General features: G+C 40.7%; 2 protein-coding genes across 4 annotated transcripts; both read left to right on the forward strand.

The window, feature by feature from the left end:
• The first annotated feature begins 401 nt into the window (after positions 1 to 401).
• Positions 402 to 33,338, forward strand: LOC117711779 (cytochrome P450 2C11). Of its 2 annotated transcripts, none has more exons than XM_034507657.2 (9): positions 402 to 688; positions 1,677 to 1,839; positions 1,995 to 2,144; positions 12,558 to 12,718; positions 20,966 to 21,142; positions 24,871 to 25,012; positions 27,234 to 27,421; positions 31,003 to 31,144; positions 32,811 to 33,338. In XM_034507657.2, the coding sequence occupies exons 1-9, from the start codon at positions 524 to 526 to the stop codon at positions 32,990 to 32,992; spliced, it is 1,470 nt and encodes a 489-aa protein (XP_034363548.1). In that variant the 5' UTR covers positions 402 to 523; the 3' UTR covers positions 32,993 to 33,338. The 2 variants fall into 2 exon arrangements, with proteins under 2 accessions (XP_034363548.1, XP_076776413.1); XM_076920298.1 differs by lacking the exon at positions 402 to 688 and adding an exon at positions 1,254 to 1,272.
• Positions 33,339 to 39,223: 5,885 nt separating this feature from the next.
• LOC117707817 (cytochrome P450 2C55) lies at positions 39,224 to 63,083 on the forward strand. Of its 2 annotated transcripts, XM_034501361.2 has the most exons (9): positions 39,225 to 39,429; positions 42,999 to 43,161; positions 43,694 to 43,843; positions 47,010 to 47,170; positions 53,958 to 54,134; positions 56,713 to 56,854; positions 57,997 to 58,184; positions 60,463 to 60,604; positions 62,437 to 63,083. In XM_034501361.2, exons 1-9 carry the CDS (start codon positions 39,262 to 39,264, stop codon positions 62,616 to 62,618), a joined length of 1,473 nt encoding a protein of 490 aa, XP_034357252.1. In that variant the 5' UTR covers positions 39,225 to 39,261; the 3' UTR covers positions 62,619 to 63,083. The 2 variants fall into 2 exon arrangements, with proteins under 2 accessions (XP_076776434.1, XP_034357252.1); XM_076920319.1 differs by lacking the exons at positions 57,997 to 58,184; positions 60,463 to 60,604; positions 62,437 to 63,083 and adding an exon at positions 57,886 to 57,950 and having other exon boundaries at positions 39,224 to 39,429.
• The last annotated feature ends 38,931 nt before the right edge of the window (positions 63,084 to 102,014 follow it).

Raw genomic sequence — 102,014 nt, forward strand, 5'->3', positions numbered from 1 at the left:
AGGAGGAGGAAGAAGAAGAAGAAGAAGAAGAAGAAGAAGAAGAAGAAGAAGAAGAAGAAGAAGAAGAAGAAGAAGAAGAAGAAGAAGAAGAAGAAGAAAGGAGGCAGGCCGGTAATATGTGGACAGACAGACAGAGAGAGAGAGAGACAGACAGATAGGAGAGAGAAGGGTCAGAGAGCAAAGAGAGGCCAAACAGTCCTTTCTATGCAAGCCAGGCTCCTATCTGGATGTTGCTACATAACTTTTGGGCGGAGCCAAGGAGGAATGCAAACAAGCTAATCTTGGGTCTCACCCAAAGCTAGTTACAGCAGGATTTCAGGGTGGAGCAGTAGAGAGAGAGAGTAAAGAACAGCTTCTGTTTGTGTGTGTGTTTTAACAGGCCAGAGTCCACAAAGAAGAAAGATTAAAGCATATCTAGCTGATTGGTCACTTAGGTCTCAGAAGCACATGTTGAGTTAGCAGCTAACATTAAAAGCCCTGGGCTGCAAGCTCACAGGAGTCTTCCTGAGAAGACAAAGCTGCCATGGATCCAGTCCTGGTCCTGGTGCTCACTCTCTCCTGTCTGCTTCTCTCACTCTGGAGACAGAGCTCTGGGAGAGGGAAGCTCCCTCCTGGCCCCACTCCTCTCCCACTTGTTGGAAACATCTTTCAGATAGATGTGAAGAACATCGGCCAATCTATAAAAAAAGTAAGTGTTTTTTAAAGCTTCTCCAGTGTTACAAAAGAAAACTAATCTCTGCTATTATTTAACTGTTTTCTTGTAAAGCAAACATTCCCATAGCTTCTTATATAGAGAGTGCCATAGTTAAAATAGTGGAATTCTGTAGTGCATACAAATTGTCTCTCAGAGCTTGCCTCTGTGTGTGTGTGTGCGTGTGTGTGTGTGTGTGTGTGTGTGTGTGTGTGTGTGTGTGTGTGTGTGTGTAGATGTAGGTGTAGCAAGTGTGGGTGAAGAGACCAGAGGTTAAAGTTGACTGCCTTTTTTTTTTTTTTTTTTTGAGACAAGGTTGGGTTACTGGCTGAACCTAGAGCTCAGTGATTGGCTAGTCTGGCTGACCATCAAGCCCCAGGATCCTTCCCATGACTGGGATTATTGATGGACTGGAGAACACCTACCTTTTTATGTGTCTGGCTGGACTCTGAATTCCAGTCCTTATGACTGCACAGCAAGCATTCTGCCAACTGAGCCATCATCTCCCCATAACCAAGGGACTTACAAAAATGTAGATTTCTTACTATTAATCACAGAATGCCCTGAAAAGAGCTCAGCAGGTGACTGTGAAGCAAGAGCAGAGTAGCTGCACGTTTGTCCAGTACAGGCTTTGGGGACTGACTGCCCAGGTGGCAGAGATCAGATGAGCAGGGCTCAGATTTGGGTCCTTTATTTCCTAGCCATGTTGAATTTAAAATTTCCTGGGCTTCAGTCTTGTTAGCTCTTAAATTAATAAATGTGGTGGAGGTGTTGGTGAGTTGTGATGATCTCTCGCATTAGTTAGCGTCATTTTGCCTGTGGCAGCTATAAAAAAAAGGCACAGTGTTTATGTATGAAATCCAGCAAATGATGTTCTACAACACTATGATGACATAGTTGGGTCATGAACAGTTTAGGCTACGTATTGATTTTCTTTTTTTTGCTGTTATTTCAATGTCTTTTTTATTTCTTTTCAATTTTCCAGTTCTCAAAAGTCTACGGCCCTGTATTTACTCTGTATTTTGGTATGAAGCCTTCTGTGGTGTTGTATGGGTATGAAGCCGTGAAGGAAGCTCTTGTTGATCTAGGAGAGGAATTTTCTGGAAGAGGCAGTTTTCCAGTATCTGAAAAAGTTAACAAAGGCCTTGGTAAGTGTGAGTACAACTGTGTGCATGTGTGAGTTGAGCCTTGGCCATGCAGATGAGACTGGATGAGGTCTTCAGGCAGCTCTGGGCCATCCAGCTGACACTATGTAACAGTTCCCTGCTTCCTCCTGACCAGTTTCTGTTTCCCGTTCTGGTAGGAATCATTTTTAGCAATGGGATGCAATGGAAGGAGATTCGGCGTTTCTCCATCATGACCCTGAGGAATTTCGGGATGGGCAAGAGGAGCATTGAGGATCGTGTTCAAGAGGAGGCTCGGTGCCTTGTGGAGGAACTGAGGAATAGCAAAGGTAGGTGTTGCTTAGTGTCACCGACCAGCTTGCTCATTTCTGTAATGATCTCCATGGCAACACTTCTGGGACAGCCTACATTGAGGGCGATGCTTGGCCGTGCTATGCATGAAAAGTGGTTTTGTACAGAGAGCCAAGGAAGCTTCTGTAGCTCTTTGCCCTCCATGTTTGCATCTGGGGTGGGGATAAAACTTCATTAACATCTATTTTGTGCCAAACAATACTTTCCAACAACGCCATACAGATGAAAGATTGAATATCATGTACAAAATTTGGCAATTATGTCCCTGACATAACTGTGGGCTAACTATTCTAGAACATTTCACTGGGAAATATTTGTGAGATGACATTACAAAAATGACCTATTACTCCATGGGACATGAAACCATGCATGCTTTCACTTAATAGCTCTGGTTTGTAGCTTCAGTCTCCCTGACAGTCATATCTGTGGTCCTTTCAAGGCCCGTGTCTGCAGTGTTCACTTCAGTGGTGTCCTGGTGTTCATCCATGCCTTCTAGTCCCTAGGCATTGCTAGTGCCCCTGAGTGCTTGTGATTTACTGCTCAGTTTTGACTATTTAAAGATGTCAGCTGGGGTTATTTTATGTTAACCATAGTGCACCTTTGTTGTTTGCATACTTTAAGAGAAGTCTACATCACAAAAGGGAAGTTTTAAATTAATTTATTGAACCAAATCTTAAATATTATTAATGCTTAATCTCAGCTTCCCTAATTGTAAGTTGGCTCTATTTCAGTTCTTCTTATGTTATTCTCTGTCTATATTGTTGTACTAATTGTGAGTTTTATTTCCCGTGTTTTATGAGGCTCTGACATCTTGGGCTGTTCCTCCCAAGGCTAGCTAATATAGTGAACAATAGCAAATACTTTCCCCAAAGCATGCTTTTGACATACAATCAAGCCTATCTATGGCCCTCGTCCACTTTCTTTAGGAAATTCCCAGACACCAAGTTTTTATTCTTGCTGTAAATCCACTTAGGGCCAGGGTGTGGGACAGTTAAGAACCCCTCACAACCATGGCCCAGAGGTCTCTGCATACTTTAGAATCCTAAACTTACAAAGCCTGCCTTTCCTGTCTCATTAGTCCCATTGCCTACAAACTCCAGCAAAGGCCTTGCTCTCTGTTTACCCTTGGCCGTCTGCTTCCTACCCCTTGGGAACTGACTTTGACCTTTCTAGAAGAGTCTGTTGAAGGGTATCCTGATCTGCAAGCCTCACAACATCTGAAAGAAAACGAAATTCTAGCTGGATTTTAAAACAATTAGATTTCGAGTTAGAGTATGGACGGTAACTTTTTACCTACTTCCCACTCTTGGCGCCACACATCTGAGATGTAATTGTCATGGTAAACATGACTTCCAGCTTGGATTCCAAATGACCCTGATATTTACATGTCCTTCAAAATGAACCAGGAAGGAAGAAAGATTGAGAATCACACTTTCACTATGAACTTCCTTTCCACCTTGAGTTTTGTAAGATAATCTTGTTTTTGTTTTTTTTTAGTTTTCACTATGAATGCGAACATGGAATATTGGCTTTCTGTGCCTGGCTTGTTTCACTTTATGTAATATGCTCCAAATATGTCTATTTAGTATGAAGGACAGTATTTCGTTCTTTTTAAAGACAATAATATTTGAATGTGGATATAGACCTCAGTTACTCTACCTGTGGACATTTCTTAACTACTATGAGCAGTATGCACATTTTTGACTTATCATCCTTAATTATAGCTGATGTACATTTGTAGACTTTTTGTATTAAAATTTATTCATATTTTATTAGAACAGGTTGCTTAAAATTGTCCACAAAACAAATTCCCTTTGACTTAACTTGTTCTTCTGTACTGTAATGGAATGGAATGAGCTAATATGATGCTGAAATTAAAAACCTTATAGAGGTTGGAAAGAGTGTGCATGAATTTATCACATTGGCTGCTCTTGCATAAGACCTACCTGGTTTGATTCCTAGCACACACACCTGAAGTTTTACAAACATCTATAACTCCAGTGGTATTTAATTTCCCGTGCTTACCTCTGATGGACACAGGCATGCACACAATGTACATACAAGCAAGCAGACAAAACATTTATACACATAAAATAAATAAATCATAACCAAAACAAACAAACAAAACCCCTTAGTATTCTGTTAATGGTTTGTCATGCAATAGCACAAACGTCCACTAGAGGGTGGGCTTTAACAAACAATGTGGACTCTGGTGCTCATGAACATTATTTCCACAATAGGAACCTCTTGTTAGTTTCCAACCCTGGTATATGAATATGAACATTACTTATCAATTTAACTTTTATGTTTGATATGTATGTTATATAAGTTAGTAATGACATTTTGAAAAATTTTAGGCAAATGAAGCTATCTTCTAATAATTGGGTTCAGTTTTACTTTTTAAAAACTGGCACGAAATTGAATGTAGGGTCTTGAATCTGCTGACAAAGTACTTAACTACTGAGTTATATCAAAATCTTTGATTTCACATTTTATTTTGAGATAGAGTCTCTATATGTGTCCAGGATTGTCTTAAACTCACTGTAGCCCAGGCAGGCTGAGAACGTAAGGCATCCTGCTTCAGCTTCCTGAGTGGCTAGGATTACCTGCCAGCATCATCTGGCCAGGATGTGTTTATTTTCATTAATTAAAAATGATATTATTATTATTAAAGATTTATTTTTTATGTAATTTGGTGTTTTGTCTGCATGTATGTATGCACACTGGAATAAGGACTTAGGTCTGATGGAACTACAGTTATAAAGGGTTGTAAAGTGCCATGTGAATGCTTGAAATTGGACTCAGGTCTTCTGCAAGAACAGGCAGTGTTCTCAACTCATGAGCCATTTCTCTAGTCCCCATAAATATTTTTTTGTCTTTTTTACATTTTTTTACACTTGTCCCACACAATACCTGCATCTTTTATAATCTTTCTGTTTTTGGTCTTCCTTTCTGCTGGTTACATTCATCTGTGTTAAAGATTTTTAGATTGTTATTTTTTACTTCCTATACTAATATTTAATTATCTATAAGCTTCCTAGGAGGATGTAATTCTGTGTTTGTAACTATTAGATCTTTAAAATTGTTTTGTTTTCTCTCCCCCTCCTCCTTCTTCCCAAGTGCTGGGATTAAAGGTATGTGCCACCACTGCCCGGCCTTTTTTTTTTTTTTTTCTTCTTTTTTTGATTGGTTGTAATATTTGTGTTTCAAATTCTATCCCCTTATCCCATTCCCCACCACCACCCAGGAGCCCCTTATCCCATCCCCCCTCCTCCTGCTTCTATGACTGTGTGGTTTTCCAGTTTCTATGATGTTGTTTCCATTAACATAAACTGCCTCCTAAATTTCTAAATCCTTCCATTTGTGTTATTAAATCTCCTATTTTTCTTTTTTCTTTCTTTTTTTTCTTTTTTTCTTTTTTCTCCTTTTTTTCATCTCTCTTTTTAAAATTGGGTATTATATTTACCTTTCAGATTTTATCCCCTTACCCCACTTCCTCCCATCACCCAGAAACCTCCTATCTCATTCCCCCTCATGCTTCTATGAGACAGTGCCTGTACCTATCCCCCACTACCCCCTCCCCACCCTCACTTACCCTCCCCCCTATCTGTGTTCATTTTTTTTATGGGACCAAGAAATTCCTCTCCCATCAATGTCCGACAAGGCCATCCTCCCCTACATATACTGCTGGAGTCCTGGGTCCCTCCCTATGTGCTCCCAGGCTGGTGGTTTAGACCCTGGGGGGCTCTGGTTGTTTGGTATTGTTGCTTTCCTCCTGGGGTCACAAACCCTTTCTGCTCCTTCAGTCGTCTCTCTAAGTTCTCCATTGGGAAACCCTTGATCATATCAGTGGTTAGCTGTGAGCATCGTCCTCTGAATGTGTTAGTCTTTGGCAGACCTCTAAAGAGACAGCTATATCATGTTCTTGACAGCATGCACTTCCAACCATCCACATCAGTGTCTAGCTTAGGTGACTGTACATGGGATGGATACCCAGGTGGAATGGTCTCCTGATGGCTCCTCCTTCAGTTTCTGTCCCATGTTTTGTTTCCGTATTTGCTCCCTTGAGTATTTTTGTTACTTGTCCTAAGTAGAACTGAGGCATCCCCTCTTGGTCTTCTTCCTTTCATGTAGTCTGCGGGATGAGTCTCTGCTATTTCAAGCTTTTGGGCTAACATCCGCTTAACAGTGAGTAAATACCATGTGTGTTCTTTTGTGATTGGGTTAACTCACTCAGGATGATAATTTTTAGATCCATCTATTTGCCTGTAAATTTCTCGAATTCATGATTTTTAATAGCTGAGTAATACTCCATTGTGTAGATGTACCACAGTTTTTGTATCCATTCCTCTGTTGAGGGACATCTTGGTTCTTTCCAGCTTCTGGCTATTATAAATAAGGCTGCTATGAACATAGTGGAGCATATGTCTTTACTATATGTTGGAGCATCTTCTGGGTATATGCCCAGGAGTGGTATAGCTGGATCCTCAGGTAGTGCTATGTACAGTTTTCTGAGGAACCGCCAGACTGATTTCCAGAGTGGTTGTACCAGCTTGCAATCCCACCAACAATGGAGGAGTGTTCCTCTATCTCCGCATCCTCGCCAGCATCTACTATCACCTGAGTTTTTGATCTTAGCCATTCTGCTTGGTGTGAGGTAGTATCTCAGGGTTGTTTTGATTTGCATTTCCTTGATGACTAAGGATGTTGAGCATTTCTTAAGGTGTTTCTCAGCCATTTGACTTTCCTCTGCTGAGAATTCTTTGTTTAGCTCTGTACCCCATTTTTAATAGGGTTATATGGTTGTCTAGAGTATAGTTTCTTGAGTTCTTTGTATATATTGGATATTAGGCCTCTATCATGTGTAGGATTGGTTAAGATCTTTTCCCAGTCTGTTGGTTCCTGTTTTGTCTTATTGACAATGTCCTTTGCCTTACTGAAGCTTTGTAATTTGATGAGGTCCCATTTGTCAATTCTTGATCTTAGAGCATAAGTCATTGGTGTTCTGTTCAGGAACTTTTCCCCTGTGCCTAGGTATTCAAGGGTCTTCCCCACCTTCTCTTCTATTAGTTTCAGTGTATCTGGTTTTAAGTAAAGGTCTTTTATCTACTTGGATTTGAGCTTTGTACAAGGAGATATGAATGGATTGATTTGCATTCTTCTACATGCTGACCTCCAGTTGAACCAGCACCATTTGCTGAAAATGCTGTCCGTTTTCCACTGGATGGTTTTAGCTCCTTTGTCAAAGATCAAGTGACAATAAGTATGTGGGCTCATTTCTGGATCTTCAATTTTATTCCATTGATCTTCCTGCCAGTCTCTGTACCAATACCATGCAGTTTTTATTACTATTGCCCTGTAGTATAGGTTGAGGTCAGGGACAGTGATTCCCCCAGAAGGTCTTTTGTTGTTGAGAATAGTTCTCACTATCCTGGGTTTTTTGTTGTTCCAAATAGATTTGCAAATTGCTCTTTCTATCTCTATGAAGAATTGATTTGGAATTTTGATGGGGATTGCATTGAATCTATAGATTGCTTTTGGCAAGATGGCCATTTTTACTAAGTTAATCCTGCCAATCCAAGAGCATGGGAGATCTTTCCATCTTCTGAGATCTTCTATTTCTTTCTTCAGAGACTTGAAGTTCTTGTCATACAGTTCTTTCACTTGCTTGGTTAGATTCACTCCAAGATATATTATATTATTTGTAACTATCGTGAAGGGTGTCATTTCCCTAATTTCTTTCTCAGCCTGTTTATCTTTTGAGTATAGGAAGGCTACTGATTTGTTTTGCGTTGATTTTATATCCAGCTACTTTACTGAAGTTGTTTATCAGATTTAGGAGTTCTCTGGTGGAAGTTATAGGGTCACTGAAGTGTACTATCATATCATCTGCAAATAGTGAAATTTTGACTTCTTCCTTTCCTATTTGTATCACTTTGACTTCCTTTTGTTGTCTAATCGCTCTAGCTAGGACTTCCAGTACTATATTGAATAGGTAGGGTGAGAGTGGACAGCCTTGTCTAGTCCCTGATCTTAGTGGGATTACTTCAAGTTTCTCTCCATTTAGTTTGATGTTGGCTACTGGCTTGCTGTATATTGCTTTTACTATGTTTAGGTATGGACCTTGAATTCCTAATCTTTCCAAGACTTTTAACATGAAGGGATGTTGAATTTTGTCAAATACTTTCTCAGCATGTAGTGAGATGATCATGTGATTTTTCTTTGAGTTTATTTATGTAGTAGATTACATTGATGGATTTCCGAATATTGAGCCATCCCTGCATTCCTGGGATAAACCCTACTTGATCATGATGGATGATTGCTTTGATGTGTTGTTGGATTTGGTTTGCGAGAATTTTATTGAGTATTTTTGCATCAATATTCATAAGAGAGATTGGTCTGTAGTTCTCTTTCTTTGTTGGGTCTTTGTGAGGCTTAGGTATGAGTGTAATTGTAGCTTCATAGAATGAATTGGGTATTGTTCCTTCTGTTTCTATTCTGTGGAATAGTTTGAAGAGAATTGGTATTAGGTCTTCCTGGAAGGTCTGATAGAATTCTGCACTAAAACCATCTGACCCCGGACTTTTTTGGTGGAGAGATTTTTAATGACTGCTTCTATTTCTTTAGGGGTTATGCGACTGTTTAGATGGTTTATCTGCTCCTCGTTTAACTTTAGTACCTGGTATCTATCTAGAAAATTGTCCATTTCTTCCAGATTTTTCAATTTTGTTGAGTATAGGCCTTTGTAATAGGATCTGATGATTTTTTAAATTTCCTCTGTTTCTGTTGTTATGTCTCCTTTTCAGTTCTGATTTTATTAATTTGAGTACTGTCTCTGCGCCCTTTGGTTAGTCTGGCTAAAGGTTTGTCTAGCTTGTTGATTTTCTCAAAGAACCAGCTCCTGGTTTTGTTGATATTTTGTATAGTTCTTTCTTTTTCAACTTGGTTGATTTCAGCCCTGAGTTTGATTATTTCCTGCTGTCTACTCCTCTTGGGTATATTAGCTTCTTTTTGTTCTAACACTTTCAGGTGTGCTGTCAAGTTATTAATGTATGCTCTTTCCATTTTCTTTTTGTGGGCACTTAGAGCTATGATTTTTCCTTTTAGTACTGCTTTCATGGAGTCCCACAAATTTTGATATGATGTGTCCTCATTTTCATTTAACTCTAAAAAGTCTTTAATTTCTTTCTTTATTTCTTCCTTGACCAAGTTATCATTGAGTAGAGCATTGTTTAGTTTCCACGTGTATGTGGGCTTTCTGTCATTTTTGTCCATGTCAAAGACCAGTCTTAGTCCATGGTGGTCTGATAGGGTACAAGGGATTATTTCAATCTTTTTGTATCTGTTGAGGCCTGTTTTGTGACCAATTATATGGTCTATTTTGGAGAAGATACCATGAAGTGCTGAGAAAAAGGTATATTCTTTTGTTTTAGGATGAAATGTTTTATAGATGTCAGTTAAGTCCAATTGGTTCATAACTTCTGTTAGTTTCATTGTATCTTGGTTTAGTTTCTGTTTCCATGATCTGTCCATAGCTGAGTGTTGGATGTTGAAATCTCCCACTATTATTGTATGAGGTGCAAAGTATGCTTTAAGCTTTAGTAAAGTTTCTTTTATGTATGTGGGTGCCCTTGCATTTGGAGCATAGAGGTTCACAATTGCAAGTTCCTCTTGGTACATTTTTTCCTTTGATGAATATGAAGTGTCCTTCTTTATCTTTTTTGATTACTTTTGGTTGAAAACTGATTTTATTTGATATTAGAATTGTTACTCCAGCTTGTTTCTTGGGGCCATTTGCTTGGAAGATTGTTTTCCAACCTTTTACTCTGAGGTAGTGTCTGTCTTTTTCACAGAGGTGCGTTTCCTGTATGCAGCAAAATGTTGGGTCCTGTTTATGTATCCAATCTGATAGTCCATGTCTTTTTATTGGAGAATTGAGTCCATTGATATTAAGAGATATTAAGGAAAAATAAATGTTGTTTCCTGTTATTTTTGTTATTGGCGGTGGTGTTATGTTTGTATAGCTACCTTCTGTTAGGGTTGTTGGAAGATTACTTTCTTGCTTTTTCTAGGTTGTAGTTTCCCTCCTTGTGTTGGAGTTTTCCACCAATTATCCTTTGAAGGGCTGGATTTGTGGTAAGATACTGTGTAAATTTGGATTTGTCATGGAATATTTTGGTTTCTCCATCAATATTGATTAAGAGTTTTGCTGGGTAAAGTAGTCTGTGCTGGCATTTGTGTTCTCTTACGGTCTATATGATATCAGTCCAGGATCTTCTGGCTTTTATAGTCTCTGGTGAGAAGTCTGGTGTAATTCTTATAGGTCTGCCTTTATATGTTACTTTACCTTTTTCCCTTACTGCTTTTAGTATTTTTCTTTGTTTGTATATTTGATGTTTTGATTATTATGTGATGAGAGGTATTTCTTTTCTGGTCTAGTCTATTTGGGGTTCTGTAGGCTTCTTGTATATTTAAGGACATCTCTTTCTTTAGGTTAGGGAAGTTTTCCTCTATAATTTTGTTGAAGATATTTACTGGCCCTTTAAGTTGGGAGTCTTCCCCCTCATCTATACCTATTATCCTTAGGTTTGGTCTTCTCATTGTATCCTGGATTTTCTGAATGTTTTGGGTTAGGAGCTTTTTGCATTTTGCATTTTCTTTGACCATTGTGTCAATGTTTTCCATGGTATCTTCTACACATGAGATTCTCTCTTCTATCTCTAGTATTCTGTTGGTCATGCTTGCATCTATGCCCTCTGGTCTTTTTCTTAGGTTTTCTATCTCCAGAGTAGTCTCCTTTTGAGATTTCTTTATTGCTTCTACTTCCATTTTTAGATCCTGGACAGTTTTATTTAATTCCTTCATCTGTTTGGTTGTGTTTTCTTGCATTTCTTTAAGGGCTTCTACCTGTTTACCTGTGTTCTACTCAAATTCTTTGAGAGTGTTATTTATGACCTTCTTAAAGTCCTCTAACATCATCATGAGAAGTGATTTTAATTCTGTGTCCTGTTTTTCCTGTGTGATGTGGTGTTCAGGGCTTGCTATGGTGGGAGAACTGGGTTCTTGTGATGCCAAGTAACTTTGGTTTCTGTTGTTTATGTTCCTGCGCTTGCCTTTTGCCATTTGGTTAACTCTAGTGCTACCCTTTCTCACTGATTCTGACTGGGGACTGTGTTTTCAGTTGTGTCAGAACTCCTCAGGGTCCAGGTGTCTCTGTGATCCTGTGATCCTGTGATCCTGAGCTCCAGCTGCTCTGAGTGCAGTGTCTCCTCTAGGATGTCTCAGAGTAAGGTGTCTTCTTGAGAGAAGACCAACTGCTCTGAGTGCAGTGGTTCCTCTAGAATGTCTCAGGATAAGGTGACAGCTGCTCTGGGTTCCGTGGCTCCTCTAGGATGACTCTGGGTATGGTGTCCTCTGCTCTGAGGTCGGTGGCCTCTCTAGGATATCTCAGGATACGGTTTCCACAAGAGTGCAGGCCCACTGGGTGTCTGCCTCTCTGAGGACACTGACCTCTCTGGGCTGACTCCGGATGCAGTTTCCACAAGGGTATAGACCCACTGGACGCCTGCTCCTGCCCCCGGGATCTGGAGAGGAGTGGAGCGGGAGTGGAATTCCACAAGGGTACCTGGGGAGGTTGTCCTACTCCCAGCTGTGGCTCTGGTGCATAAGGCAAAGCACAACTCGCCCTACCTGACTCCCTGAGGACACTGGCCTCTCAGGGATGTCTCAGGATACAGTTCCCACAAGGGTGCAGACCCTCTGGTTGTCTGCCTCCCTGAGGACACTGGCATCCCAGGAATGTCTCAGGATGAATAAAGTCTCTACAAGGGTGCAGACCCCGCTGGGTGTCTGCTCGAGCTACCTGGATGGATCCGGAGAGGGACAGAAGGGGAGTGGTGTTCCACAGGGGCGGGGTTGGGTACCTGTAGGGGGGGTGTCCTGCAAGCTTCCTACTCCCAGCTGTGGATCTGGGGCGTAGGGCGGTGCACCACTGGCCTTACCTGCCTCCCTGAGGACACTGGCGTCCCAGGGATGTCTGAGGATAGTCTCCCCAAGGGTGCAGACCCCGCTGGGTGTCTGCCTCAGCTACTGGGATGGATTGGGAGGAGGGCGGAAGGGGCTAGTTACTTATTTTATTTTATGTGCATTGGTGTTTTGCCTGCATGTATGTCTGGGTCAGATCTTGGAGTTACAGACAGTTGTGAGCTGCCATGTAGGTACTGGTATTTGAACTTGGGTCTTCTGGAAGAATATTCAGTGACCTTAACTTCTAAGCCACCACTCTAGGCCCCTCTAGGAATTTATTGATTCATAAAATACATCAATATGCTATTAAAGAATCTCTAATGTATATGCATTAACAGTTATTTTTACTATTTTCCATTATCCAGGTGCTCCCTGTGATCCCACCTTTATCCTGGGCTGTGCGCCCTGCAATGTGATCTGCTCCATTATTTTCCAGAAGCGCTTTGATTATAAAGATCAGACTTTTCTTAACTTGATGGATAAATTTAATGAAAACTTCAGGCTCTTGAGCACACCATGGATACAGGTGAAGTCAACAGGCTTCCTTTCTAAGGAGCCATCTGGTCTTTTTTTCTCTGAGAAGGCCACAGCATCATATGGACTAAGCTGTGGAGTAAATGTTCCAGTCAATTTAGAGATGAAGTGTGCAGCTTTCTCTTTTCTTCCTTCTTTCTTCCCTCTTTGCTTCCCTCTATCCTTTCCTTCTTCCATCTCTCTTTCCCTGCCTCATTCCTACATTTCTTTCTACATACTTCCTTTTCAGCTCTGTTTATGTTGTGTGTGTGTGTGTGTGTGTGTGTGTGTGTGTGTGTGTGTTTGTGTTTTGGGACGGGAGGAATCTGTGTGGAAGGATGTGCCCTGGCAACCCACAATGAGAATGTTTCCACATTACTGTCTTCTCGGTATATTATGAACATCATAAGACAGCAGAGGACTTTATTGTTCAGAAGAGAAGGTAAATGCCTGGACACAGGCCTGGAAGTTAAGCCCCAACCCATGAAACCTCAAAAGTCTAAGCACTACCTTGGTACTCGCAGAGGCATGCCCAGCTTCTTGATGACTGTTTAGGGGCTTGAAATCCTTCTATCAGCAACAGTCTTTTCAGCCAATCAAAGTTAAAGTCATTTTCATCTCATTACTTAGCATGATTCTTTTTTAAAAGATTTATTTATTTAATGCATACGAGTGCTCTATCTGCTCGTACACCTGCATGCCAGAGGAAGGCATCAGGTCACATTAGAGATGGTTATGGGCCACCATGTGGTTGCTTGGAATTGAATTCAGGATCTCTGTAAGAGCAGCCAGTGCTTTTAACCACTAAGCCATCTCACCCGCCCCAGCAGTGACTTTGTAATTGAGGATATCAAAGGCAGAGAATGTTTGGGAGCACAGATACTGCCAGGAATTTCTGAGAAGTGGGGCTTCTAAATCAAAGACTCAGGCTAGCTGAAGCTGGTGCTTCAGCTGAGAAAGTAGTCTAGGTCAGGTTATTAAGATGATTGACATCTGGGGTGTATAAAACTTAACTCTGTGTTGGGCTGTCATGTTCAATAACGTCATTATCTACCCGGCTGGCATCCTACTCTGTAGCAGATAGTTACATGATTTTATAGGAGTCATTTGACCACTGTTGTATATAATTATTTGTCCATAAAATGTAAAATTGAGTTTCATGATATCCTTGAGCCCTTCCCAGCTATAAAGCATGATTGATTTTATTCCTGAGGCCAAGTGTCAGTGGTAGAAGTAACAGGGAGTGACTGCTCTGTCTCTGGTTGACTGAACTTCTTTAACCCCGTAGTTTATCTCATGCAGAAGAGTCATGGCCTTCCTTGACTTTAGGATTGGAGGTAAAAACGAGAGAGTGGATGAATGTGAAACTTACTGGACTGATTGTTGGAGATGCTTATCATCCCTGGTCATGTGATCAGTTCAGTACAGTCTCTGTCAGCATTTCCCTTTATACACATCATGTACTCTGAAATGTTTCTCCTCAAGTTCATTCTAGTTTTTAAAAAACGTATTCTTTTCTCAAACATTACATCTTGACCACAGCTACTCTTCCCTCGGTTCTTCTAGTCACCCCCTCTTTTCACCCACAGACATCTTCCTTTGTTTCTCTTTAGAAAAGAGCAGGCCTTCCAGGGATACCAATGAAATATGACATAACCATATACTACAATAACACTAGGCACAAACCCTCATACCACACTGGATGTGGCAACCTAATAGGAGGAAAAAGGTCCCAAGAGCAGGCAATAGAGTCAGAGACACCCCCACTCACACTGTTAGGAGTTTCACAAAGACCCCAAGCTGTACAACCATAACATATATGCAGAGGATTTAGCTTAGACTCATACAGGCTCTGTGACTGTTGCTCCAGTCTCTGTGAGCCCATATGAGCCCTGTGGGTCTTATTTTTCTGGTGTCCTTGAACTCCTAGATTCTACAGTTATTCTCTGCTTTTCTGCAGGGTTCCCCTGTAGTGGGAGGTGTTATAAAAGATGCGTCCGGCTTCACTGCCAGCTCAGCTGCCATGTTCCCACACTAATGCCAGCACTGTTGACCTGCCTGGGACTAGCCAGGTGTTCTCATCTTGGCAGGCTTTCTGGCGGGCCAGACCTCCAGAGCTCCCCTCATGGCCATGCTAGCCCCACGCCAAGATCATCCACCCTGCAATCAGCCACCCCACCCATCACCTGGTAAATTCAAAACTCTTAATGCTTATAGTTAACCAATCAGATTTATATATCAACAAATAATCAAATCCCAAGATGCCCACACAAAAATTTCAAAGCCAATTGAGTAATGGTAAGATATCAACACAGAATAGACAATTTATCCCAATTTTTAACTTTTTGTATCATCTCTGCCTATGGTTAATTAGAGCCACACTGGTTTCATGTCCATTTCAATTTTTTATTGGATATTTTATTTATTTACATTTTAGGTGCCATCTCCTTTCCCCATTTCCCCTCCCTAGAAACCCCTTATCCCTTCCCCCTCCTTTTTGCTTTTATACCACTTTAATTACATGCAAGTATTAAGGTTAGGCCTAGGTTAAGGAACTAGCAATACAATAGATGCAAATAGTCAAGGAACAAGCAAGACAATAAACACAAATAGTCAAAGAAAAAGCAAGGCATTAAGCCCAATTATATGAACACTCCTGTGATCACTGTTTCTTTTTTTTTTCTTTTTTTTTATTAGATATTTTATTTACACTTCAGATGGCATCCCCTTTCCCCATTCCCCCCCCCTTAGAAAACCCCTATCCCATGCCCCCTTTTCCTTTTTGCATTTATACATTTTTTTAAAATAATGTTAATCATAAGCGTTATAAGTTTGGAATTGTTCAATCAGAGGTGTAACCCACTGACCGACCTAGATATAACAACTATCTTTGACTGGTGGAGATACATGAATATCTGCCTCCCTGTCTCCCCCCTCTTTCTCTCTTTCATCACCTAGCTTCTCCTATCCTTCTTCTCCTCCTCTTCTTACTCCTTTTCTTCCTCTCAGTACTCCTCCTATCTTAGCTCCTCCTACACATCACCCTTCCTGTTAAAAGGAAACTTTTCTCTCAAAATACAATTAGAGCATAATTATGCCAATTTGTACCAGTGAGGTACAAGATAGTCCTAATACCCAGTCCATCCTTTTGTTGACTAACCAGCACCTCTGTCATCTATCCTAACTAAAACATTTAGTTCTGAACCTGGCTTTAGGATGAATGTCAGCTGACGACCATCCACTCAAATCTTTTCTCTTACAGTAAATAGCTATAAGTTTTCAACCCCGTCAGAAATCCAGAATGACTGAGTTAACTATAATTGTGGGAAGCACAAAGCATAGCTTCTAAAACTTAGCCAATTTATAGAGACCTCTGAACATCTGAAAAGCCCCTATACTACCGAACGTTGGAGCATCAAATCTTCAGCCTTCTGGCCCAGAATCATCTGACAGACCTTGGTGATGCAGGATTATTAAGGACTGATTACTCTGTCTAGGCAGATATAATCAGTCGACTATTCTGCATGTGTGTCCTTTTCTGGACAGTAATTTGTCTGTAGATGGAGAGAGGCAATTCTTGCCTAGTGGCTGTTACCACACAACTGGAGTAACTCCAAGGATGCTCAATTTCTTCTTAGAATCCATGACAGGAAGCTGTCAGGAGCAGACAGGTCTCTAATCAATATGGACATTAATATATAAATATTTGTAGCATCAGTTCTATGGACTTCTGATGTTTTGAAAACCAACTATCCATGTAAGGTAACCTGGACTGTTTTCTGTTAACTCCTCTCAGCTATTTCTAAGTAAAATATGGAAAGCACCCTAACAATAAACTCAAAAAGATGAATTTTCTATAGTCCCTTAACTCATAGGTTAACCGTCCCAAATCAGTTAAAAAAGTTAAAAAAGGGCTGGGTCTAGGCATTGTATTCCTAAATGTGTTATACAGGCACAATGCCCATGAGTGTATCAATATTCATCTCATTTTTATATTAATAAGAGGCTCGTACCAATGAAAACCTTAAATTTGAGATCAAAGTAAATTTTGTACCATTTAAGAATTTATAACTTCATCTTGATAATAATTATACAGATTTCTACCAGTAGGTTATGGCTATGCAGTAAGTCCTAGCTAATCCCCCCTGTTCCAACAAAACCACTACTTGTCCCTAGAAAAACAGACCATTATTAACCACATTAGTCCCCAAGCTCAGGGAATAGGGGCGCTGACTCTTCTTTAACTTCTTCAAGCTGATTAAGGGCGTTGAGATTTTAGAAGAGGGGTGTGGGGGGAGAGTAAGTTGATAAGCCTCTGATGCTGTGTCTTCACTGAATCCAGATCGAATTCCAGGACATCAGAGGTTTGGGCAGGTCTGCTCAGTATGCTTGATGAGTAGATACACCAAGGCTGTGTATTCTGCAATATACAATTCTCAGAACAAGTTTTAGTATCAAGAAAAAAAAAATTCCCACCCCCAGGGGGCTGACATTTTTTTTTAAAGATGTTGGTTCTGAAGACTTCCCCCCCCCCCGCTTCTTAAAATTGGTTGTAGTATTTACGTTTCAGATTTTATCCCCTTAGCCTACTTCCTCCCACCACCCAGAAACCTATCCCATCCCCCTCCTCATGCTTCTATGAGGCAGTGACCACACCTACCCCCCTCACTATCCCCTCCCCGCCCTCACATCCCCCCCCCACTGTGTGTTCATTCATTCATTTTTCATTCATTTTTTTATGGGACCAAGAAACTCCTCTCCCACCTATGTCTGACAGGGCCATCCTCCCCTACATATCTGGAGTCTTGGGTCCCTCCCTATGTGTTCCCAGGATGGTGGTTTAGACCCTGGGGGGCTCTGGTTGTTTGGTATTGTTGCTTTCCAAACCTGGGGGTCAATAACCCTTTCTGCTCCTTCAGTCCTCTCACTAAGTTCTCCATTGGGAAACCCCTGATCATATCAGTGGTTAATTGTGAACATTGTCCTCTGAGTGTTTTAGGCTTTGGCTGACCTCTAAGGAGACAGCTATATTATGTTCCTCACATTATGCACTTCCAGCCATCCACAACAGTGTTTAGATTAGGTGGCTGTACATGGGGTGAATACCCAGGTGGAAAGGTCTCCTGATGGCCCCTCCTTCAGTTTCTGTTCCATGTTTTGTTTCCCTATTTGCTCCCTTGAGCATTTTTATTTCTCGTTCTAAGTAGAACTGAGGCATCCCCTCTTGGTCTTCCTTCTTCATGAGCTTCATGTGGTCTGTGGGTTGAGTCTTCGCTAATCCAAGCTTTTGGGCTAACATCCGTGGAGATATGTTTGTGTAACTATCTTCTTTTGGGGTTTTTGGAAGATTACTTTCTTGCTTTTTCTAGGTTGTAGTTTCCCTCCTTGTGTTGGAGTTTTCCACCAATTATTCTTTGAAGTGCTGGATTTGTGTTGAGATACTGTGTAAATTTGGATTTGTCATGGAATATTTTGGTTTCTCCATCAATAATGATTGACAGTTTTGCTGGGTAAAGTAGTCTGGGCTGGCATTTGTGTTCTCTTAGGGTCTGTATGATATCGGTCCAGGATCTTCTGGCTTTTATGGTCTCCGGTGAGAAGTCTGGTGTAATTCTTATAGGTCTGCCTTTATATGTTACTTTGCCTTTTTCCCTTACTGCTTTTAGAATTTTTTCTTTGTTTTGTACATTTGATGTTTTGACTATTATATGGCGGGAAGTATTTCTTTTCTGGTCTAAACTATTTGGGGTTCTGTAAGCTTCTTGTATATTTATGGACATCTCTTTCTTTAGGTTAGGGAAGTTTTCCTCTATAATTTTGTATTTACTGGTCCTTTTAGTTGGGAGTCTTCCCCCTCATCTATACCTATTATCCTTAGGTTTGGCCTTCTCATTGTGTCTTGGATTTCTTGTATATTTTGGGTTAGTAGCTTTTTGTATTTTGCATTTTCTTTGACAGTTGTGTCAATGTTTTCCATGGTATCTTCTGCACATGAGATTCTCTCTTCCATCTCTTGTATTCTGTTGGTGATACTTGTGTCTATGACTCCTGATCTTTTTTTTTAGGTTTTCTATCTCCAGGGTATTGTCCCTTTGTGATTTCTTTATTGTTTCTACTTCCATTTTTAGATCCTGCATGGTTCTGTTTAATTCCTTCTCCCATTTGGTTGCATTTTCTTGCAATTCCTTAAGGGATTTTTGTGTTTCCTCTTTAAGGGTTTCTATCTGTCTACCAGTGCTCTCCTTAAGTTCTTTGAGAGTGTTATTTATGTCTTCCTTAAAGCCCTCTATCATCATCATGAGAAGTGATTTTAATTCTGATTCCTGCTTTTCTGGTGTGATGGGGTGTTCAGGGCTTGCTCTGATGGGGGAGCTGGATTCTGATGATGCCATGTAACTTTGGTTTCTGTTGCTTACATTCTTGCTCTTGCCTTTTGCCATCTGGTTAACTCTAGTGCTGCCTGTACTTGCTGTCTCTGACTGAAGCCTGTCTTTCTAGTTATCTAGCTTGTGTCTGATCTCCTAGGGGTCCAGATGTCTCTGTGATCTTTTCCAGCTGCACTGATTACAGTGGTACCTCTAGGATGCCTCAGGATATGGTGCCTCCAAGGTAGTAGTCCAGCTAGGTGTCTGCTGTTCTGGGTGCAGTGTCTCCTCTAGAATATCTCAGGATATGTTGTCTGAAGCTCTGAGTTCATTTGTTCCTCTGTGGATCTGGATTGAGTGGACCTTCCAGTATGTCTCAGGTGGAATCCGGGGTCCACACAACAGCAGACCTGGCAGAGGTCTGATCTAGGCCTCAGATCTGAGAACTAGTTTCTAAGACACTGTCCAAGTTAGAGCGCCTGGGATCCCTGCTTCCTCTGGGTTCTTGGAGGTTGGGGACAGAGGTGACACCCAAGATCTGCTCAGTGCTCTGGCCCAGACCGAAAGGAACCAGTGTTCCGGGCCAGGAGTAACTTCCTGGGTCCTTTTGGTTCCCAGTTACTCCCTGTTTAGGGTGGGCCCTGCTGTCTGCTTACCTAGGATACTGCCTGAGTTCGAGTGCCTGGGATCCCTGCTTCCTCTGGGTTCTTGGATGTTGGGGGCAGAGCTGCCACCCAAGATCTGCTCAATGCTCTGGCCTAGACAGGAAGGAGTGATCACTGTTTCTAAAGGCTTATCAGGATGACCAAAATATCTGAGCCAACTTTTCTGTCCTAGCCCAAACTCCTTTTCATGTCTGAAGCCTTGTTCTAGCTTATAATTTAGAATCTTGCCTGAAATTACTTCTTTGTTCTAGTCTAAGATTTATATTTCTGCCTGAAGCCCACTTTCTTGTCCTTGGCCAATGTCATATTCCTGCCAAGCAGCCCATTTCCTTGTCCTTGGCCCATGGCCCATGGCCCATGGCCCATGTCATATTCTTGCTAAGCAGCCCCAAAGGCTTTCTGCTTCTCCCTCTTTTTTATTTCATAAACAAGACTGAGACTGTCTTAGGTTGTTCTGACAAAAATGTATTTCTTACCCATCATGGAATATGCATTATCAAAAACAATGCACTTATGTCTTAGGTTGGTAAGACTCTGCATAATTTTACTCATCCTTTGCTTGCAAGCCTGTTAATTTAATAATTCTGTCAGGGGGTCCATTTTCAGGTTGAAGCCATGCACTTTGGCTGTCAACATGTTGATGTTGTTAAAGACAAGCTTTAACATGATGGGCAGGAATAAAAGTATTCCCAGGACAAAAAGGGTTAGCATGATCAAGCTCTATATGTCATTCTTAAAGCTGAAACAAAATAGAAATACTGACCTCCGGCCATGGGTAATTTTATCAGCAGTTTAAACACTCAGCAGAGCAGCATTCTTGAAATTCATATGCTCCCTATGTATTGTTAAAACATCCAGAGAGGTGTTAGAATTATACCAAATTCACTTCAAGTGTCTTTAAACTTTTTTCTAATTATAGGGGCTACCACTGTAAATTTTAGAACTAACATGAATTTAATAGTATTTGGCATGACACCTTACTCTTCCACTTCCACATTTGGTTTCTTCCTTCTCCTTGTTTGTCTCTCTCTCCCCCACTCTTAGCTCTGCCTCCCTTTTCCCGGCCCAATCATAGGCCTCCTAATGCACTAATACTTAAAATAGATTGGGTAGGGAAACTCCTGCTACATTTCCCTTTCTCTGCCTAATATTTGGCTGTGTCATCCTAGTTTTTAACCAGGGTCATGGTACTAATGGTTTGAGTTTAATTTATGATCTTTAATTTTCAAGGTCTGCAATACTTTCCCTGCCATTATTGATTATTTACCTGGAAGTCATAACCAAGTACTTAAGAATTTTTTCTATATAAAAAACTATGTTTTGGAGAAAGTAAAAGAACACCAAGAGTCCTTGGACATGAACAACCCTCGGGACTTTATTGACTGTTTCTTGATCAAAATGGAACAGGTAAAATATTATTTGTTGAGTTGAATTATCTGATTTATTGATCATTTCTATAATTATTAGGAATGCATAGCTTTTTAGGCAAGAAGCACTTGGTAAACACTTTAAGTACAGGCTGTGTGCATGAAACTGGACTGACAACCATGGGGGTGTTTAAAATTATGTTTTAAATAACTGGAACATGTGGGAACAACTTTTAGGTACTAACAAGCTGTCTGAGTAAAGAGAGAATATATATTAGGTGAAGTAGAAAAAAAAAAAAAAAAAAACAAATCAGGCAATAAAAATACCCAGCATTGAAATAAAAGGTGACATTGTTATATCAGAGTATGTGGGAGGAGGAGAAACATGCCAGGCAAGTTTCCTGGATGACCTGAGATTTGATACAGATTTTCAAGTATTTTCATTGAGGAACAGGGGAGATTTTTTTTTTAACCTGGGCACAATAAAGTGATGGAGCAAAGAGATAGGACAGAGATATGCAGTTGAGTATAGCTAGAAATAATTTTCCACAGATGAGGAGGTGGACATATTATTCTCTACAAACCTACATATCGGCATGAGAATCTATCTGTGAGCCTGAACAGGAGTCTAATGCAGATAGTACTCAGGGTAAATTTCTTGTGAACTCCGTAGAATGATCTATGTGGTTAAGCACTGACACTGAAGAGGAGTATTAACTTGGGATTCATCATCTGTTTGTACTTTAGCTTGATATGTGTCTAGATTGTAGATATGTACATTCAGAAATAAATTCAAGTTGTCCATTTTGTATTTTCAGAGTCCATAAGCTTTTTTATTTATTTTTTGTTAATGGGATGGATGCTGCAAACAGCAGGAGCTATGTTGGAAAGTTTAATAGTATGAAGTATTCTGTGCCTTAGAAGGTTTAACAAGAGGAAAGGATTGATATAGTCAACTAGAATAGCAATAGAGAAGGTTCATGAACCATCGCAGAATTGGGGTGGAAAGAGTCTAAGAGCAAGAGATCAGGAAGGACTGGACCAAAACAGTTCATTCAGGAAGGACTCATGAATTCTTGTTCTCATGACTGCTGTGGCTGCCTGCTCAAAATCTACATAAGATCAATCCAACCCCTACTCTTAATTGAGGACCTATTGTCATTGATGTCTTCTGGGGATATGAGGAGTTGGTTTTAAGATATGGTCCCTGGTAAGTCTATCATACACACAGGTGTATGTGAGCAGCAGAAATTGTACTTCATGTGTTATAAAAAAATAACAATAAGTTGAGAGGGGATGGACAGATAGGACTGGAGGAGTAAGGAAGAGGAGAGGAAGTAAGTAAGAAGAAAGTACATTGTATGACTGAATAAAGTTCTCAAAGAATTAATAAAATATTACAAATATAAAAGAAGGGGCCAGAGAGATGGCTCAGTGATTAAGAGACTGACTGCTCTTCCAGAAGTCCTGAGTTCAATTCCCAGCAACCACATGGTGGCTCACAATCATCTGTAATGAGATCTGATGCCCTCTTACGGTGTGTCTGAAGACAGCTACAGTGTACTCACACACACAGAATAAAAATAAACCTTAAAAATCTTTAAAAAAACAAATATAAAAGAATAGTGAGAGTGGCTGTTTGGAAACTAGGTGAGAAGCATAGTATAGATATAATAAAGACGTGTGCGTACAAACATACTCATTGAACTGAGGACTCAAAGAACAGAAGAAGCTAAAAAGAGCTGGTTATGGATAAGAAAGTCAGATTGTAAATAGCCACTGTTTCTCATCACCATTTGTATTTGTAGACAAAGAGGTGAAGCTCATTAGTCAAAGCGAGAACAAAGAGGACAAGGTAACCATCAGAGCATTTTCAATGGAGTTCAGGTCACCATATAGAACAAAATGAAGAGGGAAGAAACTGGGAGAGAATTACTCTCATTCTGTGCCTATCTCCTGATAGAGGAGAATTATTATTACCACTGAGATGGACTTCCATAATGCTGTGAAGACTGTTCACCTCACTGTATGAAGTGACCTCCAAGGTCTCTGTTACTTACTTACCTTCAGTTTTTTGCCTTAGTGTTATATTTAAAAAACTGTTTTGGTCCTTAGACCTATGGATAGTATCATAATCTAGCTGTTTACTGACTTTGGCTTGATACCATCTGTGTATAATTTTGTGTGTGCACATTTTTGTATGCATAAATATACATTTATGTACAGATGTGTGCATGTGTATGGTTTAGAGGCCAACCTTAGGTGTTACTCCTCATCACTGGTCACTATGAGACTGACTCATCAGCCTAGAGAAATTAAGTCATGCTCTCTGTAGCCCTGTGAAAACATAGTCCTCCTCTCTGCAACACACACTCACATACACACACACACACACACACACACACACACACCTACATACCTCAAGAAAGATTTATGAGATTTATGATCAGGCCAAGTACCTGCCTGGCTCCATGAATAGACTCATGTAGACTAAGTCAGCTTGAACCATGTGTAGAAATTCCGGCCAGTTGCATAAAACTTGTAAAAAATCAGAATATTCACTAGAGTTTCTGAAGGTGCATGTGTGTGTCTCTCTCTATGAACCCTGTCATATTTTCATGGACATGTCTCTCATGAACAATATCACTAGAGCCTGAAAGGAAAAAGAAATATGGTATCTTCTTCCCATTTTTATTAGTTATTTGAGAGTTTCATACATGACTTGAACAATCATTTTGTGTGTCTGCATTTCTTATTTCTTTAATTAATCTCTTATAAGGAAGCTTCTTCCAAAGTTTTAAAGGGGCCCAGTTACCCTCAAAGGCCTTGTCATGTTGCCTCTAAAATGAGCCACTGTCCCATCCAATGCTCTCCCACTTCAGGTTCTGGTTGATCATGGCTCTGTTCTCACAAGGGTCTCTCTCTTAGTAAAGCTCATGTATGAAAGGTAATTTATCAGATCTTTTATTTTTTAAACTGACATTCTTATTTCTGCTAGTTTTACACATTTCAGCATTCATCATGAGGAAGTCAATATTGTAATTAATTAAATTCTTTAACAGAAGAATTAGTTGCAATGTCTTTCATAAGAGTCATTGTCCTTGTTATGACTAGGATCTTAAATATCTTACAAAGACTTACTTGGCCTTATCTTTTATGCTTCATGCTTTAATCCCTTGTTCTTTTTCCCTTTATTTGCTTTATTCCTGTGGAGGTGAGTAGCTCTGCTTTGCCACATTTCTTTACCATACTGCTCTATCTTCTTGTGTTACCAGTGTCCCAGGGTCAAGCAGTCAAGGACCAAACAGCTGGATCATGAACAGCACTGAATCTTCCTTCTAATTAGTCATGTTTCTTGGTGTATTTTCAAAGTGATGGGAAACTGATTACATTGCTTTAAATTTTTCTATATGCATCTATAAATATAGGAACTATAACATATGTTTGGGTACAATGTGGTACTTTGATCTACAATGTTATAAAATGATCAAATAAGGCTAATTTCCATATACATTACCTCACATGAGTATCATTTTTTTTTTTCATAGTGAGAACATTGACACTCCACAATTGTAACAATTTTAAAGGAAGGGAAATAAGGAGTGGGTAAACTAATAACACTTCCTACTATCCTGTTTAGTTATTGTAGTTTCAGTACTAGACTTTGTGTTGTTTAAGTTTCTTATCTTTATGAACCACCTGAATTATGTTTGATTCATTGTAATTAAGCATGTCAGCAAACCAAAATAATATCCACATAAATCCTAGGAAAAGCACAATCCCAAGTCAGAGTTTACCCATGAAAGCTTGGTGGCTACTGTAACTGACATGTTTGGAGCTGGAACAGAAACAACAAGTACCACTCTGAGGTATGGACTCCTGCTGTTGCTGAAGCATGTGGATGTCACAGGTATGACTGGAGACAAGGAGCTGGGGAAACTCAGCATAGATGCTGGGAAGGCACTATCTGTGTCCTCTATTATGTCTCTAGTAGAAACCCTATTATTGAAATTACTCTGTTGCTAGCTGTAACATGTTCATATGAGGAAGAAAGAAAAATGAAGCAAGTTTTCACAATAGGAGATAGTGACTGAGAAAAACAAGATACTATGAACAGTATCAGAGAAGCATGCAGTTCTGATTTTATTGACCTTACTCTTATAAAGTATTTGCATTTGATGGGAGGTGTCTATAGTAGGCACATGTATCGCTGACTAGTATAGACTGGTGCATTGTTTTCCTGAGGGACACAGTGTCATAGTGTATTTTCTTTCACTCTAACAAAATTATGGAGCTTATATACTTTGTAAAGAAAATTATACTAGCTCCCAGTTCTGGAGACTGAAGTGTATAACACTGACATTTGTTAGTCTCTGGTAAACACCCTTGTTGAATGGGATCATATCAGCTCCAGCACATGTGTGAGTGGGGTATGTCACATGTATAGGAGGGATTCAGGGACGGTGCCATGATTTCTCATAGCAACCTTCTCATTCTGGCTTTAGGATAGACAGTAAATAATGTGGGTGTGAGGAAAATACAGAGAATCAATCAGAATTTTCAGATAAGAACATACATTCATCAGCCAAGGGAATTCAATTATCACCCTATGCTAATTTGATTTAATGCTAATTCTTTTTTTATATTTGCTAGTAACTTTGCTGAATATCTAAACTCTTCTCTGACTAGATTATAAGTTAAGCTAACCCATTTATTCTAACCTACCATTCTGCCATGTGACTGGTTACCTGTGTTCAGGTACCATGCTTCCATAGCATTACATCTTCTTGGATGACTCTCCTAAGTCTGGCACTGTTCCAACATCCATTCTGCCTTCTAGATGTCACATTTCCTATTTCCTGCCTAAGCTATAGGACATCAAATTTATTATTGACAGGTGTCACATCCATATAGACTCAAGATATTTTTTCTACAATTCCCCTTTTAGTCCAATAAAGGCTTTTTTACTTTTAAATAAAAACTGCATACAACAAAATGGAAAAGGGGGCATGGGATAGGGGTTTTCTAAGAGGGGGGAATGGGGAAAGGGGATGGCATCTGAAGTGTAAATAAAATATCTAATAAATGAAAAAAACTGCATACAAATGTGAGAATTATGAAACAATTATGGAAATGATAAGGTAAGATTTACATTTATAATGACCAGTTTACTGTATTTGGCACTTTTAGAAAATATTCAATTTCTATCCTATCTTGTTGTATTTAAGGTTTGTTTTTAACTCAATATCTATTCTTACCTCTATTACCAACCTAAAACCATCTTCTTACACCTAAGATATATTAAACGCTAAACAACTTAAGCTTAATTGTGAGACTATAACTATATAGTCTTCAACCCTATTAGAGACCTGAGGAGTAAATATTACCTGAGTAAGTAGGTCATACAGGCAAGCAGCTTCCTAGACCAAGAATTGACAGACAGCAGGCTACCTGGACAGCTACCCAGTAATCTCTGTAAAGTTGGAGCATCCATCTTCAGCCTTCTGTTCCAATATATCTGACAGACATATTTGTAAAGCAGGAATTATGATGGACTTGTTACCCTGTTTTGGCAGTGTGCAACAGTCAACTATCCTGTGTTTAAGTATTTATGATATTAATTCTTTTTTTTTTTTTTTTTTTTTTTTTTTTTTTTTTTTTGGATTTTTGAGACAGGGTTTCTCTGTGTAGCCTTGGCTGTCCTGGAACTCACTCTGTAGACCAGGCTGACCTGGAACTCAGAAATCCGCCTGCCTCTGCCTCCCAAGTGCTGGGATTAAAGGCATGCACCACCACTGCCTGGTTATGATACTAATTCTTAGTTTTTGTTTCTTTTTGTCTTTGCAGGGATAGCAGTTTCTTAGTTCGTATTTGTAAGACATCTATATAGTAAAGAATTTAATCATTCTGATTTACATTGATTATCCTGTACGGTAATATGTAAAAGCATATCTACTTAATGAATGCCTGCTTTTTAGGCATTATGTTTTCCTGTGGCATTACAAGTGTAGATGTGATTGTGGCCTATGATGCTGTTGGGACACTTTCCTCATGCTCTATATTGCACTGACATGCTGTGGCAGTTGTGCCAGTTTTCTCCCATTATATAATTTTCTACTTTTTCTTACTAGCTAAAGTCCAGGAAGAGATAGAACGTGTAGTTGGCAGAAACCGGAGCCCCTGCATGCAGGACAGGAGCCACATGCCCTACACAGATGCTGTAGTGCATGAGATCCAGAGATATATTGACCTTATCCCCACGAACCTGCCTCATTCAGTGACCCATGATGTAAAATTTAGAAACTACTTCATCCCCAAGGTAAGCTTGTTTCACATTGCAAATTAGTGTTTATGAAGTTCCAAGATTCATACTTTGGTTCCCACTAGAGTAGCAAATATATAAGAGAATAATTAAAAGTAGTAATATGTGAAAATATTTTAAAAAGAAAAGTATAGCTCTTTAATATCATAATCTTAGAAACATGGAGTTTCCAACTTTTCATTAATGATTACTAGCTTGATTTTTGCTGCTGTGATAAGAACCATGACTAAGGGCAACTTAGGGAGGAAAGGATTTATTTATTCTCACAGGTCAGAGTCCATCATTGAGGAAAGTCAGGTCAGAAACACTAGCAGGGCAGCAACTCCACCAGGGCAGGGACTTGAAGCAGAAGCCATGGAGGAATGTTTCTTGCTGGTGTTCTTTCCATCACTAGTGTTCAGAAAGCTTTATTATACAATCCAGGTTTAGTTTTCTGGTACCACTCATAGTGGGCTGGGTCCTTTCATGACAACTACCAGTCAAGACAGGCATACTAATAAGCCAATCTAAATAAAACAATTCTTCATTAGACATTCTCTCTTATAACTCTAGGTTGTGTCAAGCTGATAGCTGAGTTAACTGGGAGAATATCTGTATTTTCAAAGCACTTAAAGGAATATATAAGTGAATTTTTGTGTATGCATATGTGCGGGGATGATTATCTCATGCATGGTTGCGGGCGTGGCATCTTGTTGGGCTGTGTTGTGGGTCCCGCATGTCTTCTGCCTGGGGTGGCTCAGGGAGGCGAGCCTCGGGAGAGAAGCAGAAGCATGGGATTCTTGACTGAGTTGGTTCCACATGGAACAGATGGGCATGGCAGGGCCCTGCCAAGTGTGGGAGTTCTCACTCAGTCTGAAGCTCCCAGGGGATGCAGAGCTCTTGGATGGTGACCCCCGGACAAGAAGGCTTGTGGGGATCGACTGGTTTCAGACTCCTGGGCTCTCAGGCACTGCCGGAAGCCATGGAAGAGTTGAGGCTGGGGGCATGTGGGCAGCCCGCAGCTGAGAGGGGCAAGAGGGGTGAGAAGGGTTAGAGGAGTGAGAAGGGTGAGAGGGAGAGCTCTGGCAGTGCCCTGGGGGATGAGACTCTTGGCTCATCACTTGCTTGGCAGGGTTGGCTAGCTTGGTTAAATTGGCGATCCTCGTGGCTGGAATGCAGAGAGGTCCTCTAGGTGGGAAGTTAGCGCGAAGGCTGTGGCTATAGTGGCTCATTAAAGGCATTCTCCGTGGTTCCCCACAGCGGGGGGCCCCAGAAGACATGAGGAAGTCTGTGGTTTTTACAGGTTTTATTTTCATGACAGATGGTAGTTGAATATGGATGCACCCCCATGAAACTCAGGGCAGACCTGAGTTAAATAGGGAGGGAGAAGGAAGAAGGTTCTGGGGGAGAATGATTAATTGGCTATGCCCTCTGGCCTTCAGATATCTCATTAGTATGTAAATCTCTTGAGGCTGAGGCCTGTAGTCACTCTATCTGTGCTGGATGATGCAAACCTCTCTTAGGGAGGAGCTGTATTGCCCTCTGTGACTGAAAATCATGGGTCAATGGCTTGTCAGGAGCTTGGGGTCTGGGAGCTTGGCTGAACACCTGCCATTGTCTCACTAGCATCCAGGGTTCCAGGCCTGTGCACAGCCAGGAACCAAGCTATCCTTTCACAGTCCCACACATATGGGATTTAAAGGTGTTTAGAACTATATTTTAGTTTATTAAACCTATCACACTTAATACCTAAAAACTTTAATGAGTGTTTCCAAAGACTGAAGCATTTACTATTTGATAAGCACACTCACACTGAAGAAGTTATCAACATAGTAAAATTATCCTCCACATAGCCTAAGATTACATTTTCTAGTTATACCAAGATTTTTTTTTTATAGTAAGTGAAAAGTTCTCATAGTGTAATAAAGGAACAAGTCTATAATTTGCTTCCTCAAAATTGAAAACATTTCCTTTAAAACAATTTTTTTGATATAACAATTGTTTTGAAGAATCAAACCCACTTGTCTTATGAAGTGTTCCTCTGTCTGGTTTCATGTGCAGGTTTTCTTGGAGACTAGAATCCAATTGAATGTTTTGAGCAAAGATATAAAATAGGTGATGCTACATCAATCGCCTGTTTCATCAGATTGTGGCTCTGGATACACTGTGGTCTCACTTGTTGATAACACTAAGTATCATATTTCTAAGAAAGTGTTTTCAGATCCTCTGTTGCTAATGTTCTTCTTTACACATTAAAACAAATCCAAAACCACCACTACCATCACCACCATCACCACCACCACCACCATCACCACCTCCACCACCTCCACCTCCACCTCCACCTCTACCTCCACCACCACCACCACCTCCACCACCACCTCCACCACCACCACCACCACCACCACCACCACCACCACCAAGAAGAATAAAACAAAACCCCAAACCCTGCAGGGTGGAATTTAATTTTTTAGTATCCTATTTTCCAAATAATTTATCAAGAGTTTTAATATTAATTGACAGTTTTTACCTGGGTGTTCTATTTTATAAATAATTTATAACCAGTTTATAAGATCAGTTAATGCTTTTAAAGACAGAAGTTAATTTTTGACAACTTCTCACATGTCTGTAATGCAGCCTGACCACACTTACCTTTTCCCTCCTCTCTTATCCCCCTCTGTCTTCCCCCAAACCTCTTCCAACAATTTCTCTTCCATTCTCATATCTTTTTGAGAATCTTTTTGTTTTATGACCCACCCGGTTTAACGAGGGCCAACAACATTTACATGAGCATGGCACTATATCCTCTGGAGCTTGAAGGACTAATTGGCCACATCACTAATTAGTAATCCTTGCCTGAATTGATCATTCTGAGTTGTGAAATGACAGTTGTTCTCATTTTTTCATCGATCGTATTTTTTAAGGTAGGGTTCATTTGAGAGGATAAGGTCCTCACAGTTTTGAAGTATATGAAGCACATAGTATACCTTGATGACAAGTGCTTAAGTGATGGTGTACCTGTCAATGGTATATTCAAAGTTATCACTAATCAGGTCAGATCTCCATTTAACACAAGCTGAAGCAGAGGATCCTCAATTATTCAGAATGAACATAGACTTCCATCTAAAACCATAGCCAATATGAGTTGAATGAGAATAGAAGTGATAAATGTAGCACAGAGACCTCAGAATGCTCAGCCCTAAGTGGAATATCTGTATCACATTTCCTTTTCCAAGGCTAAAGGATCACTGTGAAAGAGAAGGCAGAGAGATTGTAAGGACCAGAGGTGGTAGATGCATACAAGGAAACAGTATCTTCTGGACACAGGTTGATAGTACACTTATGAACTTATGTTGTGTAACAATGTGCAGTGCATGAGACCTATTCAAGCTCAAACCAGAGCATGGAGAGGAGAGGTGGGTATGAGGTTCCATCCCTAGCTGAGGAGCTAGTGTTAATTCATCTCTGTTCATACTTGGTCTATGTGTAAATGTCATTGCTAGGCTCTGGATCCAGTACTTTCATTCATAAGTCAGATTGTTTAGGTGAGTTCCTTCAATTCTTCCCATTCAGCTTTCATTACATCTGTTGGCTGTTTTCAGGGTACCACTGTGATAACATCACTGACATCTCTGCTGCATGATGACAAAGAATTTCCTAATCCAGAGAAGTTTGACCCTGGTCACTTTCTAGATGAAAGAGGCAACTTTAAGAAGAGTGACTACTTTGTGCCATTCTCAGCAGGTACAAGAAAATCATTTTCATTTGTACTTTGGAGGTCATAATGGAATTTTAGGATCTGGTGCAATTTCTATGGTGATTTTGCTGGGACTGGTAGATTTGCTGTTTGTATGTCATAAGAAAGTCCACTTTGATGACTATATATTTTCTCTACTTGTAATAATTCCTCTTTATTGGACCATATTAATAGGCACCATAGAGTCTAATGCAGGTGCTGTTGGACATGACCTTATAAGGGTAGAGGAAGTTTAACCTGGCTACAGGGCTCAGTGGATTGTGGGGCAAAGGTGTAGGCACAGGGCTATGTGTCCCAGGACATGTAGGCCCAGGGCAAAGGGGAACATTTTTAAAAATTTATTTATTTATTTATTTATTTATTTATTTACTTATTCACTTTACATTTCAATATTAGCCCCTGTTCTCTCCTAGTACCCTCTCACACAAATACTTTCCCCGTTCTACCTTCCCCTCATGGGAAGCCCAGGGGGACCATTCTTACTCCTGTGGATCTCAGGGCGACATGTCCAGGGTTTAGACATGCCTCAACCCCTCTCTTGCTCTGAGCCTGCTTTCCACAATCCCATGGTTCTCTGACCCCACATTTATTACTTAGACTTGGCCTCTGGATGTAACTGCCAGCTGCCCAACAGCTCTTCTTTCCGACTCTTCTTATCTGCTCTGAGAGAGGTATCTAAGTTCACATTTTGAGTATATCCTCTGTGTCATCCTTGTCTCTCAGGTGACTTTCAAAATGCAAGTGACCTAAAAAAATATAACAGGCTCTGCAAAGATTCCGTCTGAGTTAGGGAAGTAGGTTAGGGAACAGGACACTGTAATCTGTTGGATTAGTGCTGTGAGAGAGGCAGTCAGGGGGAAGTTGCTCAGGTCTTCTTCTTTCATAACCATACAGAATTATTCTAAAGGTCAGGGGAAAGGTGTCTGGCTCATAGGGATCAAGGAAGTAAGAAAAGAGGAGGCAGGGAGCTGTACAGTGAAAATGAAGTACAGGAGGGGACATTTTCTGTGAATGGAGGAGTTCAGACTCTGCTGAACAAATGCAGGCTGAGAAAGACCTTGGACATGCAGAGGGACACTGTACAGTGTTTCCAGAGTCTCTAGATTTTCCTTTACTATGATCCTACACCTTCAGTGTCCAAATCTACTGCTCCTTTATATGTGCTGAGTCTCTCGCATGGAGTCACTTTTGCCTTCTGCTGTAGGGTTTGATTCTTTAGTTGGTCTAGGACTGGTACAGATCAAGGTGTGTATATGGAGCCCTTCTTTTTAAGGAACTCATTTTTGGCAAGGTGGCAAAAGATAAGAAAGCATAGAATTCAAGCAGTATCTTCTATGTAGAATCGTGAATATGATGAGGAAACCCACAGAGGGTAAGATTCTACTGGGATCACAAGGGTCATAAAGAGGAGAAGCCATAGCTCCTGAAGGACTGTCAGGACAGTGTTTCGTCAATGGGAGCTTGAAGTTTCAACATTATGGTGTTGGAGATGAGTGAATGGAGCTGTTTCTGGGGTTGAGAATATGATATGGGTGTCTTCTATCCACACGCTGAACAACTCAGTGACTATTGTATAATCTCCACAACAATTCACAGATGATTCAGGAATAAATCTCCCCTCTCCCTGCTTTTTTCTTTTCTTTGCTATTTCAGGAAAGCGGATGTGTGCAGGAGAAGGCCTGGCTCGTATGGAGCTGTTTCTGTTCTTTACCACCATTTTACAGAATTTTAACCTGAAGCCTCTGGTTGATGTAAAGGACATTGAAACAACACCAATTGTCAACGGATTTGGCCATGTGCCCCCTTTGTACCAGGCTTGTTTTATTCCTGTGTAAAGGGCAGACTCTCTATGCTCTTATCTGCAGTGACTCCTGTGAGGGTTCTGTCTACTTCATTCTTGGTACTATAGTGGCTTTCAGTCACATTTCTCCATCCTATTTCTATCCAGTGAACATCAAACCTTATCCAGCAGAGTTCTGAGTCAATACACAGTTCCTCTTCCTGTTCCATGTATTTTGTGACACTCCCATGCAGTACTTACATAGTAAGTGCGAATACTTCTATGGCTCAGTTACTATTAATACTATGTTTTCACTGTAAACAGCAAAATATTTAGAATATGACAATTCAGAATCATCTGTCTACTGCATGTGCTAAATAAAAACAAATTTTTGGACCAGTTCTCAGACTCTTTTTTTTTTTTAAGTTGGCATAATGCAAGGAAGAAGTAAACAAATTCTCAAAAGCCAAATTTGTTTTCATGAAGATTTATACAGAAGGGGACCAAGGAGGACAAAGACAGAAACTTTTTCTTAGCTGCTACTACACATTTGGGTTTGAAGGAGAGAAACTGTATTCAAGAAAAGTGCCTGGTGCCGGGCGGTGGTGGCGCACGCCTTTAATCCCAGCACTTGGGAGGCAGAGGCAGGTGGATTTCTGAGTTCGAGGCCAGCCTGGTCTACAGTGTGAGTTCCAGGACAGCCAGAGATACACAGAGAAACCCTGTCTCGAAAAAACAAAACAAAAAAACAAAAAAACAAAACAAAAAAAAAAAAAAAAGAAAAGTGCCTGGCTTTGGGAATTGTTCTGACTTTAACCTCAGCTTTGATGTTTACTGTGAACACTAGGGACCATGAATATTCTTTTTGCTTTCCATTTTCAACTTGGAGTTAAATAGTAATTAATGTGCCTGTCTCGTTGATTGGAATTCTAGATGTTCGATCAAGGAGATGGTTCAGTTGATAAAGTGTTTGTTGTGGAAGCATGAGGATCCGAATGTAATATCCAGACCCATGTAAAGAAAGCATGACCTGGCGATGCATGCTTAACATCCTGGTGCTGAGATGAAGGGATTGGAGGGTTCCTGGGCTTTGCTGGCCAGCCAGCCTAACTTACTCATAAGGTTCAAGACCATGTTAAGAAACAAGTAGTGGTGGTGCACATCTTCAATCCCATACTCAAGAAGCAGAGGAAGGTATATCACTTTGAGTTCAATGCCATCCTTGTCTATTGCTTGAGTTTCAGGACAGCTAAGGCTACACAGAGAAACCCTGTCTCTAAAAACCAAACCAGACCAAAATATGGCTGATGATATTTGATGAATGATCCCTGTGATTGACCTCTGCCGTCCACATGCACATGAACATACATGTACATATCACAAAAGTACACCCACACAAAAGCCTGTGCATGAACACATACTTAGAAATGCTCAGTTTTGGTGTTGGGTATGTACTTCAGTTGTAGAGTGCTGTGGCACATGCACCAAGACCTGGGACTGAGCCTCAGTGTTGCATAAAACTCTATGTAGTGACACATGCCTCTTACCTCGGCTCTTAGGAGGTAGAGAGCAGATGAGAAGATCATGGTCATTCTTGACCGCATAGCAAAATTGAGGCCAGCTTGGGCTACATGAGACTATGTCTCAAAAAAGTTCTGGATTTTATCTTTTTGTCCTCACACAAGAGCAAAATTCATACAACCCTTCACCATGTTCTACTGTTTTTCTTCTACAGCATCACATTATACTCAGGCAGGATTTGGTGGCAGTGGCTCTGAGTCGTTAGCTCACTCTATTGTTATTGCATAGACAATGGAATGCCTTATGATTATCATAATCTAGTGATTTTCTTTACTGCATCTTCAGGCTTATGATATAAAAATGACATTACCTATTAAGATTTTCCCCAATGTCTTCCAGAGAAAGCAATTTGTGGACACACACTTGCAAGATAATATGTATGTGTACACATATATATTGCATGGTTCCAGTTCTCATTATAGAAGTTTTTTTTTGTGTGTGTGTGTGCGTGTGTGTCTAGCGTATGGTGAGTATCACAGAAATAGCATCAACTGGTCAAAAGTCAGAGAACAAGTGACTACTTGTGCTCTGTCACAAGTGGGATATCTATATCACCTGTGACCATTACCTGGGCCACATCCTTAAAGAAAATTAACTCTCTCTCTCCCAGAAGCTATCAGCTGTCAATAGCTCCTTGGCTATGTATGGGACCTCAGGACCACCTCCATGGTGAGAATATGTCTGGCTTGAGATTGTACAGGTCTTGTGCATGCTGCCACAACTGCTGTAATTTAATATATGCAACTGCCCTGCTGTGTTTAAAAATAACATTTCCCTACCATTTTTCATAGCCCTTAGCTTTTGAAATATTTCTACAAGGATCCCTGAACCTTGGGAGGAGGTGAATGTGGCACAAATGATGATCATTGTTTGCCATAATTTTGTAGAGAGAAATGCACCAAGACCTTCTGGTAGAGAGCCAGTGGTTTCTTGCCTCTCCTTGGACTTTGGCTGATTGGCAGAGCCTCATGGTTTTTCCTGGATTGAACTGACATTGCTGATTCATGAATGGCATTTGAAGGTGGATTGAGCTACCGCTGTTGATTCACATGAACTGAACTGTTGATATCCTGTCAATGCAGATTAGATTTGCTCCAAAGAGCTATTCTTTTCTTTTATTGGATATTTTCTTTATTTACGTTTAAAATGTTATCCCCTTTCCAGGTCTCCCCTGTGGAACCCCCTATCCCATCCTCCTCTTCTTGCCTCTATGAGGGTACTCCCCCACCCCCCAACCACTCCCACCTTCCCGCTCTGGCATTCCCCTACTATTTAAACAGGTCCATATCCTCCTTTGCCCTACTAACTTTCCTTCCCACTACCTCTGGTAGGTGGTAGCCTAGAAGAGAGGTTAAAGCATTTAAGTACACTTATTAAAGTAGGTTTTGAAAAACATAAGCTTAAAGACTGATGATTCCTTTTCTGCTTCAAAAGTGCACACTGCACCTTCCAACACTATAGAAGCCATTATTTGTAATGAAATAGTTCAACATTGTTTGTCACCTAGAAAAGCAAAGAGCTCATTTTGTGACCTATCTACCAGACATACTTAAGATCAATTAGATTACTTGAGCCGGGCGGTGGTGGCGCATGCCTTTAATCCCAGCACTTGGGAGGCAGAGACAGGTGGATTTCTGAGTTCTAGGCCAGCCTGGTCTACAGAGTGAGTTCCAGGACAGCCAGGACACAGAGAAACCCTGTCTTGAAAAACCAAAAAAAAAAAAAAAAGATCAATTAGATTACTTGAAAACATCAAGTAAGCTCAGATCAACAGGCATTTTTTTTTTATAAACTTTGGGCACAATCTGTCAGTAAATGTCAAAGTCATAGAAGTTACAGAAAGATTGGTATAACTGATGTGATGACAACTTTTGTTGGATTCTGAACCTAGTATCAGTGGGACATGATAAATAGACTTACAGTTAGAACACCAATAAGTATGAGGAATTACCAATATTATTTTATATTAGAAATAAGACGTGTCAATAATAATATCATAAATTGTGGGATAGGTATAAAATGAATTAATATAATTTTTCATTACTCTAAAGAAATGCCTGATATAGGCTATTGTGGTGATTAGCTTGGCTAACTTGATACAATTTAGAACCATTTGGAAGAGAGTCTCAATGAGGGATTGTTTTTATGGGTTGGCCTATTGATGTGCCTATGGGGGATAGTTTTAAATTGAGTTAATATATTTGGGAAGATTCAGTTCACTGTGGCTGGTACCATCCTGAGGCAGGGATTTCTGAACCATATAAGATTGGAGAAATGAAGCTGAGCACAAGTAAGCAAGCATGTGAGCATGTGTGCATTCGTGTTTCGGTGTGCTCTTGACTGTGCATGAGATGTGACTAGCTGAAGTGCCTGCCTTGACGTACCCACTAGGATGACTGTAAGGTGGAGCTGTAAGTGATGTAAGTCCCTTCTCTCCTAAGTTGCTTTCGGTAGGTCATACTGTCACAGCAACAGAACTGAAAATAGAGTGGCTACTTGTGAAGAAAAGAGTATTTCTTTTAGCTCACAGAGACTCCATGTCCAAACCACACACTGAATGCTTGGTGGTCAGCACTGCTGTAAGAAAAGCACAATTGCTTTAAAGGGAGCTAACTATGTTTTACAGCTGTTAGATTTTAGGGTTACGTGAGTCAGGTACATTACAGCTGCTTCTCTTTGCCTTGGATAAAGAATTCACCAAGCCCTGTATTCCTTCAAGCAATAAGTGTTATATACTAAACTTCTAACACACATTTTAATCTACAGGTAATGTAATTATTAACTAAATGTGTGTTTGTTTGAAAGTCACAGCCTGAGTCATGAAATGTTGAATCACAGAGCATAGTTGAAGCTGGTGAACCCAGTTGAACTGAAGTCTGGAGAGAAGGGTGCAAGTCACAGGGGATTTGGGTTCTAGCCTTACTTTAATACCCTCAGTCTGTGTGACTCTCTAAGGTCTAGTTTCCTCAGTTCTGAAAAAGAAAGGGTTTTATCTCAGGTAAAGGTAGTTGAGGGACTCCAGAGGGTTATGTTTGTTCTGAAATGTCTGGAAACTAAACTGTCAAAATGCCTTCAAAGATGACGAGTAGAACATTTCATAACTTTCCCTCCTTGTCTCTGCAGAGGTGCCACTTGTTCAGTTTTTTTTCCCTGAGCACATCAGAGTCAAATAAGGACTTCTATTTAGTGTGAAGCTGTTGTCCTAAGAACCAAATCAGGGTGCTGTACATTTGGAATAATTAAAGATCGGGGGTTGATTTTGTTTGCCCTCTGGGTAGCTTCAGTGCAAGGCACAGTGCACCGAAAAGGCCAACAGATCTCATCTCAGAGCTAAGTTCTTCCATGTATGAGATACATATATAACATGTATGATATGCTCCCAGATTTTCTTTACCCATAAAAAATTAGAAACAAAACTTCCTGTTTTAAGTGTTTTTTTTTTTAAAGAGGGCATTTAATGGTAAAATACACATATTTACTTAGTTAATTACTTGACACATGTTGGTAAGCTAAAATGTGCAGATTTCTCAAGTGGTGGCTTACTTATAAGGCAGAGGCAGTAGGGTCCTGAATCTGTGGACAGCTTGAGATACCCAGGGGGGAAGATATATAAGTTACTGTACCTGTTTTCTTTTTAGGGAACTCTCAGGTTGGTACAGAATGCTGAAATCTTACATAAGATTTTCAGTCTCAAGGAGAATATCTGAGTTTTTGAGAGGCACCACTGGCTAAATAGTATTTTATAGACTAGTTATAAAACACATGACTTGTCTTCAACGTTCTAAATTCTTACCTGGTCACCAGTATAGATGCTGGAATGATTTTGTACAAAGAATTTACTTCAGGTTCTGGGAAAACAGCAAAGTTGGTAAAATATACACTGTGCAAGCACAAAGACCTGAGTCCAATTCCCCAATAGTCATGTAAAAGCTGGGCTCGGTAGTACATGTCTGTAACCTCAGTGATGGGCAGGGTGAGGGCAGAAACAAGAGGATCCTTGAAGATTTCTTGGTTCACTGAGGAATCCTGAGACAGGATTCTGTCTCAGGATTCCTCAGTGTGTGTGTGTGTGTGTGTGTGTGTGTGTGTGTGTGTGAGAGAGAGAGAGAGAGAGAGAGAGAGAGAGAGAGAGAGATCTACATACATATGCATATGCACTCACATGCATGCACACCAAGATGAATACAAGAACCCACATATTTATTTTATTACAGCTTAGTTCAGGCTTCAAGATGCAACTGGAACTCTGAGGGTATTGAAATCTGCCCTATACCAAGTTACAAAAGCACAACAACAACAACAAAAGACTCAACAATGTCTGAGTTAAGTCCAACTCCAGACTAGCTCACCATAGTTGGTAAAATCTCCTCCCAAGAGAACAATTGTTTCTTTTTTTTTCTTTTTCTTTTTTTTTGGTTTTTTTTTTTTTTTGTTTTTTGAGACAGGGTTTCTCTGTGTAGCCCTGGCCGTCCTGGAACTCACTCTGTAGACCAGGCTGGCCTGGAACTCATAAATCCGCCTGCCTCTGCCTCCCAAGTGCTGGGATTAAAGGCGTGCGCCACCACCGCCCGGCTCAAGAGAACAATTGTAAAGATCTTCTTTTCCTGTTTGCCAGCAGGCCAGAGTCCGCTCAGAAGATAGATAAAACTGCACATAACTGATTGGTCACTTAGGTGTCAGCTAACATTATAAAAGCCCTGGGCTGCAAACGCACAGGAGTCTTCCTGAGAAGAGAAGGCTATCATGGATCCAGTCCTGGTCCTGGTGCTCACTATCTCCTGTCTGCTTCTCCTCTCACTCTGGAGACAAAACTCTGGGAGAGGGAAGCTCCCTCCTGGCCCCACTCCTCTCCCAATTATTGGAAACATCCTTCAGATAGACGTGAAGGACATCAGCAAATCCTTTACCAATGTAAGTATCCTTGCTACATAGTGACTGAAAGCTAAGAACGACTCTCTGCTGTTAAATAAGTACATTTCTGGGGTTAAACTATGTTATCCTATGGCAAATGTGCAGTGTGGATTTTCACATTTGGTTTCTCATTGTCAGAAATGATTGAATGAGATAATGTATTTGTCCAGGATAGACATTTTTTTACACTGTAAGATAAAATCCATATAGCAGAGAGAACAGCTACTTTTTCATTGTTTCATGATTCTTAGCTACAACTTTTTGCACAAGATAAAAGGTATTGGAATCATTTTGAGTGTTTACTGGAGGCATCATCTATGTACATGTGTATTATCTTTAGGTTAGCCAACCAAAATAATTAAATTTCTTCAAAGAAACAAGTTATGTCTGATATCAAGGAATCCGAGTCAACACTAAACATATGTGAAGGAAACAGAACTAGTAAGGTCCAGTGGGGCCTCATTGTTTCTGTCAGAACTTATGGATGAGCGAGCGGCATGGAAGAGCTTGTCCTGTGGGATGCTGCCTGTGCTGCTCTGCTTGCTGTCTGCTCTTTACTCAGTCATATCAGGATAGCAGACAGCCTGGCATCACACTCACCTAGAGAGAGATTTCTGTTATTTTAGTAATATGATAATATTTTAAATTAACTAATTAACATCCCCAATGCTACTCTCCTCCTGGTCCCTGTTCACTGAATTCCTCTCCCCATGTTTCCTCCTCTATACCTCTGAAAGGGTGCCCTCTCTGGGTATGCCTTCACCTTGGTACACCAAGTCTCTGCAGGACTAGGTGCATCCTCTTCCACTGAGGCCAGACAGGGCAGCCCTCTGCTACATATGTGCTGCCGCTACAGATTGGTGTATGCTCTTTGGTTGGTTTCTCAGTCTCTTGGAGCTTCCAGGGGTTCAGGTTAGTTGACACTGTTAGTCTTCCTGTGGGGTTGCTATCCCCTTCAGGGCCTCCAATCACTCCCTTAACTCTTTCATAGGGGTTCCTGACCTAAATCCAATGCTTGGCTGTGTGTGTCTGCATCTGTCTCAATCAGCTTCCGGTAGAGCCTTTCAAGTTATTTTAGGCTCCTATCTTCAAGCACAGCATAATATCATTAATAGTGTCAGATGCCTGTCCATGGGATGAGTCTCAAGTTGGGTCAGTCTCTGTTTGGCCATTTCTTCAGTCTCTCCTATATTTTTGTCCCTGCATTTCTTTTAGATAGGACGAATTCTGGGTCAAAAATTTTGAAGGTGGGTTTGTGTCCCTATCTCTCCACTGGGGGTCCTGTCTGTCTCCTGGAGGTGGTCTCTTCAGGTTCTGTATCCCCACTTTTGGGCATTTCAGCTAAGGTCATTCACATCGACTCCTGCAAGCTTCCTAGGGAGAGTTTTTTCTTTATTGGCTATTTTATTTATTTACATTTCAGATGTTATCCCCTTTCCCCATTCCCCCCCCCATACCCCTTACCCCATCTCCCCTCCTTCTGCTTCTATGAGGGTGTGCCCCCACCCACCCACCCACCCTCACCTTTCCACCCTCGAATTCCCCCACAGTGGGGCAACCAGCCTTCATGGAACCAAGGACCTCCTCTCCCACCTATGCCCGACAAAGGCCATCCTCCCCTACATATACAGCTGGAGCCATGGGTCCCTCCCTATGTGCTCCCAGGCTGGTGATTTAGACCCTGGGAGCTCTGGTTGGTTGGTATTGTTGCTCTCCCCATGGGGCCTCAAACCCCTTTAGGTAGGTTTCCAGTATTTATCATAGGGTAATTGAGTGACCCTGTGAGAAGCGCTCAGCAGAATCCTGAAGCAAAGTCTTCATAGTTGAGTATTTGTTTCAGTGTGGACACAGGGGACTGGTTTGTGTGGTCTACTATCTTGAAGTTGAACAGCTTTTGAGGGGGGAAGTGAGCATGTTTATAGGAAAGGCAGAAAAAAGATACAAAGTCAAGATTTAGAATTGAGAGGGCTGCAGTTCATTCTATACCATGCCAGCCTTGAGGTGTGTTTGTTTTTCTTAGCCTTTTTATACTTCACGGTACCATGGGAAACATAGCCACAAGCTAACAGAAACAACTGCTGAAATATACACATAAGACATCTGTTCCCATCCAAAGACTTCTACCAAGGTCAATACAATAGAAGCTTCAGCTTCTCACTGTGAGCTTCAAGTATACCTCCTGTTACCGTTCCATGCCTCATCAGGCCAGGAAATCTGTAGGGTTGTGAGCCCGAGCCCACTCCACCCTAGGTAGAGATGCTTGGGGAGGCCCACGCTGCCTCCAGGGTGGATGCTGGGCTGTAGGAAAGCACCGAGACACCGCTTCAGGGGTGCAGTCTGAGGCATGGGAAAGCTGGAGCTGGTTCGGGGGGTCCTTGGGCCTGCTATGAGGCCTGGCCGTGGGGTTCTCAGGTTGTTGGCCAACAAGGCACCACTTGGAGTTGCAGAAGAGCAGAGAACAGAGTTGGGGGCCCACAGGCTGCATCTAGCCCAGGGCTGGGGTGGCAGGGCAGGGATCGAGGAGAAGAGCTTCGGCTGATCCCAGTAGCGATAGTTCTTGGCTTGATGGTGATCATGGCTGGGAGTGCAGAGGCCTTCTACAGGAGACTAGACTGCCGCTCTGCGGTTGAAGGTCTTCTCCATGGCTCCCAACGGTGATCTCAATGAAAAGAGACAATTCATTGTTCTAAACAGTTTATTGTCATGGTGGATAATGGATGCATAAAACCATACCCCCACTTCTCAGTGTGGGCCTGAGATTAAATACCATTTCCAGGGAGGGTTGTTTGGGAATGCCCTCTGGGCCTCTAGGTACCTCATTAGCATGGAGCCTATTTGACAGTGGTCATAGCATTTTTCCTGTTGTCTTGGTCTGAGATGTTAGGGATGTCTCATCCACATGTGGAAGCGATTGGGGGCATTGTCCTTACATGACTGATGGCCACAAATTTATGTGGGGGGGGCGGTGGCTATGTGACAGGGGCCTGGTGCTGGGAGCAGGTGAAGCTCCTACCATCCATCCCATCAGAATCTCTAGTGCTTCAAGCCTTTCGCTTGACCTTACCAGGCTCCCTCTTACCATCAATCACCCTGCAGAAATCTGCCAACAGACCCTGATCCACCTTGACTCTGCCCAGCAGACAGAGTTTTCCTTTTCTTTTTTCTTTTTCTCTTTCTGCTCCAGAGAAGTGGCAAAGGGCTCCCAACACTAGTTCATTGGCCAAGTATCAGAGACCCACTGAGAAGGGTTTCAAATCTGAGTGTTGAATTTTTAACCCATGGGAAAGTAAAATGAATTTGAGATTCTTTTAACCTCAGTGTCTTTATCTGTAAATTCACAGATAAACTTACTTCAAAGTGTCACAGTTCTGACAGTTTGCACATTGGTTTGTCTGGACATCTTCTGGTAAACAAGACACACGCTGGATGTGAAAGCTATAGCAAACAGCTTTTTATGTATTGAATCTAAATTTGATGTTGTGGTTGGCAGACCAGAAATGTGGACAGTAAGATGCTCACATTAGCTTAGATTCTTCTTCTGTTACTTATAATTCCTTTCTTATTTGCAGTTCTCAAAAGTCTATGGCCCTGTGTTCACTCTGTACTTTGGTCTGAAGCCTACTGTGGTGGTACATGGATATGAAGCAGTAAAAGAAGCCCTGGATGACCTTGGAGAGGAGTTTTCTGGGAGGGGTAGTTTCCCAATTGTTGAAAGAACGAATAATGGTCTGGGTAAGTATGCACATGCACATATGTGCATGTATGCACATGCATGTGTAGGCATGTGTATGCTGAGAAGGGACCATAGGGATTAGACAGGAAAAGCTCCTTAGGCAGTGTCTTAGTTAGGGGTTTACTGCTGTGAACAGACACCATGACCAAGGCAACTCATAAGAATAATATTAAATTGGGGCTCGCTTACAGGTTCAGAGGTTCAGTCCATTACCATCAAGATGGGAACAAGGTGGTGTCCAGGTAGGCACGGTGCAGGAGCAGCTGAGAGTTCTCCTTTTTCATTTGAAGGCTATTAGGAAAAGACTGCCTTCCAGGCAGCTAAAATGAAGGTCTTAAAGCCCATGCCCACAGTGACACACTTCCTCCAACAAGGCCACACCTACTGCAACAATGTCATACCACTAAATAGTGCCACTCCCTGGGCTAAGCATTTCAAACCACCACAGGCCGGTAGTCAAGTTGCAGTTAGGGTCCTGTTCCCTCCATTGCCTGGGGTCTCCCTTCTAGTTTTCATTTCCTGTCCTGGTAGGGGTCATTTTCAGCAATGGGAAAAAATGGAAGGAGCTTCGGCGCTTCTCACTCATGACCTTGAGGAATTTTGGGATGGGGAAGAGGAGCATCGAGGATCGAATTCAAGAGGAAGCATCCTGTCTTGTGGAAGAACTAAGGAAAACAAATGGTGGGTACTTGTTTGCCTGGCTCTTCCTCTACATGCCCTTTCAACACTGCAGTGGTAGCCAGCTCCTTTTAGGCAGCGGCCCTTAGCTCTCATGCTAGTGCCCAAGGACAGAGCGTTGCTTGTCTGTCCTCATGTTTGTACATGCTGATTGTGCCGACAGTATGGACAAAATAGTCATAGAATCCCATTCTGACCCAGTTGCTTTCAAAACAGAACATCATGAAGATAGAAAGTGTTAAGCCTCATTAAAATTCATACAGGGTAACATTTTCCTGTAGTGTCATTGTGACTTTATTATTTAGAATATTTTCTTGGATAGTATTTGTTAAGCGTACATGACATGATTGAACTCATATTTTCATGGAAGATGAGAAAGTGACATATTTTGCCATTGAGGTATTCTGCATCTGTTTGATCAGCTTTAGTGACACAGTGACACGTATTTGCTTTAAGACCCATGCCTGCAACTTCTGCCAGTAATGATGGTTTTCATATTTTTATTTTCTTTTGCTACTTTCATCAGTTGTGTTTACCCTGTAAACAAAGGGCTGTTTAAAAGTTGTCAGTCAAGTAGTTACTTGATGTTAATAACTATTTGCTATGGTTTTTCGTATCTCTCAGGTCAGTATGTACTATGATGAATTCTGCTAATATAGAACATGTATGACTTTATTTATTTATTTATTTATTTATTTATTTATTTATTTATGTTTTTCGAGACAGGGTTTTTCTGTGTAGCCTTGGCTGTCCTGGAACTGAACTCATTCTGTAGACCAGGCTGGCCTGGAACTCAGAAATCCGCCTGCCTCTGCCTCCCAAGTGCTGGGATTAAAGGAGTGCGCCACCACTGCCCGGTGACATTATTTACTTAACCATATTTCAACTACTATTAACTTTACCCTATCTTCTGCTAATTGTAAATTAGCTTTCATTCTATCCTTTGTAATTTGCTTATTAGCCACATTTTAGTTTTCTCTGTTTTACTCTTTTTGATTCATGGATGTCTTCCAGATCTTGGGAGGGACCTCTACACCCATGTTTAGCTATTTTCTGACACAGAAAGCATGCCTTTGATTTTCCAACCAGTTCATTCTCCCAAATGTTTTCTTTACCAAATTCACAAATGGAAGTCCTGTGTTTTCTTTGCTCTAGGTCACATTACAGCAAGGTGTGGGATCCCGAAGGGCATCCAGATCCCACAGAATTTACTCTCAATGAACTTCACTCAGTGTTTCTGCCCTGCCTCCTTCCTCCTGTGTAAGATGGAATATGCTTTCCTGACCTCTCTTTGCTCCTGTCTGCAAGCCAACCCTGATGTTCTCCCTGAGTGACCCTATGCAGAATTGTGTGGCTTCTCTTGGGCTATATAACCACCAGTCTTTCCCATGATTCTCATCCGATTTGCTGCCCTCTACATATCTAGATAAAAAGGAAGTTTTGGGTGCATCTTAAAACATTGAATTTATGGCTTGGAACATTTATTATAATTATTGTCAAAGTGAATTTGATTTTTCAGCTTGGGTTCCAAGTTACCTCAGTTTAATTATCTCTCCTAAATGTAAGGACAGATTAGAAATCTAATGAAATTTTTGATATTTATTTATTTTCAGTGTTTCTTTATGTGAATGGGTGTCTTGCCTGCATGCAAGTCTGTGTCCTGTAAGCTCCCAGTTGCCAGGATATATATTTAGAATTTGTAGTTGTCAGGATACAATGACATTTGCAAGCTACACAGGTACATACTTTTCATTCATTACATGCATTTCATTTTACTATATCTATGATATAAACTTGTTGACTTATTGGTGATTTGATTAAAAACTGGTTTTGAGACAGCATCTCACTCTGTAATCTAGAATTTGCCTCTGAGTTTGCTATGCTGTCATCCGGAAGGGCAGGGGATCCGGATTGTTATACCACACTGTCTGAATCAACACTATTTTATTTAAATATGCCAATGCAAAATTAATATTTCTTCTGCTTTTGTTTCTTATGATAAAATTGACTTAAATGACTGTTGAATAAAAAAAAGTATAGACCCTGTTGATGGCTATATAGGATAGTAACCCAGAATTTCAAAGGAGGGTAGGCTTTATATAAATAAGTTAAAGTGATATGCCTGGTGACCAGGGACACAAAATTCGGTATTTTTTCTTTTTAAATGTTGAAATGAACGAATTAAAGGACTCCACTTATTAATGTAACTCTGTATTTGTCCCATTTAGATTTTCATTTGAAATTACTTTAATTTCACCTTTATTTTAGGTAAACACATCTCTAAGAATTGGTGCTTGTGTTTTGCTACTATTTTTTTGATATAGGTATTTATGTTCTTTCAAATTTGTTCTGATGAATGCTGAATTTCCTATAATCTATTTCTCCTCGATAGTGTTCTCTGCTGGCTGTGGTAGACATGACTCCTTCAGCTATTCACTGGACATAAAATGTTTCCAGGTTGCTATTTTCTTCCTTAATAGTGTAGAAATTGCAAAGAGAGATGAGGTTCTACACGGAAAACTTGAATTTTCATGTATTCCTAAAAGTGGTAACTTCTTGGCAACAGCAATAAAAAATAAAAATAAAAATAAAAATAAAAATAAAATAAAATAAAAATAAAAATAAAATAAAAATAAAAATAAAAATAAAAATAAAAATAAATGCTCTCATTTTCAAAAAAATTTGTAATGTATAGCCTGGCAGTGGCAGCACACACCTTTAGTCCCAACACTTGGGATGCAGAGGGAGATGGATCTCTGTGAGTTTGAGGCCAGCCATGCCTACAGAGAAAGTTCCAGTACAGCCCAGACTACACAGAGAAACCTTGTGTTGAAAAAACAACAAAAAATGTGATGATGTGTTTTCTTAGAACTTAACTTAGAATACATACACAAAGAATGATGGTTACACAGGGAGAAGCTCTTAAAGATTGAGCCAATGATTATTAAGCAAGCTAGGACTAAAGAAACAGTGATGTTCAATTGAAAGCATGTGGAAATTCTTGCCAATATGGTAATTTCTGTGCCAATACTTTCTTAAGGACTCTAAAATAATTTGTTTTTAGTCTAAAGATAAAGACATTTACATGCATGTTTTAATGGTATTTTAAACTGTAAATATTTTTACGTGCACGTTTTAATGGTATTTTAAACTGTTTTCAATCTTTCAGGCTCACTCTGTGATCCCACATTCATCCTGAGCTGTGCGCCCTCCAATGTGATCTGTTCAGTTATTTTCCACAATCGTTTTGATTATAAAGATGAGAATTTTCTCAACTTGATGGAGAAATTCAATGAAAACTTTAAAATCTTGAACTCCCCATGGATGCAGGTGAGTCAAAGATGTTCTCTTTACAAGAAATCATGTATGATTATTATTTCTATATCAAATTAAAAGTTTTTGATATGTATTTATTTATTAATCATTTTATTCATTTACATTTCAAATGTTATCCCCTTTCTTGGCCTCCCTTCCATGAGCCCCCACCCCTCCCCTTCCCTTTGCCTCTAAGAGGGTGCTCCCCCACCCACCAACCACTTTTACCTCACCCCTTTAGCATCCCCCTTCACTGGGGCATCCAGCCTCCACAGGACCAAGCACCTCCTCTCCCACTGATGCCTGATGAGACAGTCCTCTGCTACATATGTAGTGAAAGCCATGGATTTTTCCATGTATACTCGTTGGTTGGTGGTTAAGTCCCTGGATTTGTCTGGTTAATTGATACTGTTATTCTTTCTATGAGATTGCAATCCCCTTCAACTCCTTCAGCTCTTCCCTTACCACTTCCATTAGGGTCTCTGGGCTCAGTCCAATGGTTGGCTTTGAGTATCTGCATCTGCCTTAGTCAGATTCTCTCAGAGGACAGCCATACCAGGCTCCTGTCTGTAAGCACATCTTGGCATCAGCAATAGTATTGGGGTTTTGTGTTTGCAGATGGAATGAATCCTACAGTGGGACTGTCTCTGGATGGCCTTTCCTTCAGCCTCTGCTCCATTTTTGTTCCTGCATTATTTTTAGACAGGGACTATTCTGGATCAGGTATAGGAAGAGACAGGAGAGAAGTCCAGAGGGCCAGGAGAATGAATAAAAATAAGTAGCTGTGGGGGGTGGGAAACTTGGGGGAACCACTAGAAAGTCCCAGATGCCAGGGATTCGAGAGGCTCCCTGGACCCAATGGGATGACATTAGCCAAAATTCCCAAGAGCCAGGAGATAGAACCTGAAGAGACCACCTCCAGTAAATAAACATGGTTCCCAGTGGAGGATGGGGACCCACCAATCTAAAAATTTTTAATACAAACTAAAAATTTTACTTCAGTGCAATGTGCCTATTTTCCAGATATTTACCCCAAAGCTTGGAATAAAGAACTTTGTTGGACAGCAGAATCAGTCTTTCTTATCCTCCCTCTCTTTTTACTTCCCTCCCTCCTTCTTTCACCCGTTTCTCCTTCCCTTCCTTTTTCCTTCACCCCCTCTCCCCTTCCCAGTTACTCAAGAGGGAGTAGCTTAAGGAAAAAAAAAAAGGGTGAGGCTGAATATAAAATCTTAGTGTGGAGAGCTTGTGTAGTTTACACAAGGTTCTGGGTTTGATTCCCGATACAGCAATAACAAAAGGAAGCCACATGCCAGTTATAAGGTGCCATTATAAGGTTATAAGGCCACTCACTGTCAAGCCAAGGAGCCACCACTGCCCGGCAAGAGAGTCTATGGTTCTTGAGGTGAGCATTATCATAGTAAAACAAATAGTAAAATTCATATTTGAAGTTTTATATACATGATATATTTATCCCTATTTCCACCATTTCCTGTATTGCCCTTTTTCCTACTTAAAGTCTCCCTCTCTGTTTTATAATTTTGCAATTTCACCCTTCGTGATCTTTGCATCCTTCCCAGTTTTAAAGTCAGTGTTCCATTCTGGAGGTTGAGTGATTGCTGTAAAAATAGCTGGAGTGACTTTGTGTTCTATAGCACACTGCCCAAACTTCCTTAATCCCTGTCCTCATCAATAACATGAATCATAGGAATTCATAAAGTCGGAAGGGTTAAAAAGTTTAAATCAGCACATGAAGTGATGAGCTTCATCATGATGTGAGGTCCCCCCACCCCCCACCGTGTGTGTCTGTGTGATTATACTTTGTTCTTATTAATTTCCCTCCCTCAGTGCCCACATCATCCCTCATTTTCCCACTCTTGCTGGTTCTCTTTTTTCCCCTAACTAGTACTTTCTTCTGATTTTTTTTCTCAGATGAATTCTCCCCCTTATCTTTCTGCCTTTCTTTCTGCTTCTGCTAATTTATTTCTTTCTCATTGTTCCCTTTCTACTTTCATTACTTAAACACAGATCTCCAGCCCCATGCATTTTCCTGAAAATGTAATGATTTCATTATTTTTTATTGGATATTTTATTTATTTACATTTAAAATGTTATCCCCTTTCCAGGTATCTCCTCTGGAAATCCCCTATACTCTCCCCCTGTCTCCCTGCTTCTATGAGGGTGCTCCCCCCAACCCACTCCCGCCTCCCCGCCCTGGCATTCCCCTACACTGGGACTTTGAGCCTTCACAGGACCAAGGGTCTATCCTCCAGTTGATGCCCAACAAGGCCATCCTGTGCTACATATGCGGCAGGAGCCATGGGTCCCTTCATGTGTACTCTTTGGTTGGTGGTTTAGTCCCTGGGAACTCTAGGGGAGGGGCCTAGTTGGTTGATATTGTTGTTCTTCCTATGGGGTTTCAAACCCCTTCAGCTTCTTCAGTCTGTTCTTTAACTCCTCCATTGGGGACCCTGTGCTCAGTCCAATCGTTGCCTGTAAGCATCCTCTTCTGTATTTGTCAGGATCTGGCAGAGTCTCTCAAGAGACAGCTATATCAGGCTCCTGTCAGCAAGCACTTTTTGCCACCTACAATACTGTTGAGGTTTGGTATATGGGATGAATGTCCAGGTTGGGCATTCTCTGAATGGCTTTTTTTTTCAGTCTCTGCTCCACTCTTTGTCTTCGTATTTTCTCCCGTGAGTATTTTGTCCCCAGTTCTAAGAAGGACTGAAGCATCCACATTTTGGTCTTCCTTCTTGAGCTTTATGTGGTCTATGAATTATATCTTGGGTAATCCAAACTTTTGGGCTAATATCTACTTATCAGTGAGTGCATACCATGTGTGTTCTTTTGTGATTGGGTTACCTCACTCAGGATGATATTTTCTAGTTCCATCTATTTGCATAACAATTTTATGAATTCATTGTTATTAATAGCTGAGTAGTACTCCATTGTGTAAATGTACCACATTTTCTGTATCCATTCTTCTATAGAAGAACATCTGGGTTCTTTCCAGCTTCTGGCTATTATAAATAAGGCTGCTATGAACATAGTGGAGCATATGTCCTTGTTATATGTTGGAGCATCTTTTGAGTATATGCCCAGGAGTGGTATAGTTGAGTCCTCAGGTAATGTTATGTCCAATTTTCTGAGGAACCACCAGACTGATTTCCAGAGTGGTTGTACCAGCTTGCAATCCCACCAACAATGGAGGAGTGTTCCTCTTTCTCCACACCCTCTTTATTTATGACTGAAACAACATTCCTTTTTCTCTCTCTCTCTCTCTCTCTCTCTCTCTCTCTCTCTCTCTCTCTCACACACACACACACACACACACACACACACACACACACACACACACACACACATATTTTTTGCAGGATATCTAAGCTGGTTCCATTTCCTAGCTATTCTGAATAGTTAAGCAATAGACATTAAGAAACCCAACATTTTATTTTATGGGTAAATGGTTATAAACAAGTGTGGTTAAACAATTGGGTACACCTGCGCAGTTGTCTTTCAGGCAGGCTTCAGGATATACTGGGTCTGACTCTCCAACTGGACCTAGCTGAGGTTCAATATAGGCTCAATATCAGCACAACTGTAGGAAAGATAATAGTCAACATGATTATGTGACCCCCTAACTACCAGCACTCTCTTTTTTAAACTTCAAGAATTCAGAAAGAGGTTATCTCAGTACATCATATTTCCTACTCCTCTGTGCTACTCTTTTTCTTTTAGAAATATTTTTGCTTAATTATATTGTATTTTATTTTACTTTTTTTTTGCAACATGGTTTCTCTGTGTAGCCTTGGCTGTCCTGAGACTAGCTCTGTATGCCGTTATCAACCTCACAGAGATTATCCAGTCTCTGCATCCGAAGTGCTTGGATCAAGGCATGCATCACCACCTCCTGGCACTTTATTATATTTTGTTATTTTATTTATTTGCTTTTGTGTGTTTGTGTGCATGTGTGTGTCATACATGTATGTATGTATGTTATGTATGCATGCATGTGGAGTCCAGAGGACAAGCTTTTTAGGAGCTCTCTACCTTGTTTCTGGGACAGAGTCTGTCTCTGGCCTGCAGGTAACATACAGGGGAGACCCTGAGCATCTACTTGTCTCTGCGCCCCTCCCCCCAAACTCTGGAATTACAAGCATGAGCCCCTGTAATCCCTATAATTCCATTTTTTGTCACTTCCCTTGGGATAGCTAAGCACTGCTGTACACCAAGCAGGGAAGGAAGAAGTGGAGCTGAATTTCTTGGTCTGTGTCTTCCCTTGGGGTGTCTGGATCACAGTGCACACTAGGCAGAAAGGATAAAGCAAAGTCTGGAAAGGGTGGGTCAGCAGGATCCTGGTCTGGCAGTGAGTGTGGGGAGAAGAAGATATTCTCTGAAGATTTCAGTGTTAACAGCTCTTTTATGTACAGCTCTTTTAGACAACATTCAGTGAAACAGCCTATTGGGTAGAGAGTTGTTCAGTTTACATGGGTATGTGGGTTTTCTGTTGTTTCTGTTATTATTGAAGTCCAGTTTTAGTTCATGGTAATCTGATAGGTTGCATGGGGTTATTTCAATCTTCTTATATGTGTTGAGGCTTGTTTTGTGACTGATTATATGGTCAATTTTTGAGAAGGTACCATGAGATGCTGAGAAGAAGCTATGTTCTTTTGTTTTAGAGTGAAATGTTCTCTAGATATCTGTTAAAAACCACTTGGTTCATTATTTCTGTTAGTTTCATTGTATCTCTGTTTAGTTTCTGTTTCCATGATCTGTCCATTGGTGAGAGTGGGGTGTTGAAGTCTTCCACTATTATCGTATGAGGACCAATGTGTGTTTAGCAGTGTTTTACAAATGTGGGTGCCCTTGAATTTGGGGCATATATGTTCAGAATTGAGAGTTCATCTTGGTGGATTTTTCCTTTGATGAATATGAAGTGTCCATTCCTATCTTGCTTGATAACTTTTGGTTGAAAGTCTATTTTATTGGATAGGGGAATGGCAACTCCCACTTGTTTCTTAGGACCATTTGCTTGGAAGACTTTTCCCCAGCCCTTTACTCTGAGGTAATGTCTGTCTTTGTCTTTGAGGTGTGTTCCTTTTATGCAGCAAAATCCTGGATTCTGCTTGCATATCCAAGTCTGTTAGCTTATGTCTTTTTATTACAGAATTGTGTTCTATGATATTGAGAGATATTAAAGATAGATAGTTCCTATTATATTTGTTGTTGTACATGGTATTATGTGTATGCAATTCTCTCCTTTTGGTTTTGTTGTGAGATGATTAATTTTTTGTTTTTTCTTTGGTTTAGTTTGCCTCCTTGAGTTTGAGTTTTCCTTCTAGTTTCCTATATAGGACTGGATTGGTAGATAGATATTTTTAATATTTGATTTTGTCATGGAGTATTTTGGTTTCTTCATCTATGATGATTAAGAGTTTTGAAGGGTATATTATCCTGGGCTGGCATTTGTGTTCCCTTAGGGTCTGCATGAACTCTGTCAAGGCTCTTCTGGCTTTCAGGACCTCTGTTGAGAAGTCTGGTTTAATTCTGATATGTCTGCCTTTATATGTTATTTGTTCTTTTTCTCTTACAGCTTTTAATCTTCTTTCTTTGTTCTGTGCATTTAGTGTTTTGGTTACTATGTGATGAGAGGATTTTATTTTCTGGTCCAATCTATTTGGTGTTCTATAGGCTTCTTGTCCATTTATGGCCATCTTTTTCTTCTCTGATTTTGTTGAAGATGTTTTCTGGTTCTTTGAACTGGAAATCTTCATTCTCTTCTATCCCTATTATTCTTAGGTTTGGTCTTCTCATTACATCCTGGATTTCCTGGCTCTTTTGGTTTAAGAGGTTTTTTTTTTTTTATGTTTTGTATTTTCTTGGATTGTTTTGTCCGTATCCTCAAGGTATGCTTTATGCCCGAGATTCTTTCTTCAATCTTGTGTATTCTGTTGTTGATGCTTGCATCTGTAGCTCCTGATCTCATTCCTAGGTTTTCCATTAACAGGATTGCTTCCATTTGAGTTTTCTTTATTGTTTCTACTTTCATTTTTAGGCCTTGGGTGACTTTGTTCAAGTCCTTCACCTGCTTGATTGTGGTTTCTTGTATTCCATTAAGGGATTTGCTTGTTTTCTTTTCAAGTGCTTCTACCTGTTCTACTGTGTTTTCCTGTATTTCTTTCAGTGAGTTATTTATATATTCCTTCATGAACTCTACTATATTTATGAGATAGTATTTTAGATCAACATTCTGGTTTTCTGGTGTGTTGGGTTATCTGGGGCTTGCTGTGGTGGGAGAATTGGGTTCTGATGGTGCCAGAGTATATTGGCTTCTATTGCTTATGGTCTTGTGCTTGCCTCTTACCATATAGTTATCTTTAGTGTTAACTGGTCTGGGTCTCTCTGTCTGGAGCCTGACTCCTTTGTCCCTGGGTTGCTGCATGTCTCCTGGGAGACCTCTGGCCCTGGGTGTAGCAGATCTCCTGGAAGACCTTTAGACTGTAGGATCTTCAGGGGGCAGACAAGCTGGTGATCTGCCTGGTTGCCCTTAGTGCAGCAGATCTCCTGGGTTGCCTTCAGACTGTGCTATCTTCAGGGGGGCAGACAAGCTGATGATCTACCTCAGTAGATAAGGAGGTGGAGTTTGAGCAGTGCTTTTTTTTCTTGAGATGGTATTCTACCAGGGTTATTCTCAAACTCAAAGGCTCTGGTGATTCCCTTACATAGGCCTCCTTAGTAATTGGATTACAAATGTGAGTGACTACATTCATCTTAATAAACACATTTTCAAAAATTGTTTAAGGTCTGCAATGCTCTGCCTGCCTTCATCGATTATCTCCCAGGGAGTCATAACAAAGTAATTAAAAATTTTACTAAAATAAAAAGTTATATTTTGGGGCGAGTGAAAGAACACCAAGAAACACTGGACATGGACAATCCTCGGGACTTCATTGACTGTTTCCTGATCAAAATGGAACAGGTAAAGTGTTATTTGTTAGCTTATGTTTCATCAATTATTTCTATTCTTATTGGGCAAAATTGAACTTTTCAGGAAAGAACCACTTGGTGAGCACTTTAGGTTCCTATTGTGGGCACAAACTGGACTTGCTTCACTTAAGATTTAAAATTGAATTGTTAAGCAATCAGAATTATTTAATAAGGTATATGAGGATAGAAAAGATACACTTTGGGTGAGTTAGGCATAAACAACTTAAAAATGCAAACTTTCAAACACTGAAGTAAAAAGTGGACTTGATCACACAGGAGAATGACAGACCTGTGCTTAATGTAGCTGGTGATTTGGGCTTGTCACTAATCTTTGTTACTAATGAGACTTGGGCTTGTTACTAATCTTTGAGTATTTGGAGTGAGGTAGCATGAGTGAAGGTTTAAGATAGGCACAGTGAAGTGATGAGAGGCTCAGAGTGTGTGTGGTAATATGGAGGAGGGTAAGAACCTTAGCTAAGTGTAAACAGAAAGGATTCTGGACATACAAGCGGGTAAAAATGTCTTTGAGGTACTTTGAAAATGTAGGCATTGGCATGAAGAAATTCCACTTATTCAGGTATTTGTTTAAAACAAAACAAGAGTGCAATGCTTTTGCTACCCAGGGGGAATCACTGAGTTCAGTAGAGTGATATCTGAATTCAAGAACCAGCTACAAGGTCTTTTTCTTCTTTGGAGTGTCTTAATGATAGTCTGCATTATGAAAAGATAGATTCTGAAATAATGTCATTAATCCTGGCTTATTCTCAGCCATCTTGAAAATTTTAAATTATTCATGTATTTTGTGTGTGTGGGTGTTCTATGCACCAGAAGAGGCATCAGATACCATGGGACTACAGTTAGAGATGGTCGTGAGCCACCATTGAGCTCAGGACCAGCCAGTGCTCTTAACTATTGAGCCACCTCTCCAGCCCCACCATCTTGAACTTTAATCTCTCATATTTTAAAAGTCCACAATTTTGTTCATAGGTACCTTGGTTGTTTGCAGTGGATAATGCTCGAGATAATAGGAGAGCAAGCATCTCTGTCACTTATTAATTTCCATTTTGTTTTGGATGTATAATGAAGAGTGAAATGGCTGACTCATGCTCATTTCATTTTTACTCTTCTGAGGAACTGTCTTTCTGTTTGCCAAGATGACTGTAATAATTTTCATCAGAATAATAATATCCAATGTTCCCTTTGTCTGCTCCCTCACCTACACTTTTCAATGTTAAAATAGTCTCCCCAGTGAGTAGCACTGTTAGGGGTGCTTGCATAACTGTATAAAGCAACCATTACCCCATGGTTTAGAGAGCCACATGTATGTTTAATCCCCTCTAGCCTAGAGTCACTGACTTAAGAGTCAACTTACTGGGAACCTTTGAGATAGTGTTTCACTTATGGCCTTTCACTCAAAAAATTCTGTATGTTGGGGCTTTTAAAGAATTTTATGATAGCATCTTTGGATTGTAATTATTGGACCAATGTACTTTTAACCTTTACTTTTAATTTGTGCATGAATATAAGCAAATTGTTAGTTCACAAGTGTGCTAATCTCTAAACTCATTTTTACATCAACATATAAAAATCAATATATATTTATATACATGAATACATAAAGCATATATATACATATAAATAAATATATATATAATTTTTATACATTTATTGATCTGCATATGTTGATGTATCAGTAGGTAGAGGGATAGTCAGGAGACTCTTATTCAACTTTGTATAACACTCCAAAACCTTCAAACTCTTTCTGGGTACAGTGGTGCATGCCTGCCATTTTTCATGTTTACACTTAACATGAGTATTCATGTTGATGTTAAAGATTTATTATTATATCATTATTATTATACAATTATACATAGGTGTTGTGTTTGTTTGTCAGTGACCCAGAGGTGTCAGATCCTTTGGTGCTAGAATTACAGAAGGCTGTGAGCTGCCAGATATGGATACTGGGAATAGAACTTGGGCCCTGTAGAAAAGCAACAAGTGTTTTTAATGGCTTATTTCTCCAGCCTTCATACAGATGTTAAACTACTTATGCTCCAGGTGAAGTATACCATCTCCATTGCCATTTGTGTTTTAAGATAGAAAGAATGAGGGCTGGAGAGATGGCTCAGAAGATAAGAGCACTGGCTGCTCTTCCAGAGTTCAATTCTCAGCAACCACATGGTAGGTCATAACCATCTATAATGAGATCTTGTGCCCTCTTCTGGCTTGCAGTCATAAATGCAGACAGAATGCTGTATATGTAATAAATAAATCTTAAAAAAAAGAAGGAATGAAAATTTTGTATCACTGGATTCTTTTTGTCATGTTACTGGTGTGGCATGCTCTGAGAAATTCAATTTTGATGCAAGGAAGAAATAAGGGCATAGAAATGAAGACCAAGCTAGTTAACTTACATTCTGTGCTATACTGTACACTTGCTATAATATTTTATTCACTTCACATTCTAAATTTGCTTATTGTCAACCAACTTGTATTATTTGAAAATTGTTAAAATTGGTCACTCTCTAATATGTATGGTCACTCTTTAATAACAAAATAAAAATTCCCAGGAAAAACACAATCCCCATTCGGAGTTTACCATTGAAAGCTTGCTGGCCACTGTAACCGATGTGTTTGTAGCTGGGTCTGAAACCACGAGCACTACCCTGAGATATGGACTCTTGCTCCTACTGAAACACACAGAGGTCACAGGTATGACTCTGAGATCTGTGAGGCAAAGTCTATCTTTTTCAGATAGCCTGAAAGAATTTTGTGTCACCAGATGTCATTTGTATACATATGATGAGATAAAAATGAGACCAATTTTGAAAAAAGAGAAACATGAGTAAAAGAAATAAAGTTACTGTGAGTGGCAGTAAAACACCAGAGCTCTGAATTCAATGAAAAGATGCTCTGGGTAGCATCTGTGTTGGTGTGTGTGTGTGTTTAAGTATGTATGTGAGTTTCAATATTTTGTGTGAAGTAGTCATAGGAGTGTAATTCATCTCTATTGTAAAACTGCTTACAAGAAGTATAATAAAATAATAAAAATAGCTATTTTTTTTTGCAAATGTGAACAGAAACTACAGACACAACTTCTAGATCATTTAAAAGTGAATGCCTTTGGTAACTGTATGAGTGAAAAACCAGGAAACTAAGTTTTACATATGTACAAACACACACACACACAGACATTTAGTATTTAGTTTAAAATCTTTATTATTTATTTTATGTATTTGGTTGTTTTGCCTACACATATGTCTGTGGACCATGTGCATACCTGGTGTTCACAGGGACCAGAAGAAGGCATCAATTCTGGGACTGGAGTTATAGACATTTGTGAGCCACCTATGGGTGCTAGGAATTAAATCTGGATCCTTCGGAGGAACAACCAGTGATCTTAACCATGGAAATATCCTTCCAGCTCCATGACTCAATTTTAAAGTATCACTATTATTTAGATGTGAAATTAATTCTTGTTATGTGTTTTTTCCAGTAAGACAATAATGATTAGAATTCACATGTATAAGAATTTCCATATTGAAACATTTTATCATCTCTGTGTGTTGGATACTGTGTACAATAATGTACCTGTTTGCACATGTCAATCTTAATGCCTAATTTGTGTAGGGGGGGATTTGTGTGTTTCTAAGTGTGTGTGTGTGGCCTGATACCTTTATAACACTTCATATAGACTTGAATTGTTATGACAAATGTACCGTTTCTTAATTGTGTCCTAATAACTAAAGTCCAGGAAGAGATTGATCATGTGTGTGGCCTGATACCTTTATAACACTTCATATAGACTTGAATTGTTATGACAAATGTACCGTTTCTTAATTGTGTCCTAATAGCTAAAGTCCAGGAAGAGATTGATCATGTGATTGGCAGACACAGGAGTCCCTGCATGCAGGACAGGACCCGCATGCCCTACACAGATGCAATGGTGCACGAGATCCAGAGATACATTAACCTCATCCCCAACAATGTGCCCCATGCAGCTACCTGTAATGTGAAATTCAGAAATTATGTAATTCCCAAGGTAAACTTGTTTTGTAATTTCTGAATTGAAAATATGATTCTAATCCTCCACCAACACAAAATGGGAGAGGTGGAAGTAACCTTTTACTATTATATAGTGACCATCTTTGTCTCCTTTCTCTGATTTTGGCTTAAAGAATATTTTATCTAACATGGCTACTTCTGCTTTATTAGGCTTGAATCTCTTTCAGTTCATATATGTCCCTATAAGTGAAATAAGTTAACAATATGACAATTTGGTTGTTATTGTTTTATTTTGAACACTGAGTCTCTTGTGATTTTTTTTTATTTTTTAATTTGAGAATTTAAGCTATTTATAGTAAGGTAATCACTGAGCAAGTATTGCTTGCCAAGTGTCATTTCTGGTTTAATTATAGCTTCTTTATTTCTTCTTTCTCTTTTAAATGCTTTTCTGTGGCAATGTGATATACTCCAAAACCGTGTTTTGCTTCCTTGCTCATTTCTTGTGAATGTCTACTGTAGATTTTTGCCTTGTATAATAAGAAAACATATTTCAGTTTCAACAAGCTATATTGAAATGGCAAGGTACCATGCTGATAAAGTTTCAAAAGCTGTAAACAAACAATGACAACAAAAAGGAAGAAGAAAACAGCCCAATAAAAACTCTGTCTATACACCTACTTTTAAATCCCAGTCAGTGTCTCACTGTTTTTCTGATGTGGTTCTCAGTCTTTTGAGTTCACACGATTCCCATATGTCTGCCTCCCAGCACTAGGCTACAGGCATGAGCCACCATACTCATGTATATTTTGAAAATTTCTCCTTTCTCCTTTTCTTTTTCTTTCTTTTTAGTGCTGGGGATTGAACTCATGGCCTTGCACATGCCAGCCATGTGTTATTGCACTGAGCTATGGCCCCACGATTTGATTTTGATGTATTTTCTATTTTCTTCTATTAACTATATTTTTACATACTTGTACAGCTATTATTTTTACTCCTTTTTGTCATTCATAGTAAAGAGATGAATGGTTTGTGTTTTATTCTCTTACAATCTTAGAACCATTTGAACTACCCTGTGAGCTGTTGTTACTTGTGAGCTCCGTACATTGTCATGTTTTTTTTTTTCTTTCTTATAAGCTGACACCTCTTTTACTTTGTAGAACTCCTTTAAAATTTATTTATGTCTGGTGGAAATATAGTTTCTTTTTTTCTTTCTTTGTTCCTTTGTTTGTTTGTTTGTTTTCTGAAGATTTTATTGATCCTTTATTTTTTTAGGGTTAACTTCAATGCCAAAAGTGTTCTTTTTGTATTTTTTCCATGAATGAGAATTTCTAAGACAATGTGGAAAAGCAGCCATGATAGCACCTCATTTCTTTCATAGTTAATGTTTAAAATTGCATTTAATTAATTAATTAATTAATTAATTAATTTATTGAGGGTGGGTCAGAGGACCACTTGCAGGAGTCAGTTCTTACCTGCCACCTTCTGGGTTCTGGGGATCAGACTCAGGTTGTCAGGCTTGCATGCCTTTACCTGCTCAGCAACCACTGAACCTTTTTACTAATTGAACTTTTAAAAAATTTATTCATTTTAACATACCTCTCACTTCCCCCTTTTCTTGGTCACTTCCTACCACAATCCTTCCCCTACCCCCTATTTCCTGTGTTCCCACACCCTGGCACATCAAGTCTCTGTGGGGCTAGGCACATCCTGGAAGCACTGAGGCCCGAAAAGGTAGCCCAGCTAAGAAGAACATATCCCATGTATGGTCAACAGCTTTTGGGATAAGCCCTGTTTCAGTTGTTCAGGACCCACATGAAGACAAAGCTGCATAGCTGCTGTGTGTGTGTGTGTGTGTGTGTGTGTGTGTGTGTGTGTGTGTGTCTAGCCTGTGTATACTCTTTGGTTAGTGGTTTCATCTCTGAGAGCCCCAATGGTCCAGGTTAGTTGACTCTGTTTTCCCATAGAGTTCTTATCTCCTTCTGGGCCCCAAATCCTTCCCCAACTCTCCCATAAGAATTTTCAATCTCCTTCTGCTGTTTAGTTGTAGGTCTCTTTATCCTTCTGAGTTAGCTGCTGTGTGGAGCCTCTCAGAGGACAGTCACACTAAGCTCCTGTCTGCAAACACAACCAAGTGTCATTATCAGTGTCAGGGATTGGTACTTGCTCATGGGATGGGTCTCAAGTTGGGTTAGTTATTGGTTAGCCAGTCTCTCAGTTTCTACTCTATTCCCTGTCCCTGCATTTCTTGTAGAGAGGATAAATTTTAGGTCAAAAGTTCTATGGGTGGGTTCACATATTTTATCTGTTATTTTCAGGGCACAGACTTAGTAACATCATTGACTTCTGTGCTACATGATGACAAAGAATTTCCCAACCCAGAAGTATTTGACCCTGGGCATTTTCTGGATGAAAATGGGAACTTCAAGAAGAGTGACTACTTTATGCCTTTCTCAATAGGTAAGTACAATTTATTTCTATTTTTACTTCAGGTACAAGGTAAACTTTTGGCGGGTACTGTTGTCTTGGCTGACCTTGGACTTAATATTCCTGCCCTGTCTGTCTGAGTATTTGACATCATAGACATGTTCCACAAGGCCCGATTTCATAAGATACAATTCTGAGATAAAATGGATTGTCTACCATGTCCTCAGGGACAGGTGGTTTCACTCTTTGTGCCTCCTCAAAGCAATTCTCTCAATTCCTATACATGTTCCTTGATTATGACACATTCTAATTGTTTCTCCACATTACTAGGGTTTTGAGAATATCCAGCTTATTTTCTTTTTGACTTGAGAAAACTAAAATATAGGCCAATTGAATTTTGCTTCTGCATATACCTCTATGTTTCCTAAGTGCTCCTGTTGGAAGTGAGCCTCATTTAGACTTTTCTCAGCTGCATGAGAAAAGTATCTCAATCCATTCTTAGACAGCTCTGGGAACCCAAGTGCTTTAGAGAATATAATAGAGACTAGGCTCTGAAGAGACTTAGTTCTGAGTTAGGGAAGCTGGTAGTCCACAGGGCACTGTAATCCAGTTGGATTAGTGCTGTCAGAGAGGCAAGCTTGGGCTCCTGGGGAGGTCAGGAGGGAGGTTCCTCACCTCCTACTCTTTCATACTCACAGGACTATTCTGACAGGGCAGTGGGAAGTTGGCTGGCTCACAGGGAGCAAAGAAATAAGACAAGAGGAGGCAGGGAACTGTACCAAAAGTACAAAGTACAGGAGCAGACATGTTCTGCTGTTAGAACCTGACAAGAATGAAGGCTGAGAAAGACCTTGGGCATGTGGAAAGACACTCAGCAGTGATTCCAGAGCCTCTGGAGTTTTCTTTACCTTGGATGTTCAGTCTCACTGCTCCATTCTGTGCCGAGTCTTTGCACACAGAGTCATATTCATTTTTTGCCATGTGCTTTTATGACTTTGATGTGGGTCTGCATTGTACATTCTCATATGTGACAGACTGAGCCCTTCCTTTTAGCAAACTCATATTTGGAAAGGGAATGCAAAAGATGACATAGCAAAATGTTCAAGTGGTCCATGTTGTTGGGGAAGCAGGAATAGAGAGGAAGCCCTGGAGCGGGTGGTCAGCATCTTCTATCTGAGGAGATTACGAAGAATCATAAAGAAATGTTACAGATTGTAGTCCTTGAGGAAAGTATCAGAGCAGCATTTCTGAGACAGTTGGTGAGGTGTGAAGCTTTATGACATTGGACGATGGGGACGGGAGCTATGAATGGAGCTGAGAAGGGTTAAACCCTGCATTTAGTATTAGACAGGAAAAAAAAATGTGAAGGTCCAGGCCAAGCCATTTCCATCTTGTCTCATGTGAGCAGATGCAGGGGTTGTATTTAAAGGGAAGGAGTTATAGATATGGACAGGTAATTATGAAAAACTTTTGAGTATAAAAGTATTTTGTGGCTGTTTATTTTCCCATAAGCACAAATAGAACATAGTATCTCAGTTGCTTTAATGCTTCCCCTTCAGCTACTAGAGCAGTGAAGTGAAGACTGATGTCAACTTGAAAGATCAAAGGTAGTTGTATGACTTGTTAGTAAAGTTGTGATACAGAGCTTATAGTGAATATTTAATGAATGAAGGGTACCTCCTAAACCAGAAATTGAACAGACAACATTTGTGTCCAAGGTTATGTGCATCTCTGTTTAAAAATCCTTGTAGTCATTCAGTATTTGACTCATCCACCATTTAAGAATCAAACTCAACTGTCTACCTTTATAACAGTTCAGAACCTACTGTAAGGAGAGAAACCTCTGTGTTGTTTTTGTTTTTCAGGAAAGCGGATGTGTGTGGGAGAGGCCCTGGCTCGAATGGAGCTGTTTCTGCTTCTGACCACCATTGTCCAGAATTTTAACCTGAAATCTTTTGTTGATACAAAGGACATTGACACTACTCCAGTGGCCAATACTTTTGGCCGTGTACCACCTTCATACCAGCTGCACTTCATTCCCCGTTAAAGGAGAACACACTTGCTGCTGCTGTGCTGGTGTCTGTGACTCCTCAGGAGGCACTTTCCATATCCTTTCCACTATTTGGGACACCTCTCATTTATCCTTTCACATCTCTTTATTCTCCCACAATCCAGTCATCATTCTTCTTTGTTTAAGAAGATTTTCCAGAGTTATCATGCAAATCCATCCTCTGGCCCATTTAGTCTATAACTCTTATATTGACTGTGAACTGCACTAGGACATGTGCTGTGTTGCTAATATGTTATGGGTGTAATACAGAAGAGTTCAACCGAGAGCCATCTCTGCTTTCATGGATCCAAAATAAAGGGAGTTATTAACTGAAGAATCATTTTTCAGGCTTTTTTTTTTTAAATACACATAATGCATATAAAGAGTGAAAAAGTAAGGTTAGTATTATAATGCATATTGAGATATCATCTTTCACCTGTTAGAATGGGGATTTGGAAATTAAAATAAAACTGAAAAAATGAATTGATAATAAGAACTGGAATTCTTTATTTTGTCAACTTTTTCAAAATCTGGGCAGCTGTAGTTGCCTAGGCTTATTTCTTGGCCTTCTATTCTAGCTCATTGGTCTACATGTCTGATTTTCTGACAGCATTATACTGTTTTTGTTACTATGACTCAGGAGTATACTAAACCAACAATGGGCAGCAATGAATGGGAAGTCCAAGAATCTAGTAGCTGCTTGGTCCTATGAGGCTAGGCATTTCAGCTGGTCTTTTGTGTAAGCTGGAATCCTGAAGAAGTAGGTGCAAACAGATCTGGTAGCAAGTAAGTGCAAGCAGACAAAGAACAAACACTCTCTTTCCCCATTGTCCTTATGTAGGCCTCCAGCAGAGGTATGGCCCAGATTAATGGTGTGTTCCACCATGCCTGAATTTGGAACTTGCTCTGTCCCAGCCTGGTCTTGAACTCAGAGTTCTGCTTGCCTCTGTCTCCTAGGATTAAAAACATGTACTACCTTGCCTAGGCCTGAACTTTTCATGGCCACCATTGCATCAAGATCTGGATCACAAATGTGCTCTCCATTTCTGGATTGTAATTTCATTCCAGATGTAGTCAAGTTGACAACAAGGAATAGCCATCACAGATGTCTTATTCAATTTTTTTTCTTTTCTATTTTTTATTTTCTGATTTTTATTGTAAACAATATGTAGCGGGAAATTTTCCCCGAAAGTTGGGAGGAAGTAAGGTGGGAGGAGTAAGGAGAGGAAGAGGAGAAGAGGAGAAGGAAGAGGTGGAGCTAAGGAGGAGAGATGTAGGAGGCACGGATGACCACGCATGTATCGAGAGCAGTCCTGGGTAACAACCTATATCAGGGTTAGATATTGGGACACACCTCTAATTATGTGAGCATCTTGTTAATTGAACATTATCAAACTTATAAAGCCTTTGGATAATCTAAGCATTAGAGTCTCATTTCTACTGGGTACCATGTGGATGGTGGGATGGTCTGGGCTCAAGCCCAGTCTTGTGGAGACAGTGTGGAAGACTGGCAGAGCCATCTCCCACACTGGTGTCTCATGGGTGGCAGGGCTGCTGCAGCCACTTGTGGTCTCAGGCCTACGCTAGTTGGGAACATGGCGGCTCCATAACTACAAGGAAGATTGGGTGCTGCCATTTTAAATATTTAAATACCAGCAACAATAGATCCTTAAAATTCTCAGAACTTTAATTTTGAAACTCAAGAAACAAAATTACTCATTTGGGAAAATAAGAAGCGATTAATGCATTTTAAATCTAATAGTAAATAACAAAGATAATAGATTTTATGTTTCATTTAATGCCTTATAGCTATATGACTTTAAAGTTGCTAAATATCAAAGGTTACATAATGCAGTATTTATCATATCACATCTATCTATCTATCTATCTATCTATCTATCTATCTATCTATCTCCAGAATGTCCAAATCTATGTACTTTTTCTTTCTCTCTAGCTTCAAATATATACATTTCCCAAAAAACATTATTTTTATTCTAAGTTACATGCTCATTTCTGTAGATTTCAGGAATAATGTTACAGTAAATGTCATTTATTCTGTGTTTAAACACCCATGTTTTATGTCATGGGTTCTCTATGAAATACTGGCAGGTGTTAAAATTTTATATAGATAGTACAAACATCATCCCTATTTCTTCCTTCCTTCCTTTCTTTCTTTCTTCCTTTCTTTCTTTCTTTCTTTCTTTCTTTCTTTCTTTCTTTCTTTCTTTCTTTCTTTCTTCCTTTTTGTCTTTCTTTTTTAAATTTTATTTAATCTTTTTTTTACACTTCAGATTTTATCCCCCTCCCAGTCTACTCTCTAGCTGTTCCATATTCCAGTTCTTCCCCACTTTTCATAATGATGTCTGCCCCCCTACCCCCCACCCCCACCCCACCAGACCTTGTCATTCCCTGGGGCCTCAAGTGTCTTGAGGGTTAGGTGCATTTTCTCTGTCTTAACCCAGACTTGGCAGTCCTCTGCTGTATATATGTTGGGGGGCTCATATCAGCTGGTGTATGCTGCCTGGTTGGTGGTCCAGTGTCTGAGAGATCTTAGAGGTCCAGGTTAACTAAGACTGCAGATTCTACTACAGGGTTGCCCTCCTCCTCAGCTTCTTCCAGATTTTCCCTAATTCAACCACAGGGGTCAGTAGCTTCTGTTTATTGGTTAAATGTAAACAACATCTGACTCTTTCAGCTGCTTGTTGGGTCTTTTGGAGGGCAGGCATGATAGGCCCCTTTTTGTGAGCACTCCATAGCCTCAGTAACAATGTCAGACATTGGGGCCTCCCCTTGAACTGGATCTCATTTTGGGCCTGACCCTGGAACTCCTTTTCCTTAGACTCTTCTCCACTTTTGTCCCTGCAGTTCTTTCAGACAGGAACAATTATGGGTCAGAGTTTTTGACTGTGGGATGGCAATCCCATCCCTCACTTGATGCCGTCTTTCTGTTAGAGGTGGGCTCTACAAGTTCCCTCTCCCTAGTGTACAGCATTTCATCTAAGATCCTCACTTTGATTCCTGAGAGCTTCTCAGCCATTTGAGATTCCTGTTGTGAATTCTCTGTTTAATTCTATACCCCATTTTTGATTGGTTTGTTTCATCTTTTGGTGGTTAGCTTCTTGTGAAGTTTACATACTTTGGATATTAGCCTTCTATTTGATGTGGGGTTAGTGAAGATTTTTTCTCCCAATTTGTAGGTTGCTGATTTGTCCCATTGACTGTGTCCTTTTTCTTACAGAAGGTCTCCAGTTTCATGAGGTCCCATTTATCAATATTTTTATCTTAGAGCCTGAGTCATTGGAGTTCTATTTAGGAAATTTCTGCCTGTGCTAATGAGTTCAAGGCTCTTTCCCACTTTCTCTTCTATTAGATTCAGTGTATCCGGTGTTATGTTGAGGTCCTTGATCCATTTAGACTTGAGCTTTTTGCAAGGTGATAAATATGGATTTTCATTTTTCTACATATAGACTGCCAGTTAGACCAGCACCATTGATTAAAGATGCTTTCTTTTTTTCCATTGTATATTTTTGGCTTCTTGTCAAAGATCAAGTGTCCATAAGTGTGTGGTTTTATTTTTGGATCTTCAATTCTATTCCATTGATCAATGTATCTGTGTCTGTACCAATACCATGCAGTTTTTATCACTCTTACTCTGTAGTATAGCTTGAGGTCAAGGATGGTGATTTTCCAGCAGTTCTTTTATTGTTAAGAATTGTTTTCACGGCCATCCAAAGACTGCCCCACCTGGAGATCCATCCCATATACACTCACCAAACCCAGACACTGTTGTGGATGCCAAGAAGTGGATGCTGACAGGAGCCTGATATAGCTGTCTCCAAAGAGCTCTGCCAAAGCCTGACAAATACAAAGGGGATACTCACAGTCAACCATTGGATTGAGCATGGGGTCTCCAATGGGGGTCTCCAATGGAGGAGTTAGAGAAAGGACTGAAGGAGCTGAAGGGGTTTGCAACCCCGTAGAAAGAACAATAATATCAACCAACCAGACCCCCTCCCCAGAGCTCCCAGGGAGCACCAACCAAGGAGTACACATGGAGGGACCTATAGCTCCTCCATGGGCAGGGAGAGGGTGGCCTTGTTGGTCATCAATGGGAAGAGAGGCCCTTGGTCGTGTGATGGCTCGATGCCCCACCCAGTGTAGGGGAATTTGAGGATAGGGAGGTGGGAGTGGGTGGGTGGCTGGGGGAACACCTTCATAGAAGCAGAGAAGGGGGATAGGATAGGGGGATTGGGGGCGGGACTGGGAAAGTGGATAACATTTGAAATGTAAATAAAAAAAATCCAATAAAAATTGCTTTTTTACCAGCTTGAAGAAGTTAATGAAGAGTCAGCGCCCCTCCTGGGCTTGGGGACTAAGGTGGTAAATATTGGGCTGTCTTTCTAGGGAAAAGTAGTGGTTTTGTGGGAATAGGGAGGATTAGCTAGGATTTATTGCATTGCCATAATCTATTGGTAGAAATCTGTACAATTGTTATCAAGATGAAGTTATAATTTCTTAAATGGCACAAATTTACTTTGATTTCAAATTTAAGGTTTTCATTGGTACGAGCTTCTTTATTGATATAAAAGTGAGATGAATATTGATACTCTCATAGGCATTGTACCTGTATAACACATTTAGGAATACGAGGCTTAGACCCAGTCCTTCTTTAACTTTTTAAACAGATTTGAGATGGTTAGCTTGTGAGTTAAGGGACTATAGCAAATTCATGGCTTGGAGTTTACTGTTAGGGTGTTTTCTATGTTTTATTTAGAAATAGCTGAGTGGAGTTAACAGACACCAGTCCAGATTACCTTACATGGATAGTTGGTTTTCAAAATGTCAGAAGTCCACAGAATTGACATTACAAACATTTCTGTATTAATGTTCATTTTGATTAGAGATCTGTCTGCTCCTGACAGCTTCCTGTATTGGATTCTAAGAAGAAATTGAACATCTTTGGAGTTACTCCAGTTGTGGTGAGACAGCCACTAGGCAAGAATTGCCTCTTTCCATCTACAGACATATTACTGTCCAGAAAAGGACACACATGCAGAATAGTCGGCTGATTATATCTGCCTAGACAGAGTAATCAGCCCTTAATAATTCTGCACCACTAGGTCTGTCAGATGATCCTGGGCCAGAAGGCTGAAGATCAGATGCTCCAACGGTTTGTAGTATAGGGGCTGTCCAGGTGTTCAGCGGTCTCTATAAATTGGCTAAGTTTTAGAAGCTATGCTTTGTGCTTCCCATAATTTTAGTTAACTCGGCCATTCTGGATTTCTGACGGAGTTGAAAACATATAGCCTCATAGCCAATCCTGGCTATTTATTTTGAGAGAAAAGATTTGAGTGGATGGTTTTCAGCTGACATTCATTCTAAAGCCAAGAAAAAAGCCAGGTTCAGAACTAAGTGTTTTAGTTAGGAGAGATGACAGAGGTTCTGGTTAGCCAACAAAATGATGGACTGGGTATTAGGACTATCTTGTACCTCACTGGTACAAATTGGCATAATTATGCTCTAATTGTATTTTGAGAGACAAGTGTTATTTTAACAGGAAGGGTGATATGTAGGAGGAGCTAAGGTGAGAGGGGTACCAAGAGGAAGAGAAGGAGTAAGGAGAGGAGGAGAAGAAGGAGAGGAGAAGCTAGGTGATGAGAAGGAGAGAGAGAGAAATAGAGTGAGGGGACATGGAGGCAGATGTTCACGTGTCTCCACCAGTCAAAGATAGTTGATATATCTAGGTTGGGTATTGGGTTACACTTCTGATTGAACATTACCAAACTTATAAAGCCTTTGATTAACATTTAAAAAATTGTATAAAAGCAAAAAGGAAAAGGGGGCATGGGATAGGGGTTTTCTAGGGAGGGGAAATGGGGAAAGGGGATGGCATCTGAAATGTAAATAAAATATCCAAAAAAAGAAGTTTGGATTAAAAAATTTAACTTGTGTTTCCACTAATAAACATCACTTTACGGTATATTTCTTTGTCATATATTGCTTGATTAATGAACATGCTTTTAAAGATTTGTGTGAATATATAGATGGGCATATTGGCTTATAGATCTATTTATCTATGATGTCTTTGCCATGTTAGGTGTCACAATAATTCTGATGTTTGACATTAAACAAGAAGGTATTCTACTTTCTGAAAAATGTGCTTTCTGCTTTTGTCACAAGGCCGGCACTGTTCCTTCCATTTGATAGAATTCACAAGGAAAGCCATATGAGCAAGGAAACAATTTTTATTAAAAAATTTAAAAAATTAATTTAATTAAAAATTAAATTAAATTTAGCTAAATGTAGCTGCATGTATTCTCATGGTAATTATATTCCCCCAAAATCCTGTTCACAGTGTCCTGAACATAACCCTGAGGGACCCTGATCCCGATTAATTCTGATTGGTAAATAAAGATGCCGACAGCCGATGGGTTAGCCATATGTAGTTTAGGAAGTGGCCCAGCCTATGAGCTGCTTAAGGCATATCAAAATATAAAGGTTGTATGTATATGTCTTTCATTTGGGAACTCAGAACATTGGAGTGGGTTGTGAAGAAGGAGCCAACTTCATCAGGATCAATCGAGTACATGAATTGGGTATTGTTACATCTGACTACTATTACTTTTAAGATATTTTATTTGGTACTATTCCATTTGTGTGATATTTTGTGCTTGATGCATTTTGTGTTATGTCCTAGGTTGAAAAATTGTGGTCCTAATACAGATGTGGATGCTTACAACCTACCATTGAACTGAGCATGGGGACCCCAATGGAGGAGTTAGGGGAAGGACTGAAGGAGCTGAAGGTGTTTTCAACCCCATAGGAAGAATAATATCAACCAACCAGAACCACCTCCCCGCCCAAGAGCTCCCAGGGACTAAACCAACAACCAAAGAATACACACGGAGGGACCCAGGGCTCCAGCTGCATATGTAGCAGAGGGTGACCTTATCTGGCACCAATGGATGGGGAGGCCCTTGGTCCTGTGAAGGCTTGCTGTCCCATCTTAGGGAAATGCTAAGGTGGTGAGGAAGGAGTGGGTGGTCAGGTGGGGGAGCATCCTTATAGAATCAGGGGGAGGGGGGATGGGGTAAGTGGTTTTCAGGGGGGATCAGGAAAGGTGATAACATTTGAAATGTAAATAAATAACCCCCGCAAAAGATAGCATAGCTAAAATAAGAAAAAGAAAGAAAAATCATGGGTTTAGAGATCTGGCTCTCTGTAGTTCTTGTTCTTCTCAGGTAATCTCCTTTTGAATCTGCTTGAATTGATTGGTTCTCCAATACAGACTTGATTCAGATTAGAACAATATTCATTGAGAACATGTATTTGAATTAGCTATTTCATTAGTATCAAATGTCCTTTGATTCTCATTATAAAGCTTACCACAGAATGAGTCATTGGGAACAGAGCCGTGGAGCTTCAGCTTTTGTCTTCCTGATTCCATGACTCAGCTCATGTCTGAAGCTTCCCAGGGCCATTGCTTAGCAGTTTTTGATGTCATATCCATGGGCAGGAGGGGAACCTGAAATGCAGTGCAGTGTCTCCAGTTCATTGCCAACCCTTATCTGTCTGACACCAAGGTGCCTGATTTCTGGTTGAGCTAGGTTTAAAACCCTGATGACCCAACAGGTGACTCAGAAGGGTCCCCTGCAAGGGAAGGTAGGCATATGCCATGCTCCCAGACTCCAGGCTCCTGACAGGAGGCCACAGCCCTCTATAGATTTGTGTCCTTTAGTCACATAGGACAAAGTCCACTAGCCCCTCCACAGGTAGACAGCCTGACTACAGGCCAAGGAGCCTCAAGACAGATCTCCATATTAATGAGGTGCCCAAAGGCTAGAGGTGTATAGCCAAATTAAGCATTCCTCCCCAGACCCTCCTCCCTGCAAAAGGTATTTAACCTCAGGCCTGCCCTGAGAAACTGGGGGTACAGTTTCTCATCTACTTTCTGCCATGAAAATAAACATCTTAAAACCATGGACCATTTCTCTTTCATTGGGATCTGCAGTGGGGAACAAGAGAGCAGGCCCTCTATAGACACACATTAACCCAACAGCTGTACCAGTTTGTACTCCCACCAGCAGCGGTGGATTGTTCCCCATGCTCCCCATCCTCACTAGCATGTGCTATCACCTGAGTTTTTCATCTTAGTCATTCTGACCAGTGTAAGATGGACTCTCAGAGTTGTTTTGATTTGCATTTCCCTGATAAGTAAGAGCTTTGAACATTTCATTAAGTGCTTCTCAGCCAGTCTAGATTCCTTTGTTGAGAATTTTGTTTAGCTCTGTGCCTCATTTTTTTAATTGGATTGCTTGGGTTATTGGTATTTAGCTTCTTGACTTCTTTATAGGTTTTGGAAATTAGCCCCCAGATATAGGGTTGGTGAAGATGTTTTTCCAATATGTGGGTTTTAGGAGGAGCTAAGGTGGGAGGAGTAAGGAGAGGAGAGGAAAAGGAAAGGGAGGAGCCAGAGAGGGCAGTGATGTAGGAGGATGAAGAGCCACACAGGTATGGAGAGCAGTCCTGGGTAACAACTTATATTTAGGTTAGCTAATTGGGAAACACCTCTAATTGTCTGGGCATATTGTTATTGAGCATTACCAAACATATAAAGCCTTTGATTAATATTTAACCATTAGAGTCTCATTTTCTTATCGGGCCCTCATGGATGGTGGTATGGTCTGGGAACAGCCCAGCCTTGCAGAGACAGCATGGAAGATTGGTAGAGCCAACTCCCACGCTGGCATCTTGTGGGTGGCAGGGCTGGTGTCTCTGGCCGCCTGAGCCCGCGCTCTGAGCTGGCAGCCTGAGCTGAGCAGGCGAAAATATGCTCCCTTGCTCCTGGCCATAGGACTTGCCTAGTCAGGGCTCAATTCACAAGACAGATCAGGTGCCACCGTTTTAAATATCTCCCGCAACAGTAGGTTGCAATTTTGTCCTATTGACAGTTTTCTTTACCTTACAGAAAGATTTGCAGTTTCATGAGGTCCCATTTATCAACTGTTGATCTTAGAGCCTGAGCCATTTGTGTTCTGTTCAGGAAATTGTCTCCTGTACCAATGTATTCAAGGGTGTGTCCCACTTTCTGTTTTATGAGATTTAGTGTATCTGGTTTTATGTTGAGGTCCTGGATCTACTTAGACTGGAGTTATATGCAGGGTGATTAGTATGTATCTGTTTTCATTGTTCTACTTGTAGACATCAAGTTAGATCAGGACCATTTGTTGAAGATACTCTTTTGTTTTCCATTGTTTGGTTTTGGTTTCTTTATCAAAAGTCAACTGTCCACAAGTATGTGGGTTTATTTCTGGGTCTTTGTTTCAATTACATTGATCAATGTATCTGTTTCTGTATCAATACCATGCAGTTTTTTTAAATCACCATCGTCTGTAGTACAGCTTGAGGTCGGTGATGATAATTTCTCCTGAAGTTCTTTTTTTGTTCTAAATTGTTTTGGTTATTCTGGGGTTTTTATTTTTCCATATAAATTTGAGACTTGCTTTTTCAAGGTCTATAAAAATTGTGTGGGAATTTTGATGAGGATTTCATTGAATCTGTAGATTGTTTTTGGTAAAATGGCCATTTTTCACTACATTAATCTTTTCTATTCATGAGCATGGAAGATCTTTCCATCTTTTGATACCTTCTTTAATTTCTTTCTTTAGGGACTTGAAGTTCTTGTCATACATATCTTTCACTTTCTTGGTTAGAGTTATACCAACATATTTTATATTATTCATGACTATTTAAAGGGTGTTGTTTCTCTAATTTCTTTTTTGGCCAGCTCATCATATGTATAAAGGATGGCTAGTGATTTCTTTGAGTTAATTTTCAATCTAGTCACTTTGCTGAAGCTTTTTATCAGCTGTAGAAGATTTCTGGTAGAGTTTTTGCAGTCACTTATGTATACATTCATATCATCCACAAATAGCAATACTTTGACTTCTTTTTTTTTTTTTCAATTTGTATCTCCTGATCTCACTTAGTTATCACTCTAGCTAGATCTTCAAGTACTGTATTGAATGCATAGGGAGAGAGTGGAGAGTCTTGTCTTGTCCCTGACTTTAGTGAAATTTCCTTAAGTTTCTCTTCATCTAGCTTGATGTTGGCTATTGGCTTGCTTTATATTGATTTTATTATATTTAGGTATGTGCCTTGTATCTCTGATCTCTCTAAAACTTTTAACATGAAGGGGTGTTGGATTTTGTCAAAGGTTTTTTTTCAGCATTGAATGAGATGATCATGAGGTTTTTTTCTTTCTTTTTAAAAATATGGTTGATTAAGTTGATGGAGTTTTGTATACTGCAGCATCTCTGCATCCCAGGGATGATGATCATCTTTTTGATGTGGTCCTGGATTTGGTTTTCAAGTAGTTTATTGAATAATTTTTCATCAATATTCATAAGAGAAACCAGTCTGAAGTTCTTTCTTTGCTGAGTCTTTGTGTAGTTTAGGTATCATGGTGACTATGGCTTCATAGAGTGACTTTGGCAGTGTTCTTTCTGTTTCTATTTTGTGTAATAGTTTGAGGATTATTAGTATTAGCTCTTCTCTGAAAGTCTGGTAGAATTCCACACTGAAAGCATCTGCCCTGGGCTCTTTTGGGTTGGGGGATTTTAATGATTGCTTCTATTTCTTTAGGGTTTACAGGGATGTTTTATTTATTTTTTCCCATATAATCTTTATTTTTAAAAAATTGGGTACTATATTTACATTTCAGATTTTATCCCCATACCCCACTTCCCTCCACCACCCAGAAACCTCCTATCCCATCCCCCTCCTCATGCTTCTATGAGGCTGTGCCCCCACCTATTCCCCCCACTCCCACCTCCCCACCCTCACATTCCCCTCCACTCGGTGTTTGTCCTTCATGGGACCAAGAATCTCCTCTCCCACCTATGACCAACAAGGCCATCCTCCCCTACATATACAGCTGGAGTCATGGGTCCCTCCCTATGTGCTCTCAGGCTGGTGGTTTAGACTACCGGGATGTTTTAATAGTTTAATCTGTTAATTGATTTAACTTTGGTAAGTGTTATCTGTATAAAAATATCATCCATTTCTTTAAGATTTTCCAGTTTTGTGAAGTACAGTGTTTTGAAGTCAGACTTAATGATTCTTTGAATTTTCTCAGTGTTTGTTGTTATGTCTCTTTTTCCATTTCTGATTTTGTTTATTTGGATACACACTCCCTGTCTTTTGGTTAGTTTGGCTAAGAGTTTGTCTATCTTGTTGATTTTCCCAAAGAACCGATTCTTGGTTTCATTGATTCTTTGTATTGTTCTCTTTGTTTCTAACTTTTTGATTTTAGCTCTGATTTTGATTATTTTCTACCTTCTACTCCTCTTTTGTGTGCTTGCTTCCCCCCCTATATCTTTCAAGTTATCTTTTAAATTGCTGCTATGAGAACTTTCTAATTTCTTTATGGAGGTACTTAGTACAATGATCTTTCCTTTTGGCCCTGCTTTGTTTGTGTCCCATGAGTTTGGGTATGTTGTACCTTTATTTCCATTGAATTCTAGAAAGTCTTAAATTTCTTTCTTTATTTCTTCCCTGACCCAAAGATCATGAGTAGCAAGTTGTTCAATTTCCATAAGTATATAACCTTTCTGGTGTTTTTGTTGTTGTTTAAATCTAGCTTTAACTCACGGTGAGCTGTTAAGATACAATGCATTATCTCAATTTTCTGTATCTGTTGAGGCTTGCTTTGTGACCAACTATATTGTCAATTTTAGAGAAGGACCCACAAGGAGAAGAATGGATATTATTTTGTGTTTGGGTGAAATATTCTATAGGTGTCTGTTAGGTTGATTTGATTCATAATGTCTGTTAGTTTCATTATTTCTCTGTTATTATTTGTTTGGATGACTTGTCAATTGGTAAGAGTGAGGTGATGAAGTCTCTGTCAATGTGTCTGCTCAATGTATGATTTAAACGTAAGCAATGTTTCTTTTCTAAATGTGGGTGCCCTTGTGTTTTGGGGGCATAGATGTTCAGAATTGAGATATAATCTTGCTAGATTTTTCCTTTAATGAGTATGAAGTGCCCTTCCCTGGTTTTCTTCATTAATTTTGGCTAAAAGTCTATTTTATTAGTTACTAGAATGGCTACTTCAGCTTGCTTTTAGGGTCCATTTGTTTGAAAAACTTTTTTTTCCAGGCCTTTATTGTGACGTAGTCTATCATTATTGCTGAGATCTGTTTCTTGTTTGCAGCAGAATGATGGGTCCTGTTTTCACATCCATTCTGTTAGCCTATGTCGTTTTATTGGGGAAATTAAGTATATTTATGTTGAGAGATATGGATGACCAGTGATTATTATTTCCTGTTATTTTGATGTTGTTGGTATGTGTGTGTGTATGTGTGTGTGTGTGTGTGTTTGTGTTTCATTGTTCTTCCCGGTATGAAATTACTTATTTCCTTTGTTTTCTAGGATGTTGTTATCCTCCTTGGGTTGGAGTTTTCCTTCTAGTGTTTTCTGTAGGGCTGGATTTGTGGATAGGTATTGTTTGAATTTGGATTTGTCTTGAAATATCTTGTTTTCTCAATCAGAGTTTTGCTGGGTACAGTAGTCTAAGTTGGCATTTGTGGTTATTAAGAAGTTGCAAGATAGCTGTTCAGGGCCTTCTATCTTTTAGAGTCTCTGTTGTGAAGTCAAATGTAATTCTGATAGGTCTTCCTTTGTATGTTACCTGCCCTTTTCCCTTGTTGCCTTTAATTTTTTTTTTTTTGTTCTAAAGGTTTTCTGTTTTGATTATTATGTGGCAGGAGAATTTTCTTTTTTGGTCCAGTCTAATTGGTGTTCTATTTTGGTTGGCAAAGTTTTCTTATATGATTTTGTTGAAGATATTTTTCAGACCTATTATTTATTTTTTATTTTTTCCTTTTAAAAAAAATTGATTATTTTATTTATTTACATTCCAAATGTTGTTCCTCCTTCCCAGTCTCCCCTTTCCAATCTCCCATCTTCTCTCCCTCCCCTTTGCCTCTAAGAGAGTGTTCCACCCCTCACCCACCCACTCCCACCTCACCCCTTTATCATCGTCTTTTGCTGGGGTAACAAGCCTCCCTTCCCATTGATGTCAGATAAGGGAATCCTCTACTGCATATGTAGTGGGAACCATGGCCCTTTTTGGGCCTTTTAGCTAGGACTCTTCACCTTGTTCTATTTGTGTGCTGTATATGAGTATGTAATCAGGCTCAAGCCTGAAGAGGTCATTCAAAGAAGTTAAAGCTTAGCAGCATGAAGGGACTTTTATTTTTATTTTATAGGGGATTACAGTTAAGAATCTCAGAAGAGACTTTCAACTTAGGACTTTTAAACATTCTTTTTTATATATTTTGATTTTTTTATTAGATTTTATATTTAAATTTCAGATTTTATCCCCTTACCTCATTACCCCCACCACCCAGGAACCCCCTATCCCATCCCCCCTCCTCCTGCTTCTATGAGGATGTTCCCCCACCTACCCCCCAACTCCCACCTCCCCACCCTCGAATTCCCCCCCTCCCCCCACTCGGTGTTCAACCTTCATGGGACCAAGGATCTTCTCTCCCACCTATACCTGATAGGGCCATCCTCCCCTACATGTACAGATGGAGTCATGGGTCCCTCCCTATGTGCTCCCAGGCTGGTGGTTTAGACCCTGGGGAGCTCTGGTTGGTTGGTATTGTTACTGTCCTCATGGGGCCACCAACCCTTTCAGCTCCTTCAGTCTTCTCTCTAACTCCTCCATTGGGAACCCCTTGATCAGAACGATGGTTAGCTATGAGCATCTGCCTCTGAATATTTCATACTCTGGCAGACCTCTAAGGAGACAGCTATATCAGGCTCTTATCAGCATGCACTTCCTGACATCCACATCAGTGTCTACCTTTGGTGACTGCACATGGGATGGATACCCAGGTGGAATGGTCTCCAGACGGCCCCTCCTTCAGTTTCTGTCCCATACTTTATCTCCATATGTGCTCCCTTGAATATTTTGTTACTCCTTCTAAGTAGGATTGAGGCATCCACACTTGGTCTTCCTTTTTTATGAGCTTCATGTGGTCTGATAGACTATGGGGATTTTTGAAGTTGGACTAAATGTATTTTGCATTATGTGATGGCAAGGCATGGCCACATAGACACATGTGTTTTAGCAGGACTATAGGAGTCAGGAAATGGTATTTGGTGGCTTGAATATGTGGGAAGTAGCACTATTAGGAGATGTGGACTTATTGGAGGAGGTGTGGCCTTGTTGGAGAAAGTACATCTGTATGTAGGGGCCTTTGAGGCCTTTGATCTTCAGGCTGTACCAGTGTGGAAGGGAGACTCCTCCTGGCTGCCTTCGGATCAAGATGTAGAACTCTTGGCTTCTCCAGCACCAAGTGTGCGGGTACATTGCCATGCTTTTCACCATGATGATAATGGACTATACTTTTGAAACTGTAAGCCAGCCTCAGTTAAATGTTTTCTTTTATAAGAGTTGCCTTGGTCATGGTGTCTCCTCACAGCAGAAATACAAAGCTAAGACATTGGCATAACACAATAATAATAAAAGATCACGCTGAACTATGGAGAAAGAACAGACTTGTGTCATTCCACTGTAAACCTCAAGGAGCATAGCGTGGAAGCGAGGAAAGTTTGTAGGGGGATTTTTCTGAGACTCAAAGCTGAGGATTTTTCCTCCTGAGGGAATAAAATGGAGAAACTCTATTACTGATTTAATGTGTAGAGAACATGGGTTTCATTTTGTCAGTAGTGTGGTGTTTATCCTGAGTGATGCCTGTGAGTGGTACTGCTGTTATTCTGTTATCTTTCACTCTCTGAGGGGTGAAAAGTAACCTTTGCCCACAAAGGCCTTGAAGAATGTTTAGTGATAAAAGGTGTGTTCATGAACTGAGCTAATTACCTGATGATTAATCAACTCTATTGTTACTATAGCACACTAAAGCAATTATCCTAATCACTGGGAAGCTTTATTGAGTAAACATTACTTTATATACAAGTATATGATTTGCCTTCAATGCTATAAAATCCCAGTGATCATGAGTCTAATAATGCAGAAATTTGAGCAGTCTTTGGATCAAATGATTTGATTCTTAAACCCTCCATTTAGATTGCAGGTTGAAACTACTTGAGTTTTTTTTTTTTTTTTTTTTTTTTTTTTTTTTTTTTGTACATTGGTCCCACCCTGGGCTAGTTACAACAGGTTTCCAGGGTGGAACAGTTGAGAGTAAGAGTGAAGAACAACTTCCTTTTGTGTATTTCAACAGGCGAGAGTCCACAAAGAAGAAAGATTAAACCACACCTAGTCGATATGTACCAGACAACTGTTGAGTTTACAGTTAGCGTTATAAAATTCCCGGGCTGCAAGCTCACAGGAGTCTTCCTGAGAAGACAAAGCTGCCATGGATCCAGTCCTGGTCCTGGTGCTCACTCTCTCCTGTCTGCTTCTCCTCTCACTCTGGAGACAGAGCTCTGAGAGAGGGAAGCTCCCTCCTGGCCCTATTCCTCTCCCAATTATTGGAAACATCCTTCAGATAGATGTGAAGAACATCAGCAAATCTATTAAAAAAGTAAGTGTTTTTAAAACTTTTTCACTATGTTAAAAAAGAAAATTAATCACTGCTATCATTTAACTGTTTTATTGTAATGCAAATATTCCCATAGGTTCTTATATTTAGAGTTTCATTGTCAGAAACAGTGGAATTCTGTAATGTATATAAATTCTTTCTCTGAGCTTTTGTGTGTGTGTGTGTGTGTGTGTGTGTGTGTGTGTGTGTGTGTGTATGTGTAGGTATTTGCTTGTGTGGGTGAGGGATGCCAGATGTTGAATTTGAGTGTCTGCTTCAATTGCTTCTCTATCTCTTATCTCACATGTCTTCTATTTTCTTGACACACACTTGCAAGGTACTATGTTGTGGAGGTCTATACACGTATATGATATAGGTCCTCAGTTCTCACTAAAGAAGTTTCTTTGTCAAGTAGATAGTGATTATCACAGACACTCACAACTGGTTAAAATGCAGAGAAAAAGAGACTACAGGGTGCTTGGGCACAAATGTGACATTTATATCACCTGTGACTATTCACTGGGACACAACCTTAAAGAAAATTAACTCTCCCTTTTTTGTTTATTTTATTTTTATTGGATATTTTATTTATTTACAATACAGATGTCATCCCCTTTCCCCATTTCCCCTCCCTAGAACTTTCTACCCCCTCCTCCTTTATGCTTTTATACCATTTTGATTACATGCATGTATTAAGGTCAGTTCTAGGTTGAGGGTCTAGCAATATAATAATTACAACTCTGTCTCCTATCAGTTATCACTTGCCAATAGCTCCTTGGCTAGGTGTAGGACTTCAGGATTATCTTCATGCTTGGAATTTGTCTAGCTAGATTTTGCACATATCTTGTGCATGCTGTCACAAGTGTTCTCATTTAATATGTGCAAATGCCGTACTGTGTCTGAAAAGCACTGTTTCCCTGTCATTATTTACAGGGTTTGGGTTTTAGAATCTTTCTACAAGGGTCCCCTAATTTTGGGAGGAGGCAAGTGTGATACAAATGTCCAGTTTAGGGATGAGTACTCTATACTATCATATCCTCTTCACTTTAACCAGCTGTGGGTCTCTATGTTAATCACCTTCTATTGAAAATAGGAATTTTGCTGATGTGGGGTGATAGATGCATTGACATAGGGTTATAAAGATTAGTCTTTAAGAATCAAATGAATTCTGTATCCATTTCTCATAATAGTAGTAGTATGTTTTGCAAATATGTCCTGTATAGCTATAGATTCTTGCTGAGTATGGTGTTTGAATATGCTTGGCCCTTGGGAAGTGGTACTATTAGAAGGTGTGGCCTTATTGGAAGAGGTGTAGCCTTGTTAGAGGAAGTGTGTCACTGTGAAGGTTGGTTTGGGGCCTCCTATGCTAAGCTCTGCTCAGTGTGGAAGAGTCTCCTCCTGGATTCCTGTAAAAGACAGTTTCTTCCTAGCTGCTTTCAGATTAAGATGTAGAACTCCAGTTCCTTCTGCAACACTATGCCTGCCTGCCAGCTGCCATGCTTTCTACCATGATAATAATGGATTGAACCTCTGAAAGTATAAGCCAGCCTCAATTAAACATCCTTACGAGAGTTGTCTTGGTCATTATGTCTCTTCACAGGAATAAAACACAAACTAACACACTGAAGTAACAGTACAAGATATGGGTTTCAGGTTCTAGATTCAAACATAAAGTGGTTGGTTACTCTCATGATGTTTGTGCCACTATTGTTCCATAGGGTATGTCTTGTAAGACTGATTTCCAACATTTCTTGCAGAGGTCCCAGTGGGGTAGGACTGATGTTTTCTTTTCTCATTCAAAATTGTACATAGTCCCTTCCAACACTACAGAGGCCATTATTTATAATGAAGTAGGTCAACATTGTTTGTCCCCTAGAAAAGCAAAGAACTCATTTTGTGATCTATCTACTAGAGACACTTAAGATCAGTTTGATTACTTGGAACCATCAAATAAGGTAAAATCAATAGGCATATTTATAAACATTTGGTGTATTCTTTTAATGAATGTCAAAATCATAGAATTATGGAAAGATTAGTATGACTGATGTTATATGACAAACTTTGTAACATGATGATGAATTCTGAACCTAGTATCAGTGGGGCACAATAAATATATTTGGGGATTACTGGTAGAACAGCATTGAGAATGAGGAATTACCAATATTATTTTTTTTCCATGCTGACTTGAGAAAAATTACAAAGGAATGTAACTATGAATGTGATATGACTATGTGTTTGAATTTCCTTCCTTAACTTACCCACTAGAATGGACAGTAAGCTTGGCTCTAAGCTAAAATAAATATCCTCTCTCCTAAGAATGCTTTGGTCAGGATATGTGTGTGTGTGTGTGTGTGTGTGTGTGTGTGTAATTACAGTAGTAGAATTAAAAATAGAGTTGCTAATAAGATTTTATTTTTTAGATTCATGCCTTTGAGACCTAGTAAAAGCTGTAAGTTTGGGTCAAAAGGTATGGAACATTTTTAGCTCCAGAGAGCTAGAAATACAGATTGAACAGAAATGTTTCTAGCATGATGAGAAGCTCCTTTATTTCTATATTTAGAAGACAGCCAAAGTGAATTTAAAATCTAGAGCTTTTTACTAAATTTTAAGAAGCCAGTCCTCTGTTAGTTTTTCAAAACTTCGCTGATCAATGTTAAGACTGAGAACTTTGAAACCTTAGTATAACAATGGCATGGGAAGTGGGGAGAAATATGAAACTGTTTCATTTCTTTATTGTGGTGGATAGCCCTAGCCTCTTGTTGTCATGGTAATTCCACTCCCGGGAGGGGCTGTGAAGGAGGAGTGAATCTTGTAAACCTTCTGTCCAATCAAATTTGTTAAATAAAGGCTACAGCCAGTGATTGGGCAGTGGAAGAGGAGTGGGAGGAGCCAGAGGCAGGGAAAGAGGATAAGAGGAGGAGAGCCATTGGAGTTGGGGGAGTTGGTGGTTGGTGGAAGGAGAGAGGATGAAGAAGACCTTGACCTAGGAAACTGCAAGTTGTTAAGAGCTCTCATAGCCGGGGAATAGTGTAGTTTAATGGTAAATCTGCCCAATCTAGGCATGCAGCATTCATTTGCTATTTATTGACTTGTGTCTTTTATTCTATGGACTCCCTATGGGCAAGAGATTTACCTCAACACTTTTATGTCTAAAATTATTTTCTTATACCTCTACAACTTGCATTTGAATACCTTAAATGTCTTCTTAGATCCTTCAATCTTTTTTCTTTTAATTAATTTGAATTTTTTCCTTGTATTGGATATTTTCTTTATTTATATTTCAAATGTTTTTCCCTTTCCAGGTCTACCCTCTGGAACATGCCCCCATCACCTACCTACTCCCCCTGTCTTTATGCAGGTGCTCTCCCACCCATCCAACCACTCTCACCTTTCAGCCCTGGCATTCCCCTACACTGGGGCATTGAATCTCCTCAGGCCCAAGGGCCACCCCTCCCACTGATGTCCAATAAGGCCATCCTCTGCCACATATGTGGCCAGAGCCATGGGTCCTTCCATGTGTACTATTTAGTTGGTGATTCAATTCCTGGAAGCTCCAGGGGTCTGGCCGGTTGACACTGTTACTTCCTCCCATGGGGCTGCAAACCCCCTCAGCTCCTTCAGTTCCTTCAACTCCTCCATCAGGCACCTTGCACTCAGTCCAATGGTTGGCTGTGAGCATCTGCCTCTGTATTTGTCAGGCTCTGGCAGATCCTTTCAGGAGACATCCATATCAGGCTCTTGTCATCAAGCAATTCCAGGTACTACATTTTCTGTATTTATTCCTCTGTAATAGTGTCCAGGTTTGGCTATTGTATATGGGATGGATCCCCAGGTAGGGCAGTCTCTGGATGGCCTTTCCTCCAGTATCTGCTTCACACTTAGTTTCCATATTTCCTCTTGTGAGTATTTTGTTACCCCTTCTAAAAAGCACTGAAGCATCCACACTTTGGTTTTCCTACTTCTTGAACTTCACCTGGTCTGTAAATTGTATCTTGGGTATTCTGAACTTTGGGCAAATATCTACTTATCAGTCAGTGCATTCTGTGTGTGTTCTTTTGTGACTGTGTTACCTCACTCAGGATGATATTTTCTAGTTCCATCCATTGGCCTAAGAATTTCATGAATTCATTGCTTTTTTAAAAAATTTAAAAAAAAATTTAATTTTTTATCAGATATTTTATTTATTTACATTTCAGATGTCATCCCTTTTCTCCATTTCCCCTCCCTAGAACCACCTATCCCATCCCCTTCCTCCTTTTTGCTTTTATACCATTTGAATTACATGCAAGTATTCAGGTCAGTTCTAGGTTGAGGGACATGCAATACAACAGATGCAAATAGTCAAGGAACAAGCAGGAAAATAAACACAAATAGTCAAAGAACCAGCAAGGCAATAAACAAAATTTCATGAACACTCACTCCCATGATCACTGTTTCTAAGGGCTTATCAGGATGACCAAAATCTGAGCCAATTTCCCAGTCCTAGCCCAAAGTCATTTTCATGCCTATAGACTATTTCTTTGTTCTAGCCTAAAATTTAGATTTCTGCCTGAAATTACTTCTTTGTTCAGGTCTAATATTTAGATTCCTGCCTGATATTACTTCTTTGTTTTGGCCTAAGATTTATATTTCTACCTCAAATTACTTCTTTGTTGTAGCCTAATGTCCTATTTCTGCCTAAAGCCTACTTCTTTGTCCTTGGCCAATGTCATATTTCTGGGAAGGAGCCCATTTTCTTGTCCTTGGCCCATGTTGGATTCTTGCCAAGCAGCACCAAAGGCTCTCTGCCTCTCTTTTTTAGTTCATTAACAAGACTGAGCCTGTCTTAGGTTGTTTTGACAAGAATGTCTTCATTACCTGTCATGGAATATGCATTATCAAAAGCAATGCACTTCTGTTGGTAAGGCTCTGTGCAGAATCTTACTCGACCTTGGCTTGTCAGCCTATTAATTTAGTAACTCTGTCTGGGGGTCCATTTTTAGGTTCAAGCCATGTACTTTGGTTGCCAACATGTTGGTGTTGTTAAAGAAAAGCTTTAATATTATGGGCAGGAATTAAAGTATTCCCAGGACAAAAAGGGCTAGTATGATCAAGCTATATATGCCATTCTTGAAGCTTGACCAAAATAGAAATACTGACCTCAGGCCATGAGTAATTTTATCTACAGCATCTACTGTATCAATGCTCAGCAGAGCAGCATTCTTGAAATTCATAAGCTCCCAATGTATTGTTAAAACTTCCAGAGAGGTGTTAGGATTATGCCAAATACACTGCAAGTGTCATTAAACTTCTTCCTAATTATAATGACTACCACTGTAAATTTTAGAACTGACATGAATCCAATGGTATTTGGCATGGCACTCGAGATGGCTCCTTACCTTTAAACTCTGAACCTCCTTCCAATAATTTGTATAGGATAAAGAGCATCAATTTGTTCTTCCAAATTACTATCTAAATCCTCTTAAATATTCAACACATTATTAACATTTTTTTTGTTAAATAATTAACAAAATAGCTGTTGTAACTTCTTGTGTCACAGCAATTGTAGAAGCAGTGGTGCTAGCAATTGATGTAATTAAAGCTGTTATACCAGCAACAATCAAGGCCACTACCCTCTTGCTTCTGCTTAAAGCCTGACTCATTTCTCCCAGTACTTGCAAGGTATTTTTAGAATACCAAGGTTCTGTGATACTCTGGGCACTAAAATAAAAGCTGGTTGATAAACCTCCATAATTGACATGCCAGATTTCAAAACACAAACACAATTAGAAGGTGTACAACCAATGCAACTTACATTAAATACTGTAGAAGAAACAAAAGTATTTTTAACTTGACAATTAAAAAAGCCTTAACATGTGGGGGAGCTGACAGAAGGCGCTATCACCCTTGCAGCCATCTTGAGCCATATACCCTGAGAAGAGATTTGATTACAATAGCCTACAACAGCTGAACACACTCTGATAACATCTTGTCTTAGATACCCAGGATCTTCCCTTGGGTGTGTGAGACTTAAAGGTGTGTGACTTAAGGGCGTGACTTAGAGATCAGATTTAGAGACAAGACCTAAGGGCATGATTAAAGCGTGACTTAGAGGCATGGCTTAGAAGTGAGACATATAAAAGTTGAGAGGCAGACAGAAAAGAGTAACAGATTATTAGGCACTCAGAGGTACAACTTGGAACTAGGAATTAGGTTAGAGAGTACAACTTAAATTACAACTTGGAATAGGAATTAGGCATTGAGGAAGAAGACACTTGGACTAGAGAACTCAGAAGAAGAATTATTAGTTATTAGGCACTTGGTACTTGGAGAAAGAACTTGGAACTTGGAGGCACTAGGGACTAGGAACTAGGGACTAGGAACTGAAGACTTGGGACTTGGAGAGAAGAAGAGAGACTGAAGAATAAATGGGATTGAATCACACTCTGTTTGGTCTCCATTCTTCACATCCGTTCTCTCTCTCTTGCTGAACCCCGACCCACAGACCAGAGCAACTTGGGGTAGTACAGGCTCTAACAGTTTAGCCCCCAAGGCTTTTGGCAGTCTGGGTTTCAATACTGACAGAGTGGCCCATGACATTTTGGCCCCCAAATGTAGGGCAGCTCGGGCTGCAACATTAACATGTGCTAACATCTGTTTGAAACCCAGATCCTGCACCAACTTTATCTCTTATTAACATAATATCATAGAGAACTGCAGATAATTTCCATATATGTCTCTGAAAATATCCAGAACTAGACTTCCAAATGAAGACTGTTATTTCTAATATTGGATTGAATCTGAATAACTGGTTATATTTAATAACAAAATAAGATGAATTATAACTTCTCTTTTTGACAGTTTGTTCCACAAGATCTAAAAACTTGAGCAAGGCAACTTGTCTCATCAGGGGTATAGGTAAGCAAAAGTGGGTTGGGAACATATGTCCAATACAGCTTTCCAGTCACCATTGCCAGGGCACTCAGCAAGTTCACAGGTCAACATTCTTTGTCCTGGGATCAGCATGTCTCACCAACGCTCTGGCAGATGCCATGCTCCTTCAGAATCCTGCAGAAAAAACACAAACATACCCATTTCCCCATATTTAATACCTGATTGGGATCATGCCTTATGCTAGTAAGTGGATTCTTCCCTTTCACCTATGTATAAGCATGCCTAGTTGTAGAGTGCCATAGACATACAGGAGAAAGTTCCTTGACATCCAAATTTTTTTAAAAATTTAAAATAAAAAAATATGATTTAAATAAATTTGTGATATATAGTGATATATCTCCCACATTTTTATTTTTTGAAGATTTTTTTTAAAGTTCCATGGGCCTATTCCACATTCTCTTGTCCTTGACAATTATAAGGAATCCTGGTAATATGGGTAATGTTAAATTGCTGCTAAAAATTCTCAAATGTTTGACTGAGATAGCCAATTCCATTATCTTATCTTTTGTTTGTTTTTATTTTTGTTTTATTGTTTTAGTTTTTTTTATTATTGGGTACTTTATTTATCTACATTTCAGATGGTATTCTCTTTCCCCATCCCCTACCACCACCGAGAAATGCCTTAAACCATCTTCCCTTCTCCTATTTCTATGAGGGTTTGCCTCCACCCATCTACCCACTCCCAGCTCCCTGCCCTCGAATTCCCCTTCTCTGGGGCATTCCACCTTCAAGGGACCAAGGCCCTCCTTTCCCACTGACACCCAACAAGGCCATCCTCTTCTACAAATACAACTAGAGACATGGGTTCCTCCATGTGTGTTTCCAGGCTAGCTGATTAGACCCAGGGAGCTCTGGTTGGTTGGTGTTTTTGCTCTCCCCATGGGGCTGCAAACCCCTTCAACTCTTTCAGTCTTCTCTCTAACTCCTCCACTGGGGACTCTGAAATCAGTTTGATGATTAGCTGTAAGCATCTGCCTCTGTATATGTCAGCTCTGGCAGTGCCTCTCAGGAGACAGGTATATCAGGCTCCTGTCAGCATGCACTTCCAGACATCCACAACAGTGTTTGCTTTTGGTGATTGCATCTGGGAGGGATCTCCAGGTGGGGAGGTCTCTGGATGGTCTCTCCTCCAGTTTCTGCCCCATACATTGTCTCATATACACTCCTGTGGGTATTTTGTTACTTCTAAGAAGGACTGAAGCACCCACACTTTGGTCATTCTTTTTTTTGACTTCATGTGGTCTATGAGTTATGTCTTGGGTATTGTGAGATTGTGGGCTAATATCTACTTATTAATGAGTGCGTTCCATGTGTGTTCTTTTGTAATTGGTTTACCTCACTCAGTATAATATTTTCTAGTTGTATTTATTTGCCTAAGAACTTCATGAATATATTGTTTTTAATAGCTGAGTTGTACACCATTGTGTAAATGCACCACATTCCCTGTATCCATTCCTCTGTTGAAGGAAATTTGGTTTTTTTCCAGCTTCTGGATATTATAAATAAGGCTGCTATGAATATAGGGGATTATGGGTCCTTGTTATGTGTTGAAGCATATTTTGAGTACATGCCCAGGAGTGGTATTGCTGGATCCACAGGTAATACTATGTCCAGTTTTCTGAGGAACTGCCAGATTGATTTCCAGAGTGGTTGTACCAGCTTGCAATCCCACCAACAATGGAGGAGTGTTCCTTTTTCTCCACATCCTCACCAGCATCTGCTCTCATGTGAGTTTTAAATCATAGCCATTCTGACTGATGTGAGGTGGAATCTCAGGGTTGTTTTGATTTGCATTTTCCTGATGACTAAAGATGCTGAACATTTCTTTAGGTTCTTCTTGGCCATTTAATATTCCTCAGCCAGTTGAAAATTCTTTATTGAGCTCTGTACCCCATTTTTAATAGGGTTATTTGATTGTCTGAGGTCCAATTTCTTGAGTTCTTTGTAAATTTTAGATATTAGCCCTCTATCAGATGTAGAATTGGTAAAGATCTTTTCCAATTTTGCTGTTTTGTCTTATTGACAGTGTCCCTTGCCTTACAGAAGCGTTGCAATTTTATGGGGTCCCATTTGTCAATTCTTGATCTTAGAGCATAAGCCATTGGTGTCCTGTTCAGAAAAATTTCCCCTGTGCCCATGTGTTTGAGGCTGTTCTCCACTTTCTCTTCTATTAGTTTCAGTGTGTCTAGTCTTATATGAAGGTCCTTGATCCACTTGGACTTGAGTTTTGTACAAGGAGATAAGCATGGATTGATTTGCATTTTCCTATATGCTGACCTCTAGTTCAACCAGCACTACCTGTTAAAAATGCTGTTTTATTTTCCCCACTGAATGGTTTTTGCTCCTTTGTGAAAGATCAAGAGACCATAGGTGTGTGGGTTCATTTCTGGGTCTTTGATTCTATTTCATTGATCTTGCCTTTCTCTGTACCAATACCATGCAGTTTTTTCATCACTATTGCTTTGTAGTACAGCTTGAGGTCAGGGATGGTGATTCCCTGAGATATTCTTTAATTGTTGAGAATAGTTCTTGCTATCTTGGTTTTTTTTTTTTTTTTTTGTTATTCCAAATGAATTTGAGAATTGCTCTTTCTATCTCTGTGAAGACTTGAGTTAGAATTCTGATGGTGATTGCATTAAATCTGTACCTTGTTCTTGGCAAGATAGCCATTTTTACTATATTACTCCTGCCAATCCATGAACATGGGAGATATTTCCATCTTCTGAGATCTTCTTTGATTTCTTTCTTCAGGGACTTGAAGTTCTTGTCATAAAGATCTGTCATTTGCTTGGTTAGATTAACACCAAGTTATTTTATATTATTTATGACTATTGTGAAGGCTGTCATTTCCCTAATTTCTTCCTCAGCCTGCTTATCCTTTATGTAGAGGAAGGGTGCTGATTTGTTTGAGTTAATTTCATATCCAGCCACTTTGCTGAAGTTGTTTATCAGGGTTAGGAGTTCTCTAGTGGAAGTTTTGGGGTTACTTTATACTCTCATATCATCTGCAAATAGTGATGTTTTTACTTCTTCCTTTCCTACTTGTATCCTTTTGACTTCCGTTTGTTGTCTAATTGCTGTGGCTAGGACTTTGAATACTATTTTGAATAGGTAGGGAGAGAGTGGGCAGTTTTGTCTAGTCCCTGATTTTAGTTTGGTTGCTTCAAATCTCTCCATTTAGTTTAATGTTGGATACCAATTTGCTGTATATTACTTTTACTATGTTTAACTATGGTCCTTGGATTCCTGTTCTTTCGAGTCTTTTACCATGAAGGGGTGTTGAATTTTGTCAATTGCTTTCTCATCATCTAGTGAAATGACCATGTTTTTTTTTCTTCCAGTTTGTTTATATAGTAGATTATGTTGATGTATTTCAATATATTGAACCATCCTTGCATTCCTGGGATAAAGCCTACTTGATCATGGTGGATGTTTGGTTTTGATTTGTTCTTGGATGTGGTTTTCGAGAATTTTATTGAGTATTTTTGCATCAATATTCATAAGGGAGATTGGCCTGAAGTTCTCTTTCTTTGTTGGGTCTTTGTGTGGTTTAGGTATGAGTGTAATTGTGGCTTCATAGAATGAATTGAGTAGTGTTCCTTCTGTTTCTATTTTGTGGAATAGTTTATAGCGAATTGGTATTAGGTTGTCTTGTAAGGTCTGATAGAATTCTGCACTAAAACCAACTGGTCCTGGGCTTTTTTTGGTAGGAGACTTCTAATGACTGCTGCTATTTCTTCAGGGGTTATAGGACTATTTAGGTAGTTTATCTGATCCTGGTTTAACTTTGGTATCTGTTGTCTGTCTAGGAAATTGTCCATTTCATCAAGATTTTTCAGTTTTTTATAGGCTTTTGTAGTAGGATCTGATGATTTTTTGAATTTCCTGTTTCTGTTGTCTCCCTTTTCAGTTCTTATTTTATTAATTTGGATAGTGTCTTTGTGACTTCTGGTTAGTCTGGCTATGTGTTTATCTATCTTGTTGGTTTTCTCAAAGAACCATCTCCTGGTTTTGTTGACTCTTTTCATAGTTCTTTTGTTTCTACTTGATTGATTTCAACCCTGAGTTTAATTATTTTCTGCCATCTACTCCTTCTGGGTGCATTTGCTTGTTTTTTTTTTTTTTTTTTTTTTTTTGTTCTAGAGCTTTCAGGTGTGCTGTCAAGCTACTAGTGTGTGCTCTCTCCAGTTTTTTGTAGGCACTTAGGCTATGAGTTTTCCTCTTAGCACTGCTTTCATTGTGTCCCACAAGTTTTGGTATGATGTGTCTGTATTTAATTAAATTCTAAAAAGTCTTTATTTTTTTCCATATTTCCTCCTTGACCAAATTATCATCGTGTAGAGCAGTGTTCAGTTTCCATGTGTATGTGGGCTTTCCCTCGATTTTTTCATTATTGAAGACCAGTCTTTGTCCGTGGTGATCTGATAGGATGCATGGGATAATTTCAATTTTCTTGTATCTGTTGGTTTTGTGACCAATTATATGGTCAATTTTGTAGAAGGTACTATGAGGTGCTGAGAAGAAGGTATATTCTTTTGTTTTTTGGATGAAATATTCTATAAATATTTGCTAAATTCAGTTGGTTCATAACTTTTCTTAGTTTCACTGTGTCTCTAATTAGTTTCTGTTTCCATAATCTGTCCATTGCTGAGAGTAGGGTGTTGTAATCTCCCACTATTGTGGCGTGAGGTATTCTATCATTATCATGAAAAGTGATTTTAAATCTGAATCTTCCTTTTCTGGTGTCATCAGGTATTTAGGACTTGCTGTGATGGGAGAACTAGGTTCTGTTGTTGCCAAGTAACCTTGGTTTCTGTTGCTTATGTTCTTGCTCTTGCCTTTCTCCATTTGGTTATCTCTATTGCTACCTTAACTCACTGTCTCTGACTGGAGCCTGTCTGTCCTGTTATCTTGGTTGTGTCAGAACTCCTCAGAGTCCAGCAGTCTCTGTGATACTGTGATCCTGAGACCCTGGTTGTGATAGTTCCTGGGAGTCAGGCTGCTTCTGTGCTCCTGAAATCCTGATGTGCTCAAGCTCCTGAGATCCTGTGATCCTATTATCCTATGTTCATATGTGTTATTATTGCTCCTGGGAGTTCAGCCTCCTCTGAATTTTGGGGAATTGGGTATGGAGCTGAAGCCTTAGGGCTGTTCCAGCGGCATGCACAGGAAGGGTCCTGCGTCACTGGCCTTGAGGGAGTTCCTGGGTTTTCGAGGATTCCGAATTACTCCCCTTCCCTTTTTGAGGGCGAGATTTTTGCCTACTCACCTACACCCTGTGGTGTGTTAGAGTTTCTGGGAGTCCAGCCGCCTCTGGGTTTTGGGGGAGTGCGTGCTGAGCTGAAGTTTTAGGGCTGCTCCAGGTGCAGGCACAGACTGGAAGCTTTGTCACTCCTTCTACGAAGGGCCAAACCACCCACAGTTTGGCCTTCCTTCTTCATGAGCTTCATGTGGTCTGTGAGTTGTATCTTGGGTATTGTGCTCTGCCATGTGGTGTTTGCTCTGCTACATGATGGCTGGGTGCTCTAGCAGAGAGGTCTCCTGTATTCCCTGTTTGTTTTTCTTAGCTGGTGAATTCTAAATGTAGAGAAGAAGAAAGGCCAACCTTGAAGAATAACTTAAATGAAAAGGTATAGAGGCTTGATAGGACAATCAGAACCAGAAAGAGTGAAAGGCTGTGGAAAAGACTTAGCCATGGGGGAGACAGGCAAAAGCTGGGTTGGAGCCGGCACTTCTGAGAGCAGTTTCTCAATGTCCTCCAGCCCGGGGTTATTAGCTGTGAGAAAGAAACTATCTCAAAAGGAGAGGGAAATGTCTCACCAAAGGGGAGGAGTCTTAGAATGAGGGTCTAAGGAACACAGGGGGGAAGGGAACAAGCAGGGTCCTGCACCCACTGCTTCAGGCACACCAGCTGAACTAAGTGGCTGCAGCTGGCCACAAATGATGAAGGAGGAGGGGGAGAGGCCTACATTAGCATGTGCTGTTATCAGAAAGGCAGTTGTTAGCTATGTAGGAGTCTTCTCTGTAGGGCTGAGGGCATAGAGTGGACGCTGTAGCTAAAAGTCAAAGGGAAGAAGTTGGCCAGGAACATGTGGAGAGAATAAGAGAGAAAGAGAGAGAGGCCTAGTCTTTTGAACGAGGCAGGAGTTAGACTGTAGCTAAGAGTCAAAGAGAAGAAGCTGGTCAGGAACATGTGGAAAGAGAAAAGGGGGGCAAAGAGAGGCCTTGTCTTTTGAACTAGGCTGGGAGTTACTCACTGTCCTTGAGTTCTGTGGAGTGGTTCTTTGTGGGGGCCAGTGGGGGTACACTTTGTCCAGATCCTCTACCAGTTGTGGGTCTGTAGCTCACACGTGGGTGTGGGTTCTGTTGGGCTAAGTTGTAGGTCCCACGAGTCTGCCGCCCCAGGCGTCTGGAACCACAGCTCAGGGAGGCAGAAGTGGGGGAATTTGACTGTGCTTACTCCACACTGTGCTGGCTGGCTGGATGCTGGGCTAGGGGAAGCCGCTGGCCTCCACTCTAGGGTGTGGGGAGGTCACAGTCTGAGATCCGCAAGAGTGGAGCTCTTGGGTCGGAGGTCTCTGGACTGAGGCGGCTGGCCAGAGACCGGCTGTTGGGAGACTGCAGAAGGACTGAGTTGGGGGGGCATATGGGTTGGACTAGCCCGCAGCTCAGAGGGGCAAATAAGAGAAGCTCCTGCAGTGCCCCACAGGGTAGATGAGGCTCTTGGTCAAGACGACTTGCTTGGCTGGGTCATAGCTGACTCAGCTAGCTTGAGTTGGCAGGCCTCTGGGGCCGGAATGTAGAGAAGTCCTCCAGCAGGAGATTAGGTGGTGACTCATTGGTTGAAGGCCCCCTCTACAGTTTGTGGAAGGGTATCCGGTTCTTGGGTTGAGTGTTCAGCCACACCCCAAGAACCCAGGCTCCTGACATGAGGTCTGATCTCCATTCAACCTGCACCCTTCAGTCACATAGGATGCAGGTAGAGGGCATGATTATCAGGTCTCCACCTCCAGAGATTAAAATGTTAATGAGTTATCTAAAGGCGGGGGGGGGGGCATAGCTAATTAAGTTATTCCCTCCTTCTTTTCCCCTCCCTATAAAAGCCAGGCTTCCCTGGCTTTTGGGGAGAGCGTGTGAACCATCTACATCCATTCACCACGCCATGAACAATAAAAGCTTTAGAAAACTCCTGGACTCCACGTGTCTCCTGCGCCTGCCTCCAGGTTCCCAGCCTTTGGAACCCTGAACCTTCTTGATGTAGTTGCTGGCCCGCCCACAGCGGCTGTGTGAATGTGGGACCCTCTGCTGGCTGTGTGGGAAGCCTGCCCGGGACCCCGCTGCTGGACCGCCATGGGATCCCACCACCAGACTCCCCCCCCCCCATCCCCCCCAGAGTATTTTCCCACAACAGTTCTCCACTGTGGGGCCCCAAAGACAAGAGGAAGTCCATGGTTTTAAAAGGTTTATTGTCATGGCAGAAAGTAGATAAAACTGTATCCCATGTTCTCAGGGTGGGCCTGAGGTTAAATATCTTTTGCAAGGAGGAGGATCTGGGAAGGAATGTTTAATTGACTATGCCTTCTGACCTTTAGGTGTCTCATTAGTATGGAGATCTCTTGAGGCTCTGGCCTGTAGTCATGCCCTCTACCTGTGCTATGTGACACAAACCTCTCTTTGGGAGAGGCTGTAGAGGCTGTCCTAAGTGAAAGGGAACTAGGACCCAGGAGCAAGGCCGAACATTTACTGTCTTTTTAGGGTATCTGGAGATCAAGGCCTGAGCTCGATCAAGTACCCAGCTGCCTCTCACAGCCCACCACCCCACAGTAATCAGTCACCTATTCCACAATGTGTCCTTTTTCTGGACAGTATATTGTCTGTAGATGAAAAGAGGCAATTCTTACCTAGTAGATGTCTCACCATAACTGGAGTAACTCCAAAGATGCTCAATCTCTTCTTACAATCCAGGACAGGGAAGTTGTCAGGAGCAGAGAGGTCTCTAATCAAAATGAACATTTATATAGAATGTTTGTAACATCAACTTTGTGGACTTCTGATATTTTTGAAAACCAGCTATCTATGTAAAGCAATCTGGACTGTTGTCCTTAAACTTCTCTCAGCTTTTTGTAATTAATATCTAGAAAACATCCTAACAGTAAACTCAGAGCCATGAATTTGCTATAGGCCCTTAACTCATAGGCTAACCATCTCAGATTAGTTAAAAAAATTAAAGGAGGACTGGATCTAAGCCTTGTACCCACCAATTTTGACTTAATAGAAGAACATATACCAATGAAACCCTTGAATTTGAAATGAAAATAAATTTTGTTCCATTTAAGAAATTATAACTTTAGTTTAATAACAATTATACAGATTTCTACCAATAGGTTATAGCTATGTAATCAATTCTAACTATTCCTTCCTGTTCCAATAAAACCATTACTTTTACCTAGAAGGACAGCCTAATATTAACCACCTCAGTCTCCAAGCCTAGGCAATTGGGGTGCTGACTCTTCATTAACTTCTTTCAAACTGATTATGGGCATTGAGATGTTAGAAGAGGGGCAGAGGGAAGGGTAAATTGACAAGCCTCTGATGTCTGTGTCTTCACTGTATCCAGCTGATATTCCAGCACATCTGAGGTTCAAGCAGTTCTGCTCAGCTTGCTTGATGAGTAGATACACCAAGGCTGTATATTCTGCAATATACAATTCTCAAAAGAAATTTTAGTATCAAGATAATTTTTTGTTTGAATTCTGGCAGCCTGCCTCTGTCATGTCTAATTCATATAATTCTGGGAGGTAGAAATATCTTAATCATCTCTTCTGAAAACACACAGACAAAACCTTTTTCCCAAAACAGAATGTCCTTGAGCCAGAAACCAGAAAAACCTTTATCTTGACCTCTTTCCCAGAAGAAAAATATAACCACAAAACTGAAAATCATACCCATCTCGAAAATAAAATCAATTTAAAACTGTATGTGCCTATTCTTAGGCTTTTCCTAATTTGCCAAGCAGGAAATGAACCCAGAATTCCCATGGGGCCCATGTTAGACAGAACCCAAGTCTCCTGTGAGGCAATATAACTTTATATCATCTGAATACACTCTCTTTCTGTTCATCTCTCTGCCTAGAACAATTTTTTATTTGTACCATCTATCTGTTTGGTTCTGTACTCCAGAGCTGCCTTCACTTATACATTGTGCTCTCTACTCTAGAGTCAGTGACAATTTTCCCTAAGTTCCAAACCACAGGTAAGCTACTTCCTTCTTTTCTTAACAAAAAGCAACCTGCATTTCCTCACAGCAGAGGACAAGCAGTTGTTCAGGGTTCCTGTGCTAGGAGTCACGTGACTTATCTCACTTTCTTTTTAAAAAAAAAAAAAAAAAACTTTTTTTCTCAGGTGAAATAGATTTAAATTTCTAGTGAATTCATGCCCTACATTGGGTGCCAATTTGTTTCAGAAATATTTAAAATGGCATCTCCTGATCTGGCTTGTTCTTAGCCGCCATCTTTAGCTACCTTTGACTGCTAGAGACACTCGAATCTTCGTTGCCATATTCCATTCTCTCTGATCTTCTCTCCCCTAGCTCTTTCTCTTCCTTCTCCTTACTCTTCCTCTTCCTCTCCTTACTCCTCCCACTTTAGTTCTTCCCAACCTGTGGGGAAAATATGCTACTATACCCCTTTATATTTGTATGTGTGTGTGTGAATAGAATTGGTCTGTTTGTTCAATGGAGGCCCCCACAGCTTAGCACAAATGACTTCATGATGGAAATACCATTTAGGACATAAAACTCAGAGCACAGACAATACTAAGTGCCAAAATGAAAACAAAACAAAACAAAACAGAAACTAAAAAAAAAAAAAAAAATCAAAGCCGCCCCTGGCCCGGATACCGGTGACTAGAGCCGTCTCCCAGCCGATCTGCTCCCCTCTGGAAACTGAGTCCGGAGGCACCCTAGGGAGGGCATGGATAGCAGAGCAGCAGGTAGGAGAACCCGAATACCAACCTAGGCCTTAGAAGCACAACTGGTAGTAGGGAGACCCCAGAGCGTACCTGGCATCCAGACCCTGCCCCTGTGGAGAGCCACTCCCCTTCTGCCCCTGGCCCAGATACTGGTGGCTGGAGCAGTCTCCCAGCTGATCTGCTTCTCTCTGGAAACTGAGTACGGAGGCACCCTAGAAAGGTCACAGGTTACTGTAGTGAGCCGCTGTGGCTGCACACGTGCGTTTTTCCAACATGGCGCTGGCCACATGTTTCCCCAGCAATAAACAATCATTCTGCGCCGCAGCTGCTAGGCAGAAAGAGCGCCAAACCACTGGCCTATCCCGAGGCGTAATATTGGGTAGTGAGCAAGCAGCCATTCAGGAGTGAATACGTCACTCTAGGGTGTATTTAAGGGACCCTCTTCCGGTTTCTTGGGTCTTTCCGCTTTATCGTGTGCAGTAGTAAAAAGTTCCTCGTGGCAGTAAACCCGACTATCGCCTCCTGTCCTTATTCGCGGGCGAAAAGGGATTTTGGGGGCGCGCGTTACATCTGGTGCCGAGAAACCCGGGAAATTTTAAGGCGCTGCGGGAGACCACCCAAGTCTTGGGGGACGGGTTACAAACTGCGGAACGCGAGGTGCATCCTGGAAGGTATGCTTGGCGTGGAGACCTTTGTTGCGACCGAATTTTCATTCACTGCCGCTGCTGTAGTAGCTGGCCTTGTGTGGTTTTCGTTGGCAGTCTATTTTTGTTGTGAGGAACTAGCTCGAGGCACAGCTAATAGGAGTGGAGAGGTTTCAAAAAAGGTCTGCTCTAAGCTATCAGAACCAGGATGTGGCAACAGGTGCTCAGCCATAGGGTTGGGAAAAGAGAAACAGACGAAGAAGTCTGGAGAGAGACTGGCCAGAGAGTTTGGTTATAGGAAAGAATGTTCAGGAGGGATACAGGCCACTGCAGGGCCTGTTAAAGCTAGGAAACCTTCACCGGCTGGTGAAGAGAAGCGGGAACCCCCGCACCCAATTAAGGAGCCTGCTTCCATACACCTTAGCAGCTCCGAGGAAGATCTAGCACAAGGAGAGGAAGAGGGCCTGGGGCAGGAACCAGCGGCCTGTACTAAGGCTGGAGGTCCCAAAGTAAGACTAAGAAAGCCTTTGAATTCCTCAGCCCCACTCTTGCCTCCAACTTACGATTCGGGCGGAGGCCCTAACTCATTCCTCAGCCCGGCGGATCAGAGGCAGCTACAGCTTGCATTTCCGGTCTTTGAAGCGGCAGAAGGCGCCCGCGTTTATGCTCCCGTAGATTATAGACAGGTCAAAGAATTAGCGGAAGCAGTGCGCGCATATGGAATTGGAGCTAACTTTACTGTAGCCCAAGTAGAGAGGTTAGCTACAGCCGCCATGACTCCAGGAGATTGGCAGAACACAGTGAAGGCGGTACTTAACAATATGGGCCAATACCTAGAGTGGAAGGCCTTGTGGCATGAGGCGTTACAAGCACAAGCTAGGATTAATGCAAATACTGAGGGACAGGAATTATGGACTTTTGATATGCTAGCGGGAGTTGGCGTACACGCGAATGACCAGACCGCTCATCCTTGGCAGGTCTACGCGCAGACAGCAGCAGCTGCGATAAAGGTGTGGAAGTCCCTCCCTAGGAAGGAAGGCAGTAACCTTTATTTGTCCAAGATAATTCAGGCAGCTAATGAGTCGTTCTCTGACTTTGTGGCGCGGATGACCGAGGCAGCGGGTAGAATCTTTGGGGATCCAGAACAGTCGATGCTGCTAATAGAACAGATGGTTTTTGAAAACGCCACGGCGGAATGCCGTGCCGCTATTGCGCCGCGGAGAGCTAAGGGGTTACAAGATTGGTTAAGAGTCTGCCGAGGATTGGGAGGTCCTCTTACTAACGCAGGGCTCGCGGCGGCGAACTTAGAAATGGCGGCAATGCTGCTTAAGGGTCAGAATCGTGGAACCTTCCCTTCAAAACATATGGCCCGGTGCTATGCCTGTGGGAAGGCCGGACATAGAAAAAGGGAGTGCCCAAATAATCAAATACCAACGAAACTGTGCACTAGGTGTGGAAAAGGCTATCATTTGGCTCAAAATTGCCGTTCTATTAGGGATATAAAAGGTCAAATCCTCCCCCCAAATCTGTCAGCCATTAAGGAGGAAAATTTTTCAAAAAACGGATATGCGGGCCCGAGATCCCAGGGCCCCAAAAGATATGGGACACTGCAGAACACTCAGGAGACTCTGTTTGCTGCAGAGCCACAAGGGGTTCCGCAGGACTGGACCTGTGCTCCACCTCCCGAGTCTTATTAATGCCACACATGGGGGTGCAGCCGATCCCGGTCGATTACAGAGGCCCCCTGCCAGAGAGAAGCGTTGGTCTTATATTAGGCCGTTCCTCTCTCACCTTAAAAGGGCTTGTGGTACACCCCGGTGTAATAGATCAGGATTATACCGGAGAACTTCAAGTTCTCTGTTCTAGCCCACAAGGTGTATTCTCTATCTCCCCTGGAGATAGGATCGCTCAATTGATTGTTCTTCCAAGCTTACATGATTGTTTTCCATCCACTGAGAAGCTTAGAGGTTCTCAGGGGCTTGGTTCCTCAGGAACTGACTTCGCTCATCTGGTGGTTGATTTTAAAACTAGACCCACCTTACAGTTAGCAATAGAGGGGAAGAAATTTACCGGAATTCTGGACTCAGGAGCGGATAAAAGTATCATTTCCGCTAATTGGTGGCCTAAGGCATGGCCTGTAGAGAAATCATCTCACTCCCTACAAGGATTGGGATATGAAGCCAGCCCTGCAGTCAGCTCCCGCTCGTTGACTTGGAAGGCAGCAGAGGGTCAGACAGGAAGTTTTATACCTTATGTGCTTCCCCTCCCCGTCAACCTCTGGGGAAGGGACATTTTACAGGGCCTAGGGCTAGTTCTGACCAGTGAATACTCCCCACAAGCTGTAAACATTATGAAAAGCATGGGATTTAAAGAAGGGAAAGGTCTTGGCAGGAACGAACAAGGAAGGTTAGATCCTGTCTCACAAGAATCAAACGCAGGAAGGCAAGGACTGGGTTTTTCCTAGCTGCCACTGAGGGCTCTATACCCATACCCTGGCTCACAGAGGAGGCCGTCTGGGTACCTCAGTGGTCATTATCCTCTGAGAAATTGGAAGCTGCTACAAAACTAATTAAAGAACAAGTGCAGCTCGGTCATTTAGAACCTTCTACCTCCCCCTGGAATACACCTATATTTGTTATTAAAAAAAAATCCGGGAAATGGAGGCTTTTACATGATTTAAGAGCGGTCAATGCACAGATGCGACTATTTGGCTCTGTGCAACGAGGTTTGCCTCTACTCTCTGCCTTGCCTAAGCAGTGGAAAATTATAATTATAGATATTAAAGATTGTTTTTTCTCTATTCCCTTATGTCCACAAGATAGGCCAAGATTTGCGTTTACATTACCTACTGTTAATCGTTTTGAACCTGATAAGAGATATCAGTGGAAAGTCCTGCCTCAGGGCATGGCCAACAGCCCTACCATATGTCAGCTGTATGTTCAAATGGCCCTCGAGCCAATTAAGAAGCAATTTCCTTCGCTGTTGCTGGCTCATTATACAGATGATATTATTATGTGTCATAAGGATTTAGGTACTTTACAGACCTCATACCCCTTATTATTAAAAACCTTAGAACAGTGGGGTCTACATGTTGCTACTGAGAAAGTTCAATTTTCAGAGATTGGTTCCTTTTTAGGGACAGTTATCTATCCAGAAAAGATAATTCCTCAGAAATTGGAGATTCGTAGAGACCATTTACATACTTTAAATGATTTTCAGAAATTATTAGGTGATATAAATTGGTTAAGACCGTTTTTAAAAATTCCCTCGGCCGAGCTGAAACCTTTATTTGATATTTTAGAAGGAGATGCTCATATTTCCTCACCAAGGGCCTTAACACCAGCTGCGAGCCGTGCTCTGCAAGTAGTAGAAAACGCTTTGCAAGACGCCCAGTTGAAACGCATAGATGAAACCAAAACCTTTGACTTATGTGTTTTTAAAACTAGACACTTACCAACTGCTGTATTATGGCAGGAGGGGCCCTTGTTATGGGTCCACCCTAATGCGTCTCCTGCAAAGATCATTGAAAGGTATCCAGATGCAGTTGCTCAGCTTGCCCTTCAAGGGCTAAAAGCGGCTATTACTCATTTTGGAAGAGAGCCTAAGGTTTTAATAGTGCCTTATACTGCTCATCAAGTCCAAATATTAACGGCGACCTCTGATGTGTGGGCAGTGCTGGTTACTTCCTTCAATGGTCAAATAGATAATCATTATCCTAAGCATCCCATCTTACAATTTGCTTTAACTCAAGCTATCATATTTCCACGTATTGTGTCTCAGGAGCCGCTCCCAGATGGAATGGTAGTTTATACGGATGGGTCAAAAACAGGAATAGGTGCCTATGTGGTTAATGATAAAGTTACATCCAAACAATATCATGAAACCTCACCTCAAATGGTGGAATGCTTAGTGGTGTCAGAGGTTCTGGAAATCTTTCCAGGTCCCTTAAATATTGTTTCAGACTCCTTCTATGTGGTTAATGCAGTAAAAGCATTGGAAGTTGCTGGGTTAATTAAGACATCTAGCAGACTTGTGGAAGTTTTTCAAAAGATTCAGCTTACCCTGGCTAAGCGTAGATCCCCGGTCTTTATAACTCATATTAGGGCTCACTCAGGCTTACCGGGACCTATGTCCCGTGGCAATGACCTGGCAGATCGAGCCACAAGGTTAATTGCAATTGCCCTTTCGCCAAAGTTAGATTTGGCTAAAGCTTTTCACAAAAGGTTTCATGTGACAGCTGAGACATTAAGATGTCGATTTAACATCTCTAGAAGGGAGGCCAGAGATATTGTTACTCAATGCCAAAACTGCTGTCAATTCCTACCTGTTCCCCATACAGGAGTTAACCCTCGGGGAATCAGGCCCTTACAAATCTGGCAAATGGATGTTACCCACATCCCATCCTTTGGTAAATTACAATATTTGCATGTTTCTATTGATACTTGTTCTGGAGTTATATTTGCCTCTCCTTTGACCGGAGAAAAGGCGGCCCATGTTATTCAACATTGCCTCGAAGCTTGGAGTGCTTGGGGAAAGCCTAAAATCCTTAAAACGGACAATGGGCCAGCCTACACTTCTCAAAAATTTAAACAATTTTGTCGCCATATGGAAGTGACACACCTGACGGGTCTTCCTTATAACCCCCAGGGACAGGGCATCATTGAGCGTGCTCACCGCACCCTTAAAACTTATTTGATAAAACAAAAGGGAGAAGTTGAGGAAGCTCTGCCCACGGTGCCACGAGCTACTATTTCTCTGGCACTTTTTACCCTCAACTTTCTGAATTTGGACAGTCAAGGCAATACAGCGGCTGATCGCCATTGCATGGAACCAACTAGGCCAAAAGAAATGGTAAAATGGAAAGATGTTTTGACTGGTCTATGGAAAGGCCCGGATCCTATTTTAATAAGATCCCGGGGAGCGGTCTGTGTGTTTCCACAGGGGGAAGACAATCCATTTTGGCTGCCAGAGCGACTGACGCGGCGACTCGCGGTTCCTGAAAAAGACCCCCCGAAGGATTCATCTGCAGACGCTCTCAGCTCCCATTTGGACTCTCCAAAATCGGGTTCCTAGTATATACAGTAAATTTAGATGGTTAACCTATCTGCTTCTCAAAAACCTATGCCCTTGCCTTCTTAAAAGGCGTTGCTGCTGCTAACTTGTACCAATGTAACTCGCTTTATATTACAGTGCTGGTCTGCTTTTCTATAAGCAGGTCTAATAGCCAGTTTACCACTCTGATCCCTATCCCCGTTCAGACGTCTGAGACCTTGATTTTATCCTGACAAGAAAGGAGATTCTAATATAACTGCAGCCCTTATCGCTGCTATTACCATCCCTACAAATTGCAGCTGTAACAGCTGACTCAGACATGGTTAATCAAATTACAGCAGCTACTGTTGCTAATCAAATTTCAGAAAAAACCTCTGAGGCTTTTGACCCTCCCACAGAAAGTGGATGTGTTGGTCAATCAGAGAGTTTATTCGCTCCAAGCACATTTGATACAGCTCGCAGATGTGGCTCAAATGAGCTGTGTCTCAATGACCCCATATCCAGGTATTTCACCTCTGAGATTTGTGAATGATACATTTATTTAAAGCCATAATCTTTCTGCTTACTTAAAAGGAAAGTGGAATGGGAAGTTGGACCAGATACAGCCGTGATTACAAGCTCGGATTTCCAGCGGATGAAACCTGCTGCCCGTGGAGATTTTACTTCTTAAAAATAAATTTCTTCTGCCTTTTCTTTCCTTCTTCTTTCTTTCCAAAGAGCCGGAATAGGCCTGCGTGATACACTTCTAGGATGTGAACTAGTATTCATAGATGGATGGTTTGTAAGCTCAAGCCCAGCAAAAACGTGACAAGGTAGCTCTAAGCCTAAGCACGCGCAGCCTTGGGGCAAGCATCCTCCCTGAAATTTGATGATCTAGGCTAGAAATAGCCTATGACAGAGACCTTCTCAGTCTATGCACACCAGGGGTTTGGCCCATTGCACTGGGGTAGATGAGAGGTCTTGTCCACTCAGCCCTTGCCTAAATAACCAGTACCTGAGCAGTTAGAGGTGTTTGCGAGTGGGTACTCGACAGGGAATGTTCCACGAGTGTGGATAGATTTCCCGAAAGCATGCCTGATTGCACAAAGGTTTGATGCCAATTACCTCCTCCTGGTGGCGCCCCAGGATAGAGGCTTCCTTTCCCCGTCAAAAGGTATCGAGATTGGGTATGGGAATTAAACCCATTACAATATCTCATTTTGCACAGGGGATCAGGCCTCTGCTTTCCCTCACTGA

Source organism: Arvicanthis niloticus, chromosome 1 (genome assembly GCF_011762505.2).
Source record: "Arvicanthis niloticus isolate mArvNil1 chromosome 1, mArvNil1.pat.X, whole genome shotgun sequence".
Lineage (NCBI taxonomy): Eukaryota > Metazoa > Chordata > Mammalia > Rodentia > Muridae > Arvicanthis > Arvicanthis niloticus.

What these genes read in the sequence shown, in the direction of transcription:
- LOC117707817 (XM_034501361.2), top strand. Translation starts at nt 39,262, where the DNA reads ATGGATCCAGTCCTGGTCCTGGTGCTCACTATCTCCTGTCTGCTTCTC. An exon ending in AGAACTAAGGAAAACAAATG is followed by an intron (nt 43,844 to 47,009) that starts GTGGGTACTTGT and finishes TCAATCTTTCAG; the next exon opens with GCTCACTCTGTGATCCCACA. An exon ending in TGAACTCCCCATGGATGCAG is followed by an intron (nt 47,171 to 53,957) that starts GTGAGTCAAAGA and finishes AAATTGTTTAAG; the next exon opens with GTCTGCAATGCTCTGCCTGC.
- LOC117711779 (XM_034507657.2), top strand. Translation starts at nt 524, where the DNA reads ATGGATCCAGTCCTGGTCCTGGTGCTCACTCTCTCCTGTCTGCTTCTC. An exon ending in TCGGCCAATCTATAAAAAAA is followed by an intron (nt 689 to 1,676) that starts GTAAGTGTTTTT and finishes TCAATTTTCCAG; the next exon opens with TTCTCAAAAGTCTACGGCCC. An exon ending in CTTTGTGCCATTCTCAGCAG is followed by an intron (nt 31,145 to 32,810) that starts GTACAAGAAAAT and finishes TTGCTATTTCAG; the next exon opens with GAAAGCGGATGTGTGCAGGA.